Source organism: Urocampus carinirostris, chromosome 6, assembly GCF_059441175.1.
Source record: "Urocampus carinirostris isolate Australia breed hairy pipefish chromosome 6, RoL_Ucar_1.0, whole genome shotgun sequence".
Taxonomy (NCBI): domain Eukaryota; kingdom Metazoa; phylum Chordata; class Actinopteri; order Syngnathiformes; family Syngnathidae; genus Urocampus; species Urocampus carinirostris.
Genome location: NC_142354.1, coordinates 30,707,237 through 30,851,415, shown reverse-complemented (window position 1 = coordinate 30,851,415; position 144,179 = coordinate 30,707,237). Strand labels below are relative to the sequence as shown.

General features: G+C 37.7%; 1 protein-coding gene and 1 pseudogene across 1 annotated transcript; both read left to right on the top strand.

Annotated features, from left to right (window-relative positions):
• Positions 1–8,970: 8,970 nt before the first annotated feature.
• LOC148364554 (U2 spliceosomal RNA) lies at positions 8,971–9,130 on the top strand (annotated as a pseudogene).
• Positions 9,131–32,774: 23,644 nt separating this feature from the next.
• On the top strand, positions 32,775–137,101 carry suclg2 (succinate-CoA ligase GDP-forming subunit beta). Its single transcript, XM_088337222.1, has 11 exons — positions 32,775–32,929; positions 50,588–50,735; positions 68,104–68,203; positions 69,382–69,472; positions 71,457–71,609; positions 73,176–73,265; positions 74,760–74,856; positions 77,469–77,630; positions 80,867–81,009; positions 121,421–121,541; positions 136,171–137,101. The coding sequence occupies exons 1-11, from the start codon at positions 32,846–32,848 to the stop codon at positions 136,281–136,283; spliced, it is 1,302 nt and encodes a 433-aa protein (XP_088193348.1). The 5' UTR covers positions 32,775–32,845; the 3' UTR covers positions 136,284–137,101.
• Positions 137,102–144,179: the final 7,078 nt, after the last annotated feature.

Sequence of the window (144,179 nt, the reverse complement as noted above, 5' to 3'; positions counted from 1 at the left end):
CGAGATATCTATTTTTTTATATGCACTAATAGATAACTGCACTTGCAGACAGTTACATAAACAGTCGTACCTTTACTTACGAATAATTCTTTCTGGGAGTAGCTTCCCAACCTGAAACAAGTAGAGACGCATTTTAAATGTAAATGTGCTAATCTGTTCCAAGCCCCACAAAAGTACGGTATATTTTTGAATCAATCTGGAAAGAGCATCAGAACATGAAAGACAAATTTCCTCAAATACGAGACTAAAATGTCTTTATTCCGGGCCTATCTAGCCGGAAACCCTTCTCTTTTTTGTCTCGAAATTTTGAACCATGACGGTGACACAAATAGAATGCTGGGAAACTCTAGTAGCTGTTAATAGCAGCGCGTACTGTTCTGTATTTTTGACTTCTTATCCTGAAATGCCAATATTTTCCCGTACGGGTAATTCGTAACCTGAAACTTTCATATGTAAGTAGAGGTACCACTGTGCTGTAATCCCGTTTGTTGTGTTTAATGGGGACCAAAACCCACGGAGATATGCACAAATATGTGAAGCAGTAATGCTGGCCCCTGCTCACAGGAACAGTCGACCAAGGATAATGGAACTCTGTCGCTGTGGTGCGATTCATTTTAGACAAAAAGAATGGAGAAAAAACGAGCCACCAAGCGATTTACAAATTTGCTCCCTCTGCAGCCACTCTCAGGAATAATTGACTAGGATAATGGATCGCGGCCAAAAGAGGGCAGTAGTAATGTTCCGTGGGCCACAATTGTAATCCTTAGCGGACCGACCCGTGAAAAGTCGTAAAAATGCAGCAATAATTGATCTGGGATAATGGATCACGGATCCACAGGTGACTTTTCATTTTAGGCGGAAATAAAAGGAAAAAAAGGCTGCCACACATGACACAAGTCTGCTCCCTTGGCTCCAGCTCTCAGAAATAGTCGACTTGGAATATATGATAGAAGCCAAGTGCAGTGCAGTTCATTTTTGGTGGACTACAAATGCACGCTTCAGTGGCTTAAACTGAAAAAACAGGCACTCTGCCAGCCTTCGCTTGCAGCAATAGTCAACCAGGTATAATGTATCTCAGCCATACAGGCGCTGTTCACTTCAGGCGGAAAAAAGAGGAAAATGTGTTGCCACACATCACACAAATTTGCTCTCTCTGCACTTACTCTCAGCAATACCCGAGTGGGGATGATAGTTTGTGGCCAAAACAGTGCAGTTCATTTTAGGCAAGCTGATACATCATACTTAAAAAGCCTCAACCAGCCCCCTTAACAATATTTAACCGGAGATAATGGATTGCTGCCATGGCCCTGCTTTTCATTTTAAGCTAGCCATAAAGGATCCCCCAACAGAAATGCCTCCTGCCAGTCGCCACTCAGAGCAATATAGGTCCAAGGCCGTTGAATTGACCCAGCACGAGTGCGGTTTATTTAAGACCAAACCGGAAAAAAGATCGGCCGTGCATGAAGCAAATTTGGTCTCTCAGCCCCCCATCGTTAACAACAGTCGACTGGGGATAATGGGTTCTAGCCGAAACAGCGCAGTTAATTTTAAGCAGGCCACAATAGCATGCTCCTGCTCCATGGGAACATGGATTGCGGTCACATGAGTGCACTTCATTTTAGGCAGATATAACAGCAAAAAAGTGTTTTAAGGTTCGACAAAGGTGTGCCTTGCTAGTCCCAGCTCGCAGCCATATGAAATCAGGGATAGTGGTTCCCGCCCGCATGAGTGTAGTTCACATTTTGTTGGACAAAAAGGCAAAAAGAGACCCACCATGAAAAAGGACGATTCTAATGCCGTCAAAGAAAGTGTTTACAGTTAATATTCCTGCGGGCGGAAATGTAATTCACCACTTCCCCTCCCAAAATGATATCTATATTATGTATATTATAATATTGATATTAATTTACAATAGATTATTTTAAAGAAGGACAGAAAGGCAGCTAAGTTGTTAGCGCGTCCGCGGCTCAGTACTGAGGTCATGAGGTTGAACCTTCCTGTGCGGAGTTTGCATTTTCTCCCCGTCCTTGCGCAGGGTTTCTCCGGGCACCCCAGTTTCCTCCCAAATCCCCAAAACATGCATCTCAGGTTAATTTGCCGGTCCAAAATTGTCCCTACGTGTGAATGAGCGAGTGAGTTGTCTGTCCCTGTGTGTTCCGCGACTGGCTGACAACCAGTTCAGGGTGTCCCCTGTTTACTGCCTGAGGTTAGCTGGGATGAGCTCCAGCACCCCTGCGACCCTACTGAGGATAAGCGGTGCAGATAATGGATGGATATTTTAAAGAATAGTGAGCCTTCCTTTTCAAATAACAAAGCAAATACAAACAAATAAAACACAAATAAAAAATCATTCCTATTGCAGCGTGTTCACATGAGTATATTATGAATCAAATTTTGGCACCTAATCTCACGGAAATTGCTCTGCTGACTGCCTGGTCCCCATTGTAGTCATTGGGGTCCCATATACCCCAGCTCCTTTCCCGATGATATTCCAGCACGATGGCTAAAAGATGGAAATGCAGCACTAGGAAATATTATTTATTAATTTTTGTTGTCAGAATGTGATTTTTGCATTTCGTCCCAGGAGTTTCGAAACAGTTATATGTGAAAGGCTAGATATTCTCATGTATTCAAAAACACAGAAAAAAAGGACATGTTTGTTCTGTAGGCCAAAAAAATTGTTATAGAGATATATATTTTAAAAATTACACTGTATTTACTATTTTGTTTCATCAACCACAGAGTAGAAGTACAGTGTAAAAAAAGAGAAACAAAATGAATTAGGAAAATGATACTAGACAAGTAGAATGATTTACCAATAGGACAAGGTTTTTAGACGTGTTCAATATACTGCGGACAGTAAAATAATAAACAATTTAATTAATAAATTTAGCAATTTTCTACCTTTTTTACTGACCCCCAAACTCCACTGTCCCATTGGCTCAAGAATTGCTCATTGTAGTCAATATTTTTCTCCATCTTAGCATATCTTATTTCTTCAGTAGAATAAGCAAAAATACCCATAAAATAGAGAAATTATTTCCTTTCTTTTCTCATTTAGATTTTATTTCATAAGATATAATAGCAACACTTTACTAAATATTAGGATGGGAAAAAATTGTCATATAATTAGTTCTTCACTGATATACATAAACATTCAATGGGGCATTTTAAAAACTATTATTATAATCTTCATCATTATTAATAGTATTTTTTCCAATTTTAAATGATTTAAGGAATTAATTAATCATATTTTTATACGGGCAAAACGATCATACAACAATACAAGTTGTTTTGCAGTTAATGTTCTGCCCCATTGAGAGACAAAATGCTATTTGTAATTGTTAAATGAAATGAAATGAATGAAAATGAAAAATGTTGTTAATGTTCTCTATTTTACTACATTTTCTATATAACTTATTTAGTAAAGTACACAAAATATTGTAAATGTTTTTTTTCTCAGGTTAAAAATGTATTTCTTTTACACACATAAGATAATCAATACTTAAAATAAGCTGCTGTCTCCCATAATTTTAAGCAAAATTTAGGTGTAGAACTAGAGCAATATTTACCTTCATTGTGTTTGACCCATTAGCGGGAGAAACCGGACAAAAGGTAAGCATGCTAAAAGAAAAACAATTAATGATTGAAAACAAATCCAAGGTTAACGTAGCAAATAAACAAATGGTATTCAACAACTGACAAAGTGTCCAAAAAAAAACTAACTTGGCATGACCATGGCTCTGTCAACCTCTGCTGTCAGTCAATATAAAGAGCAGTATTGATAAGTTAAATGCATGGAGACAGATTAGGTGCTGGTGGGTGCTCTCCAGCCACTCCTCCCAGGGTGGCGCAGTCTAGGTGGGAAACGGTGTGCCAAATGCTGACATTTTGTTTTTAACAGTATGCTAACCTTATAATCACCCGCACAGCCCTTATCAACTTCCTTTTTATTGAGTCAATAGTGCTCCATCCATTAGACGACCTTGCGGGCAGGACAACAACTGTGCAAAGCGAGTAAAAGTTGGCTCAGTGTCCAAGTAGGAAACTGCAGGACGCGTGCGATGATCTTTACCTAAATAGAACATTCAAACAGACCTCAGGAGCCCTCATTACAAAGCACATCTTCAAAGGGCATGGAGGGCAAAGCGATCATAAGGGGCAGTGATTATGGCACAGGCCAATAGCTGAGATGAAACCCTGGGTGTCAGCATGCCAGGGAAGAGAAGACAAAACTGAGGCAACGAACCCCTTGCAGAGGAAAAAAGGAATAGGATTAGGTATTTCATTTAAAAAATGTAAAAGTAGCACTTGTTTTTAACAATTGTGCTCTTTTTTAGTCGAGAAGTCGTGTTCCCTCGCAATATCACCATTCGACTTTTATTTCCTTGGTGCATTGCGGATTTTGGGCACATCATGGAATTTTGGCAGTACTTTATGAATCTTTGAATATGACGGTTAAAAATGCAAATGTACAAAAAGACTGTCTCCACTTTTAATTTAACATTAATTAAACCAAGATTTTTTTTATGTCATCTACCAAAATCAATCAAGTACCATTTTTGTTTGCTCCGGAAGTTTGCTATATTGCTTATCTCGGCCATTTGCAAGTTGAGCTAGAACGTTGCCTGCCAGAAGCATAGATTTACACTCCATATGGATGGATGCAACTGTCAAATCCATTATATATGTATATATATATATATATATATATATATATATATATATATATATATATATATATATGGACTTTAAGATTTTTGCAATGGGGTTGAAAATAAAACAAAAATGTCAGAGAAATTAGCCAATACACTTGAGTCTTTTTTTTAGCAACAAGCGTGTATCATTTGTCTCTGTACTAGACGGCTGGAGTGCTTTGCAGCATAAGAGTATGCCGGATGAGAGAAACTGCACAAGCACAGTCATGTACACAAGTAAAACAGATTCCTGCGTCAAGGTATAGTACAAACTTACTGTACTGTAATCGCTCACTTGCGCTGCGTACTGCATTGCAGTCTAAAAATATTTGCAATATATTATCCTCAATCGCATATTGCTGTGAGCAGAAGTCGGCAGAGCGTATTTTTGTTGGGCTTGAACGGCACTTGAGCGACTTTTTTCCATTATTTAAGTCAACCACTGCTGAGAGCTAAAGTCAGCAGAGCATTTTTTTCCATTCAGTGCCGTTGTAGCCCACCTACAATGGACAGCACCCGTACAGTCACGATCCATTATTCCTAATATTTTTACGAACAGGGGCCAGCAGAGTTCATGTTGATAACTGGGGATACTTTGCGTATTTTAACATATTGCGAGGCTTTCTGGTCCCCATTAACCGTGATAAACAAGGGACTATGGTATATAGTACCTATTTTGCAGAAATTCACCTAAAACGTGAAGTTATGGGAGGGATTAACGGGAAAAATCAAAGGGAATATTGTAATCCTGTATGTTCTTAAAGCTTGCTGTTAAGCAATACAAACGTCATACAGGGTTTTATGAAACACCACGTAAATATTTTATGACTATAATTCCTACATCCTCTTGATACAATATAGAATTGCAATCAATCCCATGAACTGAAGTTTGATGGACACTCAATTACTTAGCCTAATGAATATAAAAGTCATCCCATGAAATAGAAATGATTCTATTCGATCTCACATTCACTAGTATGACAAGATTCAAGAATGCAACAATTTATAACTTTTCGATTCAGCCTTATCAGAAATGGATTTGTATCCATTTCATTTATACTTAACATGTACGAGCAAATCACACACCTCTCAAATTTTTACCAAAAATACACATTCGACGAATCAGTAAATGAATGCTTTACTCAACGATCGTCTTCACACTAAATCCGACCTCAGATTATTGTGTACGTTTACATAATCGGAATGCTGTCAATATTCCTTTTTTTATGGAATTATTGCCTGCATGTAAACGTAGCTAGTGAGGATGATAAAAATTTAAAATATTCACTGACTATGTTTGGCACAGACTACATTTCGTAATGATTTTATAGCAACCTTTTTCAAGCTGAGAGCTGCTTTGTGCCTCTAATTAGAGCCTTGGGCACCGAGTTTTAAATGCATTTAGAAAGTCACAACTGATCATTTTATTACTATTTGTTACTATGCTATATGTTATAAAAGGTAAAACATTTGAAGTAGGGTAAAGCAGACTCAGTCAACCACACAAAAAAAAAAAATATTTTTGCTAAAAATTACAAGGACCCAGCACTGGTGAGCCATTTTCAGAACAGGTCCACGGGCATATCAGATGTCCTTAGAGAACACCCTGGTGCCCATGGGCACAACGTTGGAGATCCCTATTGTATGGCTTCTTCATTTAATAAGATGAGCTTTGTTTTGTATCAAGAAGTGTCCTTGAGAGATATCGCACAAGTTTAGATAGAAACTTATTGTACAATCTTTTGCACCGGAAATTTCGGTTTTGTTTCGACATTGCTTTTTTAGTGACACAGTTGGCATGGCGCCCGATTGGTCCCCACCGTTTGGCGCCAGCTTCTGTCACGGTTGCCATAGCGTCCAATAGGACCCACCCATGGACACCAGCTGAAGCTCGTTGACAGATTGCTCCCTGTCACTACTTAAACGCTGTCCTGTGAGTCGTCGTTTGTCGGAGCGTCTGCGAAACTCTATTTTGAGAATCTCCGTTTTTCCTGTGTCTTTGCTCCTGTTTTGGTTTCGCCACAATCTGTTTGATTTTGACCACTTCCGCGTTCCGAGCAATTTACTCCCCGCGACCATCGATCTCAGGATCGTGTGTGCGCTCTTTTCTTTTCTCCCCAATAAACTGTGAGTACGTTACGCGAGTGGGTCCTGTTTTTTCTACTGCTACCTGACAATTAGTTTAAGAATGGTTGCAGGCTCTTTGCATCTCCATACTTGTGACCTGTTGCAACCTTTTTATGTAACTGATTTGTATTCTGTAAATAAACACTAAAGGGGACTTTTAATTGTTTCCAGACAGTATATTGGATTAAATGATTGGGATTTGTAGAATTCCTTTTTGATAGGTCTCCAAACTATTGTTCGTTCATAGAAAAGCTTTTTTTCTAAGTTTGAACAATCATCCATTCACAATCATCCAAGCACAATCATGCTGAAAACAATTGTCCAACACAGATTACTTTCCCATTTATATTTTAAGGGCTCCACAGGCTATAATAAAGTTTGATCGTTTACTGTCGCCTCGCTGTCTCCCCCCTTGAGGAAAACAAAGAAATGTGTAGGGGGAGTGACTAATTTGCGGTTTCCCCCAACAATCTATCATCAGTTTACACTCAGCGAGCAGTCATTACGCCAAGAGTCAGTGCATGGCGGCTCCCAACAGGGTATGCAGTCAGAAATAACCCCTCAATCACACTTAAATGGCGGCGGGGGTGCTCCGAAAACAACAGACACGGCTCACAGCCAGGGGCTGCCAACCCTGCCCGGAGTGCGCCACAGACTGTCAGTCTCGGTCTCCTTTTGCACTCCAATATCAAGTGTCCTTTTATTCAACAGCTCTGCGAATTCAACATCCCTTTTTTTTTATTTTGGCGGTGTCATTTTTGTGCCCAGTTTCAGAACTGACTGTTCGTTTACCTTGATATAGAACGCTCTTGATTTACATCATAGCTGTAAACAAAGAAATACTAGCATTTAAAACACTATCATTTAGTTCCAGTCAAGTAAATTGACGTTTATTTGTATTGCCCTGCATTGCAAAAAGTCTGAAATGACTGCACAAGCCACAATGAGAAAATCCTAGATTCAAATACCTTACCTACAACAGTCTGATGTCCATTTTTCGTTTTTCTTAGCTGCATAATTGGTCCTACGCCTGAACGTGCCGAAAATAAAAAGCAGTACACCCTCAGAGAACAGCATCCCCGCTTTACGGCGTTTTCACTTTATTGTATGAAATAAGCTTTTTTTCAGTTCTCGTTTACAGCGTTTCCCCACTATCCGACATCAACAGAGTTATTTTTCATGCCCAAAAACATACAAAAGTCGGTGTTTGGGTGATCCATGTGCCTCATACGTCTCTAGATGCCTGTCTGCTAATGGTTAGCGACATACATGATGCTGCTCTACTATCATCCACTCATCCATCTATCCATTATCTGCACCGCTTATACTCAGTAGGGTCGCTGAGGTGCTGGGGGCAATCCAAGCTATCTTCGGGCAGTGGGCAGGGGACACCCTGAACTGGTTGCCGGCCAGTCGCACGGCACACAGAGACAGACAACTCGCTCGCCCATTCACACCAAGGGACAATTCTGACCGGCCATTTAACCTGTCATGCATGTTTTTGGAATGTGGGAGGAAACCGGAGCGCCCGGAGGAAACCCACACAAGTACGGGGAGAACATACAAACTCCACACAGGAGGTTTGAGGTCTGATATCATATCATATTAAATTGTTCCTTGAAATAATTCAATTTATTGCCAATTACTTTCAAATTATTTTTAATGTGAATACTTCTGCAACCTCAGTGGAACTGTTTAAATCCAGGCCCAAAACACACTTCTATTCTATAGCTTAGGAATGACCTATATTTCACGTTGACAATATCTGTGTATTATTTTTTATTGCAACATGTGTTGCAGCCTGGTCATCCTGGGAGGGGGATTACCTCATGTCCCTTCTCAAGGTTTGTCCATTTTCCTCATATTCAGGTTTTTGAGTTTTTCCGTGCCCTCGTGTGGGTTTCAGATCAAGGGAAGGTGTAATAATAATCTATTATCTGTGCAGCCCTTTGTGATTAAAGGCTGTACAAATAAACATGACTTGACTGGAGTATTGGTCTGTGTCATGGCATCATGCAGATGACGATATGCTATAGCTAAGTTAAACAATTCAGCAAAGCTAAAATTTGGTCTACTCTTAGGGATCATTTCTATAGTTCTTGACCGGGAACGGTGCATTCCGCAGTGGTTAGGATATGGTGCTCTTATACTAGCTAGGCATTGATGCTAGGTCCTTAGCTTGGCCTTAGCTTGGCCTTTTGCCATGATCTTTGATTTTTGCAATCTGGAGATGGAATAGGAGCTTGCTCTGTCCGCTCCACGCATCGGCCCGGTATTGCAGTACCTCCGGGAACGGTGCATTCGCAATGATCGCAGCAGGGCTTTAGGGCAAGGACCTTAGCTTGGCCTTTTGGCTAAGAGTAAGTGTCCCGGCTCCTAGGCTTTGTAGCGTATTATGAACTGACCGATAACGGATAATGGATAATGAATAACGAAGATAGAACAATAACCCTTAAAAACCCCAAAACCCCCTTTTAAATATTAGATCGCTTGCTCCTAAAGCTTTACTTGTTGATAATATTATTCGTGATTACAAACTTAACTTGATTGGTCTATGTGAAACTTGTTTGAGACCGGATGAGTTTTTACCGCTAAATGAGGCTTCTCCTCAAGACTACGTGAGCAACCATGTAGCACGCCCTTTGAAGAAGGGTGGCGGTGTCGCGCTAATTTCTGAAAAAACGCTCAAATTTACTCCTCGTACCTCTAATAATTACAAGGCGTTCGAGGCTCTTGTTATGCGGTCCTCTCTATTGTCAATTTATGTAGTAACTATTTATCACACACCAGGGCCATACACAGTTTTCTTAGATGAATTTGCTGAGTTTTTGTCTGAACTAGTAACCTATGCAGACAAAATTATAATTATGGGGGACTTTAACATTCATATGATCTCCCCACTCAGTTCACTTACTCTTGCGTTTCGGTCTCTAATTGATGCATTTGGTTTTAATCAACTGGTTGATTTGCCAACTCATAAAGATGGAAACCCGCTAGATTTGGTTCTGACTCGGGGAGTTTAAACCTCAAACATGACGGTGTTACCGTGTACTACCGTTATCTCTGATCATTATTTAGTTACTTTCGAGGTGCTAGCTAAATGTAGTACAAAAAAAGCACTGGCACAGTTTCTGAGCTCTCCGATCTTCTTTCAGGAGCAGTTGCGTCCTTTCCTTCATACAAAGGCTCTATCGACTCACTCATGAATGAGGTTAATGCTACCCTGGCTAGTGTCCTGGTTTCAGTAGCGCCCATACGGCTTAAATCACGACCTAAAAGACGCACGTCTTGGTTTACTGATGAAACTAGATCCCTTAAACAATGCAGGAAATCTGAAAGAAAATGGCGCGCTACCAAGCTTGAGGTTTTCCATCAAACCTGGTGTGACAGCTTGTTAAAGTATAAAGCGGCCCTTGCCTCTGCAAAATCAGCCTACCTTTCGAAGGTGATTGCGTCACAAAAGAGCAATCCCAAAATCATTTTCGACACTGTACCATCACTTACAAGGCAACAGATTATCCCAGATGGATCCACCCATTCAGCCCATGACTTAATGGTCTTCTTTAATAAGAGGATTCAATCCATACAGGAAGAAATTGCTAAAGACAGTATTAATACAACACATACTAAAGGGCTGAAATCTATAGATGCACGACGTGGTGGCTGTCCAGGGAATTTGTCCCGTTTCAGTGAACTGTCACTCGATAATCCTAAACAGGTGGTGAATACGGCCAACCAGACGACTTGCCTGTTCGACCTGCTTCCAGGTTCGCTTTTTGGGGTCCTTGGACCTTCAGTTCTAAATATTATAAACATATCACTCTCCTCAGGTGGAGTTCCAGCGGATTTTGAGTCCGCTGTTATTAAACCTACACTGAAACGACCCAACCTTGATCCAGAAAGCTTATGTAATTTCTAAAGTACTTGACAAAGTAGTGGCTCAGCAGCTGAATGATTTCATATCCGAGAACAATCTTTTTGAATCAATTCAATCAGGATTCAGGGCTAACCACTCTACTGAAACAGCTCTGATTAAGGTAACCAATGATCTCCTACTGGCAATGGACTCTGGCGCTTCATCACTTTTGCTGCTGCTGGACCTTAGTGCTGCTTTTGACACAGTGGACCATAATATCCTACTAGAACGGCTGGAAAATGGATTGGTCTCTCAGGAACCGTCCTCTCATGCTTCAGATCCTACCTCTCAGATAGGACGCACTGTGTTAAATATGGCGAACTGACATCTGAGCGTGTTAGTGTTACCTGTGGTGTTCCGCAGGGTTCAGTGCTTGGCCCCCTTCTTTTCAGCATTTACATGTTTCCATTAGGTGATATTATTCACATGTATAATATCAGTTTCCACTGCTACACAGATGACACTCAACTATATCTTCCGTTGGAGGAATCTGCCACACAAAATTGTGGAAATTTGGAGGCCTAACTCACTGAGATAAAAGAGTGGATGTCACTCAACTTCTTGCGTCTTAGCCAAGAAGTGTTCCGCTGGTTCGAGAGTGTTCTCCATCCGGGCACCGGTGCTGTGGAATGCTCTTCCCCCTGAGATATGATTTGTAACCTCAGTGGAAATGTTTAAATCTAAGCTTAAAACACACTTCTACTCTATTGCATATGATTAACCTATACTTTTCGTGGACAATATCTCTGTATTATTTGTGATTGCAACATTCTTTGCTGTCTGGTAATCCTGAAAGGGGGATGCCACATGTGCGGTCCCTTCTCAAGGTTTCTTCATTTTCCTCATGTTGAGGTTTTTGAGTTTTTCCTTGCCCTAATGTTGGTTCCAGATCAGGGGATGGTGTAATAATAGTCTGAAAAAATAGTCTGTGTAATAACCTGTGAAGCCCTTTGTGATTAAGGGCTATACAAATACAAATGACTTGACTTGACTTTTGGCTACACTCAGTATATCGTATTATTTGCTAAACGCACTCAAGAGAAAACACAAATTGTATTCGTTTTTACATTGTCTACTGAAAGATTTCTTCGGTTTTAACCGTCCAAGGATCACCTAAATTTTTTTTTAACAGAATACTAAAAAAGTGAGCAGGATCGAGGATTAGTGCACTCAACTGCTGAGTCAACTCCAAGGATTCGAGCAGCTTAGTCAGACAGCAAGCGCTGACTCCTTGATGGAATAAGAAGTTAGAATAAGCGAAGAAAAGAGAAGGGAAAAGATGGATACCGCACAGGACGGTCAATGCCATCGAGTATTCAGCATGTCTCCATATAACAGATGGCAAACATATCCAGTCATCATCTTTTGAGTGCAAACGTTGGGATCACAATGTCACTACTACATACATATGTATGATCACAACCTTCTTTTCATCCTACTCCAGATTTGTGAAGATTATGGCAACATAAACATTTTTTCCAGCGAGAAACGGTGTTTAGGATTTAGCACCACCTTTACAAATGCTCAAGTATATACTGGACTACTGACAATTTTGTCTTTGTCTAGAAAAAAGAGTGAGCAAACTATAGCTTTTTAATCTGGCCCGCCAAACATTTACAGTACAGCCCCGGGATACATTGACCACACCTTGGGATGGTTTGAGTTTACAGTGGGAATTAGCGAAATTTGTTCAGCCCCTCTACAAGACATATTTCCCCCCACTGCAAGACATCAATAGATTATTTTGCCTTCAAAAAACCTTATCAAATTCAAATTTTGGGATGTTTTCTGTGTATATAGTTACATCAACCAGATACCTGTCAGATAGTAGGTTATATCATATTAAATGCTGGTCTGCTATTGGTCTGCACCATGACATCATGAGAATGCCAGCATGCTATTGGCCAAATTACCTTCCATAATGTTTCTTCTCACAGTTCAGAATCTGGTGTGCTACGTAAAGACGTTGCAAGTCAGTTTTATAGTACTGTATTTCCTTGTACTCTTGTCAATCGTTCACGGTTCCAATGCTTGCAGTGATGCTAAAGTAGAAGTAAAAACAAATGGAAAATGGAAACAAAGATTGTGTTTCTCAATTATTACAAAGGAGGCACATGGTTGGTGGGTGCAGACCCAAATGCAGAAAACGTAATGGAAGAGGGGGATAAAAACTCAATCTGGAAAGGTGATGTGTGGTAAAGTCCATAAATACACAAAAAACGACAGTTCGGAAACAACTCGCAGTTGCAAGAATTCAAGTTGTCCGAGGGCAGTTGACAGAAAGAACAAGGTAAAAAAGAGGAGGGCAAGGCAAAGTAACAATCCAAAAGTCCATGCTTTCCAAGCCAGTCATTAAGTAGAGCTGGTAATCACTTAGGACAGGCGTGCTGATTAGGAGCAGGTGTGCACAGTAAAGCCACTCCATTTAGGTTGGCGCCCTCTAGGGGATGATGCCATGCCAGTTCCTGATATCATGCTTAATAACAAATTAAATTCTTAAAAATGGCATGACTATAGTTTTACTTTAATTTTGGTTGGGTTTCAAGACCATCCATCCATTTTCTGCACCGCTTATCCTCATTAGGGTCTCAGAGGGTGCTGGAGCCTATTCCAGCTCTCTTAAGGCAGTGGGCAGAGGACACTCTGGACTGGTTGCCAGCCAGGGACAGGATACATGGAATCATACGATTCAATTTGGACCCGCGATTAACCAAATGTGGAAGGAAACCCGAATGCCCCGAGAAAATCGAAGCAGGCACGTGAAGAATATGAAAGCTTCACACAGGGAGGCCGCATTAGCTGGAATCGAACCCTAGACCTCCGCACCGTGTGGTGTGCTTTAACCACCCAGCTGCTGTGCTGCCAGTTCAAAGCAAATTTGATGAAATGGTCTTTTAAATAATGAAAATAAAATATAACACATGTATTTTTTCTCAGGCATTGCCGAAGCACCAGCATTTGACTCGTTATTGGAAGATACACAAAAATCCTAAAAAAATAAAAATAAAAAAAACTAGTCTATATATATATATATATATATATATATATATATATATATATATATATATATATAAATCAATTATCATTTATCAATGTGCTCACGTTGGTCTGGAAGGATGAATTGCATTTGAAAGAAACGACCAAAGACGGGCATAACAGTTTTACAATCTGATCCTCAATAGAAATCATTCTAAAGATTTTTTACGTGATCACTTAGCATGTAAATCCTCCAAAACCCCGTTGAAAAGTAAATATTTTTAGACTATACTTAATTTCAAGACTAAATTAGTATTTTGTTTCTTTTTGGGGGAGTGTATTGATGACCACCCTCCGGAGTCCCAGAGTAAGCATGAAAAATGCATGCAAGTGTGGAGCTGGCAAATGTCAATAGAGGAATCAAAGCAATCAGGAAGGTGTTGAAGGGGATATTGGTGTGATAAATCATGTTGTTCTTGAAGGATGTCAAAGAGGTGGAAGGGGGGAGAAGGGGAAAGGATTGTTTAGTTTATAGTACAGATAGTGAAATATAATCACCCTTTCCACAAAAAGACAAATGACAAGAAACACCAAAATAACTTCAAGTAGTGCTTATACTTGCATAAAAACCTACATTGCGTCCAAGGGACCTCCTGAAACTGCTCTGAAATAGCCATGTAGCAAAATTTGAGTGTGGGTCAACTTAATTGAAGAGACGAGTTTTTTCCAAACTCGTCTAGCCTTTTTTGAGCACCACATACATTTATAGATTGTTATATACAGAAAACTTGTGGAAAACGGTTTTAGTTATTCTAAAGGCTAAGAATTCCCCCTCAACGTCATACCAATACCTAGCACCATGAGATGGTCTGTGGTTCTGTTTCTTCTGTAAGAAGGTGAAGGCCCGGTCTTGATGTCCTCGGCGGTAGAGTAGTGAGGAGTCCTCAAGGCTAGCGACCCGGTCGGGAAGAGAATCACTGGATGCAGAGTGTTGAAGCCGTGGATAGCTGCTGATGGCTGGAGCCTTTCTTTGAGGTCGGTGGCTGGGTCCCACTGATTTGGCCTCTGGCTTGATCAGGCTTGGACTATTCCTTTGTTTCCCCCATTCAAGATAACAAATCTTACGCCCAGGTGTTATCGGATAACTCAGTCACTGTGAATAACTGCATTAAAGCATAGTATTCTATGCAGAGGTTCTGACATTGTTTCTTTTTTTTTTATGACACTGCAAAATGGAATTCTGACCCAACGTTGAATGCTTTACAGCTTTATCAAAATAAATTCAAAATATGCATAAAGTGTGTACATAAAGATTGATAATTATTTAATTTCTTAGTTAATAAAGATCCATATATGGTTAAAAAAAAAAAGCTAAAAATATAACATTTTTAGATAATTTATGGTACCTTCCAGCAGTGCTTTAATGGCAGCCACGCACATCATTTTCATTACTTCATTCCTTCTCGATTGTTGTGGTTACAGTTTTTCCCCTTTCAATCCCCTCATAACTAACTTTCTTGGGACTCATCATTATGGGGAGAAAAAGAAAACAAACCCAACAATTTCCAATTGACTGAAAAGGTAGCAGAGATTAAGCACCACATAAACGCCATCTTCTATTAAGAAGTGTAATAGACCCTCAGTTTTTTTCTTCTTCTTGGCATTTTGCCAAGAAAAAAAACCTGCAAACCACTTTTGGGTCCTGACACACGAGATGAGAAACCTTGCTTTATAAGTAATTAATGAAATAGTTTCTTTTTAACACCAGACCTATTTTGCGACAGATAAGGATGTATTGATTCTTAGTTTACATCCGGCAAGTTTTTGGATAACTAAGGACCTTATGATGGAATTATTGAGACAATGTTTTTTTTTGTTTTTTGTCAAGCATGTTTTAGGACAGCTAGGTATCCTACAAAGGGAGTTATAGAGGCAGTTTTGATTTAATTGATCTTACGTCAGGCTTTTTTTTCAAACGCCACGGATCTATAAAGGAAATGTTTAAGATTGTTTACTCATTCCTGGCAGCTCTACTCCTGTACATGGAAATATTGGCAATAAAGGAAAATAATAAGATGTACTGAGCAAATTATTGAAGCGATTAATATAAACTGAGTCACTGACAAAGCAGCAATGTTTCTCTTTCTGTATCTGGTCACACTCTAACTGGAGCGTTTGTGGTCATGACGTGCTCCAATGAATCCACAATTTGTTAAGGCTGAAAAAAACGTTTTCTAATATCTGTAGAATTGTTTAAATATTTTCATTGAACATCAGTTCAAGTTAAAAGTGCAAGAAACTGATTGGTAATTGGTTTGGAATTTTAGCAATTAGTTGGTCCGTAATGTGTCGAAAACATGTAAGCAAAAAAAGCCAGACAATGGTTTTAGGCCCAAAGCTCCCGAGAAAATGGTCCCAATTCCTAGTTGTCAATTAGTCAACTATTTGCTGCACTTGTGCTGATCCCTGCACTAACAAATACAAATGTATTAAAATAAACCAAAAATGCATATGCATGGTAAAATGATCAGCAAACTGATAAGGCTGTTGTTTTATTATTATGATGTTCATTGTTTATGAACAAACATGCCATTTCTAGTAAAATCTTTTGTTTTAATGGAGAATGTTTTGGCTTGACACAACAAAGTGTATTCCTTCGAAAAATGATTAACATTTACTGTAAAATACCTCACACAGACAAAACAGGCAAAAGTTAGCAGCATTCAGGATGAGGGACAGAACCGAAGAAAAAGAGATTATGAATTGATGGACAAAATACTGCACCAAACTCAACGACCACCAGACACAGGAAGACCATGTGGGGCTGAAAGAATTCTGGCCCAGGGGGAAGATACAACTTCCCCATCCTTAGAGAAGGAGTAGAGGCACCAATTCACTGGCTGAAGAACCAAAAGTCTCCAAGAATCGACAACACTCAAACGAAATGGTGGTGGGCAAACTATAGACATCTTGACAAAGATTAGCAGAACGATCTGGCAAACAGGACAGTGGCTATCTGCATGGACAAAAACACTAGTAATTGTGCTACCAAAGAAAGGAAACCTTTAACTATGCTCCAACTACAGAACTATCAGTCTCATTAGCCATGCAAGTAAAGTTATGCCAAAGGTCCTCTTGAACAGACTGAAACCATAGGCTGAAAACATCCTGGCCTAAGAATAGGTTTAAAAGATGGAAGGAGCACCACAGAGCATATTTTTAACATTTTTTAATCCGTGTATCCTATGTGAGAAGTTTCAACAACACCAGATACACCTCTATTACGTTTGGCATATAAGAGAGTATGGCATGGGCCACCATGCAAAGGTAAAACATGAAACAAAAACTATTTCAGACCATTAACCAACTTCATGCCAATGCCAACAGTGCGGTACTGAACAATATTACCTTTGGAGTGTGTGGTTTCAAACTACAGTCAGTGTGAGACAAGGCTGCATTTTCTCTCCAACTTTATTCAACATCTCCATGGAGAGGATCATGTTCGTAGCTCTGAAGCAACCTGTTTTCTGTATATAACAATCTATAAATGTATGTGGTGCTCAAAAAAGGCTAGACTAGTTTGGAAAAAACTCGTCTCTTCAATTAAGTTGACCCACACCAGTAATGAGGCACACAACATCACTAACCTCCGTTTTGCTGATTATATTGCCAGATTGGCAGGAGACGAATAGGAAGTCAGAAATCTGGTCAATTGCCTGGTCAAAGCATCAAGCCAGTATGGGATGAAAATCAGCACAGAAAAAAAAAGGAATGCCCAACAATCCCCAAAGTATCAAAACTAACATCACCATCAACCACAGAGAGCTAGAATCCATCACCAAACGTAAAAATCAGAATCAGAAATCATGGCCAAGATTGATCAAACCACAGCTGCAATTGCCAGACTTAAACCCATCTGGAAGGGACAAAACCATAGTATTTAAATCAAAGATCAGACTCATGCAAGCGCTGGTTAATTCCATTTTTCAGCGTAACGCAGACAGGCACACAAGTGTGTGTATTTAAAAATGCAGTGGTAGCAAAAGTGAGTTCTGTTATGGTATATTTAAGTATTTATTACAAAGTACAACGCATGGATAAAAACTTGTCGGAGTTCGTTCTCAGGTTCCTCCTATTTGAAAACCTTCGATTCATTAAACATCAATTCTCTCGCCGTGGCTGCTCGGTTTCCATTTTCTTCCACGTAGCATAGAAATCAACACACTAGGGCGGCCAAAAAGATGGAAGGCATTCAATCATTAAAGTGAGGTTTTGGATTGAATCTATATTTGTGGGCACAGCTCTTTTCAACCTCCACAATAACTTTCAAATTGCTAGATACGCTACAACGTTAACATCCATGAGCACTACCGCTAACAATGCATGACGTCACACGTCCTTTTCTGTACAAGCACGATATGATGGCAATCAAAAGAGAGACACTTAAAAGTCACAGGAGATACATGGAAGTTACATTTTGGGGGCAAATGTGAACGATCTCACAAAAGCATCGAAAATTGTAGCAAGGCTTGGCCACTGCTCAAACCTCTGACCTCCCATTCTAGGGAACGGGCGTCCATTCAACCCTAAGGCCACCGAGCTGGTCTCTGTCTGCCAACCTGCATGAGAGACAGGGGGCACGTCCTGATAAGGCGCGCCTTACAATTTGAAGGAAATCCAAAACGTTTTATGGCAGCACGGCGGTGCAGTGGTTAGCGCCTGTGCGGCACAGGTCTGAGGTCATGAGATCAAATCTCCTGTGTGGAGTTTGCATGTTCTCCCCATGCTTGCGTGGGTTTCCTCTGGGCAGTTCGGTTTCCTCCCACATTCCAAAAACATGCATGTTAAGTTAATTGGCCAGTCCAAATTATCCCTAGGTGTGAATGAGCGAGTGAATTGTCTGTCCCTGTCTGCCCTGTGACTGGCTGGCAACCAGTTCAGGGTGTTCCCTGCCCACTGCCCGAAGATGGCTGGAATGTGGTCCAGTAACCCCCGCGACCCTACTGAGGATAAGCGGTGCAGATAATGGATGGATAAAACCTCTTATGCTGGCCTTATGGTGGTGAAAATATGGCATATGAACACCTTGTAAACAGACTATAGTCCAGCTCACTTTGGAGCAAACGAGCATGGTAATTTGTTGATTTTGTTGAGTACCATTAATTAAGTCATCATTTAATAAATACCAAAAGTTAAATGGAAGCGACATTTATTTGCTTGATAACATCTCTCGTGCTTGCACCCCTGATTTGATTGCTCAGAAATAACATGTATCTAGGGGTTACTTGTTTGTTCATAGTTATGTAAACAATTATTCCTTGTTGGTCCAATAAGCTCCCCAGAAACAGAAGTCAGTTCTCTTATTGTGTATTGACGCTCTTATAACTAAATGTGATGTACGTAAAAATCCGCAGAACTATTTACAGTAAAAAGTCCATGATGCACTGAGGATTCAAAAGTCAAACCGCAAAGTGGCGAGGGAACACTTTAGAATAATATGTTGTTGAACCCACCAATGCAATTTTAACATGGAATGATAAAATTGATAAATACACACACTTCCACCATCAGCACAGAAGTGCATAGAACACATCAAAAGCTGAAATATAGCTGGAGCACTAATGGATGATGATGTTTATTTTCCCAATCATGCTTTCAGGATATAAGTAATATGCAATTAGGACGGGAGAAAAAAAATAACTGACAAATGACTGAGCTGTGAGCTTGGTGCCGAGAATCCCATTTGTCTGTTTTCCATACTGGTCTTTAGGACCGCCAAGAGAAATAACACAAAAATAATGCAATGTAAATATATGTCATCATAATCTGTAATGCCAACAGTTCACGTTCCCAAGGTGGTCTAACCCGACCGCCTGCAAAACAGCTGAGGAATAAATCGGGCCCCGTCGCACATTCGGATGCGAGTGGATAAGGATAAGGGAGAGAAGAGGCAGTTGTCTGAGGCTCCATTAACCTTGTTTGTGCAGAAGCACCTCCACTATCCCAAACATATCCCACATCGCTCCAGGAAGCTCAGGGGACCCCCCCACTAATTAACCTTGTGGAGACACCCTCAGCAAAACAGGTCCAGGCCAGAATAATAAAGAGGCCTTTGCCTGGCCATTAGCAGGGAGGTAAACACGTCCAACTCTCAAGTAGCTTTTTGACACAAAACCAATAGTTGTCTGGAGCGGAATTGTGAGCTGCTTGTCAGAGCTTCATTCCTATGGGCAGAAGTTTTTACCTATCAGATATTTCCGTCACAAGAGGGGCTTAGTCACTTAACTGAGTTCAATTCAGGCATGTTCACATGCAGGTAAAAATCCGATTGGAAATCAAATGTTGTTAGTAATCGGACTATGCGAAGACATCCAAACGTGCATCTTAGTCCAACCGCGAGTATTTTGAATGCAACGGACAGGTTAGGGGTCGGTAACCCAAAATGTTGAAAGAGCCATATTGGACCAAAAGTATAAATAAACCATATGTTTGCAGCCACCTTATGCAACCTTATGAGGAAGGTGACACATAATTAATATTTGTAATATAAATATTAATATTTATTGAAAATTGTTACTTAATGTCTGTGGCCTCTTTATCCTCTTACATCAAATTTACGATGATGAAACATTTTTAAAAAGCACCACAGAGCCACGAGAAGCACCAAAAAAACGCATGCCTCTCCAGGGCTCCTTATTGCTGACCCCCGGTTAATCCTTTAGAATAGAATAGAATAGAATACAATAGAATAGAATACAATAGAATACAATAGAATAAAATGTATTATTGTACCATGATAAAAGTAGTTGACAATACATTTGAGAATCAATTAGCTGTAGGTTTCATCCAGCAGTTTTTGAACTAATGTCCTGCCTTACAATAGAGTCATCGAAATTAAATCATTTTATTGTAAACAATTTATCAAAGAAGTACAAAATCATTGGTGGATGAAATGAATCAATCAATGAATCAAATAATATTTTGTTGCAGTTTTGATCTTAAAGCAACACATGCCACTTTACCTCTTTAGAGTCAAACTGTTTAATGGGTTACGATTCTGATAAGGGGCAGCACGGCGGCGCGGTGGTTAGCGCGTGTGCAGCACAGTTCTGAGGTCACGAGATTGAACTTCCTGTGTGGAGTTTGCATGTTCTCCCTGTGCTTGTGTGGGTTTCCTCCGGGCACGTCGGTTTCCTCCAACATTCCAAAAACATGCATGTTAGGTTAATTGGCCGGTCCAAATTGTTCCTAGGTGTGAGTTATCTGTCCCTGTGTGCCCCGCGACTGGCTGGCAACCAACTCAGGGTGTCCCCTGCCCACTGCCCAAAGATAGCTGGGATGGGCTCCAGCACCCCCGCGACCCTACTGAGGATAAGTGGTGCAGATAACGGATGGATGGATGGATGGATTCTGATAAGATCTCATTCCGGAATATGTTCCTGGGGAAAAAAATACAATTCCTAAAGAGATGAATGACGTTACCACTGCTTGTTACAATATGTCGCTACGTGGAGTTTTCTTTCAGGTGATCAGACTCTCTCAAGTGGGTTTTAGCTTTAATAGGGGGGGGGGGCATGGGGGCTTAACAGCACTGTGTTTGTGTGGTTGACACATCCCTAGCTTGCTCCACTTCACTGAATTTCGCAGCAAAGCGGATGGATGTTTTCAACTCCTACCCAGGAGAAAATCTGCCCAAACCTATATAACTCTGTGACAGCACTTTGAGATTATTTTGCATGGAAAGGACACGATGCACTTGAATATTTGTTTTCATCTCCCTCTGTGACATTTTGTATTAAACAACCCCCCCGTCGGGAAAACAGATGTCAGATCTGAAAGGTAGCTAGCGGTTAGTCACATTTTAGTTGAAGGATTTAGGAAGTGGTCAAGGGACGGGTTGTAACTTTCTCATTGATCTTAGGTGCATTATATTGCTTGAATCTCTTCCCTGACAACTGACGTCGGGTTGACTTTTTCAGAGGAAGGCGACGGAATGGCACGTGCTCAGACACCTTCTGGGCTTCATGCATAATGCTCTTTGTGTTTCCTAGGGAGGATGGACGAGTGACAAGAAGGACTGAGTTCCTTCCAGAATCTTAAATGGTTTAGGCTCACTTCTTCCTCTTCTCGCGTTGCTCTATCTCCCGCTCACTGGTAACAGAGAACCGCATTGATGTGGTTCCTTGATTTGCATGGCATGAGAACAAAGCAATCACATTTCGTTAGCATGCTAAGGATGTTCAGTCTTCTAACTTTTTTTCTATTTATCTTCCTTTTCATCCAATCTGTTCCTATTCAGGTTTTTTTCCTCCCAACACACACATCCTTTGAGTTATCTGGCAAAAAGGTATGACCTGTGCCTTGTGTAACATCAGATGAGAGAGCCTATTCAATTATAAAAGACAGATAATGGATAAAAATGTGTAATTCACACCATTTCTTATAGTAATGCATGGATTATGATGACGAGGGAAAATCTTTTGCTGAATCTAATAAGACTGAAAACGAGAACTAATTGGCAACCTTACAAATTGTTGTTATACACTAAAATCCATCCATCCATCCATTATCTGCACCGCTTATCCTCAGTAGGGTCGCGGGGTTGCTTGAGCCCATTCCAGCCATTTTCGGGAAGTGGGCAGGGGACACCGTGAACTGGTTGCCAGACAGTCGCGGGGCACACAGGGACAGACTCACTCGCTCATTCACACCTAGGGACAATTTGGACCGGCCAATTAACCTAACATGCATGTTTTGGAATGTTGGCGGAAACCCAAGCAAGCACGGGGAGAACATGCAAACTCCACACAGGAGGTTCACTCTCATGACCTCAGAACTGTGCCGCACACGCGCTAACCACTGCGCCGCCGTGCTGCCCCACACATTGAAATAATTCTTCCTAAATACATCCATTTGAACGCCATTCATCGTACTTACAGTACTTGAATTTTTAGAATTTAATAACTAATTATAGGAGAAAAATTGACTTACTCACACCTGATAGTTGAAAGAAATAGGCCAATTGCTTTCAGGAAAAAGACATGCACAGTCAAAGCAAATTCTGAAATAAAATAAAAATAGTCCAAAAAGCAAATTAAGAAAATATGGAAAAATGAGAAAAAAGGAAGGCAAAAACAGAGAGGAAGGGAAAACAAGAAAGACAGAGAGAATGACAAAATGTGGAAGATGGAGACTGAAAAGAAAGGAAGGAGAATGAGAAGGAGAGAGTATGAGAGAGAGAGAAAGAGAGAGATAAGGTAAGAGAGGGAATAGGAAAATTGTCAGGAAGCCGGACCAGGACGGGCAGGAAGGGTGAACTCAATTGTGTAACGATCAATTACTTTTATTTAGAAAATAAAAGTTGTTGAACACGCAGGGACAAAAACAAAACAAAAACAGACCTACAGGCAATCAGAAATTCAGACTGGGTAATACTCACAAACAGGCTTAAAGTTACTAACACAGACTAACGGGCATGACAGGTCTTCCTTGAGTCAAACAAAACAAAACAGAACAGAGCAGAACAGAACAGAGCAATGCAATGATCCAGCAACCAGCAGTCCCCAAAACCCGCCCTTATGAATCACACACATCGTTAAGACAATCTGTGTCAGCCGGTGTCATGGGGCGGGACCAGCTGGTTGTCATAGCGACCATGCAGGACATGACAAAAATTAAATAAAGAAAAAGAAAAACAGAGAGGGAAAGAAAGAGAGCAAGAGCAAGAGAGTGAGAAAAGAGAGAGAAGAAAGTGAGGGAGAAAAAGAAAGACGGAATAAAAAAAGCAGAGATAGAAGGATGAAGACGGAGAAGAAAAGAGAGGGGGAGAGAGAAAGAAAGATAGAGAGAATTAAGGGAGAATAGACAGAAAGAAAAGAAAGCAAAAGGGAGAGAGCTGAGAGAGAAAGAGAGAAGGAAAGAATGAGAGACGACCAAGAAAAAGAACAAAAAAAAGGGCGTGAAAAAGAACAAGATGGAAACAGAAATTATAAAAATTAACTGTAAATGGGTCAAATATAACCATCCCACCCTTCAAATAAATAATAATAATAATAATAATACAGGATTTTTTTGTCCTTTTAGGCTACTCATTCAAAAGGTAGTTACAATCTAATTATTTTAGCCAATTTCCAAAACCTTGTTAGTCCCTTATAATGGGTTTAATTTTAGGATAATTCAAGATTTTCATATAATTGAAAAAAAAAAACAAATGTGGTCCCATAAAATTGGTTATTTTCTTAACAAGGCATCCAAACTACATGCCCGAGCCACCTCAACTGGCTGCCCTCAACACTAGATTTGGGTCCCAGGTTTAGGTGCAAAGAGAGAACTGAAAATATTGTGCACTCACAATAGTCTTTCGTTTTATCAAAGCTTTCAGATATTCCTGGCTGCCACGAGCTAAAGCGCTATACAAGCGCAGGAAGAAAGATTAGTGGAACATAAATCAGAAAAGCAAAAGAGAAAAATGGGCTTCTGGCATGATGCAGTTGTGATTATAAACTCAAATGTACACGTTTTTCAATAAAAATGTGAAATATGATCTTGCTCCAGGAGAGCTGGCAGACACTCAAAGGGGCATTACGAACAACGGAGCGTTCTGGAAGGTTAGGGCATTGATGATGACCTAATGGATTTCCGTTTGTACTAGAATGGTATCAGGATCAGCTTTATTGTGAGTTTTGTTCTTGTACCCGCAGGAGACAAGATAAGAGAATGATTTTTTTATAGTCAAAGTCATTAGCATTTCAGGATATGCACTGATTCTCATTTAATTGAAATAAAAGAGATTTTCAACTTTTGAACCCAACGTACATGCTAATCCGGTTAGAGAATTCTATAATTAACTCATCCCCTGCTGGTCCTTTTAAAATACATCTTGTGAGTGGCAATGAATTGTTAATACTATAGAACTCTCATCAAACAAGTATTTTTTTCTCTAAAATCTTACATTCTGTAAAATAATAAAATAATAACACAGCACAAGATGTTTGCATTACAGTGGAACCTCGGTTTTCGAACGCCTCTCAGTTCGAACAAATCAGAGTCCGACCAAAAATTTAGAGAAATTATTGCTTCGCTGTTCGGTCAAAAAATCGGAGTTCGAACGGCGGTAATGCGTGAGTGCGTACGCTAGGGTGCCATGCTGAGCGGCGTATGGGTGTTTTAGCCCCTTATTATGCCTCCGAAGAAAGTCAGTGCAAGCAGCAAAGTTGCTACAGGTGAAAAAGGAAAAGTAGTGCGTACAACTTTTGCATTTAAGAAGAAATAATAGCAAAATATGAAGGAGGTGTGCTAGTGTCTGATCTTGCTAGGGAATACAGCATGGCTAAATTTACGATCAGTACGATACTAAAGAATAAGGAGGCTGTGAAATCTATTGATCTGGCTAAGGGAGTGAGTGCTATAAGCAAGCAACGGCCGCAAGTTTTGGAAGAGGTTGAAAAACTTGATGATTTTCATAAATGAAATCCCAACCGTCCACCTGCGCCTTCTGCTGACCACCACAAAGGTAATAAATCCTATTCATAATTATTTTCTTTATCCTTTTTTTAAATTTTTACACGTTCATGTTAGCGTAATCTTTCATACAGAAGATTACGATAACGCGAACGTACGATTAGCCTGGGTTAGCTTTATGTTTAGATTGAACATTCAAGGCAAACATTCAGGGTGTTGGAACGGAGCCCAACATTCAGGGTGTTGGAACGGAGCTCCCTTTCCAATGAACCGCTCACCACTTGTTGTGGAGACCCGGGTGCTAAATGACTTGTAAACGTCCTGATTTTTTTATTTTTATACGTTCATGTTAGCGTGATCTTTCGTACCGAAGATTACGATAACGCAAACGTACGATTAGCCTGGGTTAGCTTTATGTTTACGTTAAACATTCAAGGTAAACATTCAGGGTGATAGAACGGATTAAAACGATTTACATTATTTTTAATGGGAAAAATGATTTCGGTGATCGAACAAATCGGTTTTCGAACAGGGTTCTGGAACGGATTATGGTCTAGAACCGAGGTTCCACTGTATATCCTAAATCAGGGAAAACTTCTAAATGGCCCTTAAGTATTGGTCAGTATTCCTGGTAGCGACCAGAATAACAATTGAATTTTACAAAGAAAACTGCTATTATTTCTTCCTTTCCACGCCAGACTTGTGTCAAGCTGGTTTTGGTCTGTGGACCAAATGTTTGACATTCACATGACAAAGTTTGAAAAATCAATGATTCGAGAAGAACAAATCCAACCCAATCTAATCTTTCCATTTTGAATTTAACATATGTATTGGATTACTTTGAATAAGAGAACTGTAAAAAGAAAAAAAAACACATCACACCCCTGACAGATAGTCCCTACTAAAGTGAAATGAATCATAGCCTCAATGAGAAGGACTGAAAAACATTTTGATTTACAAAATAACCAAATCAGTTTAGTCAGACACATAAAGTGCAAACATGGTTCAAAACAGTAGAATAGCAGAGGAAAGCACGCTGCAAAGCCCTTTTTCTTGGGTGTTGTTCAGTCCAGAACACCAAAGACAACACATACCCAAGATTGATTTACGCAAGCGAGAGGAGAGGCATTATGCACATCAACTCTTTTTGGATTTGCTGCGCTAGAGGCTTTTTATTAACAAATTTTGAAGGACATTAACATGACCATAACGCGGCATCTGGTCTACTATCACATATTGTTGTCCGGCAGAGGGTATTTTTGTCAGGCCTGGCCACTCTTTTTGCTGTTCTGTCAATAAAAAAGTTAACTGCACTCGTGCATATGAGAACTATTATAACTTATCACATATTGCTGAGAGGAGGAATTGGCAGAGCGCACTTTTGTCAAGCCCGGGAACTCTTTTCTTTGCTGCTACTCTATAGCCGCCTAAGCTGAACTGCACTCGTGTGGCCCAATCAGTTATCACCAATCCCATTCTACTCTGTGTGAGAACTGGCTGGAGGCACTTTGGTCTGGATGCATGCCATTCTGGGCCACCTATAAAGAAATGGATGGTGGTGGCCGATTCATTATCCCTGAAAAAAGCACTTTTTTGCTGTTAGTTCGATTGTGGCTTGCCTTAACTGAACTGCATTGTTTTTACCACAATCCATTATCCCCTGTTAACCATTGCTTAAAGCGGGGGCAGAAAGGAGGGATATTTGCTTCATGCGTTGAGGTTTTTTTTCCCGTTCTTTGCACCGAAAAGGAAATGGTCAGTTGTGGCTGTGATACATTATCGCTGGTCAACTATTGCTCAGAGCAGGGCAGAGGTTTTTTTTTTTTTTTTTTTTTTTCAGTTCGGGTCACTGAAGCTTGCCAATATGGCCTGCCTAAAATACATTTTAAGGTATTGGCAGCAATCCATTTTTTCCAGTTTACTAAATAATCCTGAAAGCGCGGGCTGAAAGGGCAAATTTATGTTCTGTTCTTCCTTCCTAATCTGAGGAGTACCCATGCAGCCGCGATCCGTTATCCCTGGTCAACTATTGCTGCCAGGGGGAGCCAGGAGAGTGCATTTTAAAAATCTGTGGGCTGCTTTGCAGGTTTTACTCCACATTAACCACGATAAATGGAGGATTACAGTCCATCTTTACTTACTTAACACCTCAAAAGTCATCATGTTCCATTTAAAGTTCTTGAGGGAGCACGGATTCGGACATCATTTTTAAAATGTGCTTATGGGATTGTAGCGCAGACTTTATAGCCCACGACGATTTTGAAATCCTCCAACGAAAGCTTCAAACGAGAATGAAATCAGCCCCCCGCCGCATCGCCTCGAGCGCCATACTTGAACGGTTCAAAGATCGCGGTGGTGGGCTCTCACATCAGCAGGTGATGTCAGCCATGAACTGTCATGTAAGACCCCCTCCGTTTCGCTGTCATGTCTCGCGTTAAATGCGAGTCAAAACAATCGCAAACATGCCTTGGAATGAACCAAGTGAGAGTAATACAATTGAATTCCACAATGGTTTGTTGAAGAAACACAGACAGAAGGATTTTGTAATCCAAAAGGTACCTTCCCTCTTTGCCCGTCGATAATGATAGAAGAGAGTCATTATTGCCATTGAATACAGCATAATGTACATTGTGTACAAAAAGATTCGACTTGGCACTCCAGGAGGAACGTCAAATAATAGACTTGAAGGGACAGTGTGTGTGTATTATTTGAATAGAAAAGATTACGATAGAAATGTCTTAATTGCTATTGATTACAACGTAGTCTACATAGTTTAAAACATGATTCGACTTTGCATTCCAGGATAAAAGATAGTGTGTATTCTTTGACCACTAGATGCTGCTTTATTGTGTGGTGCAACCGAAAATAAGGGTTAAGTAGGACAAGGAATAATACAAACTACAGAGACTCAAAGTGTCCAAACTCTACTTTTTTCACCAATTGCTTCCTGCGCTTTTTGCGAGGTTTTTAGGTACCCGTAACAGCAAGATGACGACAATTATTTTAGCACCCTCCTCATTTTATTTAGAAAAAAGCAAATTTCTTGACCTACGAGTATTTAAGATAAATGCATGTTAATATGATGTATTATGTATTTTGACTTTATTTTATTATTTTAAAGATCATGTATTTTATTTTAAATCAATATTGTGTTTTTTTATGGATACCGTTTTTTTACCACTAGAAAGTAAAGAATAATACACTGTTGCTTTAAAGAAAATAAATTACAAAAAAAAGAATGTTAGGATAAATAGGCAATATTTACTGTGTGGTAATTGTAGATTGGCCTAGGTTTTATATCTACTTTAGAAAATAGCGCAATAACATTAGCAGCAACATTGTGCAAAAATAAGAAAAAAAGAATTTAATATACAATTTTCTATACATAGCAGGTTATACATTTACACAATCTTGTGTACTTGTCAAGGGCGGTGATGACTTTGGTAATAATAACAGGTGGTAGTAAGAGACAGTAATGTCCCTCAAACTGGACAGAGAGTAGCAGTGATTTTCCAAGCTGTGTTGATGATTCCAGAGGGACACCAGCAGCTTCTGTTCCAGATGTTTTATTTCCTGAACACTCTAACAAAATAGTGTGGGCAGACCAAGTAAGGCCATCTGAGATATGCAATCCCAGGTATTTGAAAGAGTGGACTCTTTCCACACAGTCTTTTTTGACAATAAGTGAACCGGTGCCGTGGTTTTCCTCCAGAAGTCCAGCACGACTTTTTGGGTTTTGGGTTATTAAGTATGAGGTTGCCCAGCGACCCCTGCAAGGATAAGTAGTTCAGAAAAATAACTGGATGGATGGAAGTTCAATGTTGTTTGAAGAACACAACATTCTCAGTAAATTAATTCGAATCTGAGATCTCTATAAGTTGACCCTTGGCAGGAAAATACTTTGTCTGATTTGTCACCGTTCTGAGGATTTCTAAACGAAGCACGCAATTTCTATTTCGTCCGCGACACGGGCCGAGATGGATGTTGATGTGCGCTCCGATAATCTCATCGGACACGCTGTTCCACCTCAGCTCCTGCTTTTCACTCCCCTTTAGCATTGCTATGATTAGGCCTCGGAATTGGATTTTGTGTCGTTCAATCATTTTTATGTTGAGTTGTGTTTGGATGCCTAATGTTCTTGCTTTTCCCCTTCCTCGTTCCCCTACGCATTCCATTTCCAGCAATGCCGTCACCTGATAAGAAGTTTTATGCTATGTCTTATATGTGTGCCTCCATCATTCTAATGGCACATAGTATCATCTTAAATATGTAATAAGTTAATTTTCATAACATACACAGTGGTTGACACTAATGTTCCCACTGGTGGCATGTGCAACTATGCTTATTACACAGGATTTGTACGGGCTCTTATTTTGTGGCAGTAAATCATAACCAAATTACCAAGCATACGGTTTGATATGATAAAAATATTGATCGGTTGTCTAAGTAACACACTTGGGTTTTGCATAATTATATTTTATCGCTGAACAAATAATGCCCCATGCAGATAAAATGGTCGTAGTCTCAAGTTCTGAAATTGAAAAATAGCTTAATAAATAGTGATAGGCTAAATAATTAAAAAAAAAAAGTTAAAGCCATTATTTTACTACTCTATTTAATATGTTAAATTCACTTTTCTACCCCCTAGAAAAAAAGAACTAAGAAAAAAATGAAAATGGATCCCAATAAAAATGTTTTCCTAAAGATACTGAAACTTGAAACAGTCATGTGTATTTGATCTTAAAAAATGTAGATACTGGACAATCACTCATCTTTTTATAATATATTAATCCTTTTGGTACCTCGTGGATTACAGTTCCGGATAATTTCCAAAATTATTGCTTATCATCAGTATTATCCTTAAATCTTTAGTGTAGCGGTAGATTTCTGTGCTGCCTGGCTGCCAGAATTGTTGAACATGTTACCAGGCTGCTTCGCAGTGCCAGATATTGAAATAAAAATCGCAGATGCCGGCCGTGGTCGTACGGGTTGACATGAATTAAGCAGGTTGTTAGTTAGATTTTATCCATATACACTTACTTATACATTTAAGTATTCTGCTTATATTGAAACAAAACTTTGTGGGAAATTATTTGATGGACATCAAATCTTTTATTTCCAATATTTTATATTTTAACATTATATTTTACGGAGTATATACCAATGTAACTTTGGAAATGGTCATGGTTGCCATGGTGCCCAATTGGCCGTGCCCCTGTGTGTCACGGTAGCCATGGTGCCCAATTGGCCCCGCCCGTGTGGTGCCAGCTGTGGCTCGTTGAGAGATTTACTTTCTGTTTATATAAAGCTCAGCACTCTCTTGCTTCAGGGTCAGCTCGTCAAATGAACTTTGCACCACAAGACGTGGGTTCTGACCTGGTCCTGTTTTCCTGTGATATCTCCAGTCCGGTATTATTCCCGTTTATTGTTGTCGTGTTTAATTTCGGGTTCCAGTTTAGTTTTCCGTCTGTTTTTGTCCCGTTTATTATTTTCTCCCAAACCAACTTCTGCCCCACAAGACGTGGGTTCAGACTTTTGACTCCTTTCCTGTTGGTATTCCATGTCCGGTATGGTTTCCCGTTTATTTGTGTCCTGTTTAATTTCGGGTTCCAGTTTTGTTTCAGTCTGTTTTTGTCCTGTTTATGAGTTTCTCCAGTTTTTGTTCCCGTGTAGTTTATCCTGTTTATTTTCATTGTTATGGCTCTCGTTGGTCTCTGTCTTCCCGTCTTTCCACACCAGACCAGCTGCCTAACGTGCATGACTCCATATTTCGCGTAAAATAAAGGCTTGTGTGAGTCCGTCACGCGATTGGGTCCTGTATCTATTTTGGGAAGTTTCGGAAAATGTGTCAATAAACGAAATAATACTTTTTATTTTTAGAAATAATTATTTCCATATTTTATGCCACCTTATTGGTCCAAAACAATCCTTGAGATATAATATATCGATTTTCATTACTATAGTAATTATAACCAATGATTTCTGTTTCTTTTTCAAAAATGTGTTTGAAATAAAAACATTTGAATAACAGACAAATAGTTGTCAGAAAACAGTAATTGTGTGTTGAAATTATATTTGAAAAAAAAAACAATTCAATCATAAAAGGGAACAGACCAAGTGTAACAAATCTCTCACATATAAAATGCTCCTTTAGTTAAACAACTCATCTTCCTTTTGCGAGCCTCCTCTCTGCTGCATTTATTTATTTAAAACAACACATTTAACGTTTGTAGTGTGTTTACAAAAGCCGGTTGAGGATACACCAGTAGTGTGATTTCACAACTTGAGACTATTTGTTTCCAACACATACACACTGCAAGATGTGTTAATAATCCTCTCAAGCCATTTCTAAATAATTGATGTTTTGTTTTTGCTGCTCCAAATCTGTCTCTTAAACATGTCCTTACAGTCCTGTGTCAGCCATTGTTTGGAGAGAAGTGTCTTTCTCTTCACATTTCCTGCCCATGACAGCACCTCTTGGGGGAGAAACTAACTCCAGCTCGTTGGAGACGGAGATGAGCCAGGACGCGCTTCCCACACAGTCTGCTGCTTGGGCCTTGGAGACCAAAAGTGACCTTTTTTCGACCTTGCTTGGACCGAAGTGATTCTCGTGCAGATGCGGCGGAGAGAAATGCTCTGCAGCGGCACCATGACAACCCCTCTGCATCTGGCAGCTGACTCCGGGCAGCCCACGATGACGCGGGCATCCCTTCAGGCTGGATGAATGAAATTTTAGTTCAGGTTCACACACAGGTGACAAACAGAAGGCATGAAACCCCAGAAGTTGCAAAAGAAACAAGCTGTAGGTAATTTGCCCCACTGAAGAACAATGATGAAGGTGCACTTTCTGAGTCATAACCAGGGGGCTTCTCCTGATACTGGTTAAAATGGAAAACCGGTACTATCTGTTTCATGTGGTGGATCCAAAAAAAAGCCTAGAGAGGGAGGGCACTGCCACGCTGTACTTGCCAAAAACACAGCAAAGGAAGTGGTGCGCCTATGACCCGAGTGGTTAGGGATCCCTGAACTGTGAACCGTGAAATGTTCCTCAATCACTAACAGTTTTGGGCGTGTTACTGAAAAACAGTAATTAGTCACAGAACTACTTATTACATTTAAAAAATAATTCAGTTACCCCTAGATTATTGCCACCCAGAAGTAGTGCGTAACTCTGAAAGTAACTTTCTGTTTCAAATGACCAAATGTACGCACATCGAAGCCAGCCCCCTGAATCTGCTTTGTCGAGAAAACATAAAATAACATAAAACATAAAATAATTTCAACTGTTATCAAGGTTCCTTAATTTTCCTTATGTGGAGTTTTTTGGAGGTTTCCTTGCCCTCATATACGTTTCAGATCAGCGGATGCTGTTTTTTTGGTCTGTGCAGCCCATTAATACTTTTAGTGATAAATAAATGTGATGTGACTTGACTATATTATATCTCAGAGAAACCTTACTCATTTTTTTTCAACACGAAATAATAAACACATTAAATAATTATATCATAATTGTTATTTAGTATTTTCACTTTCTCATTCGTTATTTTTCGTGTGATTTTAATTTATTCTGTTTTACTGATAAACTTCTATCCAAGCACCGCCCCCTGCTGTGTCTGTTGCGTGTGGGGTGAGCACGTGGCTGTGACGTCACTCATTCGCAACTTCCAATATGGCGGCATCCATGGCAACCCGTGCTGCAACTAGAGGACTTCGAGCAGCCACGTCAAAGCATCTGTTTCTCAACAAACTTAAGGTACTCTCTTCGCTCTCCTCCACGGAATGCACGGGTGCACTTTTTCAACAAATTCGATTTATTTCCACTTAAATAAACGCTTTGTTGCTACCCTGTTAGCATGTTAGCGAGTCAAGTTGACAGTGGCAGTTTTGTTGACATAGTATACTGTTTTATTTGTGTGTCTTTTTGGGCGTGCTATATGTTACTGTTAAATTAGATCACTGTTTTCCCACAAGTACATCTAAAAGCACAAGTCAAGTCATGACAAATGACATCTGTTTCATGCGGGTTATCATCTGTCATTCTTTAAAATATTTTACTAAAGGTGCCTCTTTCATTAAAGTAATTGACATTGTCATTTCATTGTGAGGAATGGAGCAGAATTAAATTGAGAGAAGACAGCAGCCACAAGAACCTAATGCAAAGTTGCAGATAAGACCAGTGTAACGGTCAAAATTTGTACTTTGACCAATTGTTGACTGATTTTGTTACATTGAACGACACATTTGCACTGTTTATACCTGTCTGGGCATTGAAACTGTAACTTGGATGGGTTAGCAATATATTTTTGCTTTCTCACTCTTTATTAGAATCATTTTAATTTGTTTCATAGAAATAAAACCATAACGAGTACATTAAACATTCTATTTTATTCCACTTTTTTCTTGGAGTACCACTTCTTATCTTGTTGTAAATGCCGATAAAGGCCATTTTATGATATATATATATATATTTTTTTTTTGTTTTTGTTTTTATTCTTATGATCATTTAACAATATTATGATTTTTTTTATTTTATGCATTTTGGACTGCCCTAAAGTGGCCATATAAAGATTAGAACATAGAAGTTAGAGGGAAAACAAGTTGCTTTTAATTAAATGAAATAATAACCCCTTTATGTTCCTATAAAACGTGCCGACAATCCCAATGTATGACGTAACCAAAGTAAATTAAATGCTATTCTTAAACCATTTGGAAAATATGGACGGTTTTGGTCTCTTTTAAAAAGTAGCACTCTGAGGTATTGTCCCTAACTGAAATAATCACCGCAAGTGCTACTACCATTGACTAATCTCATTTGGAACGGACAGAAATAGAATGTTTTTTTATCCACCTGAATTTTGCTTGGCAATTAATTGCCTGAGGATGAGTTTAGCTTGGGCATCTTACCTGGCTTGAAGTCTTACCTGGTACCTTGTCAAAATTGATCACATCCTGAAAAACTAAACATTGTACTTACACATTTTTCTAGGGGTAGATTTCGGCGTTTCCAAAAGTGGCCATTCGGAGTCGATCAGTTTATAACACTAAAATCTATGCAAGTGTGTATTTTACTTTGGCCATTTTTTAGACATTGTGAAAGAGTTGTACATGATTTATTTATCTCTCTATGAGTCAATCAATGATTGTGCACATTTGCGCGAAACAATGGTGTGGAAAAATGAATCTCAAATTGCGTAGTAATTTAACTATTTCTTTAATGACTCAAAATTGATGCCGATTTTAAACAGTAGTTATTAGATGTTAAATAAAGGCATAAAATTGTAATTTATTGTCACATTTATTTTATTTATGATTTCTACCCACAAGGAATGACTTTTGGGCTTGCGTGAAACATATCTAAAATATTTTCTTTTTTGTCTAAAAAAGTATTTTCAATGAAAAAAACTTAAACACATGTGTTGGGTGTGTTCTTTAGTTAAAATTGTAATTGTTCAGATTTTATTATTCTGGCAATGACCAGCTCAATTTCTTTATTTTATTTATTTCTCTAAAGTCCCAATTGGCCACAAGTTAATGTACATTGTTAAGCATATTACTCAGAAACAGTTTAACTCAAATGTCAAGTGTGAATGATTACTGATAGTAATCCCTCTCATTTTTCACGGGGGTTGTATTTCAAAAAGCGCCCGCAAAAGTCAAAACCAATTAACTATTATCATTGCAATAATTTCAGGAGACTATCCTACTTTGCCATCATGTTGACGTTATGGGTAAAACAAAAATGAGGCGTAAAAATGTGTTTCCCTTGTCGGTGATAGAAATAATTTTTCTCTGTCTTTTGGTGTTTTTGTGCATCCAGAGCGTTTTTTTAACATGGTTGCTTTTAGACACTCAAAAATGAAAATGATTTGTGTGTACGTAATGTAGGTCATTTAAGCTTTGTGTTTAGCTTCAACCGCAACGTTATTGATGCACAGGCAGAAAAAGTGATGGCCGCCTGTTTAGCCAATCAGAATGCAGAACACAATGCATGATGAAAATCCGCAAAGCAGCGAATCCGGGAAAAGTAAACTGATACAGTGGGGGATTACTCCTTAATCGTAGCACTACTATTATTTTTAATTACTGTTTGATCATTGCTGGTAATATGTTAGCAAACAGGGGCAGCACGGCGGCGCAGTGGTTAGCGCTTGTGCGGCACAGTTCATGTCATGGGAACCTGTCGTGGGTTCAAATCCAGCTCCAGACTTTTTGTGCGGAGTTTGTATGTTCTCCCCGTGCTTGCGTGGGTTTCCTCCGGGCACTACGGTTTCCTCCCACATTCCAAAAAACATGCATTTCAGGTGAATTGGTCGGTCCTAATTGTCCCTAGGTGTGAATGAGCGAATGAGTTGTCTGTCCCCGTGTGCCCTGCGATTGGCTGGCAACCAGTTCAGGGTGTCCCCTGCCCACTGCCCGAAGATGGCTGGCATGGGCTCCAGCCCCCCCGCGACCCTAATGAGGATAAGCGGTACGGCTAATGAGATGAGATGAGATGAGATGTTAGCAAACCTGCCTAATGATCTAGAACTTGTGAGTTCAATACAGCCACTATCCTTCCTGGGGGAAATTCTTTCACTTCTGACGATTTTTTTTTCTTTTTTAATATCTTAAATAGCTTAGAAAAAGGCTGAATTTTGGACCTTTAAAGTTGTTGGCGAGTGGGCAAATGATGCTGTTGACAAAGTGCCAGTGCACCTGCTTGTTGCCACTGTTTATAAATGGATGCTCTTGAGAAGCCCGGAGGATGCGGTGTTTCATGTTGCTTACATTTACACTCATGTTCCTTTGAGGACATTTTAAAACGACATCAAAGCTCCGTCACTCACTCGTTTTATTATCCCTGTTGTCGGGCTGTCATATGTTGAGGATATTGAGGCCTTGACACTAGGCGAACATCCCGACTGCTACCATGCACGCCCTCAATGAGAAAGCAGCATATGGTCGGGGGGGAGCCATGCAGGCATCTGCCCTACCGTCTCGCGAGACTCACTCTCGACAGTAATTATCGTCAACGGCACTCTGGGGACGACCCGATTCCCTCCTGCTACCTAACTGCTTCTGTACTTAATCTCACGCAAGACTGCGGCACCGCCACCCACTTCGACACCTCCGCAATGAACACACGCATGTATGCACATGAATGTGCTTTGACTGACACAATATCCCGATGACCGCTTCTCAGGTGCACGATTCCAGATTAATGCTTAGATGAGATTTTCAAGTGGCGATTAACACTCCGGTACGATAGGCCTGACAAACAATTCATGGAACACATAATAGCAAAGGATTTTACAACTTCACGCTTTAATTGAATGTACTATGTTTTCAGAACTATAAGGCACACCTAAAACATCTAAATTGGCTAGAAGTTTGAAAGTATACCGTTATATTCCGGAAAATACTGTGAATTCAATTGGAAATGCATATTCACAAATGAATAAAACTGTACATGGTAACTGCCTTAAAAACATACGGATTGGTCTTTAAGTGCCCTCTTGTGATTAACATGTTAATTGTACAAACATGCTGGTTAAATTTCAAACAATGATGAAAGCGGTAATGAAATGCTTTTCATTAAAAAGTTTATACAATTTTTTAATTGGATAGATATAAATATAGATACAGACGCTCCCCTACTTACAACCATTCGACTTGCGTAAAACGGTAAATACAGACATTTTTGTCGAAAAATATCCGGACATTGCTGTAAGTTCTATTTTGTATTGTGCACCTTTTTCCGAGTACAGGACATTACTGTAGTGCTTCTTTCCGCCGCTACCGGCATGCGGTGGCGCTGTGAAAGGTCACCAGCTTCCACCCGGAAGTAAAAAATGTCGCTTCCTCAGCCTAGTTCGTGTGTAAACATTCTATACTGTCCATGTCTATACCATCTGCAGCGCGCTAAGAATTTTTACATTTTTATTGTTTAATATCTCATGTATCCATTCAATATGGTTGGTGTAAAGTGTAAAGAAGAGGGGAGCTGTTTGTTTTGAAACAAAAGTGGAATAAGAAAGCTTGATGCGGTTGAGAAAATGATTAGATCGCTTTTTTTCGGCCACTCTCTAACATGGAGGAGGACCTCTTGAAGCTTATCTTCCAAAAGTAAATTAAACTCAAATTTATTTATCTTTATAGAGCATATTATTTTATGAAATGTTTACTTTTTAGTACAAAACATTACAGGTTACTTTTACAGGCCTTAAACATACTTGTATAAACCTTAAACATACATTTCATACAAAATATAGCGCTGAAGCAACTAGAAATTAACTAATTACTTTTTTTAAGTAACTCTTACAGCACTGCTTATAACCACCCTAAATTTTATCACCTTCCCCCCTTTTTTGAATTAATTTAACTGATTAACTTCTTTCTATAGAATATTTTAAAGATTGATTATTTTGTAATGTGAACTTGTTAAGATTGTTAGGCATGGTCTGTTTAAATAATGTTTGGTTCACAAATATTTGTGGCAGTGTGAGGTCACTGATCCGACTTTGAGAAACATGTAGAGTGATATTGGAACTTTTTTTTGCCAATATGTTAATTGTTAAATAAAAACACAGAATTTTGACCGCAGCTCAGACGCCAACTTTTGAACGGCCATTTGCAAATTATTTTTGTTGTTGCTCGTCTTCCACTAGCTGTCGGGATACTTCAGTGAGGACAGCAGATCCAAATAGATATTTTCAAATGTATAATGTTTTCTTAAAAATATTTAAATGTGTCTAAGTAATTGTTATAAAACACACGATTTAATACAGGTAATTTTTATGCATACACATGTTTTTTACGTAATGATCTATTATCAGCCTATTAGGTCTTACATTCTGGAGCTATTTACAGTCTTAAAAATGAGTTTTTGATTTAAATGGGTGTCTTCGTTATTACATCTTATGTAATGATTGACACAACATCATTATCATTATTAACGTCGTGTTCTGTTGCGTTGCATTGCTCTTAATTGTGTTGCTTGGGCAGACATGAGTGTAAATCTACAATTCGAATCTGTTAAGGTCACACCGGAGCTCACATTATATCACTTCTTTCAATACATTTGCACACTCATTTTGGAGCTAAGGCCTAATTTGATTTTGAGGTTACCGTATGTTCATGACCATAAAGCGCATCGTTATAAAAGGCCTTATAACAACAACACACACTCAGGGCGTACTGCGTTATAGGGCCCAACATGTTATATGGCACACAGCACACTTTGTAGATACTGTATTTAATCTGAATATAATTGATTGTTTTTCTGGGAGGTCATATTTAGGAGTTATAGACAGGTTGCTACGAACAGTAAAAGCCCCTACAAAGCACTTCCAGAAATAATTCCGATGCGACAGCACTTCTAGCAATTCAGTGTTTCCAGGATTTGTGCCACAGTTCTGCCATTTTTTTTCCAAAACTATCTAACTGAACCTCCCTCGCACAATTCAAATTAGGCTGACAATAAAGTAACACCCAATCTGTGCAAGAATTTTTCTCTCAGCAGACTTGTAGCGAGTCCTGACATTCACTGAGTGATCACAAAATGTCATAGCAATATTCCGTAGCAGGGACGGGTTCTTCAGTCTTTGGAGGACTACGTTTCAAAGATAAAATATCGTATTTCTTCTTTTATGCATTGACTTGAATGTCAGCCCTCCTTGTATTCATCCATTCATTTGTGTTCTATGGTCTGTTTACGGTCACTGAAAATCTGTAGCTTATTCAAACTGGAAAAAAGAGAGATGTAGATGTCATTTTAGGTATGTGCTTGTGACTTTTCCTCTCTTGGTATTCGCCGCATGTCTTTGCCATTATTTTAATATTGTCCAGATAGCTCCCCGTTAGCGTGCGGACTCCCAAAGGCTTTCAGTTTTGTTTGGCATAGCTTAACCAAGTTAACAGTCAGCTAACTGACAAGCCTGCCTGTATCATTATTTTCTCCCCCTGCTTGTTTGTTGCTGCCGTGGCTTGCGGTTACCCTTTCTGCTTACTGCATGCTTTCGGTTAGCCAGCTTCCCGCCTGGTTTCGCCGAACGGTCCAGGTTCGTCCTCTATAGCAGCCAGCTAGCCTATTGTGTCACGGCTGGTTTAGCCCATGTTAGCTCTCTGTGTGTTATTTTTTCCAGTTCGCCCCATTCTGGCTGCTCGAGATTTGTTGTGCTATTGCTACATCCACCTACAACACAACACCTAGCCATTCTCCACAAAAACTACCAAAACTTGGCTTAAAACACTCAAAACCTTTTCGACTAATTAACACGTAAAACAATATAACGACTGGCTTGCAAGTGTGCTAGGGTCTTTACATGATGTCACCACTCAGGAAGTCAGACAAGACACTGTCTACAAAATGCATTATCTGGTAAAATAATTTGAATATACCAATGATATTTTATATATATATATATATATATATATATATATATATATATGAGAGAGAGAATACAAAAAACATTTACTATTTTCTTTGTATGTATTAGAATTTAGGAACCCTCTTTAACACTCTGATGGCCGGTCGGCAAGCTGTCTGACTGTTGGTAAACAAAGTTGTGTCCTCACGATATCACCAGTTACTAAAATGTATCATGCCACATGACATCAGGAAGCTTTATTTTTTTGTGAATCAAAAAATTATGACCATTTCAAAATATAGTCATGACAGAAACATCACAATCAGTCTAAAACAAGATACCCGAAAACCCAAATGTCTTGCAATATTCCACTCGTGATACGATTCTCCACAAACATGGTCTGTTTATATTCACGAGAGTCCAGTGAATCTATCAGTGTAAAATATTTACTTCAAAACACACAATAATGTCGACAGATAAACAAAATAGCACCTAAAAGCAGTCCTGATTCGTTTGATAAATCATTGTAGTAATCCATCTCTTTGGTTCCAAAACTCCCGTTTTTTAAAATAAATCGACTAGTCAAATGACCTCCGGTATATCCGTTATTCTCTGACCTTTCGATTGATACCACTTTTGGCCAATTGCAAGCTTATTTCACGGTCTTTAGCTTGTGACAACCTGTGAGGGCCTGTATTGAAAATGACCCATTCAGATGTGGATTGACACATTGGTTAGCCAATGAAATTCCTCCTCTTCATCCTCCATTACCTGCACAGCTTATCCTCAGTAGTGCCGTGGGGGTGCTAGAGCTCATCCGAGCTGTCTTTGGGCAGTGGGCAGGGGACACCCTGAACTGGTTGCCAGCCAGTCGCAGGGCACACAGGGACATTGAACTAAATCGCTCATTTACACCCAGGGGCAATTCGGACCAGCCAATTAACCTGACATGCATTGTTTTGGAATATGGGAGGAAACCTACACAAGCACGGGGAGAACAAGCAAACTCTGCACAGGAAGGCTGGTAGCTGGATTTGATCCCAGAACTTGTAACTGCGGATGCGCTAACCCATCACCCGCTGTGCCGCCCGCCAAATGAAAAAAATCTGTATTAAAATGGGAGCCTAAAATAACAGTTTGCAAATGCAACCAGGAATCCATTTTCATGCGCAATTACGCGCAAGTGTGCACAATCATGGATTGACTTTTACAAAAAGATGTCAAACGTTTGCAATTCTTTCACAGTGTCTAAGAATTGGCCAAAGTAAAATACATGAATGCAAAGTTTTAGGTCTGGGAACTGGTAGTCAACAAATGGCCAGTTTTGGACCTGTTTTCCAGCTAAGATGCCCATGCTACACTCATTTGCAAACATTTGATTAAAAAAAAAATCGTGCAAGAATAAAAACCTGTTTCTGTGTGTTCCAACTCAGATTACTCAATGTTAGTAGCACTTGCAGTGATTATTTCGAATTGAGACAAAACCGGGATATTTCTTTATGGCAGCCCTCTGCATGGTTGCTATGGTGAGGATTTGGCTATTTAAACTACAGGGAATTTCAGATCCTCAACTTCAAATCAATTAAGTACTTTTCCGTTTTTCCATTTTGTTTTATCCTTGACTACCATGTTTATCCGCTGAAAAGTCTGATGAGGTTAACATTCTCGTTATTTGTCATGCACTGACCTTAACCCCTTTGCAATGACACTTTCTAATTGGTGTGGAAAAAATGCTGCAGATTAAATCAACCAAAATGTTCCTACGGCAGCTTTTTCTAATGCACACGATATTAACACGGTTAATTGCTTGGTTCCTGTTCACATTCTGAACTCTTGTACGTACGTTTAGCGAACCCCGTGGGGCGGAAATAAAGTGAACTGAATCTTGTCTTCTCGTATGGTTGAGCACAGCCTTAAAATTACACGGTGCAGAGGAAAATTAAAATTATTGACAAATTGTTGTTCTGGTAATGAGGCAGCTGCTAACTTGTCCTTTATGACTTGCAAAGACTATTTGAAGTTAGCTGTTGGTGAGGTGATACTGAAAATTAAATGGGGAAAGGTTGATGCTGATCTTTGGCATCAATAAAAGAGTGACTAATAAGCATAATTCCACTTAAAGTCAGTCATGTAGCAGTTGTATGCCTCATTAATGCGCTAAACAGAAATACTTCAAATTTGACTTGCCCTAATTGGTGTTGATGGCTGATGTTTCTTTCTGTGGTGTATTTTCCATATGTATTTTTTACACTACAACTGTCAGAATCAAAATCTCCTTTATTATCGCTACAACGAGAAAAGAAAAGCCTAACTTTAGCTATCTGCTTTTAGGTGAAAGATATTGCAGTATTTTTTTAAAACAGTATTTTTTTTGTATGCATTATATTTTCTTTACCAATAAATGTTTAGACGAAAACAAAAAATGCAAATATAGTCATTCCTTGCTTGTAAAAACAAAAAAAGTGTGACGAAATAAGGAGGTCCTGATGACATAAAGTAAAAAGTGAAGTGAGCCGTTCGAAGCTAACTTTCACTTGGGGCTGAGTTAGTGTACACGGCTGCTCATTTTTTATTTTGCACATGAGAAAGAAGAAAATGGAGCGCACCCTCAAAACCGAAGCTGCGCCTACATCATACCAACTAGACAATTTCTCGGAGGTTTGTGTGTCCCTCTGCTCTCACTTTTTTAGTGGCTGCTAAACGTGCTTTGACTATTGTTTACCTGCTAACACTAAAGAGCTAACTTATAACAGTTGAGCCTTCTTAATATGTAAACATGTAGTTTGGTATGTGATATCCAGTCCATTCATCCTCTATGGCAATTGGCTAGTGCTAAACTACATGCAACAAGTAGTAGTTTATTTTACTGTTATTATTAATTTGGCAATTATCCGAGTGTGACTCATTTTTTTGCATTATCATCATACTTCCCTCCTTAACCTGTTTTCTCGTCACTTTTTACTCTCCTGAGCGTTAAAATTGAAAATGCCCCCAAATGTTTACTTAAAAAGGGAGATAAACGTTTAACTCATTCATTGCCCTAACATATACATATGTTTTCAAAAGCATTGTCCATGAGTGTCAAAAAAAATGCCTACAAAGCTACAGGACTAAAGTTTCCAAAAAATGAGTCAAAATGACAAAAAATGCATTTAATGAGTGAAGTGCAGCAGTTACAAGCTTTTTTTTTTTTTTATCATAACTTTACATAAATTACAATTAACTTGGTTATGTTGCAGTGTTTTCTGTATCAGTTTGTGTCTGAGTACCTACCTTGTGTCTGTATGATATAGATGTTTTTTAAATTATTATTATTTATATTATTATTCCTGTGTTTGGTTTTGTTTCAATTTTTCAGCTAAGCGTTTCACATGTTTTTTTTTTGTTTTTGTTTTGGGTGCATCTCTAATCATTAAAACCAAAGGTACCGTATTCAGTGTTTGCAAGCATTGCCTTCCTCCTTCCGTTGTGCCGTCGTGTGTCCTTGCCTGTCGACAACAAAAGTCATATGCAAACCATCAGGGTATAGAGAAAAATGGCATCTGTCTGCAAAAGACCTGTAAATAGTACAGATGAGCTGAGGCAGGAGCAATAGAGCATGGCCTTCTGGATTTAGATCGAAAAGATTTGCATCCTACCAGTGCAGGTCTAATCTCCACCAGGGAGGCTTAACAATGAAAAACCTGACTCTTAAATCTCTACAGGTATTTAAGTAATTAGCATCGTTAATAAGGCTCTGTTATGTGTAGTCTTTTTCAAAAGTGCCATACTCGAGGAAAGCTAACAGCCGAGTCTGCAAGGCAATGCATGACTTTAAAACTGTAGTTAAGTAAAGAAAAAGGAACAAAATAATGAGTGATCCAAATTCTTGTTGTTGAGTGTCAGACCTTGCCATCTTCTCAAATACACCAGATCCCAGGGATATGACTATTATGTTCTGGGGTAGGGATCGCAAATTGAAATTGCCATATGGCAGGGGATAGAAACCTATGTTAGCGTGTGTAGATGATTCTTTAACCCCCAGTTCCCCAGATAAAAACATTAACGTGACAAAATAGTGCAACTTAACGAGGTAGTGATCTGTATGCCTTCTATGTATTTCTCGATCATTACTAACTCTGTTTACATGGTTATCATGTTCTTGTTTACCATCTTTTCATTGCCTCAAGCCTTGGGATCCATAACAACTTAATACAGCACAAAAAAATACAGTCTTGTATCACCAACTTACAAAGTCTTTACGAAGCGCACGATTCTGAACTGAATGAGGAAAGATAAAAGGCATTATGGGAGGTAGTTCAGCCAATAGCATACCAACACTTTTATGCCTGCACACAAACCAAAAGCAGACCAGCATTTTATATATTGCCAACATTTTTGCTGATTTCATAAGTGGGGAAAAAGCCCTCAAAAAAAATCGTATTCCACACTGTAGATTGAACATGTCTTAAGGCGGGGTTGCTGTATCCCGGGGGATCAGCAGGGAAAAAATCTTGATCTAAATTCCTGTTGTTTTGTTTATTTTTTGTGTATTTTTTTTTTTTTAGTGCCAGACCCTGCAGACTTAACGTCTTAAACAACACATAAGTACTCGCATGGGAATTTTATAATGCTTGTAGTCTGGGGAAAATAAATCACTTCCTTGATCGTCATTCTTTTTTAATGCCACATGCGCTAGACATATTGGTGTATAACAATGTGTACAGTTGTGTATCAGCACGACCGTCACTAGATTTATTGCTTAAAAATGATACTGTCTGGCTGATAAATTGTCATCCTGCGACAGAAGCAAGTATGTTCTCCTTGAACTTAAAATGGTCTATGACTTTAATATAATGTCTTATGGAATAGAGTCCCCTCAGGCAAGATCTGTTATGGAACGCACAGCATACTTTTTATTTTATTTTTTGTGTGTTTTACTGTAACATACAATATGTTGAGATTCCAAGTTTTTGAGCTCCCCAACAGTTACTAATGCTCATATAAATTATTGAACAGCCCTAAGCACCTCGCTCGTAACAGAAATGCCTATTACCCTTGGTAAAGCAGTATTCAAATCTTGTTACGGGCTAACTTTGTCCCTCGCGGGGAGGAAATGTAAATGTGTTCTCTAGCTGAGACAAAGCAAGAAGCTGCCCGTCGTTTGAAGTTCCTGCAAGCGCTGTTGCAAGCAGAGGGCTCTCCGCCCTTCTGCTTAAGATATTCAGGACCAAGTCTCATTCAGACACCTTTGTTGCTCGTGTTTTCCTTCCAATCTTTTTACACTAGGAAACGGTGGCTATAGCTTTAAATTGGAGGCAAGCACTATGTTTACCAAGCATGGAATAGTCGTATTCAGATCAGAATATTGCATAAATTCCAGTGTTGGACAGACAGATACAATGGTACCTCTACTTACGAACATAAATGGTTCCAGCAGTGACGCTGTATAATGAAACCCTTGTAAATCAAAACCCGTTTTCCGATTGAAAAGGGAAATGGGATTTATCTGTTCCAGGGTCAACAAATGTCACCAAACCACCATTAAATCAAAATGTTTAGTCAATGTTCATAAATATACCACATACAGTAGTATAAATACAAAAATGAGGCTAAAAGGTCATTTTTAAAAGTATTTGACCTCAAAGTGTCACTTTATTGAATAGTGTGACTGGAAATTATTCCTACAAAGCAGAAGGAAAAAGAACTAACAATGGCAAGTCCATTGACCAAACAGTAGCCTTAATTACCAAGCTAATCTTTATGGCATAACCCTTCTTGAGAAAAACACTATTTTTGTTAGCGACTACTCAAGAAAAATTGTGTTTGGGTACTGGTACATTGGAGTGGTAATGTGAATCTCCACCAGCGATTTTTATTGTGCCCTAAAGGCTTGGGAGGGATGGTGATGACTCCATGATTGCAGGCACCCCTTTAGCTGATCAGTTATTTTTTTTGTTTTCCAAGCATTATGTTGCCAAGGCCCACAACCCCCTGAGAATGGGGACGCGACCCACTTTTGGGTCTCGACCCACCAGTTGAGAAAACTGCTCTAGGTTATTTGTAAGGGATTTTTAAATTGTATTATTATTCTTTTTTAAATGAAACAAAACATGTAGCGCATGTGTTTTGGATACACAGAAATGTTTCAAAAATCATATAGACATGGAACAGAAAGTGAGATTAAAATCAAGATCTTATTTAGTTGTATTAGTGGAACATTTTTGGGGGATACTACCTCCTCGATTTCTTTAACCAATGAAGAAAGCTCTGTGAAATCTTTTTTTTTTTTTTCGTATGTCCCCCAGGCTGGTAAAATTTTCTTCATACTTCGACAAGAAATATGAAATTACTGATATTTGAAAAGTAAACATACTGTAGCTTGTTAAAAGACACTGCTAGAAGAACTAAACTGATGGCTTCATGTTTGTGTGGGTTGCACTTGGTGAGTTGCTGCTGAATAAAAACATTGGTCTCATTCTATAGTCTTTTAACATAATAGAAATCGAGTAATAATAATTAGCCTTGTTTCTGGTATATAATCGTCATATATCCTGATGCGCGATCACAGTGCATCTGCTCTCAATCTCTCTTTGCACAGCTGGAATGGCGACAAAAGGAGAGGCTTTGCTGCTCACAAATGGGATTTTGCCATCTGTCCATGCCTTGTTAACAAGGCAAACGGCCATTGTACATATTTAATATGATTTCATAATTTATGATACACTATTTTAGTTATTTGAACTCATACTGATATGACAAATGCACAATTAAACTATCATTCAATTTCAGTTGAGTACGGGCGTAACATTTGTGGTTGGTTTTGATTCTTTTGGGATTGGAAATATGCTCAATTGTACTTTTAGATGTTCAATATTTTCGGCGTTATGGTAGAAGGGTTAAAGAAGATACCAGAACTAATTGCTTACTATGTCAATTACTGCATTTTGTACGACTTGTTTCTATGCACTTGGTATTCATGCACTTTTTAGTACATAAATTGTTATGTTACATTCATTGATGGAGACAGACATGAATATAATTAAAAAATAATAATAATAAAAACGTGTGCATTTGAAAAGTGTATCTTTGTGTTAATTTTTTCACTTAATTGAAAATGGATTATCTTTTTTGAACAAAATATCTAAATCTATTGGAAGCTCTCCCATCCTCCACATTTTTCTCTTTTGATCGGAAGAAACAACATGCTTGTACCACAATGAATATTGAAATCTTGGTATCCTGGTACGTGACAGCCCTGCCGCCTACTGACTAGAACTATATTATTTTGTGGACGAAAATAGAAAAAGAAGAAACATGAAAACAATGCCTATTGTCTGCAGCAGATTTTAGATAGGTTTTCAATTCTATACATATTTAACAGTATTACAGACAATAAAACTATAACCAGCTAAAATACAGTGAATATTGCCATGTGAACGTCATTATATGATACCGTAGGGACGTTGTTGCTATAAAATGAGCATACTGTACTGTATCTAAAAAGACAGGGTAGAGAGCACAGAAAATGTTCTGGGCTGTGTTGATGACTCTCTGTAAGGTTCTCTGCAGTCATTCACCCAGCAATTACTGTGTATAAAACGTGTTATTGATCTTTTTTTTACACTTTTGAGGAGAAATTAATTGAAAATACAGTAAATAAGAAAAATGACTAGTGTCAAGATGAGCAACATTTTTGGCCAACGAGGCGTTATCTGGCAATGTCCTCAAAGTTGTTTTCAGCTGAATTATCCCAAAAGTAATGCCTTGAGTATTTTCGGCCAAAATATTTCTGATCAAAATGAGATTTCATTAAAAAAGGTATGATGTATTTGAGTGCAAAATCACCTTTTTTTAACTCGTATGCTACTTTTAATACTTTCACAATGTTCTACTGTTGCAATTGTCATGAATTTTCCAGCCTCATTTTTAAAGACACGTACTGTGGTACGTTAAAAGGGAATACATGAGAACACGCAGAACAACTCCCAGCGGAACATCAATGTTCATTCACTTTTAGACTTGAGTGTGGTTATCTACCCTGACGGATTAGGGTCCGTCATTTTAGAAGTCCACGTTCTATTTTTGTTACCTCAATTTCAATAATAAAGTGGCAAATCACACACGTTGCCCGGTTAGTCAAATTCTGATGTTATATTTCCGAGTTCTAGTTTAATTGATGAAGAAATAGACAAAACGAATCTTCATTTACATATCTGCCAGAATGTCCCTGGCAATTTTTGTTTCCGTTCACGCTCAGCAGTGCTATGGGGAATCTTAACTCCGGCGTGCCTTTGTCTTTCCATCACATTTAAAATTCAATCTCTTTTTAATAGCGACCGCAGCTGGAGCTGACAGGGCCTGTGTCTGCTGATGGTGCAAATAGCTCAAGAGCCGTCCTAGTGCTCAACCCGACTTTAAAGCCTCATTACGAGGAAAGGAGAAGAAGAGATGTTTGCAGGTAGCAGACAAGTCACAGTCAGGGAGTGTAGAAAAGACGTAGCCTGTCCTCACTGAAATAAAACATGTGTATTGTGATCGACCTTTCCTGACATGGCAAAGAAAAAAAATCTCATTAGAGCATAGGTGTCAAACTCAAGGCCCGTGGGCCATATCTGTCTCCGCTTACAATTATATCCAGCCAGTGAAATCATTTTACATACATCTACTGTAATGGCCCAACTGATAAATCTCAAACTACAGATCCCAGCTCTTCAGCTGCAGGACTTCCCTGAAACGTTCCTGCGTCAATCTAGTTAGCTGGAGCCTGATGGGCAGAGTCACTTTTAACACTACTGACAAACAACACGTCGGACAGTTGAAAAACAAGACTGACAGGTACATTAACAGTGAGTCTTTAGTGTCACGATGCGGAGACGTGATGCCCGGGGACAAGCTTCTGTGTATTACAATGTAACGGAGGGCTAAACGGAGAGAAGCAGCCTGACATTTCTGTTGTAAACCCTCACAATAACCAAAAGAAAAGTTGATTCAAAAACCAGAGGATAAAGATAAGTTTACTGACATTGCCTGTAAACCCGTGTCTCTTCTTAAGGGGGCTAATCTGGCCATGATTAAGGGCTATAATGTAAAACAGCACAACGAGACAACACATCAGGATAAGCTGTAAAACCTGAATGCAGTGCAGAAGATACTGAAATTTGAAAAGTTAAAAATTATTAAGATCTAGCAGATGTTTTTCACTTAAAGCTGCCTGTTTTGAATTTATATTTTTGCTAAAAGCACACTTTCTTGGTAAAAAGTAAAAATTGTATTTATATTTCAATATTTTTCATATTTTGAATTTGTATATAGTAGTTTTGACAGGAGATATTTTTTTGGGAGGACAAAGTATTTTAAGTTATTTGATTTTTTTAGTTTGTTTACCCTGGAAAAATATTCGTTTCTGTAAATCATATTAATGTTTAAAAAAAGTCTAGTTTTATTATATTCAACAATTGTTTATCCTGTTGGGCTTGGGACCAAAAGTGTGGGTTAAGTTTTGGGGCCTTGTGCAATTGAGTTTGACACCCCTGCATTAGAAAGTGAATCGGTTGATTTTTCTTTTTCCCGATTAATCGATCAATCGTTTCTCTTTTTTTTAACGATTTTAACTACCCCAATTTTCAAATATTGAGTTTTGGACAAATAGAAAACTAACGCGCAAAACAACTGAATATTCTTTAATATGAAACAATTTTTTAAAAATCCAAGTGTTTGTCAAACAGCTTTGCAATAAACAAAAACTACAGACAAATGTATGCTGTAGACCTGCAAATACGAGAGGTACTTTTTTTCTATAAAGTGCAAAAAAAAAAAGAAAAAGGCAACATAGAAGGTCAATGAAAATACATCTTAGAATTTATTTGTCTGGGGCTTTTTATTTATTACACTAATACAGTACTTAAAAGACTTGCCCAAAGGGTTTAAGTGCCTACCCCTATTCCTGGTAGGGAAGACGTATTCAAAAACCAAACCAAGAAAACGACTTTACCCCACAAAGGAAAATTCAGAAAACAATAAAAATGATATTTCAAACTTATAGTAGCATTTCTAGTGACTAGTATAACATATAATAGCCAAAGAAGGTCTTGATATATTCATCTTCTTTAGTATATTTATCGAAAGTATGTTAAGTATAAGATTTTTTTTAACTGAAACAAAAAAACATTTAATAGGGCGTCATATAAACTGTTTCTTTAATAAATAGCTTTTTGGGTGGCATTCAATGTTGTGCGAGAACATTGGACCTTGAAGTTGTGGATTCCCCTTAGATGATGAGTGTCTGCTCTGTAGAGCAACGAATAATGAATATGGGTTTTATCTAATCATCCCACTATTTTTAGTCACGGTACCAAATTATTGATGTAATTATTGGGCCGGGCCGCAAGAATAGTTAAGTCAAGTCATGTATTTTTGTATAGCCCTCAATCACAAGCAGTTTTAAAGGGACATTAAAAAGATGGGGACCACTGAAATACAGTATTGTATCGCCGGCTCACAAAGTCTGTACGAAGTCCATAAGATTCTGAACTGAATGAAGAGAAAGGCATTTTAGGAACTCATTTGAAGATATAAATGAAAGAATGGCCGTACGTATTAAAAAACGTTTCGTCACTTACAATTTAAAACAAAAATCAAATTTGTGATCACTATCTTGTAATGGGACTAAAAGTACTATGATGATGAGATAAGACCTAATGTGTTTTCTTGTATCCTCTCTATCACCAGTGGTCTAGTGGATGAGATCTTGTCTCTACCACGATCTGGGTTGGAGTCCCATTGCATTCAATGTTATGCAATTGTGAACAACCATCTATCTCCCAAGTGGGTGGGGGTTAGGATTTGCTGCTCTTACCAATGCTATCTGGTTTAATTCCCGTTGCTACTGTTGTTAAAAATGTATCGACTGATTGCACAAATATGGTAACACATTTCCAACTTTGACCGCTTAAAAGGCGCACCGAATTATAAGGCACACGTTCAGATTTATGGCCTATTTGGGGTTCTTGGGTGCGCCAAAATATGGTGTATCATGCATAAGGTCACGGTCATGTACTGACATCCCGCTTTCCTTTGATCAGGTTCCTTGCAACTGGTCGAGTCAGAAAAGATGGCTGAATCTTCAAGAGTACCAGAGCAAAAGGTTGATGCAAGAGTGTGGTGTTGCTGTCCAGCGCTTCTTTGTAGCTGACACGGCCTCTGAGGCCTTGGAGGCTGCAAAGAGACTCGGTGAGTGCAATAAATACACGAGTTTCTGTTAGGTCCATCACCTTACATCTCTGAATAAAACACAAGATATGAAACAAAATAAATTCATTTCAGCTCATGAGGACATGTAATCATTTAAGGGTCTGATTCTCATCCGACTCAAACAACAACTCCCCTTTTTAATTACAGTTCAGTCACAGAATTGTTGGGGAAAGTAAGTTAGGGGAAGGAACTAGGGGACACCCCATTTTATACAGCAGAACATCAAACAGAAGATTGCAGCTTTTCCCCAACTGGCAAATGGTTGATGAGTTTGGACAGCTCACCTCCCCAAAGGTGATGAGACTCTTTGAAGCAAGGAAACTAATTTTACTGAATTTGAAGGACTCTATAATGCTCAAAATGTGTAGTAAATGCATTATATGTACAATAATCCTATCAGCTGAACCCACATATTTGTTGTAGATGACTGGAAATCCAAATCAAAAAGGCATTAGATTGCGCAAAAACCACATCTTTGTCCAGTATCTCATCTGCAGATTTGTTTTACCTTATTTTAAGTGTATTCTTTTCTAATGTTACCACTTATAAAATGAAAAAAACATGCTTTAAATAAACAAAATGTCATTATCTAACAGATGGTAAATGGGTTTATCTGTTAAATATTCCCTAACACAGGGGTCAGCAACTGAATATGTGAAAGAGCCATTACAACCTAAAAAGAAACCAAAAACGAGAATGAATGGAGCTGAAAAATAATAGCACACATAAGCATCAATAAAAGTTACTTATTTAAGATTTTAAACATATTCTCGACATTTTTTGCAGCCTTATGATAAATGCTTGTTTTGTGTTTGTCCTCATACAAGAATCAGGTTTTAGAGCCGCAGTATGCTGTACCCAGTCCATAACCAAATTGTTTTTTTTATTATTATTTATCAATAATTGTCTTCATTTCTTTTTTTAATGGAGACGATAACATATTTTAATTAATAACAAAGTATATACCGATACTTTAAATTAGTATTAAAAAAATTACAATGCAATGCAAAAAATGATTTTTTTCAAGATCTCTTTAGCAATGTTTTAACCTATTTTAAGTCCATATTTATGATCATTTTTAACTTATTTTTTTGTAAAATAAGATAAAATATGCCTTAAATAAACCAAACGTTGCTATCAGATGTTAAATTGTTTTGCTCATTTAAATATTTTATCTGACTAAATATCTCTTTAACACAAACAAATTGTTATTATGTATTCATCATTTTTCTTATTGCAGAGCCTTTACACATGGTTATTTAAGATTCCTATATTGGTATTTGATGTTACACATTTTTGTTCATTTGAAGTATTATTTTCATTTAATTATACTTAGATTTTTTTTCCCCAGTAAACAGCGAAAACAATCTTTAAATTTGCAAATATCACATTTTTTTTATTTTTGAGAATTTTATTTTACTAGGATAAGAATAAATATTTCCTAAATTTAGTTAATTTTTTTCTAATTCCTTATCGGGCAACTTAGCCAAATTCAAGCATTATATATCATTTTTAATGAGAAAACAAATTTGACTTGTCCTACATTTGCTATCAATTACTTCACATGCTCTTTAATACAAAAGGTGAAATGTTGTGATTAATCAAATATAAACTTTGATCAAGCTTATCATGTCTTCCAATTTTTTTGGTAATGCATTACAGCATGTTCTGTTGTTGTAGTTTATTTTAAGCTGGCTGATTGCCCCGTCTTGTTTTCCGTCATATTACTCAACCGTATTAAATTTATTTAGCATCCTCTCATGTTTAGTTCCTCGCGCATCACATGGCTTCCATTTTCTTTTTTTTCCAACCCTTGGGTTGCAATTTGTATTATTACTGCTGAATGTTCTCGCCATCTGACGATGAAAAGTGACAACATAATTAAGTCATGTCACACAAATTAAAATAAAATGTCATCTTTCTTTCACATTCATATTTAGTATATTACAAATCTCTAGGACTTACTATACTAACTTGTTACTAATGTAAGTGCATACAGTTTCAATGTTTTGCATGGGGTACCTAGTGTTGGACCGCATTTGCTTATTGCCGTAAGTTTTCTATCACCCGCCGTTTAACAATTTAACCTTACAATAACCAACTCGTAACAGAATCATGTACTTGGTGTACTGTATGTAAATTCTTCAGTGAATTCTGTTTTTAATTAGTCTCATCCTAGTTTTTAAATTTGTCAATGGAATCGGTTTTTAGTTATCAGGAGTAAATAAATTAAGATGGTACAGTGGAAGTAATGGGTAGATGGAGGCGAAAAAGATAGATGAAAAGTGAAACTACTTTTAAAACATTCACTTAGTTGATATTTATGCCCTTAGATTACTTAGCTGCCTAAATCGCCTCCTTATTCTGAATAATTTTCCCAACAGGTTACGGCCATATTGCTTAGTAAGAATAACAATGTGTGTGCCTTATTCATCTTTCTTGATTATCTCAAGCTTTGTTTACATTGTTATCATATTCTTACTTTAGCATCACTGCAAATCTTAGGAGCCACTTCTAAACAAAATTCAAGTTTGCTAAGCAAAATTCTTGACTGAACAGAGAGAGAAAAAAATGGAGCATCGAGGAAGGCAGGTCAGCCAATGGCTTACCGGTATCTTCTATATGCCATACCTACACCAATAGCGGACAAACATCTTATTTGACTTCAACCAATAGATGTATGAGGCACATGACCTGCATAGTCATATTCATAAACATCACAAAGTTTGGTATTTGGATGGTCCTGTTCTTGCAAAAGAGACCTGCACGATTAACCGAAATCTAATCGACATTGCGATGTCATGTAGTGCGGTTGTGTAATCGTATGACACCTCGGTTTTTTTCAAGGATTTACTTTCAGCAACCCTAAGAAAGATCCCCATAAGCGGGCGGTGTTTACCTAAATTTAACCCCTGTAAAATTCAAATAAAATCTCAATCCAAGACGTACCCAAAGTAAATTGAGTGCTGTTGTTGAACTATTTTCTAAGGGTATGTCTATGCGTGACTGGTGACATCATACAGACACCTCTTTGCTTCTCAACAGTCTGATGGCCGTGTCACAAGTATTAACCTGTGAATGCATAAGCAGGATAATGAATAACCACATGGGTTGTTATTCTTCAAAATCTTTAAAAATAAGTAAGTTGTAATTGTGTCATATTCCAAGTATTCCTCATAAAAATGTGTATGACATGCCATTAGTATTTTTATTATATCCCCCCACTAATTCCCAACTATGCTCATAGAAGAGTGTCGAGGTAAGATGTTGGGCCCAGACCTGGCCCGAATTTCAGGCTTAAAATGTCAAGCATTAAGTCGGGCCGGTCGGGCTTCTCTTTCGCCGGGATTTTTTTTTTTTTTTTCCTTCGTGGAGGATCTACACAGCATGCACTTACTTTTACTCAAGTAATTATTTAGACAAAGAAAATGCTTACCAGACTATAAGATTAACTCAAAATCACTACATCCCCCCAAAATTTTCCTCGTCAGTGTCGTCAATTCTACTTTTTGCTAATAGCATACAAACTAGCTTTCTGCTTTTTGGCCGAACATTTCACTATTTTCTGCTTTTAATGTGCAGAATTTGATTTTCTTGTCAGTGCCATTTTGTACATTTCACTTTCGTTCGCTGCATGTCGCCTAGATGCTCACTTCGGCGCCAAACCGTTCATTTGGGCACTGCACTTGGGAGTGCACACTTGAGGGACTCTGCCCCAAGTAAACCTCAAGCTGCGTAGTTCAGCAGAAACATTCAGTTTGCCGCTGAAGTACACACGGCCGGACTAAAGCTTCCTGTTTACTTTAGCGGCAAATTAAAGCTTCAGGTTTATTTCGGGCTCTTTTATCAAATCAAGTTAATCCATCGGGTTCGGGCCCCGATCTTATCTCTAGAAGAATTTTTGTACTGGTAGGTCATGCATCCAAGGGTTAAGTACTTACAACAATAACAAAACGATCACAGAAAATGCACCTTTCCTTTAACATCGAAAATCGCATCGAAATTAAAATACTGGCCTAAAAAATCGCAATTAGGTTTTTTTTCCCAAAAGTTTGCAGCCCTGTTGCAAAATAAGTTGTTGTTCATGGCTTCTTTTTAAGAAAAGGCCATAATGAGGGTCCTAAAAACATTGTATTCCGCATTGTTACGTGAAAATATCAAAATAGAGATGCCGTTTCCTTGGGGTCTACTGTTATGCAATTATATCCAACCAAAATGTGTTTGCATAGCTACTCTGAAATTATGAAATGAAAAACACTTCACAATGTATGACTCTTACTGTCTTTTACGACAATTTTTAATGTTAATAAGGGGGTTATTTCTAATCTTGGCAGATGGGTGACTCAAACTGTAATGGCTCATTGTTTTAATTTCCTTGGACCCATACTGGGAGACGACTGCAAGATGCTGTCAGTAAGTCAAATAATTTGCAACGTATACCCTACAGGGACTCAAAGACACAGACACAGTTTTGGCCCCTTGTCAATCAAAAGTTAATTGCCCAGAACGGGTACCCAAATGACCCTGAAGTATAAGCACCGAACTTTTGAACTTGAATTTTTTTGACCCTGTGTTAACATTTGCGCTGGAATATGTTCGTGTCCCGAAAAATGGTATTTCCCTTTTATTTGACTTGTTTTGAAATGTCAGTGCTGCTTTTTGATTTTTTGAAAATGTGTTTTTTCAGAAATTATGTCAACTAGTGATTATTATGCTTTGTCTGTTGCACAATTCTTTATGATTAAATCGTAAGTACATTTCCCAAACCTTCATTAAGCTATTAAGAATGGAAATTCTTCAGTGTAGCACTCCGATAAACTAAGCAGCATTGCTACATTATGCTTTCAAGCACACAGACCCGAAAGTCGCATTGCAGTTTTTATTTCAACCCTGTTTACGCCTTACAAAGACCATTTTGTAACTTCTCCCCTGCCCCTATTCCAGCACTATTTTAAACCAACCATCACGGTTTGTGTGCATTTTGAACGTCTGACAGACCACCCACTGATGTTTCCCTCGAGTCTCTTCATGTCACTTAGACCTCACACCCGCCTCATCATGATTTAGTCATCAAAGGGTTCGATGGTCCATCATCTTTACGCATTTGGCATCCTCAACCGGCGTTGCCATCAAGAGCCTACGTTGTTTTGTGAAACACCGGCTTTATGTTAACAGTTAACATGTTAAATGGAAAAAGGAAAACAGTAGTTACTTACAAAAGTGTTTACTGTAGGGCAGGGTCGGGAACCTATGGCTCTTTTTATTAGTAAATCTCGCTCAAAGATAAAATTAAACTTGCCCAATTATTTTCTTTATTGTTACATCTGAGGTCGATTGTAGCACATGTCAAATCAAGTCAAGTCACAATTATTTGTATAGCCCTTAATTAAAAAAATGTCTCAAAGAACTGTAAAAGTTACAATTACACCATCCCCTGATCTTAAACAAACATGCAGGAAGGAAAAACTCAACTCAGAAGCCAGGGACAACACTGACTACACTGTCTACACATAAAGTTTGATCCATTATATATATAATTTTTTTTTTTTTTAATTATTTTTTTAACTCCAATTTACAGTCAATGTGTCACACAAACAGACCTGGCTGTAAATCTCTAAAGAATCCTTTATGTGGAAGCTCATTTAACAAAATTCATTGTTGAGACACTATTTGATGAAACCCCACTGAAAACTATAAAGACCCAAGATTTTAGCAAAGGAATATGATTTGGTGAGCTGTGGAAATGGACAGAGCTATACACACAATGCATGCAATCCTTCTTCCCCTACGTCCAGCACCATCTGCACCGAAGATAAATACGTCAGTATACTCGTTTGCAGAATTCCGTGACATTTTTACAAAATAAGTTTGCTCGCGTCTTATTTTAAAATTGTTATTTAGGACAAAACTGAAATTAAAATCGAGCCCTAACACTCTTAAGTGACTGCAGGAGGGGGACACATTTTAAGTGAGATATTTATATCACTAATAGACACAGGCTTTGGCATAATTTTTTCATAAATTTGATTAAATCATCTAATGTCAAACAATGACATAGGATGTGCTGAAGAACTCGCTTTTCTCTAGAGAGCTGGTTTGACGATTTTATTAATTTTTTTCTTCAAACATATGGTGTGGCTCTCAACATAATGGTCATGCTCGTCTTGACATTGTTTTTGTGGTTGTATGTGATTATTCATTTACTCTACATTTCCTTTAAAGGTAAGGCATTTTTAAAAATTACTCGTTAGAAAATGATAAAAAGTACAACACCAAGCTGTTAGCTATTAAGTTAACATTGGTACTTGTGATTTCGCGTCCCTGTTCAAAGTCTTAGTTATGTTCAATTTCTCGATCAGGCTCAAGTCCGTCACCATGTATGTACATCTTAAGCGAGCGCGACAGATGCTGCAAAGACAACATAAGCCAAAGGGGGCGGCCGCAAGTAAAAAATTTCCAAATTCCGACATCGCTTTTAAAACAATAACTGCTACTAAGCCTATAGTATATTCAGTTGCAGTAAAATAAAATTTATATTATAAACTTTCGAAAACTACTTAACCCAACACTTTGGCTCAATCTGATTAATGAATTTTCCCCTCGATTTGACTCCAAAGCATCTTACGATGAGGGTAAGAATCCTCTTCAAAGCGTAATGTGAAAGAGTGAGCCTCTTTCAGTGAGTCAGAACAGGACTGCCCTAGCTACTCCTGAGCCAAGCAATCATGAAAAGGTATTTATTATATAATTTTTCCTTCATGCTGTGTTCTATTATGGAGTACAAATATTACAAGAGGGCGGGAAGTAAAAGTACAGACGCAGGAGTAGTTGTTGGGACAAAGACAAGGAAGGATAAAAAAGGGTGAAGTGCAGAAGACTTCTGGCAGCATACTCATTTATTTTGCAAGTTGAACAGTTTCAGGTAGTAACCAATTCCAATGAAAAAGAAAAAAACAAAACAAAGAAGAAAAGAACGGTCAATGGTCGTAAAGTGTAAACATCGTACAGTGCCAGTCATAGATGGTAAACAAAAACTGGGCTGACTGGACCTCTTCGGAATCCGTAAATTGTCTTTTGATTGTTTCAACTGCCCCCTCTGAAGCCACCTTGTGGTCCCTTCAACACTTCAAGCGCCTTTTTCAAATGACTTTCATCTTTTCCCTTTAGAAAAGAAAGCCATGTCTCTGTTGAAAAGTGCTGACAGTGGCATTTGGTGCTGAGTAGAGTTGGCTTAACCACAGCCCTTTTGCGACCGTCTTTGTCAGAAGTGCTGAGGGATAAGACGACCGACCCTCTTATAGCTCTGCGAGTGGCGTATTTGTATCTGTGTGTGTGCGTTGTGTTGCATAACTGTGCAGCAGATGGAGACTGTTGTGTCTCCTTCTTGCTGGTTTACCACTCAAAAGGGTTATTTGAAGGAAGGGGGTTTACGTTAAGTACTTGAACTTTGTAAGAATACAAAGTATTCTTTATACGCTACTCTCACCGTAAATGTAACTTTTCAGACGTGTATAATCCGAAAGCTTTCCTGATATCCAGAGTTGGCCTGATAATTTAAGATCATTTTGGTGCTTTGTATTAAGACCTTGTTGTATTTGAATGTGTTAGTTCTACTCGAATTTGATTTAAATACTAAAAAGAAATAGCAAAGGTCCTTTTTAAATCACTCTTTTTTCCACCTTACTCGGCTCACTGCCAGCCCAGGTAAAGTGGATCACCGACATTTATAGCAGTCAGAGAGCGGCAGATAGTCATAATCTTTCATTAACAATCTTTGGAAGTCGATCGCATTCTGCCATTGACGCATTTAGACGTCAAACGATTTTTAGTGGCCTTTCACTGATTTAGGTTATTTTGGAAATAGATTTTGCTCCCTCTGGGTTGCGCTCTCTCTCTACCTCTCTTAGTCTGCATGGCTCCCCTTTCTCGCTACCTTGCCATCGCTCTCTTGCTCTCTTTCACTTGCTCTTTCACTTTCTCCCTTTCACGGTCTCTCTTCCTTTCTCTGTCTGTACTGCTCCTTTTCTCTATGTACCTCTCTCTCACTACCTGTCTACCTCTCTCTCACTCGCTCTACATTGCTCTCATTACCTGTCTACCTCTCTCGCTACCACGCTTTCTCTCCCTACCACTCTTTATTCCTCTGACTCTCCTTTGCTCTTTCTACACACCTCTATATCTCACTCAATTTTTCTCTCCCCCTCTACCTATTAGTCTCAATCTCTACCTCTCTCTACCTCACTCACTTTACTGCTCCTTCTCTACAAATCGGTCTCTCGCTCTCTCTAGCGTGTGTTGTCTGGCCGGCTAGCCAGGCATTCGCAATGGTTTTGCTGGTTAGCCTGGCTACTCACTGCATGCTTTTTAATCGGCTAGCCTAGCATTACTCGCTCACTCCCTACCTCCCCCTTGCTCTCTGTCTCACTACATGTTCCTCGCTCTTTTCCCTTTTCCATCTCTCCCTACTATTTCATTTTTCTCTCTCTTTGTACCTTACCCTTTCTTTACCTCTCTCTCCATTTCTACTTCTAAACCTTAACACAAGAAGAAATGTTAAGTAACCCATAGAAAACGTGTCATTGTGCCTAACCACTGTTGTTGATTAAATAGTGAAATAACAGCAGTGGAGCAGCTTTTCCTCACTGGCCTAGTTCAGGCCAATTGAGTGTTACATAGGGTGAATAAATTGAGTGCTGTGCTTCACCAGCACATTCCCGAGAGTCCCTGCATGGACAGAGCAGCTCTCGTTCCTGACAAGTACTCACCTGTGACAAAGGAAGACTGATGATTCTCCACTTGTGTCCATTGTAGCAAACACCTGATTAGGTGGGAAGGTTGTGGAGGCTGGAGGATATATCATTAACGTATCTCTAAGGGATAGAAACCCATTTTTTAAAGATACTGCAGAGAGTAAAACAGATTTCCTTTCTTCAAAAAGGCACAGAACATGGAGTTTTCCTCCTTTTAATTATGCAAATATATGGGCACAATATCCCACACTCTGGGGGGACTTGAAAACATTTAGTTTAAAAGTTAGCCCATCCAGCTTGTTTGTTGTAGGGACGTTATTGAAGGAACACAAGGTGTCAAAATGCAGTTGGCATAAATTTGTCCAGCTAGCTACCCTTAAGCGTCGAGGCTGGCGGGTGCTTTCTTTATTTGTTTGCCGTTTGTTCTGATTGGATGCTGACCGTGTGTTGTCTGGCCGGCTAGCTGGTTTTGTTGGGTAGCTTGGCTACTCACGGCATGTTTTTTGATCAGCTAACCTAGCGTTACCACCAGTTTTGCCGTGTTTTTTTGGCTATTTATTCCTGTCCGGCTTCATTTTTGTCTAGCCGTTGACGCTCTTTGTTCGGGTTAGACTGGCTGCTAGCTGTGTTTTTTGGGTCTGTTAGCCTCGCGTTTTTCCGCCGAGGCTTTGGCCGCCTTTCGTGAAAATCCTGGTTAGCCCCCGTTGGCAGATTTCTGTTTGCTTAATGTCAGTTAGCTCTTTTTTTAGCTGCTCACCCATTTTTGTACCATTACTGCATTCACCTGCGACACAACGCCTAGACATTCTTCCACATAACCCACCAAAATTTTGCTTAAAACACTTTAACCTCTTTGACAAGTGAACAAATAACATCAACATGGCAACTGGCTTGCGGGGGTGCTGGTGTCCTCTGATGACTTCACAGCTCAGAAGGACAAATACAAGACATACTGACTTCAAACTCTATTATCTCAGAGAATAACTTCAATATTCCTATTTAATATATATTTTATGCAAAATCCATGTATTAGTTCCTATACATCATGCATGTTTAAGAGTTTGGGATAACCTTTCAAATTAAACATCCACGGCTGAGTGCACTCGGATAATACAAGGGCTTGCAAAGACGCATGCATGGACAAACACCATTGTTGGACTTGATGTCCCTGCATGAATTGGCAAGCTCTTAAGTCTCTCCTCTGGTTGCAAAAAAGCAGTGAATTTGTAAATTGTCCTAACAGCTGTAAATAGGCTTTGCAGGGTAAAGCTGCCTGTCTCTCCCTAAGATGATTTTTGTAAGCAGCTTAGTGTTTCCACCTCCTCATTACGCACCCTAACCTATTCACGTTGAGGGTGAGACATGGAATTATTTTAGATACACATCCCCCTCCATTGAATTAGCATGAAGCAGAGGCATTCTGGAGGCTATTCCTTGTTTCCGTGGCACCTTGCATGCATTAAAGCTACATAATGATTGGTATTCATTAGATTTTACTTTTGTACATATTTGTTAACGCGTTAATGTTCCGATGATAAGCAATTACCTGTCTGTACAATGTCACCAGTCACTGAAATACCTCATGCAACATACCATTGAAAAGCTTAAGTCTTGGGATATGCATCCAAAAATATACTTAGCACAGAAACATCACAATCAGTCTGAAACAAGCTACCCGAAAACGCTAAAAAAAAGGGTATCTCACCAAAGACGTCATCTTGCAGCAGTTAAATTCCACAATAGTACGCAACCATGGCTTTTTTACATCTGCAAGAGTCTAGTAAATCCAACATTGTAAAATATTTACTCCAAAACCCATGATAATGCCGACAGATGTGGAAAGAGAATTCAAACCTATAAAACTCTATCACAATGTATACAAAAAATGGTCAAAGTAAAATACACATAGGCAAATGTTTTATTGTTGTAAACTCGTCATGTCCAAATGGCCACTTTTGGAAATGTCTAAACCTCCCTCTAGAAAATATTTAAAATGCAATGTTTGGTTTCTCAGATTTTGATCAATTTTGACAAGTTATCAGGTAAGGCTTTAAGCTATTGTCTCACCTGTTTTCAAGCTTAGATGCCCATGCTCCACTTATCAGCAGGTGTTAAATTGCCCAAAAAAATAAAGTGAGGATAAAAGCCTTCTATTTCTGCGTGTTCTAACTCTGATTACTCAATGTTAGTAGCACTTGCAGTGATCATTTCAGTCCAGGACAAAACTTCAGTGTGCTACCTTTCAAAAGAGACCAAAACCAGATTCTCCAAACGATTTAAGAACAGCATTCAATTTACTTTGGGTACTTTTTGGATCGGGATTTAAAGCGAATATTACTGGAACGTTAAGGGGTTAATTTATTCTTTATTGTCAGTCTCAACAGTCATTTTAATTGGAATAAAACTCTAGGGGAACCAACACTTACAGTAGCACTTCACTGAGTTAGCCTCATTAAAGAGCTAGGAGGCTAAAGATTGCTTCAGCCCCGTCAGACATCTGATTCACCCCTCTTAAGCCCCTCCAGTGTTCAGATATTTTGAGATAAGTTTTCTCTACCCCTTTATATATTGGTCCATTCCTCCTTTAACAACGGAAAGGAAAACATCCCGGGGCCATGCCTAAGGAACAGATGGACACAAGAATGAGGACCTTAGACTGAGAAGTTTGACTTTTTCTGTGTTCAGGGAGTTCTCAATTTACGAATAAGTTCTCTTTCTCGATGGGGGAGTTACATTTCTTTGTAAATTAAATTTCACTGAAGTCAAAATATTATAGAAATGTGTTTATATTCTACATTAAAACAAGCAAAACATAGACAAATCAAACATATATAAGTTATGCCAGAGTATAAATTTAATTTGTGTCTTGTATAACAAAGTTACAAAATTATTGTGAAAGACAACGCTATATTTCAGCAGGCTAGTTTTTGCCTCTGACACTAAGTTTTCGGACAGAGGACAATGTTTTTTTTCAGCTTTTAGTTTTGAGTAAAACTACATTTTTTTTAGACAATAAGCTGCACTAGATAATGAGGAGCTTTAAAAATATTTTTGTGCAAGGTGTTTTTACATAAACGGCGCATGAAAGAGAAACTACGGTATGTTCTGCACTATAAGGTGCAGCCCCCCAAAATAGTCTTTTGTTACATATTTTCCACACATCGGGCAGACCAGACTACAATGCGCTACAGTAGCAAAACAGTCGGATGGATCAGTCAACAGTATTAAGCCCTCAACGTTCACTAGGCTGTAGACAAACCTCACTTATGATTCTCATCTTTTTCAGGCAATTGCAGGCTTTGTTTTACCTCTCCTTAGCCTATACGAGCCTGTGAATGCTAAAAGAATAACCCACCTCCTTTATCTAGAAATAACTTCAGCTAAAAGAAACGCCGGTGTATATATATGCCAGCATTCACTGCGCACTACTTCTTTTACGGGGAAAATGGAGTCGGCGTATGCTATTCATATTTGCGAGACCTGTTGCAAATCGATCCATATATAAGCTGAACCGTATTATAAGGCGCATGATAAGCTTCTGAAAAAATTGAAGGCTTTTAGTTGCACCTTATAGTGTAGAAAATGAGGTACTTTAAGAGCTAGTGTTGCATAAAAAACTGAAAATGAAACAAAAAAATGTTTTATAGATCATAAACTGACATTGTGAGATTTGGTTTCACCTTTAAAATATATTGATTCATTCTTTAAAGCGTGTGTAATATTTGACACCCAGAGGGCACTGTAGTCTATTGTGATGGAAAATCAGTGTTGAATGTTCACTGCGTAACACTTAGATGCCAGACAATCATTGCAGGAACTAATAGGTAGGGATTCCTGGCTGTAAAAGAAATACAAAGTATTTCAAGAGCTAGTGTTGCATCAAAACAAATCTGAATATATATTTTTTTTGTTTTTGCATTGACCATAAACTAACATTGTGAGATCTAGTTTCACCTTTAAAATGACTTAATTCATTTTGCTTAGCCCCAGTGTGTAATATGTGACCGTTAGAGAGGGCACTGCATTCCATTCGTAAGGAAAACCAGTGCCAAATGATCACTGCGTAGCTCCTAGATGTCAGAACAACATGGCAGAAACTACTAGGTATGTATTTCACTATGTAAAAGAAATACAATCTTCGTAACCTATGATTTTTTTTTTGCATAAAAATTAACATTGGTATGACAATTCATGTTTTTGTGTCTCATTCAAATCAATGTTTTTTTGTTTATTTTTATTTTTTTAATAGAAACATTTTTTGTACCACTCGGAGGCACTAAATAGTACACACTGTCCCTTTAATCGGTAATGTATGTGTCTGTACATCATTGTAACTTTCCATTTCAATTTTTTTCTGGTCTATCTACTTTCAAACTTCTCGCAATTTTTCGTTTTTTGTTGTTGTTGTTGTTGTTTTTTCTTTTCTTGTTCGCCTTTTAGTCCAAATAATTAGGTACACTTGTTTTAATCCTGTTTAAATCCCAAAACATATTTTTCCGAGCAGGAGTGAAATCGAAATTTTGCATGAAAGCTTGATGTAAAAGAGAAAGTATGGAAACAAATAGTACTTAGCTCCTAAACATACAATACTTATTTTGGTGAAAAGTGAAATGTTTTGAATGCCTCGGTAGAACCAGTCATTTATACAATGCTCAGGAATACATGTCAATTGACATGGTCATCTTAATCAAAATATCATACATGAGTAGTTTGTAAAAAAAAAAAAAAAGAACAAAAGAAAAATATATACAAATTCCACAGGTCAACAGATTATTGCAACGACAGAGCAGAATTAGTTTTATCTTTTGTTTCACGTGCCACTGGGAGCATTGTGAAAAAAAGTTTCTCGCAGGGCCCAAATGGTGAAAATAAGGAAAAAGCTGGACTTCCAAAAGGTGACGCTACTTTTACCACTGCTCTTAAATAAGCCTCTCAGAGGACGTTTTAACATTTAACACAATCTGTTAAATTTCCTGGTCCTTGTGGCACCATCGTGATGATAAACATTTAACATGGTACGAAATATTTAATCACTTTAGGTATAAAACAAATCGGCAAATTTCATCTGAAGAGTATTTTACTTATTAGTACCTGCAATAGCTTTTTGCTTTGCAATAGGCCCCTGAGATACAACGACTTTACAGTGTGGAATCAGACGCTTTTTGCCACCTCTTTAAGGCATTTCATCCACTATACGACAATAGCAATAAATTATTCTATTTTGGTACTGTATTTTTTGCAATGCTAAAGGGAGAAGCAAAAAACATCATGACCACGGAAACAAAGCTTACGCTTTGCAAGAAATTTAATGAACACACCCACATTTTTACCATCAGCCATCGGGAATATTATTAAAGATGAGGAAGAAAGCAAGGAAATCTTCTAAGGGCATGACAATCCTCAGAAATGGTTTTAAAAATCTGTTTCATTATTAACCCGCCATCTCTCCCCCCGTCTACATCCACCCACTTATTCAATTGTACCAGCTCAAGTCACGAAACCTTAGAGGTGAATCAAATTTTGTTTTTCATTTAATTAATCAAAGCGGCGCTGCCACGAGCGGCTGCCTTTTCCAGCAGCTGCCCTATTGTTTTATTGTCTGCTCCTATCTTCGGTGTTTTTTTCTTCCCGTTTTGACAACTACACTATGGATTACTTCTATCCTACGGGACATGGGTTTTAGCGCACAAAAAGTGCGTGTATTCAAGGAATTTCAACTCCTTGCCCTGAAGAATTCTTGTGCCGGCATGATGAAGGGGCCTATCGTGGAAGAAGAGCCGGAGCTAGCTAAGCGGCTAGTGGCGTTATAAGTCTTCTGTACCATCCGTAATCATGGTAAATGCAAACTCACGACCAAATAAGATCATCGAGTGCTGGTGGAAAACATCGAAGCGCACAGGGAGCGCAGTTGCTGTGTTTTGCGGAAACGTGGCTCACGTTTAGCATTCCGGCCGCTAACGTGGAGCTACCCGGAGCTATCCGGCTTCAACGCCGCTAAACAGAGACACGAAAGCCGGGGGGAATCGGAGAGGAGGCGGACTTGCTAACACGAGGTGGTGTATCCCTGGATTTTCACAAAGAAAAGTTTTCCATCTGCCACAGGGATGTCGAACTTTTGGACTGGCGTGACATCATCCACTCTGCTACAATAGGGCATCATGTTAATCTGTTAATAAACAACGGGGTAGACTGCTGGAAGTGTGAATTTCCCTACGGGGATGAATAAAGTATCTATCTATCTATCTATGATTTACGGATATATTTCTTTATTATGTTATTTCACCCTGTACACTTATATGACAGAAGTAGTACTTATCGTATACTATTTTCTTGTTTTAATGTTTTTATCTGGGGTAGCAGGGGTTCAGAACACATTAGCTATACATTCTATCTATGCCTGCAAAACAACAATTTCACTTTGCAATCCTCACCTCAGAGTGGATTAATGTCGTAACCCGGGGATTTACTGTAGTTTTTTCTACATGATGATAGAAAACAGGCCATGCAACACCATTTTTTTTTTACTTATTACTATTCCGCCCCCTGATTAGTGCTCAATATTTCTGTCATCCAGGTGCTGATTATGCCCCTAGACAAAATCCTCATCTGACTTTGAACTCTTTCATTATACCAAGTCGGAGTTTTAATTACCAGATTTATTCATTTATGAATACTTTCAAAACCCTTTTGTGTACTAGTGCACCTTTTTTATTCTTTTTTAAGCTCCTGAATGGAAAAACGGGGCCTCACTAATGCAGTGTTAGTTTAATCCCTGCCATACTGTCAAAGACTATTTTCTCTGCCGTTCTTTCCCCTTCCTTGCTCTCTCTGCAGGAAATATGTTTTTTTAGGCCTGCGTGACTTTCCCAAGTTGTATCTTCATGTTCTCCTTCCTCCACTGACATAGGATGTGCTTGTTTCTTGCCTCGAGGGTCAATGTGTCCATCTAGCTGTCCAGTCCTTTTTTTTCCCCATTTTTTTTTCAACACGACGAGAGCCTCTTGTCAATGGCTGAACTTGTCCACTTGGATAATAATAACCTTGCCTGCAACCATCTTTCTTCACGAGTACCGACTCCATTTAAACGGGGCTATCGTAAGATGAATGTTGAAGAGACACCTGAGTATTATAGGGAATTTTTAGTTCTTGTCAGGTAGAAGTCACATCAGAGGGTAGACATTTTTAAATGAGTCACACTTGTATAATTGCATTCAATTGAGAATGGTCACTCTTAATGTAAGTGAGAACTCACCAGCATACTGTACAGCATAGATTTATGTACATATATGTATATATAGTAATTACGAACTGTAGAACTGTAGTTATTGGGCTGATAGTTATCAGACGGACAAATACAATGTCAGTTTAGCTCGATGGAAATCAAAAACGATAGTTACTTGAATATAATACTCAGAGTGACCTAACCAATCCGCAAACAAACATCCTAATCACAATCTTAACTAAAATATGTTACCTTTCTGAACGGCACACGCAAAGTGCACTGTACATATTTTAATGTATAGTAAGCCTTTTTAGATTTGCTTCACGTGTACTGTAATCGGACTAAAATTTGCCTCATTTAGTTTCCTCCTCTATGCATCTGCTTTTATATAATTAATTTTATTCATTATATAGTTACTAATTAGTTGGATCCCTTAACCACTAAGGTCGTAGGGGCACTATTTCCTGTGGTGTGTCTTGGGTAAGTACAGCCTTGTGGCGCCCATCCCTCTCCAGGCAAACACATGCGTGTTATGCGAATGATCTAGAGCTAAGAAAATGCCACTTGTTGAGAATGAATGATCTTTTTTTTTCCTGGCCAAGACAGTTGCGCCATTCAGTATTGGATCCTTTATGTAATGTTAAGAAGACACACATTGTCACATCATAAACACACCAATAATTATATGCACTTTTTCAGTGCTCATGACAATATCTAGTTCTTATCGTGGTAACTGACAAACAAAATAATGATTAGAGGGACAAGGTGTATTATTTAGTGCCTCCTAGTGGGAATTTTTTTTTCTTGCTTTATTTTTCTCTTTTTGCCCTTTCCTCTTCTTTTCCCCCTTTTTTGTATCTTTTTATTTCTTTTTTTTCTTCTTTACAAAGTGATTGGCGAAAAAATGAGAGGCAAAATATTGCCGTTTTTTCACTTTAAGTCTCCATAGTTTTTATTTTTCCTTGTGCTTTGAAGCACACATTTTTAGTTAAACAATACAGCAGCATCTAGTGTTCAAATATTTCACACTGTCACTTTAAATCAAGCTCTTATCTCTCCAAAATTCAGATTTTAGAGACGTTTGTTTCTGTTTTTGTTATATTTTCTATATATAGCATGTGTTAAAAAAAAAGAAAAATCCTTAGCGGTATCGTTTCTCAGAAGCAGGATTTCAGGATCCCTGAGATGTGTGCTGCATCTTAGCCTTCACATACGACACTCAGAGTGGTAAACCTGGTATAGTTGTTTTTTCCTTTTTCTTTCCTCAATCAGTAAGATACCGGAGGAATCCTGAAGTTGTGAAATGTCTTCCTTACCCTTGTTGTTGTTGTTCTTGTGTTGTTGCTTTTTTCATATGTTGCTATTTTTGTTTCAGATGCCAAAGAAATTGTGCTAAAAGCTCAAATTCTGGCTGGTGGGAGAGGCAAAGGTGTGTTTGATAGTGGCCTGAAAGGTGGAGTGCATCTAACTAAAAAGTGAGTATTCCTATATATATATATATATATATATATATATATATATATATATATATATATATATATATATATATATACTGTATTTTCCGCACAAGGCTCATCGGAGTGTAAGGCGCATCTCCCCCAAATACTCTTTTTGCGATATACTTTTCATATATAAGGAGCACTAGACTTTAAATTGCATTAAATTAGAACTATAGAAAAAGCAGGTCGGCATATAAAAAATATATAAAAGCATTTGAATTAAAAAGGGCCGAAAGAGCGCATTGTCCCTGGTTTGGGTCATTGTTTCATGCCAATGTGGCCTGCCTAACCTGTACTGCCCATTTTGGCTGCAATCCATTATCCCCGGTTGACTGTTGCTGAGAGTGAGGGCCGAAAGAGAAGTAGTGTCTTGCTCTTGCGTGGTGGCTTTTTTCCTTTCTGCCTAAAAGGAACAGCACCGTTGCAGCCATGATCCATTATCCCTGTTAGATTAGTGCTGCAAGCTGGGGACCTGAGAGTGAATGTTAAAAAGTAAAAGCAAAGGGGCTACTTTGCATTTTTTTTTACATGTCACCAGGGGCTCTGGCCCAATTAATCTTGAAAAATGAAGGGATTACAGTACAATAGATAGGTATGATTCCTGCTCCATTGAATGTCACTTATTTTAGTGGTTTTGAACAGAACGACCGCAAATATTGAGGGAAAGCTGTATTCATGTTCTCATTACTTTGTATCAAAATTAATGTATTTTTTTAGATAACCTCTGTATTTGATTAACCGTCACAATTTCAATAAGTATTTGTAAAATGTTAAAAATGTATGTTGGTTCATGTTGTTGTTATATTCCAAATTACTAAACGCTTTTAACATTTTATGCACCTTAACTGAATACCTTGAATAGTGATGAATGCATCTCTAGTCCGCATTACGTGAGAGGAAGTTTGAAAGCATTCCTCAAAAAGAGCAACCCGATTGCTTCTTTTTTTTATTCATGTATTAATCCGGCTCAGTCTTCAGAAGCAATCCTTGCATGTTGATGGAAGTGAGGTTCATTGACAATATTGCACCCTAGAAAGGAGCTATCTTTTTTTCTGACTCACTGTTAGTCTCATGTCCACAATTTCACATCAACATTCAACACATTTTGTGTCCTTCATATTATATGTGGCAACGTGTTATTATCTCTCCCATAGCCCTGCAGACGTTGGTGAGTTGGCCACTAAGATGCTGGGTTTCAATCTGACAACCAAGCAGACCCCTAAAGATGGAGTGAAAGTGAAAACGGTAAGTTTGTTGCGTGGAGACAATTGTTTTGTTTCTTCAAGCTCAATCACAGAAAAATCTATTTTGAAGATACTATGGTGCCTTAAAAACCTTTAATTTGTTGTTTTTTGTTCTCATAACTCCAACATCCCTTTTAAACAATACTCGTATTTGTATTATGCAAGTATTCAGGTTGAAACTTTTTTGCTTCTCCTCAAATTACACTATAGCAGGCATCTCCAAAATAGTACCCATGAGTGATGGGTCATTATTATGTTTTAGCAAATTTGGATTTCCATGACAAATCATTTATACTGTCGTTTTCTTAAAATACATGATCAATTCATCTGAAACTTTTTTAAATTTGCCCATGATTTTTAAATGCAAATAACTCTTATGCAATGCCGATGTTGTAGTGGTTGCCTGAGCCTATTTTAACCTGACTTTACATAATTACAAAATGGTAATAATAATAATAATAATAATAATAACAATGATATTCATGATGATAACAACAGAAATTAACATTGCTGATTTAGAAATGAAGTTGCTGATTTAGAAATACACCAAATGGAGTCTTTCACTCTAATCAGTAACAAAATGTCTTTGAACTGAATCGCACTTTGGGAAAAATGTATTGTTTGGTTGAAAAAAAGCACACCCTTTTTACTACCTACAGCACAATGAAGCCAAACAATGGAAAATTTTTATACTATGCCTTAACTCAGAAGACGAATTCACGAGTTTTGGCCATAGAATAAATATTTTGAGGGCTTAGAATATGACAACGCGAGTTTTTGGATAATTAGAAGAGCCAAAGAAGAGGAGTAATGCTTTTTTCTTACTAAAGCCAGAGGTGAGTAGAGTAGCCAATAATATTACTCAAGTAAAAGTACTGTTACTTCAGAACAATATACCTAAAGTACAAGTAAAAGTAGACAGCTAAAAAAATAATTACTTGAATAAAAGTAAAAAATTACTTAAGTACTGAGTAACTTTAGCGACGTCATATTTATTGATTTTTTTTTTAAAACAACCAATCAGATCATCAAATGATCAAAGTCCATCTAATCAACAAAATTACTTTTATTTTCAAAGTAGATTACTATAATTAATGTAAATTCAAGTGCTTTAATAAACAATAAAATTTTAAAAAGTATAAATCAAATAAATAAATCAAGCACATGTGGCACATATAAAGCCCCAATACTTATTTTAACAGGCTCTGCCAGCAGAACAACAAGCTAGCCCACAAACTCGGAACAAAGGAGACATTGCATATTGTACATAATATTTGGCACCCTTTTTAATGGGAACATGCTTTTGATTTGAGGCCAGGGGTGCTCCTCCTCTTCTGTGTTTTCGCAGTCGGAATTGTGAAATATATATCTATTTGAACTGTCAAACTTTGAAAACGGGCCACTTTTAATCTGAACAAGACAAAACAAATCTTGGCCTTTTGTGTCGAATAACCGGATTAACTTTACATTCGCTATTGAAGGTTGCCTAAGGACTGACTATCTTCCGATCGTAGCTTGGCCAATCCTCTGACACCCATGGCGGAGTTGTCAACTTTCCAGCGAAGCTTGAATCGACTCTTAGGCCTCACCGCACTGCAGAACAGAAAGTAGCATGCAGTGTCGAGCACTTGCATTCACTGTCAGTGCTGATATAGGAATGAACAGAAGAGGGATGCATGGGGAATTATTTTTTGTTGAACAAGTGAAAAAGACTCAATCAAGGTTTTTTTTTTTTAAATGCTCAACTATAGGACTAACTGAAAATAATGTTTTCACACTACTACTACTAGATTGATTATTTCTCTTCACTGCTGCTACTACTATTGCTAATACTACTACTTCAACACTAAACACACAAAATACTGTGCGAAATACTGTGGTGTTTGTCACGATCAAAGGAGGCAGCAAATTTTCAGCATCCAAATGTGTCATTTTGGTCATCTAAAGTTATTTATAAGTAATTTGTCCCTTTTATCTGTGTCTAGGTGATGGTGGCCGAGGCCTTGGACATAACTAGGGAGACCTACTTTGCCATTTTAATGGATCGCTCCTGCAACGGTCCTGTTATGGTTGGAAGTCCTCAGGGAGGTATGGATATTGAAGAAGTTGCAGCCAGTACACCGGAACTCATTTTTAAGGTATGCCATTAGGGATTACTCACAGCGTACCAAAATTACATTATATGACAATAAATGTATTTTTTATTTTTATTTTTAATTGACATACATCACATCCTAAATGTTTTTTTTTCCTGAGTGATATCTGTTATATCAATATTGGTACAGTAGAGCCACTGTATAGGACATTAATCCCTTTTGAGGTAGGGTAAAGTTAAATTGCCGTATGGCGAGGGATAGAAAGCTTCTTTTTTTTCCTCCCTTTAGCACCACTGCGAGTATTAGGACCCATAGCTGCATAAATTATAGTTTTTATTTCATCGTTTGTTCACCCCTTGATATTCTGATTTCCAATTTACTATGCATACCTTTTCATTGATAAGTCACTTTGTTGTATAAATTACTGAAACAGCTAAACTATTAAAAAAAATCCCCCAAAATACAGTGAGTTGGGTTTTAGGGGAGAAATTTCATTAATAGATTTGAAGTATCCGAAGTACCGTAGCTTCTGAACTCAAGGCGCACCTAAAAACCCCAAAAGTGTGCCTTATATTCCAGTACGTCCTGCAGGCCAAAAATAAGGTACATAAAATCAGAAATGTACCCGTTGCCTCTCTGCTTGGCGTTCAGCATTAGGGGTTGGAATTGGGGGGTTTGGTCACCTAATGACTCCCAACACCTCGGTTGGGTTCAGCGAGGGGGCTGGGAGTCCCCTCCTCTATATCAATCTCCCAAAAAGAGTCAGAAATGACTCTAGCCACCCCCCACTTGGGGGATATGGCTGTGGTATATATATTTATGAATGAATACATTCATCGTAGTCACAAACCATGATTTCATAGTAATTATGTTTATGAAATAGGTTTTTTACAAATACCTTACATTTTCTAAATGCAATCTTCGTGCGTACAGTCATTTTAATTTTATCCGACTTATAGTCTGGTGCGCCTCATATATGGAAACACCTTTATCAAATAATTATTGTTAAAGGTGCGCCTTTTAATCAGGTGCTGCTCATAGTCTGGAAAATTTAATACTACTTCTGTGAGTTTGGTATCAGTGATAGCACTGCAAAAAACATTGAGCGGCAGTAGCTCAGGAGGTAGAGCGATCGTTTTAGGATTAAGGGATCCCAGTTCGAATCCCGGCTTGTCCGTGTTACATGCCGAAGTGTCCTTGGGTAAGACACTGAACCCCCAATACCCCCAATAAGCAGGTTAGCAGCCTTACATGGCTGCACAGATCATGGCCGCTATTGGGAAATGTGAAGCACAATGTAAAGCGCTTTGGGAGGTCATTGACTTGAAAAGCGCTATATAAATGCAGATCATTTCATTTCATTTCATATCCATAATCCTTGTGAATAGACCATATTCAATCTTTTCTGATCATTGTTTTCATTTATTTATCCTTCGTCTATTTTTTACTTCCTGATATCCACTCTACTATGATATTCCTCCTAATGGCATCTATAGTTTAGTATGACGGTGCATTCCTTGTCAAACGATACCTCCGCGTTTTAGATGCTGTTACCTTTTTTGTAGTGTCCCACCTTGTTCTTCTCTCCTTGTTCTCCAACTCTCACAGGAAGTCATTGATATATTTGAAGGTGTACAGGACGACCAGGCCGTTCGCATGGCAGCTAATTTGGGTTTCAAAGGACCTCTGCAGAGACAGGTGATCAGCAGAGCGAGGTCTTTGGAAAGTCATATTCGAGTGTGATGAAAATTCACAGATGTGGTATATTGTACGTATGCATGTACATTATGTGTTTGAAGACAGCTAGCTGCAGGATTATTTATAGACTGATCAAATTTGATATTATTAGTTTTTCAGATGTGTGCTGTGAAGTGTCAACGCACTAGGCACGCTTGCCAGAGGGTCAACTGTCACATCTGGCAGTTGTGTGCAGTGCCATGCGTGTGGTATTTCCCTAGGTTGTTTTTAACGAAAGGGAGTTGGCATTTAATTGTTTTTTTCCAACCCTAAGAAAGGGATTGCATGCTTGTCTGCACGTGAGAGTAACTTAATTTTGATTATTTCACGCGTTAGATAGCTTGTAGCTGCTACACTCCACAATACTTATTTTTTATGTACGTTTTTGGCCATTTTAGCTTTTAATGAGCAGTTGTGTAGATAGTGACAAGAAAAAAGGAGTAGGGGGGAATTGATGATGATGGTGGTTGGTAGTCTGTTCCATGTAATACAAAAAAACTAAAACTAAAAACGTAATACTACAGTTTGCTCCAGCCAATCAAATTCCAGGATGAACAGACTGAATATCCAACACAACGTATGTTATTACTAATTAAAATGACTCAACTGTTGGAAGTTAGCTCTGTAGTTTGAATATGTAAGCACTGACAAAAGTCCGGCTAGCACCAAAAAAACTTTGAAGACGAGAGACGTACTAACTTTTGAGAAAATGACTTTTTTTTTTAAAACTTGAGTATATATATATATATATATATATATATATATATATATATATATATATATATATATATATATATATATATATGGTGCATTAAATGTGTATTAATATTATATTTTGTGACTCTTTTTTTACCAATGTGCTGCTAGTAATATTTTTCATTGTACTATTGTTCTGGTGCACATAGACAACATAGACTAGTGTCCAAGCACTACCTTGTAAATATTTGCCTATGTATCCTTACTTTTTGTGTTTGTATTTTATCTTTTAAGTTCTTTATTCCATGTTTAAGAAGAAGAAGAATTTACTTTTATTGTCATTCTTTGTACCCATGCACACAGAACGAAATGTCTATACACCTGACCCGTACAGTTAAACTGTAGCGAGCCGATATCATGGAGAGCCACGTCTAATCTCGTTGTAAACAATTTTCACCATGTTTTGATAAATGGCAATAAACAAAATTCTTATCTTATTACGTCAACGTGCAAATACTAGTACACCTCAGTATAGTTTCGATGAAAGACCACTCTCTACTTTTTTTTTTTCTTTTGCCTTAATGGTCAGATTAATTTGATATCCGTACCTGACATTCATCCAAAGCAAATCAGACAGTGTGACAGTGAAGGTGATCTGCAGTGTTTTGTAGCTTGTGCGGGAGAGTAAATTGGTGTAGGTCGGGCCGGCTGCTCAGATCCGAAGCATTGGGTAATTATTTTCCTCTACGGACTTTGCAGGCTGCAGATCAGATTAAGAGGCTCTATGATCTCTTCCTGAAAGTCGACGCCACTCAAGTTGAAGTCAACCCTCTTGGAGAGACTCCCCAAGGGCAAGGTAGATATTGCGGTGAACTAAATAATTTGTATTTTTAAATTTGTGTTCATTTATAATATCAAAACCATGAGTTTAAAGGTACAGTGTGTAATATTTGACCACTGAAAGTTATTACTATTCAATTATATATTATATGTTTATTTAAGATATTGATTTAAAATATATATACTTAAATAAGTCAGATAATATGTCATATCACAACAGAAATTATACGTCGAAAATTAATAAAATATTAAAATAATTTCATAAAAATAGTGATAACATTCTAAACAAATACCATTGTTTACCAGTATAGCAAACATACTTGAAATGATGAGTATTTTTTTCATTAATGATTATTAATATACCTTGTCAAAATATAATTCTTTTATTTACTCTAATTAATATTTTCTTATTTTATTGAAAATAACTTGTGAATAATGAAATACATAAAACGTTAAACATCCCCAAGAATAGTTATTACCAATCTTGCAATTAATTCTTAAAAATTATAATGACTTTTTAGACAAACATTATTATTGATCAGTGGAGTAAAAAATGACTTAAAAATAAGTTTAGTTATTTTACTGGACTATTTGCAATAAAATGGGGCAAAATATTGCATTTAAATAATCATTAGTGATTCCGTTGTGCCTCTTGTACTGTCTGTCCTTATCTTTTATAGGTCATTTATTGCAAACCCAGTATGTACAGGATTCTGCTGTCACGTATTGATGTCTTTCCTCTAGAAGAAATGCTTCAGACTAACTAGTGAATAAATAGCCCTTCTTTTGTAGGTAGCCTTATGAATGTGGCCTCTTTGAATTTGGATCTTTGAAGTGTAAAGGAGATGTCTCCATACTATAATGGTCTATCCCTTGGAGGCAAAAGGAGGCACTTAGCAACAATAATTCATACCAGCGAGCCGCCAGGAAGCCTTTCATTTTTTTCAAATTTATCATTATCTGTTTGTAAATGAGACATCTTTTTATCTTTTTTCTTGCTACCCTAAAAGCAGGGTCTGTATGGATGCTTGAAATCCTTGAAAATGCTTTAATTTTAATGTTGTGTTTTCAAGGATTGAAAAGTGATGGAATTATGGGTGAAGTTCTTTTAAAAATCCTTGCAGTATTGCCATGTTTCTCAACAAATCTGCTAAAAATATTCACGCCAAAGAGACTGGTGTATGTTAGATAGATAGATAGATAGATAGATACTTTGTTCATCCCCGAAGGGAAATTCACATTTCCAGCAGCATCCCTGAGCTGAGAACAATCGAGAACAATCGAAAATAACACGGGAGCTGCTGGAGTGGCTGCCATTCGTGACGGCGCCGGAAGAAAAGATTCAATTTGAATCATATACAAACAAACAAACAATTGAATCATGTACAAACAAACAAACAAACAAAATATTCATGTTTCAATAAGTGGAGTGTTAATAAAATGGGGGGAAAATAATACTGATATGACCAGGTAAAACTAATTTTAAGTTACCTGTCCAAATGAATGTTGTGCCATCTCACCTTTCCCACTCTCTCTCCTCTCACCTTTCCCACTCTCTCTCCTGCAGTTGACTTGCTGCTGCTCGCTCCTGAAACTAATACTTACCTCTTTGTGTATTGTGCAGTCCCTTCTCTAGACAAGGTCTCACTCGGGTACAATGACAGTGAGCTTGGGGTTGAAATATGTTTTCGTAGAGCAATACTACAAAAATACTACGAGAATACTAATACAGGGGACCTAATAATGTATATTTTTTTACTTTAATTCTGAAAAGAAAACAAATACTACAAATATACTAGTACAGTCATGCTCTAATATTTATATACTACTACAGAAATAGTAAAACTAGAGCAATACTACAAAAATACTACGAAAAAACAAATGCAGGAGACCTAATAATGTATATTTTTCTACTTGATTTCTGAAAAGAAAACAAATACTACAAATATACTAGAACAGTCATGCTATAATATGTATATTCTACTACAGAAATAGTAAAACTAGAGCAATACTACAAAAATACTACGAGAATACTAATACAGGGGACCTAATAATGTATATTTTTTTACTTTAATTCTGAAAAGAAAACAAATACTACAAATATACTAGTACAGTCATGCTCTAATATTTATATACTACTACAGAAATAGTAAAACTAGAGCAATACTACAAAAATACTACGAGGATACTAATACAGGGGACTTAATAATGTATATTTTTTTACTTCAATTCTGAAAAGAAATATTACCATAACACTTGCACCTAAACAGGGCACTATGAAAAGTGTATGAATTATGTATCAATTATATTTATACAAAATTGTAGGCATATGTTTTCCAGTGGTAAATTGTAATGTTAGTTACTTATTACTGTTATTTTTACCCAACACTTTAAAAATAGATATATTTTCACAGTATACTCAAAATCTAAATCACAAATATGTTTATGGCTCTGTAAAATACATGAATCACAATGGATTTTTTATAGTACTGGGGAAATTGGAAAATTATCTTTGAATTTTCTTAAAAAGTGCTTGAATTTGACCTTGAAAACGTGTAGGAAACCTGCTATGTGAGCTGTTTCTCTTGCTGTCACTGCTGCCAATGGTTATTTGTTTTGTCTCACCAGTGGTCTGCTTCGATGCCAAGATCAACTTTGATGACAACGCAGAGTTCCGTCAAAAGGCCGTTTTTGCCATGGATGACATGACTGAGAGTGATCCTATCGAGATGGAAGCAGCCAAGTGGGATCTTAAATATATCGGACTGGATGGAAACATTGCCTGCTTTGGTATGGATACCAGTTTTTGCCGTAGAATTTCCCACCATAATGACAAGCTGTGACCCAGATTAAGAAAAAAAAAATCCACATCTAAAATGTATCCAATGAAAAACTTGTGCAGTAAAAACAGAGATAGGCAAATAGTAAACGTATTTTCCAAAAGAACAAAATAAACAGCAAAACCAAAGTAACTGCAAGTCCCATGTAGGGATTTTTTTAGATATCATTTTGAAAATTGTGAGAATTGAAACGATTTTTCTTTACTGCAATCAGTAATCAAATTTGCCTCTAGGTGTTACTTGTGCTCCACCATAAACATTTTACTTCTCTGAAGGATGCTAGAAATCCCTACACTGGTAAAAAAAAATTACGTTATTAATTTGAGTTTTCGGAGTTCTGATATGAATTACTAATCCCCAGAAAATGGAATCAATGAACCAGAAAAATTACACTTGGCATTGTCCTTTTCTGTAGTTGAAAAAAAAACTTCAAACCACACTGCGTTTCCTCTTTGCCTTTGTCATTTTTAGTTCCTGGTAAGGTTGGCCTAAAGACTTGGCCCTCTTTTCTGCATGGCAAGCAGGATACAGGGTTAGGCCAGATAGAGAGTGGTGCTAAATTACACCAGTCATTCACAACTCAGGCATAAACTTTGAAAGGCCCTGGGTGAGAGAGAGAAGGGCTGCGCAGCGATACATAGCATACATACACACCAATGCATTTGTAATCATTTATATTATGAAAGAAATGTATGATATTTTGATTAACTTCTCAATTTTATATATTTTAACAATGCAAATTTATGAGACTCTGGACCAGTTAAACCGTTGGGGACCACCAGAATCGTACTATGGTCTGGGAAACACTGTATACCAGACATTGTGTAGAGGCTCTGTTAATCACACACATTAGCCAACAAGTCACATTAATGCATAACACAAATACGCTCGTTTTACTATTTTTACTAATATACTATGCAGTTCCTGTGTAATATGAAAAAACATCTCAACAGTCTGATTAAGGAAGATTTTTCTTGTCCTCTTTTTACATATTAAAAACTTGCATTGATTAGGGCTGTATAGAATCTTTGTCTACACTGTATGCACACATTCCTATGGGACACGGTTAAATCCTTGCTGGAGTAAAGACACTCCAGGCTCCCCTCTAATCCACATTACAAGCAGTTTTCTGAGGACTCCAGAAGGGATGCCACCATAACCAATGTGTTCTAATTAGAGATAATCCACCCAGAAAGTCTCTTGTGAGCTGGATTGTTAGCGTTCTCATTAAAGGCCCACGTTATTGTCGTAAATCAAAGCTTTTACAGAGTACAGCAGCGCCAACAGGTGCCGACTCATCTTACCCCGCTGCCTCGTAAACGCTCAGTTTTTCTCTTAGTACTGTCATCAATCCGGATGAACGCATCCCTTGCTGTAGGCCTGCCTTGGAAAGTAACAAGTTTTTTGTTTGTTTTTTTGGGGGGGGGATGGGGCTAGTTAGAACAAAATGTTAACTCGTTCAGTGCCATAACGTACACATAAGTATTCATAAGCATTATATCTGAGTGCCAAAATATATATATTTTTTCTTAAACTATTATAAAGGGTTTGACGCAGCTCAGAATTAAGTATCAAGCTATGGGGGGGATTTTAGTGTGATAAATCGCCATCTAATGATCAAATCTTCGTCCATACTTTGAGGAAGCCCCCACTTCCTCATCTGGCTTCCTGTATCCAGTGATTGAAGTGTGTACGTGGCCCTGCATGCCGCGTATATGCTAGTAATTTAGTGTTGCCAGAGTAACAAGTATACGGCTAAGTACAGGAAAGTTAATGCGTGGTGCTTTTGTCTTTATAAGAAGTTGACAAAGTCCCTTCTTCATCATTCGGGTAGAGGGGTATAACGTTTTGTGTATGACAGCAGGAACGCAATCGTGACGTAGTGACTTAAATCATGTGATATTCTGCATTGTTCATGCACAAGTTCAGTTGTCTTGCAATACGTATTATTTTGCAAGCAGAGTTCCATTGTTTTTATGGAAAGCATTGTTTAGATTATTGGAGGTATCAATATTACAGAAAATAATGCATCATAGTGGAAGTTCTGCTTAAGATTCACTTTTTCAAAAAAAGCTGTTATTTTCAGATGTTTTCTTGGAAACGAGTATTTTCCAGAAACAACGTTCTACTGTACTGTACTGTACTAAACAATGGTAAAAGCTGGAGACATTTTTTTTTCTAATTAAAGATGAGGGGTGAAGCATTATTTTGATATATCCTATGACTATGGAACTATGTTTTCTCTAGGCCTTCAAAAATGAGTCAAAATAGCAAAAAATGTCTTGAACATTCCTATTTGAGAGAAAAAATCTGTCATGGAATGAGTTGATGAATCGCCATAGCAACACTTTTTAGAATTCAGTACAAAAATCAAATTTAGTTCTTGGCTGGAGTATAACTTTGCTCGGTATCCATTTATAGTTAGTGTTTTTCCATGATGACAAGTTGTACAAACAGAAAAGCAACAACTCATAATTGTTTTTTATTATTATGGCTGTGACCATGATCGGAACAGTTGTCTCCGGAGTGTTGAATGAAAATTAATTGGTTTTCCTGAAAGGAAAATCTCCAACCGGATAAACATTAGGGTGAGTTTTATCTATGTGGATGAGCCTCCCTCTGGTCCCTTTCCTCACATTGTTAGTCTCTGCCTTGCTATGATTTCATTTTCTAATTTATTATAGTTTTTTATTTTGTTTGTTTCAAGGCAAAAAATCAGTGTTGTCTTCTTTTATGCCAAAACATAACTAAAAACAATGTTCATTTAATCACAGCCTTTTAATCCTTCAGGGAATGTTTGAACAGTTTAGCCTATTTTTTCCCGAACACAAGACTGTTAAAATCCTTCCACTATCCACAGAATAAACCATGATGATATAAAATACTCCCAAAACAGGAGGTGATGTGAATGCTAGTAAGCTATTTTTGGTCATTATTTGTGTTTTACTTCAACGTAGCCGTGGAAAACAAATAAATGCACTTATATATAGGAATTTTTTTTTTTGTCCAGAAAATATGCTTAACTATACTTAATCTTTGCATACAATATATATGTTGGCAAAATTCATTTAATGATACTCATAATCACTCTTAAACTAAAATAAATACCAAGCTACTGATTTTGATCAATTTTTGTAATTGAATTTGAGTTTTAGAAAACCTATCTAATCTGTTTTCCACCCATAGTGAATGGAGCAGGGTTAGCCATGGCCACATGTGACATCATTGACCTTCACGGCGGAAAGCCAGCTAACTTCCTGGACCTTGGTGGAGGAGTCAAAGAGCGGCAAGTGTATGAGGCGTTTAAGCTTCTTACGGCTGACCCTAAGGTAGGAACAATACATTGCTACACCTTTATGTCTTACTAAAAAGTTACGTAAGTCACTCGATGACAACATTTGCATGCAAGCAATAATCCAATTAGAAATGAACATTGGATGTCTGGAGGCTTTTTTAGCAAGTTGACCAGAGTTTGCGTGTATTATTCGTCTCTGTACTACAAGTCCCACAGTGCTTTGAGGGCTAAAAATATCCCAGATAATGAAAAGTTCACATGCACACAAGGAATTTGATTCCTTCAATTGCGTATAGACCCCTTTCCAGCCTACGTCATCACCGGACCAGCCCAGGATGCGTGCGCATTGTTAAACCAAAGCAGCGGGAGTATCAGTACAAGGTTAAATGAAGCGGGCAAAAATTTGTATGTTGAGTTTCGTTTTTAGAGTGGAAATTTACAAAAACAACATGCCCAGCTGTTGTGTATATGTATGGGTGCACAAATCCCAGTTTTAAGGAACGCATTTTTTTGCAATTCCAAGAAAAAAACACCTTTATAAGAAGAGGAGCCTGTGGCTGCATGACATCAAAGGAACTCACTCTACCAAGGTTGTCATTAGGAATGCCTATGTTTGCGGTGTCCATTTTATACTTGATACTGTAAATTATCATGGTAATCCGGTCTTAATTAACTTTAGTAAGAGTAAGAATGATAAGTGAGGTGTTTTCTACCAATGCCTACTATAGACTACAAGTTTGCTACTACTTGTGTTAGCCAGTAGATATTTTATAATAATGACGATAATTATGACATTAATAAAAGTATTGATGTATATTTTGAATTATTTATATCTAGTAATAATACATATATTGTTAAAATTTGTTAAAAAATAAATTATTATTGATTGTCATTATCATTATTGATCCCACCAACGCTAACAATGTAAGGTGAGTGAAAGCCACGGAGGTGAATTATTTAAAGTTGAAGTTATGTGTGAACGAAGCTACTCTAAATATGAGGTTCATTCTTACATTCTTGCAAGGTAACCTTAACTCAAAAGATGTAAAATATTTAATGTTTTCAACATTTAATCTGAAAGAGGGACTTTCAAAGTATGAGAGAAATGTGTTGGCCTGGCTCAGGATATAATTCTGCGACATTTCTTGTACCAATTACTTCACACATTACATGTCAATGTATTTTTTTGCCCTTTCTGTCCTCTTTCACTGAGAACTGCCACCAATTTTTTGCCTCTCTCTGTCCTTTCTCCATGTCTCAATCGCTCTCTTTATTAAGATAAGCCTGTCTTCTCTCAGGGTCATCACAGTCTGCCCTGTAGCGCCGCTCCTTTTTAGCTTCAAACAATGGTGCCAATTCCCTGAGAAATACATGCATATATTTTCAAAATATCTTTTTTGAAGTATACAGCAACTTTGATCATAAGTATCAATACGCGTGTAAAGAACAAAAAAATAAATCTCACATTGACCTTGTCGCTTTGTGTGTCCCCTGTTACTGTGCATAGGAGTAACTGGGAGGACTGTAACAGGGGGGATACTTTATGCAAAAGTAAAGTATTGCTACTAATGTGATGAAAAAAAAGCTAGTACATGATGATAACTGTGGACAATTTTAACAGGTCTATTAAACATATTGTCAAAAGAACAAAACATATTGTTTCCCACTATAAATAATCCTAACAGTGTGGGCATGTGTTAGGCTTTCCTCATCAGTAAACCATAATAAAATATTGAAATAAAGTTGATTAAATAATGGCAATAATGATGAAAACATGAAAAATGCATTGATAACTTAAATTGACATTAGGTGATGAATATTATTATCAAGGCAATGAAAATATTAAGAAAAAACATGATTTTATTAGATTTTTTTAACTAATATTTGTAATGGCAGTCAATCAAACATGACTTAGGACATAGCATTTTAGTGTACTTGTATTACAATCAGACTCATTTATTTAAACATAATTTATCCTGCATACATATTACTTTGTCCTAGGGTAGAGTGTAGTTAGGCATGCAAAAAAATAATTTTACAAATAAGTATATGCCCATTTTTACACAAAATACAAAGTGTTTATGTCACTGGGATTTGAATGGCACAGAACTACAGGAATAACCCATAAACTGGTATTAGCCATGAGTTTCGACCACTTGACTTGCTGCCATCAAAAGGCATTTTATTCATTATTTACCTGATATGGACTGGCGTTTTATATGAGCCAAAAAGTCATACACCAAAACTCCACCAAGTACAATCTATGTGTTGCACCGACCCAAAGAACGTTTTTGTTTATTGTTTACTTTAATCACATGAATAAAGTCAATCCATGGCGGCTTGCACATACTTTGCTTTTTTGAGATGTCACCATCTACGATCTACAATTTATTTCTGTCAATCGGCTAATATAAACTAACATGAATTCTGCCATTTTGCCTAAACAATGCACCAACGGCTTGGCTACGTCATGCATGTTTACAGACACTGAGAGGGTCTACATGCACGAATAATCAGAAAATTAAAAGACTTACCCAAAAATTGCAATCGTAATAATCGGAGTTAGACAAAGACCTTAACCGGGTTATTGTGCACATTTACAAGGTTTTTCATCATCAGAATACTGGCAATCGTCCATTTCCAATCAGATTATCGCCTACATGTAAATGCACCAAGTAACTGCATTCGCCTGTACGTCAATGAGTATATATGGTTCTTCAATAACATATATCAGGTAACGATCTTTTTTTCCTTTAACATTCCCTACTGTTCACACGTCTTGGCAATCTACATCTGTTGTTCCTCGGCTTTCCTGTTTATTCGGGGTGGATGTTTCAAACAGTGCAGGTGACACGAGCACAGGCGCTCGCCTTGAAATAAAAAAAGGCTCCTTTTCTGTTTTCACACACTTCCATCAATTTCTTCTATCATTTTTTGCTTTATCTGTGATTATTTCCTAAAAAAGAATGGAGGTAGAAAAGCTGTTAAATTGCCGCTCCATATGGGAAAACTTGTTTGGAAGAATATTATGAGCAGAAAATATCAGTAGTTGCCAAATAATCCTGTAGCAGGTTTTCCCATTTTAGCTCAGCTTTAAGTTTTGCATTTTGGCCTCTAGCGTGTTTAAAGAGCACATATTTGTTTCCCAAACAATAAATCGTGCAACCCTGAACAACATGGTAGCAAATAGGAATGTTTGTGCAGAGAATTCCTGAATGCATTGAGGTTTATTTGACGTCACCTGTAGGCAAGATGCTGGCGAGGGCTGAAAGAACGAAATGAGCCTTTTATTGCATTGTGCCGTCGCAGTAAATGAAAGTGACTGATGGATGTTTTGTCCAACTCGAGATCCATTTTGTTCAGTGGGCTGAAGGCTGTTTTCTGAAATGTTATAGGTTTGCGTTCATAATAACATTTCTGAAGAATGGCAAACTTGGCCAGGCACTTAGACGGGGGTTAACGTGATGAAATATAGAAGTAGCGCTTAAAAGGTAAACTTCACCTGGAATAGACTGATTATCAGCTGTGACACTTGGCGCTCTGACAAATCAGCATTAGCCTTTTTCAACATAAAATCTGATGATTTAATAACCGTGTTAACCTCTAGCCTTCCAGGGAACTTTATGGCTTGTTACTGATCAAATCAATTTGCTACGGGAAATTTGTACTTTGTCATACAGACGCTGCCCTACTTTCGAATGGACGATCGTTCATAAGTTGAATTTGTTCATAAGTTGATTCAGTGCTATATTTTGTATGTTTAAGGTTTATACAAGTGTGCTTAAGGCTTGTACAAGTAACCTGTATATTTTTGTACTATAAAAAGAACATTTTCACTACTGTACTGTTGTGTACTGTCCTGTACTCGGAAAAAGGTGCACAGAATACAAAATCTAACTTACAGCAATGTCCGGATATTTTTTGACATCCCGAAAAAAATGTTTGTATCTACCGAAAGCTGAATGGTCATAAGTAGGGGAGCGTCTGTAAAACTTTTCAAATTTGTATTTGAGTTTTAAACCAAAGAGATCTCTTGTATAAGAGTTGTGTTTATTCATGACTTTACGCAAATGCAAAATGTATCGTCATGACGCTAGCCACATTAGCATTAGCTGCACCTGTCATTCACACCAGTAAAACCAACCTTTTCTGTACCACACGCCAGTTTAATGTCTGACATGACTTTCAAAATATTAACCCCGCCTCAAATGCCCCGTTCACGCTCGCTGTGAATGTGTGTGTCCATAAAACAATAATGAGCAAAAAATTATCAAACTTATGTTCCTTTTTTACCAGATGACTCGCTGCCTGGTACCGTTCAGTAGCCTGATGGTTAAGGACCATTCCTATACAGTAACTGAGCGCCACTAGCCTCATTAGCATTAACAGAACTTGTGCTTGCGTTACAATGTCAGCGCAGGTATGTAATTTCTTTCTTAGATTTTTCTTAGAAGAGTGTGTTGTGTCACCCTGACCCGACTGACATGGCCGCTTTCTTGTGCCCCGTTTCATCTGGAGGGACGAAAGCAGGACCGAGGTGCTTAAATTGTTTGGGTGTTTGGGCATTCGGGTTGGCCATTGTCCCAAAACATTTTTGTGAGTGTTTTTTGCTACTTTTCCCCTTTTTTTTAATTGTCTTTGTTTTTGTGTATGTGTTTGTATTGCTGTTGGTCACCCCTTTCGAGAGGTATGACCAGGGTAGGTAGATAGATTTTTTTTTTTCAAATAATAAGTATCGATTTTTCCAGTCATATTATCATTTGGCCTTGAGGCTTTTAAAGGCAAAATATACCATGAGAATGTTGTCTATATTTTTTCATATATTCATATATATTATATTCAGGATTTCTACAGGTGCTGTAAATGTTCTGCTTGAAAATGACGCTGAACTGTTCTCTTGCTGCTTCGCTTTGCTATTGCATTTTTTCATCACACATTATTGCACCCAAGAAGACAGATTCATGCTAGACTTAAACAGGGCACTATGCACAGTGCAAGGATTATTTATCAGTTCTAGACATTAATTTTGTGCCATGCAAAAAAGTATGGTAGCGTCAAATTGTAATGAGAAGAACTTCCTGTAACCGAAAATGTAAGCTATATACTACTGTCATTTTTACGCAGCACTTATATGGGAAGATATTTGTTTCAAAAACAAATATCCTTACAAATTACTCAAGATTTAAAATTAATATGTCTTGATAAATGCACACGCAAGATAAAAAAATGGCAGATATATTTGTGGCTCTCCAAACTAAATGATTCGCGCCATGTTTTTTCTTCTAATGTTACTGGAAAAAATGGAAAATTGGCTTTGAAAGTGCTTGAATTTGGCTGTGAAAAGGGTTTATGATCCCTGTATATTGATTTTGTTGTTGCTGTTGTAAAAGACAAATTTGAAAGCTCTAAAAAGTTTTTGAAATTATCTTTACAATTAATTTGCAAAACTGGTTAGTGCATACTATTTTCATTAGTTTTATTCGTGCTAGGATAGAATCATTGTCGCGTCGCTAGCTGTGTTACTATTAACCACACTTGAGCGGCACTAGTGTCATTAGCATTAGCAGCACTTGAGCTTCTGTTGAATGATGCCCAGTATCATACAATGTCAGCACATGTACGTTTTTTTCTGTCTAGAATGATTGATTTCTATCATACATCCAGTCATGTCATGGTTTGGTCTTCAGGATCTCAAAAATAAAATTTACCAAGGCATTGTTGTCCATTTACTAACAGGATGACCAAAAGTAGTTCATATATTGATTTTTTTGTGAAAGCAACAATTGTAAGCACTAAAAAGTTTACTAGTAAAACTGAATTAATACCTACACTAATAACTGGTCAGAGCATAACTCAAATCATTAACAAGATTGCATAAGTCATTGCAGTTCCGACAAACTACTCACGACAGCCTTCAGGCATTGATTATACCATATTTTCATGACTATAAGTCGCTCCGGCGTATAAGTCACATTTTAGGGGAAAATGTATTAGATAAAAATCATTACCTACAATATACATGTCATTTATTAAAAATAGAATAGAGAACAGGCTGAATAAGTGTACGGTATACTAACGTTACACGTACGTGCATATCTTAGACATGCTTGAATATGACGTAACATATTGAGAGTTATTCAGATAACTCTAGCATAAAGAACACGTTTATCAAACTATCAGCTTCACTCCAAATCACGTAATCCAATGAAATATTCATCCTCTGTGTCACATTTACCGGTGAACAACTCCAACTCGAGAGGTGGCGGACGATAAGCCCCTTCCTCCTTCCGCTTCGAAAAATGTCCCCACAGGGCAAGGTTGAAATTATCCACGCAGGCCTAGAGCGCCCTTTAGTGTTAAAAAATGAACATGTTAAATGATATAATGTTCCAGTGATCAAAGTTTAGATTCAATAATGTAATAATGTGTTAATTATTTCCCATACACGTCTCACTGGAGTAAACGTCGCACCCTGGCCAAACTATTAAAAAAAAAAAAAAACTGCAATTTATACTCCAGAAAATAGTTTTTCCTACGATTAGAATAAAGAAAATCTTGCAATGAACTTTTGGGAGTGCATTCATTCAAGCAGTAATATTGTCTGTCGAAGGCCACAAATACTTAACTCGAGAAACACAGCAACTTTCAATCACAAGCTGGCATTTCACGAAAAGAGAAATGACCACCATGTCTCAAGCTGAGGGCCTGTGGGAGGTGCCTGGTCCCCTGTGTTGTAAACACAAGCAATGTAAGGAATAGGAGAGGATGAAAAAAACACAATAATTGAGTTCATTCCCAGTGTGTAGAATATTACACCAGAACCAAATATGGGGCCGGCCGTGGATAGGGATATGTATTTAGTCAGACCAATGATCTACCAAAGTGACAGTTAGTGTGTGGGCCTGTGTACCTCAAGGGGAATGAGCTGCCTTTATGATTCATTTCTTTTGTTATTTGTTTCAGCTACAGTACTGTATATTGTGAGAAAGCTATTGTATTGGTTAGAGCGCTACTTCTTCCATTTTTTTTGTGCACTTGCTTTTGTACAGTGCTTTAAAATACTAATAGTTTTTAGGACTTTTCAGCACCATGTAGAATCATAATCATTAAAAGTTTATAGTAGAGGCTCAAGTACTGCTCTTGGACCTTGCTAATTATTATGTCCAAAACAGAGTGGTCCCGCTTTAGATAAGTGGATCCCATAAATGTTGACACAAAATAAGGTTTTAGAAAAATTATAATTGTCTTTTATTTTGTGTATTGTAAGGCTGTGTACTGGGTGTACTGAAAGGCGCTTCCAAATAAAACGTATACTTATTGTAATAGTATTTTTTTGTTTGTAGCAGCATTTTGGTGTCGTGATTTTTTTTATTTTTTATGATTTTATTACAACACTTATATGTGTAACACTAATAAATACATAGTGGTCAAGCTCAGGGGTGTGTTCAATTAAAATAAAAATAAAATAATATCTTGTTTTATTTAACAGTGTTTCTAAATCGGCTCGCTACAGTTTAACCGTACGGGTCAGGTGTATCGACATTTCGTTTTGTGTGCATTGTTACAAAGAATGACAATAAAAAATAAATTATATTCTATTCAATTCTAAATGTTTTCCACCCTGCCATTTTCTAACAAACAATTCATAAACAAAACTTATTTTTTAAATGTTTATTTAACTTTATGAAGTTAATTACTGAGGATAAGCAGTGCAGATAATGGATGGATGGATGTTAATAATATAGAATATTATTATTACTCCCTGACTTACATTCCAAAAACATTGGTCCAAATTGTCCCTAGGTGTAAATGAGCGAGCAAGTTGTCTGTCCCTGTGTGCCCTGCGATTGGCTGGCAACCAGTTCAGGGTGTCCCCTGCCCACTGCCCGGAGAGAGCTGGGATGGGCTCCAGCACCCCCGCGACCGTACTGAGGATAAGCGGTGCAGATAACGGATGGATTGCAAATACAACCAGTTCAGGGTGTCTCCTGCCCAGGAGACCAGCTGGGATGATCCCCAGCACCCCCGCAACCCTACTGAGGATAAGCGGTGCAGATAATGAATGGATGGATGATTGCAAATACTACAGTGAAAAATGCTGCGTACCCAATCATTCACCCAATCATAATTTGTATTATTATTTATTTTTTATTTATATAAAAGGAATTGCTATCAGATAGTGTGCAGAAACAGAATGTCCAAGCTACTCTAAAACAGACTCGAATACACATCCTTTCCACATCCTATTGAAACATTAACTAGATTGAAACAGACAAAACTTGAAACTGAGAAGAAGCAGGATCTAGTGCAATACCAACTCGATCTAACTGAACAAAACATGCAATGACGAGAATTCAGGGAACATACTTTCGTGTGGATTGAACTGCTACATTGTGCTCCAACACCAACCATGAAAGGAAAATCAAACTGGATATGTTGGAACACTAACTATGGATATCAGATAGTGTACAGCAACAGAACATCTAAATTACTCTAACACAGGCTTGACCATGCTTTCCTTTCACATCATTTTGAAACGCTAACTCAATGTAAAATGAACAAAATATGAAAATGAGAAGACGCAGAATCTAGTGCAATACCAACTGTCAAAATAAAAGCTGAAATGAGCAGTTTCTTCACAGAATTATCGCAAAATAGTCCGTGCACTTATGCCCTACAGAACAATGGCTGCAAAATCACAAATCCGCATTGAAAATGGCTGACAATTACTTTTATCCTGGGTGGGAAGGCGGTCCCAAGGCTGAGTTGAGAACAACTAAGTATTCCTGCCCCTTTTCTCGCCACAATATAAAACACGGCTAAGGTCATGGAAAATCTGAATAATAACAACCAAATCAAGTAGTTAAATAATTATGATGGAATAAATGTAGAACTTAATTATGAATAATGAACTAAGGAGTTATAAATGAAAAACGAGCGAAGAGCAATTAGAAGAGACAGTGACCGGGATGAAACACTGTTTATAGAACCAATAATATAACTATGCCGTGAGTGTCCTCTTTGTGATATGATATCTATAAGGGATCAAAGAGCAAAATTCCACTAAGAGCACCAAACACGGAACATGACATTTACCATCTTCAATACGAGAAACCGTGCATGAAAAGGGCAATTTGACTGTTATTTTATCTGCAGCTACAGTCAATACAAATTTACATGACAATAGTATCCGAGATCCCAAAACGATGTCCAGGGCTTATAGACAAAAATACAGTTTCTTTAATAACACATACATTGAATTTGTGTCACTGATATAATGCTTCATGTGTGTTCACTTTCCATTCAGAGGGCGGTAATTCAGCTATGGACATAGCTATATATTTTAGTAGTAGTTACTCACTGCAGGCAATCTCTGCCTTGCTGTGTTTTGCACAATAATCTTCGATCTTTTTGACACAATTTTAGGCTGTTGCTTTGCCTTAGTATTTCTTCAATAGGTGGGCCTTTTTATTGTACATCATATTTGCAATCTCAATTCCAGAACCAAGATTCAATTATTCTGAGGGATTGACATCAAAACTGTAACATACAATAATTTGTTGACTATTTTGTCTATAAATCAAATAAAAACTATGGCTGGATGATAGGGGTGGGACGATATGCTTTGTTCATGGTTCGATTGTATCAGGATACTTAGGTGCCGGTTTAATTTACATCACAATTCTAGATAATTTTGATTCTATGATCTATGATCTATGTGGTTCGATAAGATTGTGATTTAATTTTCTTTCCTAGAAAACAAGCAACTTAAATAATACACTTCTGGGACTATAAACCATGAATGATGTTAAAACAATGCACATCAGTTTGTGAGTCAGTCAAAAAGAAAATCCCCTCTGCATTTTATGGTATTATAATAATATCAGCTTGATATTATTCATGAACACATTAATAAGTAAGAGCAATGGTCAAGAAATCAAGTCAGGAATTAGTCAAAAAATCATTCTTAACTTAACATTTTGTTGCTTTTATTAAAATAAATGCCAAAGTGCACAATTTCAGCCTGTTAAGTAAAAACATTTGTGGAATAATGCACAGGTGAGGTAAAAGGTCACAGGGTATTTGACTCAACTTTTCTGTAATTAACTGAAAATGAGGTGCACAGTTGAGGAAAAAAATAATCTTATTTGAAAACACACACACACACACTTAGAGTTAATACAGCAGCAGAGCAGATAAATCTCTGCTTCTCAAGTTTTAAGATTTCTACACATTTAAAGTGAATGCAGCTGGCAGCAGCTGACATGTTTCTTTTCTTTCAGTTCTCATGCTTTGAAAACAAAACTGGTAAACAGTAAAATGAGGTATGTAACTAAGTAAACATATTTTCTCTTAAGAACAGTAAAACAAAAATAATTGCACAACTTGTACCGTGTAATACAATCTGTTAGCATGTGTTAGCTCCTTTCACGGGTACCTTCTTGAAACAGTTTGCATACCGCTTCTTTGGTATTTTTGGGATCAAGAAGTCGCAGGTTCTATTTCCGCCTCCTCCGTGGTATATGTTGAAGTGTCTTTGGGCAAAAGACTGAATCCCTAATGCCCCCGATGAGCATGTAGTTGCCTTGCACAGTTTACGCTGCTATCGGTATGTGAGTGTGTGTGAAGCACGTTGTAAAACGCTTTGGGAGGTCTTCATTGACTTGAAAAGCATTATATAAATGCAGACCATATTTTGAGGCTTACCGCTGTCGCTCGGTATAAACCCACAATGTGTCTCAAATACTGAACTGGTACGTGTTTTGGAGCTAAAAGTTATGCCGTTGACGTAATGTCCTTGACATTTCAGTCATGGGTGGTCACAAAGTGGGGTGGAAAGAAAAAAAATATGTTAATTGCGAATGTGAAAAATATCTGTGAATATGAAAAATATTCCTGCATTTTTATGTACCTGATATGGCATCACAAAAATTGACTCCGGGAGATAAGTCGATTTTAAAATTTCCCTAGAATAAAATGACAATATTTATATGAATCGATTTTTGTTCCACCCGTACTGGATGATATGCTCAACAAAATAGTCTTAATTCCGGGCTACCAATTAAAAAAAAAAAAAAAGTACAAAATAAAGTAAATAAAAAAAAAACATGTCTTAAGTTACTGTTTTGGCCTTTAACCTGACAGGTAAATATTTTTGCTCCAAAATATTGGCATGCTCAATCAACCCTTAATATAGCATATTTTCACTTTAGAGTGCTAAACAACATTTTAAATAATTTAAGTAAAATACATAAATAACCTTGTTTAGGTAAAAATAAATTGAAACAAAAGAATACACCTATATTTAAGTAAGGAATGACTGATATTTTTGTTTTTATTTCTTTATTTATTTTTATGTGAGCTTTACCAAATTGACTCTTTAGGTTTTGTTCTAAAGTCAGCAAAATGATTTTCCTCTTTTAATTCAAATTAAAAAAATCATGCAGGAAAAAAAGCAATTACTTATTGTTAAGAATGCTGAAATTCTAAAGATTCTTTGAGTTTCTTATCCGAAAGGTATACAAATGATAAATCGATTGTTAAAAAACATAATAGTGGTAAATTTAATACTGCTGAATTGTTGAATAATTTATCAGGTCTTGCACTTTGTGAAGTGAGAAATCAAAAGATTAATAGTAAATCCAACAGACATGAGTAGCTCAAGTCTTAAAAAGTTAAAGCATCTTGTGGACAACTTGGTGAACCATCTTCTCAACTTAGAAAATATCTTACTGCAGTGTTAATATTTGCATAAACATGTTTTTCAATGTGAAAAAAGTAGTACTTCTTGAAAGAGATTTGTAGAGCTAACATTCCAGAAAATAATAAGGTAGACCACGCTTTATTTTCTGGTAGGCTGGGGAAGAGTATTAATAGTATAGCCCCGCATTCGGGCCCACATTTGTCTTTTGAAGGTTAATTTGAAGATGTGAGGGGATTGTCTCCAAACACGCAAGGGAACTGAATACTTGTCAGATTGATTTGGCCCTTAGGGAACGTTTGTCTCTTCTGTTTCCTTCACCATCGACATTGTGTTATAACAGAGCCTTGTATTCTTTCCCAAAAAAACTTTAACATTTTCGATCAGGAATGCACCAAAATAAAACGTTGGGGCTGAAACTGAAAATGAAAATCTGAAAAAACAAACAAAAGAAAATACTTATTTTGCACTGAAAAGGATACAATAATTAATAATAAATAACTGACAGGCATATTAAATGATCATATAACAGCATTTGAATGCCTCAAAAAACTGTCAGACAACAAAGTAATACAGAAGAAGTAAAGCTGTTGACCGATACACAAGCAAGTTTGTTGTACACTGCGTAAAGTGGATCGTTATCGCGGTTCACTGATCTCATAACCGCCCGAGTTCTCGGAGCACCACTGAGGTGGCAACTCTGGAGGGCTTTTGCCATTGCTGTCGGTTGCTGGCCTGTTTTTGGCACATGGCAAAGTTGGCACCAGTCCATTCCTTGATGTTGTTGGCCCAGTTCAGTTTCAGTCCTTCTCTCCTCCTACCCCCTTGGACTGTGCCCTGGAGAATTATCTTGGTCAGTCCTGATGATCTTGTGGCATGACCATATCACTGCAGTTTTTGTCTGCAAACAGTTGACCACAGTTTTTTGTAGGGACAAATGTGACCTCTGATGGTGTTGCGAACCGTTTTGTTTGTCACATGGGTTTTGATGTCAATCCCTCATGCCTAGAAATTTTCTGTAGTGTCACATCTCCATGACCTGGATTTTATTTGGAGGTGGAGAGTCCACGTCTTGCAAGTGTTGAGGAAGATGCTAACCAAAGCTCGCATGAGTCTGATCTTTGATTTCACTGCCACGAACTTGTTCCTCTAGGTGCGTCTAAGTATGACAAGTGCAGCTGTGGTTTGAGCTATCTTGGCCATGATTTACTGTATGCTTCTCATTCTTCTTGTGATCTGACAGCTTCAAGGTATTTAAATTTGGTGACAGGTTCAAGATCTTGGTGGTTGATGGTGATGTATGTGGTGATACCTTAATGGTTGTTGGTGAATAGTTTTTTTTTTTGTGTGCTAAATTATATTCCGGCAATGTCATCAGCAAAATGGATGTTAGAGACGTTGTGTCCCCGAATGCTGACTTTACCTTTATGTTGGTCCATGGCTTCGGTAATGATTCTCTCCCGGAAAATTTTAAAACGAGTTGTACACTCTGCATGGAGGCCCAAAATGCGACCTGCCATATTGTGTCAAAAGCCTTCTTGAAATCCACCAAGACGTGAAAGAGGTCACTGGTGTTTTTGAAACTCTAGCTATCTGCTAACAAAAACCTGAAAGCAGAAGAACACACAGACTTTTAACAAAAGGTATTTTCAATAAAAGCTTGGCAAAGCACCTGTTTTTGACACCATTCTCCAACTCCTTCCTTATCGTGTGCAAAATTAAAAAAAAAAAGCCTTGTGCACTATCTCTGCCCCAGGTGTTAGCCAGTCTCAAACGGCTCGCCTCACCTTGGACAACACGTCATTACAACCTCCTTTTGGTAGAAACATTTTCGGTGCCGAAAAGTCAGTAAGTCCATAGTTTCTAGGATTCAATAGACACCGTTATTAATACACCAACCTACTACATATTATGCATGAAGACAATGGGCTAGTAATACATTGACTGCATTCTCTCACCTAGTCCAATTCGTCCCTGTCCGTTGCCTTACACCAGCAGATTTCAGCTGCACCTCTGATTGAGCTTTGCCTTATCCAGCATTCCTTATCTGCGGGTAATCAATAGAAGACCTCCGATTGGAACACTAGCTTATTGAGCCCTGAGCTTTCTTTTCTCTTATTGCTGCCCTGAGTGTTTTGTCATTGCATCACCTACTTGCGTCATCAAATTGGGCCTTTTAATCCACAGAGGGACGAATGGGCTCACGCCTTAATGGCACTCGAAATCATGGTCCATCTCTTAAAGTGGGGCAAAAAAATATGTAAAGACGAGATGACTTGATGGCAAACTTCATTTTTGAGTGTAATGTGAATACTTAGGCTGTCGGTTGCTGCAATGAAGCAAGTTCTTGCATCTATTTGCATCCATTTTACAGCCCACTGCTAACTACGAGATGTCAAGGGAACAAATTAAAATTCACTGCAGTCAATGTCTTTGCAATATCGCGAGACACTTACCTCCAGATATTTTATGTATTCCATTAGCCGCCATGACTGAGTTTGCTCTTCTCTTTTTCATTACCAGTAATAGAAAATAAATTACCTTTGAGGCTATATTTGTCTTAATAGCGGCCGCTAATATCTGGTTAGCATTCTTTTTAAAATGTCCTTTAATTTTGAAGCATTGCACTTAAAGGTATGAAAATGAATCAGTGATCATGGTAATCATCTCTTAAAATAATTGAAATTTATGTTATCATGTTGTAATAATTTTAAGTCAAAAGTAGCCCGAGCATGTGAAAATAAAAAAAAATAAAAACTGGAGTAAGCAACATTAGCAGATACTACTTGTGCTTATTGCATTGTGCAGTGTGTTATGTTTCACTTCCCTTTGACACAATGATCATTTTGGAAAAAACAAGTAAATGAAATATAGAAATACTCAAATCTTGAAATTGAAAAGCAGTATTTCAGTTGAGAAGATTTACTACAGAACAATTGTTGTAGAAAGATTGTAAAATAATGTAAAACACTGTACAAAAATAAATAATAGAATAAAAAAAGAGTTTTAAAATGGTCAAAATGATTAAATATAATATAGCCAAATTGAGTCAAGTCGTTTTTATTGTATAGTCCTAAATAACAAAGAGTCTCAAAAGGGTGCACAGACCACAATTGCAACATTCCCTGATCTGAAACCTACACGTGGGCAAAAAAGAACTGAAAAGTAGTAGGGAAAATGATACCTTGAGAAGGGGTAACACATGAAGTAATCCCAGTCCCATAATGACCAGGCTGCAATGGATGTGGCAAGGGCATCAACAGCCTCTTTTTTTTTGTTGTATTTTTACGTTTTTAACTGCAACCAAATCTTACACGCTTTGCAAATTCTTTGTGAAAGCTGCAAACATCAATTATAGCAAGGAAATCTTGCACACAGCACGGCGTCACACACTTAGATTTCTCAAATAAAGTAAACAATATGAAGTAAAACATTGACTCAGAGACTGTTCTTGGCAGCCCTCTAAAGTATCATTCATGTATTCTTAATGCATCTGATATTTGGCAACGATACGCTTTGTGCACTTAAAATGAGTTTCTGTGTCCCGCTGACCTCGCTTTACCTGTGTCCGCATCGTCGGTGTTTGTCGCTTTGTACGACACGCCAGTCAAAGTCGAGCAAGAGATTGTCAGCGTAATTGAATTTCCCCAGCCTGATTCAATACTCCCCTCGTCTGTTGATTCTCCTATGTCTACATTATCTGGCATAATGGAGAGATGATGAGTCTCACTTGTAACTTATATCTGCAAAGAATGATTCCTTTTCCATTTTGTTTTTATGTCCAAGAAGGTAATATGAGTCTGGCAGCTGACTTTCAAGCATATATTGCATTATGACGTCCGGCTAGAGCATAGCGTAGCTAAACAACTCCTTCATCTATATTTACTATTGTCCTCGTGTTCTGATAAGCGGCAGCCAGAAGAATCGGTATCAGCCATCACGATCCGTGTTCGCTGTCTGGGTTGACGTGACAATCTGATGCGGCGGGATCTGCCATGTTCACTAAGCAAGAGAGACGGCGCAGAATGCCTTAGCGAGGTTGTTATCTCCGACAGTATCTGCCACTGCCAGATGAGGCTGCAGATAGTCGACAGATTTGTACTGGATAAGGTGAACTCTGGCACCTGAGAGAGAAAAAAAACTTATGGCTCTACACAATCAAAAATAATTCAATTTGGCTTATCAGTGAAAGGTCCAATATTTTGGTCAGTGTAACCTATTTTAAAATTCGGACCACTTGATTAAGCTACATGCAGAAATTTAAGAATTAATTTCAATTTTGGCTTCATACGAAACTCCACCGGTTTTTAGGGCGCAGGCCCAAACAGCCACAAACGCATAAATGTCGATTTCTGACATTTTAAAGCTATCTTTGAAATGTATCACATTCCTTTAGGGATTCTGCTAGGAGGAACTGGAAAAGCCCCAACGGGGGGTGCCCAACAGGCACCACAGTTTAGGTGATCCGCAGGAAGGGCCCGGCGCGCGTCCGAATTTTTCGTGGAATTAAAAAGGAACCAGCACCAAATTTAAAACCGCAGTCTTTAAAATGTAGGAAAAAAGTTGCAGCTTGTAGTCTAGGTATTCGAGAAGTTTCCTGGGTTGTTGGGAATTACTAGTCCTAACATAGGTTTGTTTAATTTTAAATCCTCCCCTCAATTAAGTGTAAAAGCACTAAGGACACAAAATGTGTTTTTTCTGTTGACGAGCGCCATTTTTTTTCTTTTTTTTTTTTTTTTTTTTTTTTTTTTTGCTAAAACACAAACTATTGTTGAGTGCATTTCTTTTCTCAGAAAAATTACACTTAAGTCCGGTTTTCTCTCTTTACTCCGTTTTCCATAGCAGTAGAAATTCTGGAATATTATATGGCATTTACGTTGAAAAAACACCATGCGTTGTTTTCCAACAATCAGAAGTGTGTGAATTTGAATGAATTATTAATTTCTCTGTGAAATACATAATCCACAGATTTAGTAAAGTGTAGTGACCTTGAGACACTAATTTTACTTTGAGTTTTATCAGCTTTTTAATTAATGTGGTGCCTTCTTTTGCTCACTTGGCCAAATAAGTTTGGCTACCCAATGACTTCACAATTTTATCTTGTTTACTTAAGTGACCAAAACTACATTATTGTCTTCTAATTACCCACACCCCCACGCTTTTTTATAACTTAAAAAATGGCTTATATTATACAAAACAACAAAACAGTGATTTTGTTTTCAACCCTTCTGACCAGTTTAAAGTTTAGTAGACCCTATAAATAAGGAGCGAAGACATACATGGATTCTGAACTTGCAAAGAGATCGGGGAGAGCCCAAACCTCAGATAAGAATTTCCAACTTCAAAAATCCCTCCTGTCAGGACTTTTTAAAAAATATATATATAAATCTGCTAGGTTACACAAGCAGATTTGCCTTAAAGGATGTGGTATTAAAGAGCAGCTAAATGAATGACAGATAGTGACAATGATGTCAACATTTCATAATACTGTAGTCAAAACAAATAACAGCAGTGCGCAATGATAGTCAAAATAATTAACTAGCATCTTGTGCAATCTTCTTTGTAGCCGTCCAATACAAAAAAAAACTAATTACCTGCAAAAGTAACTTAGTTTATAATAACCTACAAAATAACGTTCATTTTCTTTAGAAACCTTCAGAGATTATTTGTATTTTAGGAACTAAATCAAGCGGGCTACATGCTAATTGATCCAAGTATTGGATCGTTGCATTTTTAACCTGGGATTTTTTTTGTGTAGTCTTCTTTTCCCCTGACACCAAGTTTGAGCAAATTAAAATTGAAGGTTTAGTTCATAAAACGAATAGATGGGTGGATATTCAAAACAGAAGTTGCTGATCTAAATAAATAAACATCTCCCGTTTCTCATTAGTGTGGGGAGCTGCCAGGGTTGCTTCTGAACTATAAATAGTTTTTTGGCATGCAGCTCATCAGTTTCAATACAATGCTTAGGGTTGCTAGATTTTACATTTCAATTTTTTAATGGTTTTTTTGTGTGTGTACAAAACATGTGACTGCTTTTATAAAAAAACATCATGGCCCATCGTCATCCTATTTTAATACCTGTAAGCAGCAAGACACCTTTTTAATCATCAAGTAGTGTGATCGCAACAGGAACATGTTTCTTTTGCTCATTATGGATACTGTGCTTTTTACTGCATTTAGAAATCCTGGAGGGATGAAAAGCATGACCAACTTGGGTGTTGAGGTGCTTAACTAGTTTGGGTGTTTGGCAATGTTTGGGCATTTGGGTCGGCCATGGTCGATTTTTTTTGGGGTGATTTTTGCTACAATTCCTCTTTTTTTCCTTTTCTTAGTTTTTGGGTATGTGTTTGTCTTGCTGTTGGTCATTCCTCCCGAGGGATATGAACAGGGTAGATAGATAGATAGGTAGATAGAAATTATGTAGACTTTTGACTTTCATGATCACAAAAGAACTGGAATGTTCTCGATATGTTATAAAAAACACGTCTTGGGACCAGAAACTTGCAGTATTTTAGTTTTTTTCATAATTCCCACGTGTTCATTTTTGTATTTGTTTGTATTGTATATTTTTGGTTTGTTTTTTAAATACAATTCCACTCAAATTGAGAATAATTTAAAGACACCTAGAAATGAAGTCTCATATTCTGGACCTACAACAACAAAAAAGCAATAATGTGTCATTTTGAATCTGACATAATGAAATGTAGATAACACCCTGAATTATATTGAACATTTGCCAACGGGAATGCCCTGTTAACGTATGGATCGGACACACCTCGTCACTTTGAGCTCTACATCATTGAAATTCACTGATTGGCTGATCTACACACAACCTCATTCGCTTAGTCAATGCCAATAAAAATTTTTACAAACATCGGCTGTAAATACTGTGTTAGCTCCGGAGCGTGTGTAGACAGTAAAATATTGTGTAAATGTGTTTTACTGGAGCTGAGTTAAACAATGAATATAAATGCCAAGGGATCTTGTTTTAAATAAATAGTCCAGGCCAACTGAACAGCGCTTTATTTATTATTGTTTCGATTTTTCTTTCAGCATTAACGCTCATTTAAAGTGTCACTTGCGCATGCTTGTGTAAACAAACACCCCAAAAATACCAGATATAGTAACTGCAGTAGACCCCGAGATACAACATTAATCGGTTCATAGTTGAAATGTCCGTATGGCAAGGTATAGAAATTGTTGGTCATTACCTAATGTGTTTAGGATACCTAGAGTATATATTTTTAAATACAATTATAGATAAATATACTCATAAAGGAAAAAATGACGTTGTATTTACTATTTTTGTGACTTGAGCTGGTACAGTGGAGTTAGTGGGTGGGAGGGAGTCGACATCCAATTAAAATTGCAACTGATTTTAAAACTTCCACTTCGAGTATTGTTATGCCCTTAGAAAATGTAGTTGCTTCAACCTCCTTATTCTTAATAATTGTCCCGATTGTCTATCGGTTACAAACGTATTTCTTAGCAAGGGTAATGATGCATGCGCCTTCAATATATTTCTTTATAATTGCAAGCTTTTTATCCATGAGTATCATGCTTTCGCTTCTCCCTTTAGCATTATTAGCCCCAGGACTCATAGCTAAGCAAATTGAACACGTTAGATTCTATTTATTAGTCTTTATATTGTACATTCTTGCCAACTGGAGTGCGACCGTAATTTGGTTGTAGAAATGCAATGATAATAAAAGTGATTCTAATTCTCTTTTTCTCTCCCTCCCTCACTATATTTCTATCACTTCTCTGATCTATCTCTTTTTCCCCACTGTATTTTTCTTCTCTATCTCTTTCTCTTGATCTCTCTTTTGCTCTCCTTTTTTCTCTCCCCTTGTTTCTTTCCCTTTTTCTTTCTGTCTTTAATTCTTTTTCTCTCTCTCTCTATCTTTTTTTTTCTTTTTCTCTTACTTTATCGCTCCTTTTCCCTTCCTTTCTATTTCTCTTTCTATCTCTCTCATCTTTTAGTCCGGCCCCTGTGAGATTTATTTTTTTTCCCTACCATGTGCCCCACGAGCTTAAATGAGTTTGACACCCTTAGTATGGTTAAACGAGGACCCGGTGAGTGCATCCCACCCATGTGAAAGTTCACCAGATAGATAAGGATGGAGATTAAAGAAAGCCGGCATGCTCAGGAGACAGAAAAACTGGCGGGTGAGAAGAGAGCCCGTCTCGGTAGGAGTGGGCAAGTCAGGGGTTCCCACGAGTGATTACATTGTCCATCAGGGCGCAGGATGGCCTGCATCGGCCCACAGGATTGATGCTTGACAGAATAATTAGAAAACTGTCTCAGCCTGTAATCACTAGAGCTCATCTTGCCGGAGAAGACTTCCATTCGCCGACACGCTCGCACACAAACGAACGTCCTCAGCCATCGCCTGTTGACTGCTATATGGGGGGCTTGATAGAGTGGCAAGAGGAGTGGCCTTGCTTATTCTTAAAGAACTGACAAAAAAGAGCAACGTTGGAAGGTGGGGGGGGTCACTGTTTTTCAGTTTACTGAAGTCTGCACTGGAGAACATGGAGGAAGTCGCGGTTTATGGCCTGTGAAACTGATTTAATACAAGTTTTACAATTCGGGCAGGAGGAAATAAAAGATGTGTCCGATTTCAGTATGTTGCATATGTGTGAGGTTGTTTTTATGGGGTGGAATAGAAGGATTGATTTTGAAAATCAGTTGAAACGTCCAGGAAATGTTGGATCATTTTGCACATTAAAAAAAAAAAACTTTTGTACTTCAATGAGCAGAAAAAAAAACCCAATAGTAACGCTTGGTAACCACTTTTGCTTATTTTGTCTCTTTGGTAGATAAAAACTGTTAAAATATCTTAAAAATAGTAGGGGAAAAAAACGCTCAATTCTGTACATTATTTTTAACAATGTATACCTTAAGGCAAGCGGTTACAGCCTGTGATCAATTTTTTACTGGCCATGGGCCTCTGTCATAAAATTGATCATATGTGGCCAGCCAGTAATATTGACCACTGTATGGAATACATTTGTACAAAAAATAAAATCACAATTTCACCAGATGATGGCTGTAGCCTTTTGGGCACCTTGCCTTTCTGTGAGAATTTTAGCATATCCCTTTTCCGAGTTTGGGACTGTAATCAAGACAAGGAAAGTCAACTGTGAGTGCCGCAACTTCAGGACAAGTGGAAATTTGAGGTTCTTTTTTCAATTAAAATCCGAAACAACTGCGTCTTCCTAATTTGCCAGGAGATTGAGGCCTCTTTCAAAGTATAAATTTAAGGCACTGCCAGACAAAACATGCTGACTACAGAAAGCTAATTTGAAACAATCGCTGTGAAAAGGTGAAATAACTGGAAGCTTTTTAACAGTAAAGAAGAGCTTTTTTACGACACCTTGCAAGTCAAATGAAACTTCTACACAGGTGAGGTATTAGGTCAAAACGCCGATTGCCAAGCACTGCTAACTTTCCACGGAGGGTGAATTTATTAAAGACTGTTGAAAGAATGCCAGGCTGACTAGTTTGCCAAAACTGACCCGCTTTCTGAAAGTTTGGACACCCCTGCCTTAAGGTGTATGTTTATTGAAAAAAAGAAACCCATTTAGTCTCAATGTTCATACCCCGATCAAATGATCTTGTTTTTTTTTTTATCCTGGCAAACAATCAGATAAAATATTGGCCACCAATCAGTCTTGAACAAAACCTCGAATTATGATTTTATATTTGTTTTTGGAGCTGATTTGGCAATACTGTTAACTTGCATGATACATAAAACAGCAGAATTGAACAATTCTACCAAGAATTCTGTGTCTTCTTCAAATGTAAAGAGACTCCCGTTAAGAGTCATATGCCATCAACCCAGCAATTCAGGTTTGCCACATCGTTGTCCTTATTAAGCACGATGCATAATTCATTGTTTTACTATAGAGCGGTTAGCATATTTTTCCATTTGTAAGACCGCTAAGAATATTAAAAAGCATAATGCATGAAGGCTAAGGACCCGAGGCAATTACCTTCCCATACCTCTGGGTTCCTTACGCTCTATGGTCAGGAACGATTCAATTCAAATACCTCTTTCAGGTAGCTATTGTTGCCATTGGGAACACACCATGTGAAGTCTGGATCTATATAAAGATCCGAACGAGGTATGCTCACCAGGATAAATTGAATAATGCTCCAAAAAACTTAACTCCACTTGCATTCAGTTCGAAGCATTTCATATACAGTCTCTGATATGGTTAAGCTCCTCAGTGAGACCTCCATCGATCGGAGATTTACCTGACTCCTATTTCTTCTCTTGCAGGGATCTTATTAGTTTCTATGATCCAGCTAGTACCCGAGCAAAACCTTAATGACTAATTTATATGTGTTTTTCTGGTTCGACTTTTGAGTCCTTGTTGCACTGCAGATTATTTTTTTTTCTCTAAAGATAAATGAGTAAATTCTGGGAATTACGACGTCACTTTACACCTTAACACACTAACCAACCATAGGAACTAAACATAGGAAAACCGTATTGAGGAGGCCATTGAGAGAAAGAGAACAAAATATGCTGGGCTAGTGGAGGAGTACCGGAGAAATGGGTGGAAAGCACGATGTGAGACGATCAAGGTGGGGTGCAGAGGGTTCGTTGGCCAGTCTCTCTGCAGGGTTTACAACATCTTGGGCATAACAGGGGGCAAGAAGCAAAGGGCCATTTAAGAGGTCGCAGAGGTTGCCTCAAGGTGGGTGTGGTTATGGAGAGGAGAACCATGGGTCAGGTAGCGCTGCCTGGACACAAGTTTGGGGTTTGATAATCCCAAACTGGGTCGCTTGGGTTAGAGTGTATGATGTTTCAACCGCCCGAAACACTCGATCACTGATGATGTGTCCAGGTTGCATCAGTTGTTTAATGCTAAAAACATATTCTTACATTGTATATGGATGGGTACAACTGTGACAACCACTTCATACAGTATCGATGGGTACATATGTGGCACTCCATGTGTGTAGGAAATACAATGGAAATGTCTAGGCGAAATTAAACGATATGCATAAGGATTTTAAGTGAGTTTTTATGGATCATTGGTCTCTCTCCAACAAGTCCAATTCTTTTGCAACGTAAAACATTCTGAATGAGGGAAACTGCATATGTGCATTGGTGTTCACAAGTAAGCAAACCCATTGTGCTGCAACAACGATTCGATAAAACCGATAAACATTGATTATTGAAAGCGCTGGCAACTAATGCCATAATATAATCTATGTGTCGCGCGATTTAGGAGTCACTATGCTGGTTAAATCTATGCAAACAAGTGCATTTAATCTTGTTGAAAAGTTGTAAGGTTGTTGTACCTACTTTGGTCCAGCAGAGGGCGCCTTGTGGCTGTTTTTTTTAAAGTATCTTACATTGTTTTTATTTTTATTAGTTATTGCGTCATTTCAGACTAAATTAGGATGAAACAGTCAAACACTTCAAAATTAACCATTTTCAAGGGAACAGAAAGTGCTGCAAAAATTCAGAGTAAAAAAATCTGAAAACAAATTGATAAAATAAAGTGAAAAGTAAAATGACAGTTGTGACGGATATAAATGTTGCTACACATCAAATGAAAATGATTGCCCTTTCTTTGTTTTGGTTTTGTTTCAGTCCAAACGCTATAATGAATTTTGGATGAGGTGGAAGTAAAAGAGCATCTTGCATATTTGCAGGTGTAAACATGCATTTTGCATCTTATTTATTGTTAAGTTATGTGACAAACACGTGTGTTTACATATATATATATAAATATATATATATATATATATATATATATATATATATATATATATATATCAAGAGGAATGGGGGGAGAGAGAGAGAGAGAGAGAGAGAGAGAGAGAGAGAGAGAGAGAGAGAGAGAGAGAGAGAGAGAGATATGCAAATGCAAACAGATTAACCGAGAAAATAGAGTGAAAACGTTATGGTATTTTTGTTTGCTCACCTACCTTGTGCGCTTTGTGTGACTTGACATCAAATGTGCCATTAACACTAGGCTATAATCTGCTGCTTCAAAAGTTCTCGCCTGAGAGCGCTGCATCCTTCAAACATGTTGGTTAAGTGGAAGGTGACAATATTGTTCGTTTGACAGATAACAAGACCCAAACACCCTTTGGAGTGAGACATGATATTTTTCTTAGCAAAGTTTTCTTGGAGTACACAAAATTTTCTATGTTCTTCAGTTAGTAAAACTTAAAAATATAGCCTGCAAGTCGACATGCAAATAGTGTCTAAGAAAATATTGAGGGCAATCATTTCCCTTGTAAAGTACACCTTTCAGTGGCTCATTGGCTCCTGAGATCATGGTACAATCTGAATCGGAATTATTTGGTTAATTGACTGTCTGTGTGCATACATTAGAATAAATTAATATGGGTCAGGGATGCAGCATTTAGAACAAAGCAAAAAAATGTTGGCTCTAGTACTGCAACCAGATTATCGAAACAGTTAGTGAAATAATTGGATAATTATCAGTTTGTCTTAGATTTAGATTCATCTGATTTAATTATGTCTCAAAAAATCAAGAAAAACGGGTAAAATGAATAACCTATCTTTGAGCATGCTTGCAAATTTGTACAACTATTATAAATAAAAATACAAAACCAACCAGGCAGTCAGTAGAGACAGACATCCATTAATAAATATTTAGTGACAGGCATGTAAATAATGAATTAAAATCAAGCGGGGTTTTTTTCTGTTAACCAAGAACAGGCTCATTATATGCATTTCGTGTTCTACATTCAATGGTCAACTGCAAATTCTATAACAAAAGAACTTCTCAACAATTTTAAATCATCAGTTTAAAAAAGGGGTCCATGGTGACTATATTGGCTTGAACGTTACTTGAATCTTACAGAGGCGAGTCAGACTGCTTTGTTCAACTGTCTGACGCGCTTTCTCTTAAATGTTCATGATTCAACGAGGTACTTCCATGATCCACACTGCTTTGTATACTTTGGAAGTATTATAATGATTTGTTGTATCTCTGCTCAAATACTCCCAAACTTTAAACATTTTGTCTGCGTATTTGATACCGCTTGAGACAAAGACACTATTTAATGAACAAAGGGCCTTTGTCAAGTACAAGTACAGTATAACAAAATTGGAGGGATTCTTCTTCCAGTGCAAGTAAAACAGAAAAGGCAAAATTGTCCTAAAGGAAATATGTTGAAAAAGTATTTTAATGATATATAATAGATATGTGCATATACGCAGTACCAATGGTACAGTACATTCTACTAATGGACGCTGTAGATGGGAGTTCAGGTTAGTAGTACCTCTTGGAAAGAAGCTCAAGTTTCCATACACTTTGTTCGGTTTGTTTTCGCTTTGATGCATCAATAGCGCCTTCTCGGAAGGCTGACACCTGGATTGATCCCGTCCTTGATGATGTTTTGGGCCCTGCTGAGGCCCAGAGAGGAGTAGATATCCATCAGGGAGAGGAGAGGGCAGGCAGTAATGCGCTGTGCTGCTTTCACAGTCCTCGGCAAAAAATCATGCGAGATGGCAAAAATCTAATGATTGTTTCTATTACTGATTTTTGTCGACAGTGTTGACTAATCGTTGCAGACCCAGTTGGTTCTTTAATAATCAGCTGTTCTTGTATGCGTTTGCTATTTCATTATTACTTTGCATTGCCTTTTAGCCCCGAAAACCTCTTAAAAGCAATTTTCACATCTTGCACCTAGCAGTTGTTCCAATCTCCACAAGCGACCTTGCCATTTCAGTGAAGGTGTCCATATTGTGTGTGTCTACACCAGACCCAAGTGGCCCCCCGCATGTCTCACGGCTTTCTGATGGACAACCATTAACCCGCAGTGAAAGGGTTGACGAATATTTATGTCTGCCTGTCAGCACTGACATGACACCCTCCTGAGATGAATAATATGTTTGCGCCATCCCGACTCCCAATTGTTCTGTCCGGAGTGCCGCACAGTGGTGTGTCTGCGTTTTAGGTGTACTGCAAAGTGGTGTGTTTTGGGTGTGTTGCAAAGTGCTATGTGTGTTACGGGGATCCATGTGTGTTCAGGCCGGGGATGTCTTCATAACCTGAAGCAAGCGGCTGCCCGACATCTCTCACCAACATGACAAACCTCCTGCTGCCAGCAGGAATCTGTCTCCTCAGTCATGCTTGCCACCTTTCCATTACTTTGTGTCTTTAAGCAACAATAATGTTTACAAGTTTAACACATTTTATGACTATTGTTTGCTAGAGTGATTATTTGATTTGTGCCATGGCCTTAATGTTAGAGGCGGAGTGCACCTTTTGAGGTGCTGTTAAGAAGTTGGAAAATAAATATTTTCTCTATTAAATATGTGTTATCAATGCCCAACTGAGTTTAAAAAGCCCACAGGGCCTATCTGCTTTTAACATAGTTTTAAGCTAAGCCTTTAGGAGCTGAACTCCTTAGGTAAGAGAAAAGGGGGTATGGGTAGTGCTGGGGAGTTACATTATGCTTGTCCTGGCATTTTACTTGTTTATTGTATGGAAATGGTGAAAGTAAGAAATGTATTTTTCAAGAACAGTCCAAACACCATCACAAAATCCCAGGATGAAAAATAGAAGTTTATTTGATCATGTGTAAGAAATGGACCTACTTTTATTTGCACTCCAATAAACTCTTTTTCATTTTTAGAGGGTTTCAGTTGGCATTTGGACTTTATTTGAAACAGTCTAGTTCTTACTGTCACCATTTGAATCCTACAATAAAAGAAAACCACGACCAAGCTCGTGATAGCACTCAAAATTAGGAGCAAGCATTTTTCACGAGTGCGTGTTATACCCGGATAAATACGATACGTGCAAAAGCCAAGATAAATAATAATGATGATATTCAGCTTTAAAGGTTTACCTGCTTTTTTCATTTTGTAGCTGAAAACCAATCATAGCATGAAAAAATGTTTATGGCCCTCCCCAACATATTATCCACCAATTACATGGAGTATATATATAAACCTTTTTGATTGTCGAAGCTCTTAGTAACATTTATCTTGCACTAAATCAATGTATTTATCTATCCTGTTCATATCCCTCGAGAGGGATTACCAATAGCAAGACAAAAACAAAGAAAATAAAAAAAGGGGAAAAGGAGCAAAAAACACACACAAACATTTTTTGAACATGGCCAACCTAATGCCCAAACACCCAAACAAGTTAAGCACCTTAGCACCCAGGTTGGTCATGCTTTCGTCCCTCCAGATGAAACGGGACACAATAAAGCGGCCATGTCACTCGGGTCAGGGTGACACAACACACTCATCTGTTCAACAGCAGGGCCCGACAGCTTTTACTGGTTTACCCGTGCCGCATCATACGGGTGCCCTGCCCATTCCTTAGAACGCGTCTCAATATCCTTTTACGACAGCTCTCCACTCATTCCTATCACCAACATGAGCTCTAGCTTCTACTATATTTGGACCTCTTTCCTACAGTGCACTCATAACACCATCCATCCACGTCAATCACAGCCTTCCTCTTGGTCTCCTTCCATTTACTTCTGCTCTGTAGATCCTCTTAAACATTTGTTCCTCATCATGTCCAAACCAACCGAGTACTCTCTTATCCACACGCTTGCTCAGTTCCACTACTGCTCCAGTTCTGTCTCTCACAATTTCATTTCTCAATCTATCCAATCTTGTCACTTCTAGAATACTCCTCAAACACTTCATCTCAAAAATATTAAACTAAATAAATGCTCAACCATTATATAATCAATATTTAAATTTTTCTTTGCCAGGGCTTTTTAAGGACAGGTAACACTAGCATCAACTTGCCTAGCATCACATAAAATTTAAGCCGCCACTGTCTGTCAAGAGGTTTCTTTGCTTGTGACATGGCCAATCTTTGACATAATGCTCAGGCTGTCTCTCCATAACCGAGAAGAGGCTGTCATGCTTCAGCAGGGCGGATAATTATTTCCTTCTTATCCTCTCTTGCCAGGGCCGGTCTTAGTCTTCAATAGAAGTCAGGGACCGCACCACTCCCCATCACCTCTCTCCATCTTCTCCATCTATGCTTTTCCATTTCTTTCCAAAACACTCCAAGGCTCTTTTCATGCAGCATGAGTGTGTGTGTTTAGTTCCGTTCTCTGCATCAACCCCTATGAAGAGATTTAAACAAATGAAATATCTTATTTCCATTTTATAGGGCTTCACATTCCAAAGGTAAATGCGCCATAAAGAATGCGTGGAAGGAGCGTCTTTATTACACAGCGGCCGACGGTGTTACTCGTTTTAATCTCCTTCACTTATGCGAAGGCATGAACATTTACACTTGATTTCATTCCAGCAATCTCATCACTTTGCTGTGATCCGAAGCGCATTTACTGACGCCTGGAGTCACAAAACTGTAACAGGGCGGGAATATTGCACCTTTATTGAAAAGGACTTCAATTTGTGTTGGATTTGATGAAGGGCGTCTGGATATGTACCCAATTTATATACGACTTTCTGCACTGAACATAATAGACTGATCTGCTACTACAAAATTATCCTAGAGAATATTTATTGCGTTTTTTTATGCAGGGCACTTTCTGGATACATTATAAAATCGAGAAATGCCAATCTGAACTTTCATTGGAATTAGAGATATATTCATTGTCATTGATAACGTAGTGAACATTGTTTACAACAAAATAAGACGTAGCAATCCAGGATAGATTTAAACGTAGGACTTTCAAACTCAATTTAAATTCATTTTGATGTCTGAATAAGAATGTCTCCTTTTAGCATGCACATTTTGCAAATGTGTTCAGCAATAGTTATTACTTATAGAGCTGATACATGTTGGAGTGGATTGTTTTAGGTCTGCATCAACAATTGTTTTAATATTTGATTCATGAATAAGATAAAATAGAAATTATTTCAATCCATGCTCTTAAAATTGTATAAAAAAATAAATCGAATTTGGGGGTTTTACCTCCAAAATGCTAAGATTTGCGTAACAAAAGCCAGAAAAGGGTATGTTTAAAAACATTTTAACTTTGCATTTTCACACTTCAGACTGATAATAATTTTAAAATAGAATATCCTCTGTTACTATTTAAATAACATTAATTTAACAAATTATTGTATTTTATATTATAAAATATTTGATGATGACTATAATAGACAATAAAACTAAATGAATATTCTGAGGATTTGGATCACTGCTAAAAGATTATTAATGATTTAAAAAGAGGAGAGGTGTAATTGATTTGATAACGAACTAGTTGTTAATTAATCAATGAATTATTCCACCTCAGATTATTGTTCCTCTGGTTCGCTTTGTGCTTCTGCTTTATGAGACGATCACAGATGTTATTTTTTAACCTTATTTTTTCCTCAACTATAGTCCAGTAACAACTTACTCTACTTTGGAAAGATAGCCAAAATACAATACCACATTATTTATATCTGTACATTCAAGGAAACTGTTGGGGGTCAGATGCATCGACATTTCGTTCTGTATACACGTGTACTAGAATGACAATAAAGTAGATCTGAATCTGAATCTGAATACCACTTTTTTGTACCTGCTTGTTAATTCTTGTTTTTTGGGGGTTCATATCACTTCTTGTCTTACCTCTCATTATTCAAGCAATTTCTCTCGCAGCATCTGTTTAACATGTATGTTCAGTAGGTGTAAATTAAATGTGAATACTCTTTGTGATTTACCAGCATACTAAAACAGTAGATACAAAGCAGCAGAGCGTATTTGTTTAATAGCGTTTTAGTAGTTGAAGTAAATGTACATGTCCTCAGTATTTATTAAAGATGCACAATAACTGTTTTTACCTACCGAGACTAATAACCAATATAATACTTCTTCTGGAGACCAATACTAAAACCCTTTTTTTTTTTTACGATATGCTGCATTTAAAAAAAATATAAACACACACTAAATCTAGTTATATAAACTGTACTATTACATAATTGTCGGCATCCGCCAATCGTTTTACTGTTCATTGAAATTCCACACCCATTAAGGCTGATTTGCTTTTTGTAACCTTTAAGTTTTAATAATAAAGGGTGGGCTCACTTTAGAAGAGGTTGGAATTCTTTCTCTGAAGGCTTCTTTCCCTGTCCTCCTCCCAAGTTCAAAAACTAGTTATGTCTTCTTTGTTTTATTTTTGTGTCAACTAGAGCATTAGTCCATAACTGGTCTGGCTTCAGGACACACCATCCCACCCTTATTATAAGTCGCATCCCCCAAAAAATTGTGCACTTCTTAAATTATTAATTATTATTATTAATCTTAAATTATTCATGTTTTTTTTTTCCCTGATGGCAAAATCTATTGTCATTTATTTATTTAGGAAATCCTAGGGGTAAAAAAGTCGTTGGTTATAAGAAAAACGGTATGGATTTAAATTATCTAGAAAAATAAGTAATACATCAATATATATATATATATATATATATATATATATATATATATATATATATATATATATACCTGCATTTTTTAAAAATACTTAAAATATTGAGAAATTTGTATTTATTTGACATTAAGCCGCACCATAATTTTGGGCTATTTTGATGCTGCCATCCATCCATCGTTTTCTGCTTACCTGGGGTCGGGTCGCAGCCTTAACAGGGAAGCCCAGACGTCCCTATCCCCAACCACTTCCTTCAGTACATCCGACGGGATCCAGGGGCGTTCCCTGGCCAGCTTAGAGACATAGTCTCTCCAGTGTGTCCTGGGTCGCCTCCGGGGCCCTCTGCCGGTGGGACATGCCCGGAACACCTCCCGAGGAAGGCGTCCAGGAGGCATCCTTATGAGATGGCCGAGCCACCTCAACTGGCTCCTCTCAATGCGGAGGAGCAGTGGCTCTACACAGAGTCCCTCCCGGATGACTGAGCTTCTCACCTTATCTCTAAGGAAGAGCCCAGCCACCCTGCAGAGGAAACTCATTTCAGCCACTTGTATCCGGGATCGTGTTGTTTCGGTCATAATCCACAGTTCATGGCCATAGGTGAGTGTAGGAACGTAGATCGAGAGCGTTGCCTTTCGGCTCGGCTCTCTCTTCACCGAGAAAGACCGGCACAGGGTCTGAATGACCGCAGTCTGTCAATCTCTATTCCTTCCTACCCTCACTCGTGAACAATTTTGATGCTGCATGAACTTAAGAGAAACCAAAAGCTCACGATTGGCTTGACAAAAAAATGCGATAAAAGTTATTGCGGTTTTGTCATTTTGAGTCTCAGTAATTTGTATTCTCCCTTGTGCTTTGTCGCACTCTTTTTTTGGGTGCACTACCCAATACAGCGAGATCTAGTGCTCCAATCATACACACTGTCCCTTTAATCCTCAACCAGATGCATTTTCAAACAAAACCAAAACACCCTTATGGTAGCCATGTCTCATATAGTCTCCGCATACGCAAACAAGCTTTTCCAGTTGTCAGCTCACATTTTCAGGAAATTATCGCCATCCAGTGTTAAGAAGTGTAATTGACCCTCACTTACAATTTTTATTGGCATCGCTTCAACCTCGCAACCCACTAAGAACAGGTCCACAACCCACCAGTTGAGAAACACTGTGCTCTAGTTACTAAAGTTAACTTATCACTCGGTAAATCCTCGTTTTCTTCCACTTGATAAATAACGAGTAGATAAAATGGTGAGTGAAATACCTTCTGCTTTGCATTTTGAAGTTCAACGTGACAATTAAAGCTTTAAAAGCCTTAAGGAGTATTATGGTGCCACTGAGCCCATTATTGCCTGCTGTGTGATTACAAACACAGGCCCTGCCTTCATGTGGAAGTTGCGCTTGTTAACCTGTGGCTGCGGGGCACGTAGCGGTGATCGAAAAACAAATGCACCGATCCTGCCAAAACGGGCGGCCATGGTACAGGCTGCCCGCCGAAGATAAGACGGAACAATGCCCCCCTAATAGGCCACGGAGGGACACGTCGCCGTCTCCAACCCCGCCTTTTTTTCCACAGCCTATCTTCTTTCTGGTAACAAAAGGAAACACGACGCTCTGCCTTTTCGTCCCTTCCTGCGGAGAGATTAAGAGTGCTTAACGGGGATACGGGCATGAAAATGTGTATCTGACTGATAATTCAGCAACGCTTGCACGACTCTTGAAAGGAGCCAGGCGGAACACAGTGCTTATGTTCCCTCCTTGGGATGAATCTTGAAAGGGAAGTACACACACTTTTACCCCTGCTATTAGTCAGGGATATTAGAAGACTTTCACCCAAAAAGTTTTATATGCGAAGGTCGTACGGATGATCACTCGTGCGTTTCACAAAATATGTGCACCACTTGTCCTTGTTGATGACAATAATAACAATCCTAATTAGGGACGCCACCCTTACTCTAAAGCAGTGTTTTTGAGCCAAGGCACTTTTTTCATTAAAAGGTGGAAAAAGCACACTGTTGGTCGAAAATGGTTAAAGATTTGTTACAAGCACCAGTTTCATATTTTTTTCTTTTTATTTTTTTTAGATTAAAACTAGTATGTTCCCTAAATTGACAGTATTATGTTATTATTTTTGTTATAGTGGTTCATGAGGTAATACAGGTTATTTATTTTGGTTAATAATTTTGCTGTCATTCTGGCAAGGCCTCTTTGCTGATGAAGGGGTGGCATGACACAGCAACTCACCCCTTGTTGTGCTGTGGGCTTAATGTTCAGTGTCAGGTTGGGAGGAGCGAATGAGAATGAATGTTTGGTAAATGGGAGAGATTTCTTGACTATAGCCACCTCCCACTAGGGGGACATGGCTTCAACAGATCGATTTTGGATGTTGCTGGGGTTTTTTTAACCAGTTTTCAAGCTTTACTGTAATATCTCAAATGAGAAAAATCATCTACAAGATGAGCAAACCATTTTTAATTTTTAATAAAATAAGCAAATAATAAATATCTGCAGTAGTTTAACTTTATTTACTATTATTTTTTGCTGTGAAATCTTAAACAGCTTTGTCAAAAACAAATAACATATTTTTTGTAAAATTATTTTCCCTAATGTTGAGCTGAAAATTAGCATTATATTAGTGCAGAAGTCTCTTAACATGTTGCCCGCCTAAGACCACCTGAGTATCTCATACTGGTTCTGAAAATAGTTCACGGGTCATTGTGATTTTCTTGGAAATCTGGTTTCTAACTTGCATGATGTCTAGTACAGGCAACCTCTGATAATTACAACCTGGTAATAACATAGTAACAACGTGGTAATAACTGGGGCTGTATGATTAACCTAAACGTTATTGTGATGTGTACGTAGTGTGATCATTTAATCGTAGGACACAGCGGTTTTCCAAGGATTTATAGTTTGTTATTGGATTGATGAACTGTGTGGTTTAACTAGAACGGCGCCACACTTGCTGACTTTTTTCCATCCTTACTCACTATTTTTATTTATTGGTTTATTGGTTAATTAACATGTTTATGTATGTTGATTGGATGATAAACATGGTGTTGCCTCTTTTTTAAGTTGCTACATAAAATAACATCTAAAATGCATTAGCAATTAATGTGAAACTGTAAAATAAAATTTGAAAAAGTGTGGTAAAATAAAATTTGAAAAAGTGTGAATGAATTTGTAATTTGTATGGGCTTTGCTCCACGAAACGGACAATGTGTATTATTTGACCACTAGATGTGTATGTAGTGCAACCACAAACAAGTGCAAGGAAGAATACAAACTATGGAGACCAAAATGCAGAATTTTACCTCTTCTTTTTCCTTCTTTCCTAATCTTTTTGAATGTCTCGGTTACTCTTAGCAGCAAGAGTGTTTTTTTTATTTTTTTTTTGTCGATTGCAATAAAATCATACCGCTTCAGTAAACATATTTTCAAAAGATAGTTTTAGGGAGACTAGTGCTTAACTTTATCAGTCATTCGAGCAATACTTTGTTGCTCATTATTTAACTAATGACAAAATATTGATATAAGCATCATGCCACTGACATCTAGATATTGCTAAAAGTGCATATGATAATGTGTTTATTTATCATGTGAAAATATGTCACTTCTAAACATCATAAAAGCGCTCTAATACTTAATGTCACTCATGTCTCAGCTAAGAAAAATGTATCCCCCTTTCTTAATACGTGGCGTTATCTAAGCCAGGGGTCTTCAACGTGGTGCCCGCCGGCAACAGGTACCCTCCTAAAGCACCTGCGTAGCCAAGCAGACCGGTTCTGTAAATAGCTCACAAGTGATGGGTTGTTTTTCTAAGAAATCATTGACAAGATCAATGTCTTTAAAATCAATGTTTTAGTTGTTGACTGGTCTTATTTTAACCTTAATTCTAATAAATACAACCCCTTAATAACATAATGCCTTATGATAAGGCAATAAGGATGAATAAAGTATCTATCTATCTATCTATCTATCTAATGATAATGTTGTAACAACTTTTAGAAATGCTATTTTAGAAATGTATTTCAAACCGGTAGCCCTTCGCGTTAATCACAACAAGTAAAGGTTGGCGATCCTTGATCTAAGCTGTACTCATTAGTATCTATAATAAATACATACAAATGCTGATGCACAGAGGGGGAAACTCTTTTCTTCTTTTCTTCCTGTAGGTTGACCGAAATACGCCATGGCAGGCTTTAGACTGCTGTCAGTAATGATCCTGTCGAGTAAAATGTAATTAATTTAAAACGGTACCCAGGTAGCAAGCACTCTCTCATGCTGTATATCCCAAAACGATCAAATTGGAAAATACTGTTCATATTTTTTTAAGCTTTGGAGACAAAAATCTAAGTAAGCCGACCATTTCCCGTGTTAAGAAGCACGTAGTGCTCTTGAGTTTGATGTCCGGCACGATTTCCTAGCTGGAGGTAGGGATTTTGAGAGCTGGCTCTGAGAAGCTCTGATTGGAGTGGCTGTCACATTGTGAAGATTAGCCTTAAACTACTCTGGCAATTCCCGCTGTGGCATTGTAACCCCCGTGTAGTCTTCGGTTTGTTCAGCATGACCTGAGTGGCTGCTGGAACACAATTTTTTTATTTTTCTGTTTGTTTTTTTTTCCCGCATTTATTTATTTTTTTTATTTATGGTATAACATATTTCACATAACAAAATTAACTATTTACTTAAAGACACACCTGACTGCCCATTTTGCACATCTGGTTAGCTACTCCTCTTGCACTATCGGCACTATGGTAAAATACTATACGTAGCCATAATACAATACAACTTTTACTTATATCTGTACATTCAAGGAAACTGTGCGGGTCAGATGTATCGACATTTCGTTCTGTATACACGTGTACTAGAATGACAATAAAGTAGATCTGAATCTGAATTATAGAAAACCTTAAACTTTGAATGCTTTTTCTGTCAATGTTTTCAACACACTAGTATGTTTTATGTCAGTGTTTCGTAACTGGTGGGTCGGGACCCAAAAGTGTGTTGCTGGCCTGTGTCTTATCGAAATAATGAGGGTCTTTTAAAGTTTGTAACACCTAGTTCCTACGGGTGGTCTAAATCTGGGAAAATGCTTCAATTTCAATTAAACAAAAAACAATACAAAATAAATTGATAAAGTCTGCTTAAAAATGACGCCAACATACTTGCAATTTATTTAAACTCCAAAAAGTATAATGTCTTTGGGAGAAAGAAAGGAATTCATTGAAGACAATAGTGATTGAATAATAAGCAAAAAATACATGAACTATCAAAGAAACATCTTGAAATACTCATAGGTTAAAAAATGTGTATGTATTTGACCTAACATGAGGTTCACCCAGGGGGAGCTGACAGGATTGTTCGACATCTTGTTGCTAAGGGTACCAAAAAGTTAGAAGGAAATTTGTGCGGTTTGGTCATTCCCTGGTTTGTATTTTTAGAGCTGGTTCTCGGTTTTACTACACAATACAGCGGAATAAGGTTGTTGAATGTTACACACTGTCCCTGTAAAAATGCAGATAATTGAGCGCTAAAGGTAATATTATTACATGAATTTGTTTTGGTTTTGCTGGTCATTTCTAAGCCGCGAATATATTATACTATCCCAAGTTTAAACTGAAGACCCCCTTTCATTCAATTAATGTAGGTGGGGTTTGTTTTCTTGATTTGGGCTGCGGTTTGCAATGAGGATGGAATGGTGGGTCCTAGTCAGACCAGTTCAGAACTTGTCGTACATCATCAGAAGGAAAATTAACATAGGAGATTGGATTCAGCTGACTAAGATGGTCAGTGTTCAGAAACTACAGCACTCAATTTGGCCACCATAGGGCGTTAGAGACCCCACAAAAAAAAGTATATTATTTTTTTTATTTTATTTTTTAAATAACAATTGGGAGTCCATGTTACACACAAGTGGTATACACGTATAAAATGTTACTTCTAAAAGTGCTACCAAATACTATTAATCTTCAGTAGTTTGCTACTCCAATGTATGGTGATTTTTTTTTTATGCATAATACGAAAATCTAAAAAAAAAAAAAAATCAGGCAATGCTCATTTTTGTATTGAAAATGTTGATTGTCCCTTTGTTATTTTTGGCGCTTTGGAGCCTTTGGCTGAAGTATAAACAGGTTTCGATCTGCAGTTTCTTTTTAAATCTAAGAACCAATTTCGACTTGAAAATTATGTTTAAATGGTATTATTTAACCATTTTTCACATCTCAAAATTGTCTTTTCATTCTCAAATATGATTTTCAATGTTTGGCAGCTCTTTTTATACTTACAACCCGGTAATAACATACTAACAACATAGTAATAACTAGGGCTGCAACTAACAATTATTTTTATTAATGAATGAATGAGATTTTCTTTAAAAACACCTACTTAGCTTCTTCCTCTTTATTCCAATATTCAAGTTTTGGAGAGCAGGCGAAATAGTGCACATGTTGAGTGGCGCATAAATTTGGCGACACAACCAATCAATGATGAAATCTGTTGCCAAAGCTTTTAATAATCTATTTTAATCAGTTTTATCAATATGTTGTTGCAGCCTTAGTAATAACATAAGTTATTTTACTAATACATATCAAACTGGAGGCGGCACAGTAGGGCAATGGTTAGCGCATGAGGTCATGGGTTAAAATCTAGCTACTAGCCTTCCTGTGCGGAGTTTGCATGTTCTCCACGTGCTTGTGTGGGGTTTCCTCCGGGCACTCTGGTATCCTCCTACATTCCAAAAACATGTCAGGTTAATTGGCTGGTCCAAATCGTCCTGAGGTGTAAATGAGCGAGCGAATGGTTGTCTCTGGCTGTCAACCATTACAGAGTGTCCCCTGCCCACTGCCAGGAAATAGTTGGGATGGGCTCCAGCACCCCTTGGATCCTACTGAGGATAAGCGGTGCAGATAATGGATGAATGGATATTAAATTGGTTGCTTTTGTGTAGCGCTTATCAGTTTAAAAAAAAAAAAAAAAAAGGTAACCCTCAGCTTCAAAAAGGTTGGTGACGGCTGTTTTACATTTTATGAGGTTATTTTTCGCTCATCCTACTCCCCACTCTCTAGTAATACCACGGTCCATAAAACCTTAGACAAATGGAAATGTTTAACTTGTAAATCTATAAAATGGGATTGAACGTCACACAACCTAGCAACAGAGCCACAAGGGCCCGATGAAGACCCATTGAGAGCACATGGCCAGATTTCAATAGGAAATGTGATGTTGCTTACTATGATTTTCTACCTTTCTGTAGTGCAGTGGTTAGCACATTCGCCTGACACGCCAAAGGGTCTCGGTTCGAGACCGGGTGGAAACATATGTTGTCCTGGAGAGGGATGGGCGCCAGGGCTGTACTTACCCAAGACACACCACAGGAAATGGTGTCCCTACGATAGATAACCCTAGTGTTTAAGAGATCCAATCAATCTTTTAGTACTGATCGCAAAAAATTTCACTTAATGCATAATCTACTTTAAATGATATACAAATACTGCTCTAGAAACTTCTTATTTCTTCAAATGCTTCATTTATTTCCCGGGTTATACAATGAAAATAATCTCCTATAAGACCGAGCACTCTCAAGTGATAGGAAAACAGCAAGTTTGCACATACACATTGTTATAAACAGCACTTACCTCGGTGCCAGGGCACATAAATCTTTTTCTATGTATCATTTATATACATGGATGTCAATAGAGGACGCATGAATGGAAGAAATATTGTTCTTCCCAAACGAGACAGTCTTGAAAAATGGCTTGCAAACACCCAGAGCAAAATCTTGCCCAGTGAGGTCATCAAAAAAATGCTTCTGAATCTATGCTGCCCCCTAGTGGGAGACATATATATTTTTTATTTTTTTAAATACATGATGGAGGTGGGAATTTTGGGGAGGGTCATTGAGTGATTGGTTAATAAATCATTTTTAATTTTTTTTATTGACTATTTAAAATGTAACCGTGGCAACAGGACCAGAATACATTCCATGCAGAATTTGTTTTATTTTCTGTTGTATCATATTTTTTTATTATATTTTTTTAAGTTGTTACCAAAGGAATCTAAAAAGACAGTATGATATTTAATGTGCATTTGTGATTGATGCCAAGAAATAACTCAATTCACTTCAAATCAGAAAACAAGAAGGGCCAATGAGTTTAGGATCTTAGCTTGTGGCAGTGTTTTTTTTTCAAGATAATTATTTGCCTTATATTGCATTTTATTTTCATTTTCCAATTAAAAGTGTTTTGGTTCTGATTGCAGAATGTATTTTTTAGTATATTTATTTTTATTAGTTTGTTACATTTTTTAAACATTATTTTTCTTTTAAGGCTCGGAGCTTCTCAATGCATAAAGACAGAAAATATCAAAAAATAAATAAAATAAGCAGTTTCTTTTAGAAATATAAATATCAAAATTTGTTTATTTTTGGTGTTCTGTTAACAAATCATTTTTTCTCTTTTCTGGTTTTATGCATCTGATATTATGATTATTTTCCTCGGTGATTGTCAGTCCGCTCAGCAATAACTTTTTTTTCAAATTATTTTTATTATGTTCTTCTGGAAGACAATTTTGATCATTTTATGTATTTTTCTTTCATTTTTGGATACATTGAAATTATGTTACTTATTTTTTTTCTGCTCAACGCTTCGCTCTGTAAAAAGCCTTGTTAAAACTGTTAGAAAAACGAAATTAATAAAATATGTTCTTATGGTAGATATTTTTCTCTAAATATTAAATTGAATTTCAAAAAGTGTAATATAAAAAATGATAAGTATTGATAACTTACAACATTGGGAAATTAGGGAAATAAAACATTTCTTATTCTAGTGGCAAATATTTTTGTTAATGTGAATAACATTGTAAAAAGTCTAGTAGAAGATAATTATAATGATTATAAAATGCTGATAATTTTGTTTCTTTAAATGATTGTTTTTCATCTTATTGCAAATTATCCTCTGTGTGTTTTTTTTTTTTTCAATTCAACTGGTGTATTATTCATCAATTATTTCTATTCCACGCTACAAATAGTGTAGTCTACAACATAAAGTTAAAAAAGAAAAATAGATTGCTATTATTGTTATTTCAATATTGGTAATAAAATACAACAAAACCTGTGTCCCCCATCTCTCAGTCTCAATGATCAATATTGTAGTCATATGTCAATTATTTTTAATGCTGTTGCCGCCGTGCACAGCGCTCTGTCCTGAGTTGTGTTGCTTTCAAGGACATTCATTTGGACAGCATAGGAAGGACAACACTAGCCTGTCAGTCACTCTATTAGCTACTAAGAGACTTTGATCTTCTCTCCCAGTAAACATCATTACCGCATGCCGGAAGCATTCGCGAAAATACATGCACTAACATAAGTAACACTTACAAATTATTGGTCCGAATCTGCGCAAGCAGATTAGCAGTGATTATAAACAAGCATAGAGGATTAATTCTGTGTGTTGTTATCCAGTCAGCTCACCGGGGCAATTATCAAGTCGGAGTTTGTTTGTTTGCTAAGCTTTGTTCGATCTGGCCAAAATATTGAATTCATAAATTCTCTTCACTGCAATAAATACAAATACATCTTTGTGTAGAGCATACTTTTTATTATTCTATTATATTTCTCAAATTACTGACCATCTTCTGACTGAAATCATCATTGCAACCTCTCTCAAGCTGCCTGTGTCCCTCATGCAAGTACGTGTCTTTCTTGGACACACTCGAATGAAGTTGTCTTTTGTCCTTTTTTTCAGGGTTTTGGTTGGCATTTGAACTGTATTTAAAGCAGTCATTTTCTTACTTTCACCATTTTCATCTGAGAATAACTTAAAAACAACCAGCATGCGCGTGTCCTTCGAAGTCTAATTCATCAACCGATACATCAAAGAGTTTTTTCTCTTGTGCTTTTTTGTGTTTATTTTTATCTTTCAGGGTGACTAACATCTCTGGCACCATTTATAAAGAAGTGTGATGAGACAAAATTAAATGCCTTTTCATATGTCATCTAAATCACAGATGGTCTTGTGGTCAGGATTCTGTGCTCTCACTGGTGTCAATCCCCCTTGCGTGCAATGTTTTGCAATTGCAGTCAGCGATATTTTTCGACAGATCAATCGATGCACAATATGCTTCAGTAAAACGTATAACATTGTGTATACTGTAATGGTCACCAAGACTTTGATTTATTTTCTTGGTTGAAAAAATATAGGCTATAGAAAAATACGGTAATCTTGGATGAACTAACAATTATAACTATGTCCCGTCACTGGTGAGATTTTTTTAACATCTGTCTTTAGGGGCCTACCTGGTGCCTGCGGCCATAACATTGGTGACCCTCTCTGCTAAAAAGTATTGTCTTCTACCTTCTAAATATAGTTCCTCTTTTGTATCCCAGGTTGAAGCCATCCTGGTCAACATCTTTGGCGGGATCGTCAACTGCGCCATTATTGCTAATGGTATCACCAAAGCCTGTCGAGAGCTGGAGCTCAAGGTGCCCTTGGTGGTCAGGCTTGAAGGTAGGAAAGGTCCTTCACTACTATCTCATATGGGGACTTTTAGGGTTCTTACAGGTACTTGAAATCCGTAATAAAATCCTTGAATTTTAATGTGTTCTTAAGTATTGGATTTTGTGCTTGAATTTTGGTGGGAGTACTTGCAAATGCTTGAAACTGTTATGCTATGTTTTACTACAAGTCTGCTTAAAAATGATGCCGACACTTGTCTCTGGTGCCTTCTTTTTGCCATTGCATTTTTCCCTCGTGATTAACAGCATCTGGCAATAGTTTGTATGAGATTGCCGTATGAAGCATTATTGACCTTTAGGAGTCGCGCCCATAAGGACAGGTGCATGCAAAACATAGGCAGGGCACTATAAAATGTGTACTGGTGTGAGGAATACGTTTGCACTGTGGTAAATTGTAATGGAAAAAAATTCCTGCGACTGAAAATGTAAGATCTCATTTATGGGAAGAGATTATTTTAAAAAACATATTTTTCGATTTTGTCAAGATCTCTAAAAGTCCTATACCTTGATAAATACACAAACAAGATTTAAACTCACATACTGTATTCAAATCGCAGATAAATTTGTGGCTCTGCAAAATACATGAGTCCCACTGTATTTGTTTTTTTTGAATGGTAGTGGAGAAATTGTAAAATTTAGTTTGAAAGTCATGAAAAAGTGCCTGAATTTGATAATCATTTTCAAGTCATGTTTGTAGGTTCCAGCATCTGGGCAGTAGATGCAGCTGTTCGTGTTTAGCATAAACATGAGAAAAGACAACAAACCCATCTGTTCGTTTTTTCTATTAATCTTTTATATATACAGTGTAAAACAATTGTCGACAAATTCTTCTTCATTTGGCCCGGGTCCACAGAGTTACTTGACTGAATCCTTTGTCATTTCTCTAATAAGAGTGTAAAACTAAAACACCAAGAGCAGCCATTCCTCAGCGTGATTTCACCTTTGAAACACGCTGTGTTATTGCTACATAATGAGATTATTCATCTTCATTGCAGCACCGTGTCCCTACAAATACAGCACGGTATTCCTTAAATGTGTCAAATTCTGCTGTGCCCGTCATTAGAGGTGGCCAGAATAACAGTGAACACGGCACAGATAAGATCGATTTCAATGTTGTTTGGTATATAACCTGTACAGAGTCTAGAAAGCTCATTCAGTGTATATAATACCCTCTAATAGATGGGTTTGAAAAAAACTCAAGTTTGTGTCAAAAAGGGACCAACCCAATACTAGGATTGATTTGACCTAATGTCATCTGTTGTTTTGCAGGAAAAACCCTCACAGAACGTGTAAAGTTGTAGTTTTTTTTCAACAAGAAAATTCTGCAAAGAAAGTGTAATATGTTTAAATGTAAAAGAAAAAAATGGCTCATTTCATACTTAACTGTCTAGAGCATTTTGTTTAAAACAACCCAAACCAATGAACCATAAAACTGGGTCAAAGTGACCCATATATTGGGTTGGTCCAATTTTTATTCCAAGTGTTTTTTGAGTGTAGCAAGAGTGTAGCATCAGTGTCGCAAAAGTTGGGTTGAAATAAAGCCAAATTGGGGTAAAAAATAACTACTATTTGAGTTATTTCAACCAGATTTCCCATGTTGTTTTGGACACAGCATTAACAAGATGAGATGACATGTTTAGAATATGCCCTAAATCTCATCTCATCTCATTAGCCGTACCGCTTATCCTCATTAGGGTCGCGGGGGGGGCTGGAGCCCATACCAGCCATCTCCGGGCAGTGGGCAGGGTACACCCTGAACTGGTTGCCAGCCAATCGCAGGGCACACAGGGACAGACAACTCATTCGCTCATTCACACCTAGGGACAATTTGGACCGGCCAATTCACCTGAAATGCATGTTTTTGGAATGTGGGAGGAAACCGCGGTGCCCGGAGGAAACCCACGCAAGCATGGGGAGAACATACAAACTCAGCACAGGAAGTCTGGAGCTGGATTTGAACCCACGACAGGTTCCCATGATGTGAACTGTGCCGCACATGCGCTAACCACTGCGCCGCCGTGCTGCCTATGCCCTAAATCATTCAAATAAATTAACTATTTAGAAAGAAAGAAAAAATCAGGTTTTTAAAACCCCAATTTGGGTTAAGGGTGGATCACTATTTGGGGTCTTTCGACCAAAATTTCCTGGTTGTTTTTGAGGAACAAATGTTGACGATTGATATCTCATCAAGAGTGTATAATAACATCACAGTTGCCCTCACACAGCGTTACTCTGTAAAAAAAACAAAAGAACAAATAATTAACCAATTTGGGCTAAGAATGAACCACTTACAGAACCCTCAAAAAGTATTTGTCATCTTCCTGATTTCTGTCTTTTGCATATTTATCATCACAAAGGTTTTAAGTCAACAATGCAATTTTAATATCACACAGACACAACCCAAGGAAATACAAAATGCAGTCTTGAAATGTTTATTTCATTTATCAATGAACAAAAAAACAAAACCTAGCTGGCCCTATATGAAGAAATCATTGTTCCCCTTGTTAAATCGCAAAGTAACTACGACTGACCACAGTTTTGGAAAAGCTGGGTTCAAGTCCCGAGGTCACACTCAAAATTTCAAGAACACAATTTACATTCGTTAGGTTTCGATCACTTTTTTTTCCTATTAGTCCGGAAAAGGTCACAAAGTCATTTCCAAGACAGTAGAGCTCCAACAAACCACTGTCAGAGCCATTGTCCAAATAATGGAGAAAACTGGGAAAAGTGTCAAACCTTCCCAGAAGTGGTCAACCAGCTAAGGTTACTCAAAGAGTGCGACGACAACTCATCCAATAGGTTACAGAAGAACCTCGAAAAACATCCAAGTATCTGAAATGTGGGTCTATCTTAAGGGTTCGGGAACCTTTTTGACCCAAAGAGCTATAAAAGCATTTTTTTTTCTTCAGCGCCACACTGTATATTTTAAGACAAATAACTAAATTAAACTGCCAAACCTGTTCTCCAGATAAAGGCTAATTCTTCAGCACATTTTAGTTCACTGTGTGATGTTTGATAATTTGATCAAATCTATTAAATAATAATATTGCCTGACCGTGTGTCCCATATTAGGATAAATATGCTAATTAAAATGGGTTTCCTTCCCACTCTTACTTAAGAGTGTTGAGGCTCATTTCTGTCCTAAATAATGGTTTCAAAACAAGGAGTGTGTGCCTCCTGGACTGTGTACAGCTTTGCCTTTTTTTACCGCTTACACAATCAAATTGCTCTAGGTGCTTTGCTAGAAGTCATGTGTAAAACGTTTGTTTTGGGTTTAAGGCCTTTCAACATAGAGTGTCCCACCAATGAGCATAGATTGTGTAATGAGCTTCCATATAAAGGATTATTTAGCGATTTACAGCCACAAAGAACTCTGTTGGTGTGACACCTTGACTGTAAACTGTAGTTAAAATGTTGTCCTTTATATACTGGACCAAACCTCTCTCACAATCAGCATAGTCTCGGCTTCGCGTGTATGCAGATTGGCGCTTCCATTAACAAAGTATAAACTGATTGCATGAGTTCTGTTTCATCTCTGAGACTTAAATACTCATGAAAAGTACTCTGGATTGGTTTATTTTTTTCATATAGTTTTTTACAACTTGGGTTGCAGTCTTGCTGAGAAGATTGTCGAGGAATCAATTGCCTCAGTTGGCTGCAGGGCAGAAGGCAGAGCCTGACCTTCCTCAGTGGGATCAGAATGGATTAACTCACGCACTTTTAATTGGGAAAGTCTTTTTTTTAAACGACTAGGCGGATCACATTGGACTGAGAGTGGCGTACGCTCGTTTGTGAAGCCGAAGAAGTTGCAAAATTTCTGACTATACAAACACTGGTCACTCAATAGAAGACAAAACTTAAGAAATTACAAATGCGCACATGCATCCGTGGGGGTCATATCAAGTTGGAAAAAAAGGAGGGGAAAAAACTGTCCCTTCAGGCTCAGCAACCAAAAGTAAATGCTTTGGCTTAGTGCTGGTCTTGGCCTATTAATTTCCCTCTTTTGTCCCATAACCGCCTGTCAAACTGCAAAATTGCTTTCTCCTTGGAAAGCCATTTGGCTTTATTTGGCTTTTTTTAAAGTTAGAGGTTCCCATTTTCTGTTGTGTGGTATTGTGTATATCAATCAACCTCAATTTACTCACACCACAATCAATCTATATTGCAATCACATTGTTTACAGCGTTGGCAGTTACAATATTTTCTTGACTATAAGTTGCCCCTTTTCTTCAGAAGTTTGTTCTTACTTTGACTTATACTCCTCAGCGACTTATATTGGAATGTATTTAAACAGTATATAAAATTCCGCTGACACGCGAACACTTGTCAAGCTGGTCTAAGGAGTTTTTTTTTTTTTTTTTCAATTCGCTTACTATAAAACAAGCGTTGTCCTTTTCTGTGGAGGAAACTAGTATCGTCTTCTTCACCATAAATTAAGTTAATCCTTTTACACCAAAAACTCTTTTTCTTAGCATCGTGTTTTTGGGGCAGAAAATGTAAGTTTTTATTCTTTGTGGAAATTAACTTTGTTAATTTCCAAAAAGCAATGTATTCTTTTACACCGTGGAAAGCTAGACTATTGTTCTTCAGTGCTCAAATGTTTTCTATTGGTGTTACAGTTTAAAAGCTACTTCTTCCATTTTGTGCGCAGTGAGCTAGTGCTTTCTTCTTCAATGGCAAGTTTTCCATCTCCTACTGTGTTGAAAGCTAGCTTCTTCTGTGTCTAAAATTTGAAGGGTTTCATTTGTGCATGGAAAATCGTCATCGTATTCCTGAGAAGTGACATTATCTTTATCTGCATTAAAAACTGCACCAAATGCTCGTCATTGTCTTGTTTTATAGCAAAATATAGCGTCGTCCATATTACAGAAAGCTGGCGTTTAGTTAAATGTCAATAATGAGCATTTATTTTTTAAGTGTCTCCTTTCTGCATACAAGGTTAAAGTTTTCTGCTCTTTTTTTTCCGCTTGGGAAAGTAAAGTCGTCATCTTCTTGGCTAAAAATTACCATCGACATTGAATACTAGCATCGATTTCTGTGTCAAAATCGAGCATTTTGGGGTGAGGGGGGCGGTGTGGGTTCATTACGGAATCTAGCATCAGCTTTTGTGCAGAAAGTTAGTGTTCTTGTTCTACGCTAAAAAATAGCATTTATTTCCTCCAGTCAAAAAACTAGTTTTCTTATTTCATACCTGAGCATCATTTTCTTTGCTTAAAATTAACATTGTCTTTTTCTGCATTAAATGCTAGTATCGACATTTGTGCTGAAAACTACCGTTGTCTTATTGTATGCCAGAATCTAGCGTCATTGTCTGTGCAGAAATGGAGTAAACTTTCGGTCCACGATTTGCACTGGCTATTTTTTTATTCTACGGCAGAAAACAGCTTTGTAGTAGTCATGTGAAAATGAAAGATTAGCCATGTTAGTTGTGTTGAAATTCTAATTTATTTACTGTAAAAGTGTTCAGAGCACTATTATGTTTTATTTGAATTTATAGCAAATATTCTTTGTTTCTTTTTGCATTATTTAAAAATTCTTACACCATTTTTTAAGCTTTTACAGCAAATGAATATCTGCTCAAAATATCGGTTATCGTCCTCCTCTTAATACTCATACAGACGCTCCCCTACTTACAAGCATTTGACTTACGAAAAACAGTAGATACGAACCTTTTTTTTGGGGATGTCAAAAAAAATCTGGACATTGCTGTAAGTTAGATTTTGTATTGTGTGCATCTTTTTACAAGTAGAGGACAGTGCTTTTGTCCTTCTTTCCACCGCACGGCCGGTGGGAGGTCACCCAGCATCCACCCCGAAGAAGAAATCCGGCTTCTACTTCCTAGTTCGTGTGTTGACATCCTACGTATGTCTTTGACCTTTTTATTGTTTAATATCCTATGCATCCATTCAATATGGTTGGTGTAAAGAAGAGGCGAGGTCATTTCCTTTTAAATGAAAGTGGAATGAGAAAGCTTGATGCGGTTGAGAAAATGTTTGGAGCGCTTTTTTTTGGGCCACACTCTAACACAGCGCATCTTCCAAAAGTAAGTTAAACTCAACTTTATTTACCTTTATAGAGCATATTATTCTATAAAATGATCTTTCTTTAGTACAAAGCAATACAGGTTACTTATACAAGCCTTAAACATACTTATATAAACCTTAAACATACAAAATTTAGCCCTGAAGCACCTTACGAACAAATTCAACTTATGAACGATCGTTTGTAAGTAGGGCAGCGTCTGTATTCGGTATCAGCATCAGCCCTGAAAAACCCATATCAGTTGATCTTTACGTATTATGCATTTTTTGCTCAGTGCAACTTAATACCCTTGTCGAAAATAAATGTACGTCAAAAACAGAGCTATACTTGATGTTCTAATATGCAAATTATGTTTACGTCTTCAACAAAGTCCAAACAATATTAGCGACACCTCAACCGCTTAGCAATTGGAAGCACATCAAAAGGAAAAGTGCGTGTTCTTCCCACAAGTAGCTTTATTGCATCCTGATGAACGCATTTGATGTTTGACTCGCGGGATGCTGAAAGGAGGAGCACGTTTGCGAAATTTTGGGATGCAAAGAGTAAAGTCCTGCTGCCTGCTGCTGATAATTGCCAGGATTAACATTTGCTTGCAACCAGTATGATGACATGCCGCGATGAAAGCGCGCATTGAACATCTCGGTAATCGTATTGCAATAAAGTCTCTTAATATTAGTCTAGTGTCAATCAAGGCTTTGGGAGGGGCTTCTGATCCAATTTTCTTTATTTTCAGCCAATACTGGTCTTCTTTTGACTTTTGAGAATTATTTATGATGAGATTAACGAGATCGATTGATTGACTCCAGTAACGCCATCTCCATATTGCTGTTGCACAGAAAAACAAATATGTATCTAATTAAGGATTAACATAATACAATTAAATTTGAATAACTAGGTCTGTTAGCATATACTATTTCATAATAATAATCCTATATAATAGAATCATTTCCTGAATCATTCAGATTTAAATTCATTCAAGTTTATTTAGCCTAGATTTATATATTTATACGTATATATAATTCCTATGTAATGGAGTACAAGTTTATATGTGTGTTTATTAATGGAAAATCCATTCTTTAATAATTTAATAAATAAGAATGATTTATAATATAATCATTTCTTGAATCGATCAGATTTAAATTCACATGTTTATTTAGAATAGGTTTACCAAAGGCACAATTAAATCCTTTCTAATTTATTATAGGGTTTATATACCGTAAATTATATAAGCTATAAACTATAAGCTGCTACTTTTTTCCCAAATGTTCTGCCCTGCGGCTTTTTCAGTGGAGCGGCTAATTTATGGAATTTTTCTGACGGCCACCAGCGGCGCTGGAGTGTAGAAGGTAAAATTAAGACCGGTAGAGTATGTGCGCCAAGAAAGGCTGTGACCTCTAAGTCTATGAATATATTTTCTGTAAAGTCAAGATATGCTCCGATAATGGGGAACATGCTCTTGATGGCTGTGGTTATGAGGAGGAAGTTGAAGACGAACTGCCGTGAACTTCTCAATTACGCGATACTTTATTTTCACAGGCATGTTTCATATGTAGCGAGCGTGATCCTATCAGCGTGTTGGTACCTTTCAAAGGCACGGTTTGGGATGAAAGTTATATTATTATTATTAAAGCTTTGAAAACTCTCGGTGTACCGTTTTTCCTCGTAAATATGTGTAACCATGTATAATATGTATTTGCAACTGTATATTTTTGTAATGTATTTATTTTAGAGATTTATTCTGTTATGTGTTCTACGGACGAATCAAAACCAAGGGGCGGAGCACACGCTGGCTGAAATGTGGTAAAGCTGAGTAACCAGTAGATCTGTCTGTTGTGACAGCGGACAATAGTAGATATATATTTTTCCCACCCTTAACTTTGGAAATATACATTTTGTTTCCTTGGATTACTTTCAACGGGACCTAGACTTTACAAGTCTGCATCATACGATAATTACGGGTATCATTTACCATTTATGATATCATCTGTGGTTCTGGAATTGTGCACATCTATGAGTTAAACTTGTGACTCTGTTGCAAGCTACAGTGCGGGTGCACGCGGCTCATACAAGGATGCGGCTTGTACAAGTACAAATGTGGCAAATCACTTTAAAAGTGGTGGGTGCGGCTTATAATCAGGTGCGCTCTATAGTCTGGAATTTACGGTATATTAATAGAAAATCCATTCTTTACTACGGTATATACCTAATAATACCCAATCATCTTTACCTTCAATTTTTTAATACATTTTTGTTTTCAAATGCTATCTTCTTAATTGTAATTGTGACTTAATTACTGTAAACCTACACCTAAAACAAGTTTAATTTAAAATAAAAGCAAACTAAATGGCTATATGCTAAAAATGGGTCTCGAAAAATAATTGTTGGGAAAGAAAATGATTTGATTCATGGTTTGATTGATAGAGGAATTTCTGATAGAGTTCATTGACATTATTTATTAAAACTGGTTCTACTTCTTACTTCATTTTAGAATTTATTGTTCTTAATTGCGTTACATTTTTAACCTGCCTTCAGCTCAACTGCCTGGAAAAAGCTAATAAATAACTGAGAAAAAGTTACAAAACTTCAGTAAAAACGACATGAATAAAATAGAATAATTATCTTTATGATTTTCTGCAGTAAAATGTATCAGTTTATTGCAATAATCAATTTCAGTTCAATAAGATGAATCATACTTTAAAATGCATAGCAAAAACTACATAGGAGAAAATTTGGTGGGAAGATATATGAATATTTTATATATAATATATATTATCTTAAAGGTATGTTGTGTAAAATGTGCTCAATAAAGTGAACGAAAACCAGTGCCAAATGACCAAATGTAGCAGCAAGATGCCAGACAAACATGGTAGTGACTACTAGGATTTCGCTATGTAAAAGAAATACACATTACTTGACCTATGAAGATTTATAAAATTTTACATTGGTAAGTTTATACATTTTTTGTCCATTTAAATCCGTGTTTTTTTTCCTTTTACTGAATGAAGGTTATTTGTACCACACGGAGGTACTAAATATTACACACTGTCCCTTTAAGAATTATTTCAAATAAAATGTGTCACGTTTTTGTGCAAAAAGTTTAGTTCAAGGAAATAAATAACACTGCAAGAAGCACAGTAAAAACTACATGGAACAAAAATTGTAAAATAGATAAAACAATTATTTTTATATATGAATTATTTTAGTACCTTTGTGACAATTGTTTTTTGTTTAATCTGAAAAACTAATACTTAAAAATCCTCATTTTTCTTTTTGCAGCAGTTTTTCTTGATTCCCCAAAAAGTTAATTATGCAAAAGAAGTTAGTATATTTATTCTTTACTTGCTATTAAGTGGAAAAGCACCTGAACAACTCTAGTTTCTGTAAATCAAAGGGCGGCACCGTAGTTAATCGCATCCTTGTCAAGAAAAGCCTCCCCGTGTCTGGCACGGCCCCAAAAGCTAATTATCCCCTCGAAATCCAGCAGCAGCGTTTAATTGACTCGCTTGTTAAAGTGAGTCACAATACTCTTGCTAAGCTTGCTAATTACATCGCAAACACCGCAGAAATCCCTTGTCAAGTGGGCCATCCATCACTCTTGCTGGAACGCTAAACTCGAGAAGACTCCGCAAGTTGTGACCTCATGTTAAAGAATTTGCGTCCAAGGAAAACCCAGGGGGAGGAATAAGTCACTCATATCTGCTTGTGTGCATGTGACAGTACCGGAGGAGAGTCGGTCTGCAGCAGCATCTAGTGGCTACTGTGAAAATCATCCTATTGCTTTTGGTCTGACTGTGGTCTAGATCACCTTCTTTTTCTAGTCTGATAACGATACTAAACACTTCAGTGGAAATTCATAAAAACCTATATTCCAGATAATGATATTCATGCAGATTTATAAACTATAAATTCCATTGTCAGGGTTGGGTAGGGTTACTTTAACTTGATTACTTTCAATTACTTTTGGATTACTCCAATACCAAATATGCTAATAAAAGACAAAAGAAACTAAATATGAATAAAATTACTACATTTTGTGAAGGCTTGGGGAGTAACGGAATACATGGAACGGCAAAAATGATGTTGGCAAGCTGTTTGGATTTATTTTCATTTTGTTTCTGTCGCATTTTATGTTTGTTTTGCCAGAGATCAAAGCCAGGAGAGAAAGCTTACCACGTGTTGTGAGTCAAAATTTTATTCATATTTAGTTTATTTTGTCTTTTATTAGCATATTTGGTATTGGAGTAATCCAAAAGTAATTGTAAGTAATCAAGTTAAAGTAACCCTACCCAACCCTGTCAATTATATTCCATAGTATTGCTTGAAAACAACTATATTGCACTACTTTTATTCCAATACTATGTTGTGATTTTTCATTGCAATTTCTAGTCTCCAAGCACTCTTAAATATTTGCCTGTTTATCCTAGCTTCCTTTTATCTTATTTTTCCTCTTTTAAGTCTGTATTACGTGTTTATCCTGGAGTCCCACGTCTAATTTTGTTGCAAACAACGTTTTCTACATTGTTATCGCCGACAATAAATACTATTCACTATTTTTTATCTCCACTGCAAAAAAATAAATTTCCTTTTTGCAGAAAAAAATGCTATGGCTTTAAATATTACTATATATTTGACATGTTTCTGTAGTAAAATGTGAAAATGTTTATGATTTAGGCAAATTATGACAAGTATTTTTCAAGTCTAGTCATATTGATGATACCCCTATAGAAATATTTAAAAAATAAAAATTAAAGTAGAACTTTTAAAAACAAAGAGCCATCACAACTCTTAACACCCAGCTACAACATTCATGAGCAGAATGTTCTGTACAACTGTGAATATGCAAATATTCATTACATATCATTAATATATTGTTTAACGTTTTTATCCTTTTGCACAGATTTACTTTTTCTTTTACATTTGTTTTACTTGCGCTAATAGTAAAACCCCTCCAACTCTGCTTTTGTAATTGTATAACTGCAATAAAAGTGTGAAGACATTTTTAATTTTTTTAGATTGTTTTTCCAAGATGAGAGTGATGTTTTTGTTTCGAATTAGCGCAAAGTCCATCCTGTTTTATTTATATTCCTTAAATAGCAAATGAGCATGTTATTACTTTGTCATTACAATATTATATTTATTTAAGAAGTAAGGTGAAATGGGCTCTGTCAACCATTAAAAGTGCAGTGAGTGATTTACATATATGAATTAGAGGCTAATTCTCTAAATTTTTTGGGAAGAAATGATCATGGTTTTAAAGACATTGATGATCTGAATGATTTGTTATGCCAGTTAGTCAGCAAATTTCCACGATAATCCCAATGATCCATCACTGGAGTGCTATTTTCAAAACCGGGCCGCTAACAATTCACGCCGGTGACCCGATATAGACATTTCTCCACAGAAAATACTATTTATAATCAATTATTGACTTGCATCGGCTATATAAGACTGTTTCAGAAAATTAGGATATTATGAAGATTTGTGTTTACTTTAATGCAATTAAAATGATAAAAACAGTCAGATATTCTGGATTAAATAAAAATCCACTGATACGTTTGTATTGGTTTAATATTGCAGATTGTGGTGAAGACTACGAATTTTCATCCGAAAATAAGAATAAAAATCTTGAAATCTGAAAATGAGTTAGGTAGCTCAATGGTTAGCGCACGTGCGGCACAGTTCTGCGGTCATGAGATCGAACCTACTGTGTGAAGTTTGCATGTTCTCTCTGTGCCTGTGTCGGTTTCCTCAGGGCACTTCGGCTTCCTCCCACATTCCAAAAACATGCATGTCAGGTTAAATGGCCTGTCCAAATTGTCTCTAGATATGGATGAGCGAGTGAGTTGTCCTGCGACTGGCTGGCAACCAGTTCAGGGTGTCCCCTGCCCACTGCCCGAAGACAACTGAGTGGGGCTCCAGCACCCCTGCGACCCTACTGAGAGTAAGCGGTGAAGATCATGGGTGGATGGATTTAAATACTTCTTTTAAATGTGATTAACTGTAAATTTTGATTAATCAATGATTGATAGACATCATTAGTCCTTTTGTACGATTTTTCTTTCCCCGATTTTGCTTACTTTAATTGTAAGATTATCTAAAAAATAGTTTATTAAAATTTTCAACAAATATTTTCTCGTATTGCACCTTATATTTAGTAAAACGAGGAATTTAAATATTTTAAGTAAAAATATTTGCCAGCGTAATCGAACATCTTCATTGGAAAGGTGAATTTGTATTATCTTTTTACATGTTTGCAACTGGTTTATTGCCTTATTGTGATTTTCTAAGAAATTATAAAATATTAACAATGGATAAATTGTGAAATATTTCAATGCAAATAATGAATACCCGACCATTTATACATAAAAATTCAACTGAAAGTGATGTGTGGAATTTAAATAATACTTGGAATCTAAAAAAAAATCATCACTAAATAAAACATGGTGTGAGACACAGAGAAAAAGAATGTGAGTTCAAACATCTTTTTATTTCATTTATTAAATACTATCCAGATTAATGTCTTATCGTAGATGAACACATTTTATAATAAGGTCTGCTCCAAAAATGTGAGCATCTACCATTATTCTAACACCCCCGGTTAAATTATTAAGTTTAGCTGACACTCAAAATAAGGAGAGAAGACATTACCGCATTTTGAACTTGCAAGGAGTACAGGGAGGGAAACCTTCAGATAAGAAAATCCAACCTGTCCTAAAGACCCTCCACTGAGCCCTTTCTTGTCATTACATCTCCTAGATTACAAAATCAGATCTAACCTAAAGGGTTTGTGATACAAAGAAGCGCAACAATTATGTAATAGTCAAAACAATAAACAGGAGTGCGAAATAATAGTCAAAATAAAAAACTGGAATTCTGTGAAATCCTTTGCCCGATGTCCAGTATTAAAAACAGAATTAACATCACTTCCAAAAAAAGCATCGAAACAGCTGCTCTACCCCCTTTTACAGCACTACTCCAATGTTTTGCCCGTAGTTGTCCTCCACGAGCATCCTCTCACCACAATCAGGCCTTTTTTTCTGCATTGCGTAACCTCTTTTAGCCTCTATCATATCAGCCGCTGCTCCGCGGGCTCTTTGGCCGCCCCGCCACTTTTTTCTGTCTGCAGCGACACCCCCCGCCTGTGTTTTGACAGCCTTGTCAGCTTTCTCTTGGCCTTCATAGAGCGTGACCGGGCCCCGAGTTGCTAGCCGCAGCTGCAATGTTCACACAGAAAGCAATCACCAGTATTTGATGACTATTACACAAAAATTAGGCCAGAATCTGGTGGCCTGCCAGACCTGTGAAGTACTGAGTGGGAAAACACTTGTGTTTTACCCTTAAACGGGTTTAAAACGTTTGTACTATATTTAGGATTAAGTATTGGTATATTTGCACACATGCCACTGCCCGTTATGGAAAAGCAACAGCGACGGGATGATGAAGGTGCCGTATTGGATTCAGATCTGGAGGCTGCTCCTGCTAATGGCAATTTCTCACTTTGACATCCAGAGCACTTGGCAGAAATTGTGATTCTATGTTTTAATTAAACAGTTGGATTCACCTGGTATGCAACAAGCTACTAGGCGCCAGCTGAGGTGACCTGCTTGTGGGCGGGAGGGGGGTTGCAGTGTTTTAAATGAAGGGTGGGGGAGTGGCGGCTAGTAGTCTGGCAATTTAGGTTAAAAAAAACAATTGAGATTTTTCAGACCAGTATTCCAATTTCCATGCAATTTTTGAATTTTCTGTGAGCACTTAAGAAAACAGCCCCCTCTTCTGTTGTTAGAGTTGCTGTCTGCTCACACGAGACTCGCATGAGGGTGTGTGGCATAACATGCTACTTGCATTCTTTGCCTCACCTTTACTGCCTAGTGCCGTTAAAACTTGGCGCTGTTAAAACCCGAACTGAAAATTGTGGTTGGGCAAATACTCAATCATTTACAAGCACAGAAACATGCACGGGAAGTTTAGATCCTTGTTAATGCTTGAATTTTATTGTTTTTTTTCAAGGTCAGGAAAATGCTGGAATTCTAGGTTACGTGCTTGTAAATGCTTGAAATTGTTGCAATTGTCACTTTTCCCGGCAGCCTTACTCTATAGATCAGGCAATAAATAAAATAGATTGTTTTTAAAAACTGTGAAAATTACCCAAATATGCCTGCTCTGGTAGCTTGTCATTATGCCCTTGTCATGTGAAGCGTCGCCGCCCCCTACTGGTTCTCCCCGTCCCTGCACAGGGTTCCTCCGGGCACTCCTGTTTACTCCCACATTCCGAAAACATGCATGTCGGGTTAATTGGCCGGTCCAAATTGTCCCTAGGTGTGGATGAGCGAGTGAGTTGTCCTGCGACTGGCTGGCAACCAGTTCAGGGTGTCCCCTGCTTACTGCCGGAAGATAGCTGGGATGGGCTCCAGCAGCCCCGCAACCCTACTGAGAATAAGCGGGGCAAATAATGGATGGACGGATGACGACGCCTTGTCTGTGTTGTATTCTGACTACCGTTTGTCATTGGAGAATTCCAAGCGGAGAATCAGAATAAAGCAATCTCCTTCAGGTTAATGTATTTGTTTCACTGTTGTTAGGGACCAACGTGCACGAGGCCAAGCGTATCCTGAGCGAGAGCGGCCTCGCGATCACGGCGGCAGACGACCTGGACGACGCCGCAAAGAAGGCCGTGGCCGCCATCAAGAAGTAAAAAAAAAAATAAAAAATAACTCCACTTCATCTTCCTCAACATCCTGCAAGGTGGCCTTACTCGTATTCTGCTCGTATTCTCTTCCATTACTGTGCTCATCAAAAGCGCCTTTGAGGTTTTTCTTTTCTTCAACTCTCATTACCGGTCCAGATCATCAGTTCCTTTACGAGCTTTCAAGATTCATTCTCTTCCTTTGTGCCTGTTCTATCAATATTACACTTCTGTCAAGATCTCAAGTAGCGATTAGACGAGCCTCCGCGCTTCCAACATTCCCTTTTCAAATTCTTATCTCGATCTTTCTGTTGTACCGCCCTAACACGTTTACCTCCGTATGATACGTCGTTTTCACGAAGATCGGAAAAATCATCAATCAACCTCATCTCCAACGGGAGTCACACTGATTCGATGCCGTTTGGCTTCGGTAAAGACACTGCTGAATCGAGTTTGATATATTTTTATTTAGTCTCTGTCCATCCAATTCTTTGTGAGTCTCACATAAAGTTGATGCTGTGAATTTTTGGAGGGAAGATCATGTCATTGTGAAACTGCTACAGGGTATGTAAACAATCTCTACTCTTAGTGGGCTGGGGCCTTCAAAGCAACCTTAGATGTTTTATATCGACCTATACACATTCTATACTGTATATACATAGTTTTAATACAGTGTAAAGGAATGTGGAAAAGTCGGGTCGAAATGTATAATCAGTGCCCCGTTTCTTACTGTTCTCGTTGGGATCTATGAAGACCATTGATCGGGCGATCATTTATGTTTGTCTGCTTGGGTGCAATCACGAATAAAAAGCAACATTTGGACACAATCGTTTTTGCGTATTTCTTACAGAAAAATTAATTCATGTTAGTGAGTTTCAAGAACGATTGCTAAGAGGTATGTCATTTTTGCCTAGTTTCAAAATAAAAGAGCATTTTATTGGAATAAATAAAAGTTTGATGTTGTTAGCATGCAATTGTAAAAATCTTACACTCTAAACCCAGTTAAATTCTTGTTCACCTTTTTTTTTTTTAACTTTTTGTTTTGTCCAGATTTTGGATTTTGAATTGTAATTCCATGTTTCCATCAGGGTTAATATTCTTTGGATTTTTCCCATCTCAAATTTCAGGCTCTAAATAAAATACACACACATACACAAATGTTCTCTTTTTGTTTGTTTTTTCCATAAATCAACTCTGGAATAATAATGATAATATTGATTATGAAAAAAGAAAATTTGATTCCAGTTTCTCTCTCGCTTTGATATTTTTAAAATGTTTTTTATTATGATATATTTTTATTTTGTATGCAATAATCTTAAAATAACTGGAGGGGGAAATTGACACAAGTGCTGCATCTTTCCATGTTTTTAAAAATTTGTATTTGTTTTTTTAATGTATTTATTAAGGGTTTCCCGCAAATCCCTATAAGTCCTAAAATAGATTAAATTCATTATTCTGAATATAAGGCCCTAATTGGAATTAGGATGTTTCTAAATCCAATTTGTTAACAAAAAGATTAGTAATATTTAGCAACTTTTAACATGCAGAAAGTTTTTTTCCAAGCATGTGTTTTTTTATGACGCTACACTCAAAAACGGTCATGAATATAGAAAGCAATGCTATGTTTTTCAAAAGTCTTACACTGGACCAAAAAAGTCATTTTTCATGCAACATGGGAAAAATGCTTCACAAATATAGCAGAAGATATGTTTAAAATTGATAGTTATCTTTGAAGTACTGTAAGCATCATTTTTTTTTAGTGTTTCTTTTTTTATTGACTTGGTCTCCGATTGGAATATTTTTTTTTCTCTGGAGCTCAGTGTATCTGATCTGAGATAAAACCTTATAGCATCATTACTCTTTTTTTTTTTTTAAATGTGCGTGTGTGTGTTTTTGCGCTCTCAGTATATCTCTTCATAATACTTTGGTCGTTCCCGCTTATCTTGCACTCCTAGCTGGTTCGAGCAGACAGGGAACCCACAGAGGTGAATAAAAGATGGAGCATTGTGATGCCTGATTTCATCTTTAACTCAGCTTTGTGAAAAAGAAAGCGCAAAAGAAGTGTTGGGTTTGACAAATAACTGGCACTTATTTGCCAGCTCAACTTCCTTCACCAGATATGGTTTCACCAAGGCCAATGCCTATCTTACAAAGAAAACAAAAGGAAGAATCTGAATGAAATTGGAGGAAGGAAATTTAAATAAACTTTACTTCAAATGGCATTTAAAAAAGTATTGATTTATCTTGCTTTAAGCTGCGGGAAACCTGTTATTTGCGTGTGTGCACGACCTCAAGACAGCAATAGTGAATGAAGTTTGTGATTTTTTTCGACAGTTGCTGCCTTTGTTTTTTGTAATAGTGTCACCGTGTCCCTTCTAACGTTACATATGGTAAGTTTGCATTATTTTTTCTGACTTTAGATCGATAACGGTATCCGACAATATTCAACGCTGCAAAACCAGCATTTTTTTGGGAGTAAGAATTGTTGGGAAAAAATGTTGAAACCAAAGAATGCAGAATCGTTTTAAAGTGTATGTACTTTAAAGAAGTATATACGATGAACTTCTTTTGTTCTTGTTACTCACACAAGCTCCCGGGGAGTCCCTCTTGTAATTTTCTTCTCCTCGTCCCCGGGCAGTGCTCTGTGGACTGGATAGCAACTTGACTGAGACTTCCTCCTGGCAAAAGCCCCAACTGCGTGATGGATTATCTGTCAGTTCCATCTGAGAGGAAACTCCGACAAAATCACTTTGACTGGCGTCTGCATGGAAAAACACAGAGTAAGTTGTTTGTGTGCACGCAGCAGAAAAACTGACACGGACTGAACTTTTTATGCACTTTAGGGGGAGACATTGAAGGCGAACCCAGAAAACTTGATTGTTACTTACGGTCTGACCTACCAAAACATTCCAAATGAAAGTCATTGGGAAATAACGTTCCTTTATGTAGATTTATGTATGTCCGGCAAGGAACAGTGTTTCCATTCCAAGAATCCTGATCAATATATTGTCAGTGGTGTGCGCGGATAGACACTAGGTGAAGCTATAGCTCCTGCCCCTCCTCCCCTTTTGGACTTGTATGTTAAACAGTTTACTGAGTTCAATAAAAACAGGGGTTTTGTCAATTATCAAACTAACACCTCTGCAGAATCCATTTGTTATAATCCTTTTGTTTACGTGGAGGGTTAAGTGTCAAATGCTTTTTTATTTTTTGCACAAATCGCACCCTTAATACAGGAGTCACCAACAACGTAGCCCCCTAAAAGCAATTGAGTAACCTACAGACCGGTACTGAAATTTGCTCACGAGTGGTAAATCATTGTGATTTTCTAGAAATTTTGTTCCTAAACACGTATGAAAAATCATCGACATGGCCCGTGTCCTTATACACATGATCAGTTCTTCCAAAATTAGCCGATAATTTATAAATCACTCAGTGACCTTATATAAATCAGATATCATAATTGTTGACTGAGCCTATTATAAACCTAAATCTAATCATTAAACTGGTAGTAACATAATAATAATACAAAGTTATTTTAGAAATCCATATCCAGCGTTGTTGGAAAAAATATTTAAAAATTTCCCACACTTGTGCAAGCAAAATATCCTCAGACTGTCCTTTAAAATATTGCAGCTGGAAGGAAGTGGGTTTCATACACACACAAAAATGTTGAAAAATTTGAAAAAAATCAATTTACATAAAATATTTGATAAAAATATATATTTATAAATATAGGTGGCACGGAGGCTGGATGGTTAGTGCGCAGCCCCATGGTGCAGAGGTGCAGGGCTCAAGTCCAGATACCGCTACCTATCTGTGTGGAGTTTAAATGTTCTTCCCGTACCTGCGTGGGTTTTCTCCGGGCACTCTGGTTTCCTCTTATATTCCGAAATCATGCATGTCAGGTTAATTGCCCAATCGAATTGTTCCTATGTGTGAATGAGCGAGTGATTTTTCTGTCTCTGTGTGCCCTGCGATTGGCTGGCAACCAGTTCATGGTGTTCCCTGCCCACTGCCCGAAGATAACTGGGATGGGCTTCAGCACACCTGCGACCATACTGAGGATAAGCGGTGCAGATAATGTATGTGTTAAATTTACACAAAAAGGTGTGTTTCCCTTGCCTCAGCTATATATAAATATGTTTTCACTTTATATTGTAAGACTATATTAATTTTAGTTTAATTATGCAGAGTCTTTCAAAAAATGTATATTCTTTGAATATTGATAATTATTGTAATAAACATATGTATTTCCCCTGTAGTAACTCATGACCAGATAGTGTCTATGTGAAAATAGAATAGTAATAATCTGCTGGAGACTGTTACTGCTAAATTACGTTTGGCAGGAGCTGGATTACAGACTTGACGTATGCCGTGTCTCAGGCGCTGCACATATTAAACATTTTCTAAAATTGTTTGCATATTCCACATGCTTTTGTATTTATCATTCAGATTTGAAAAGAAATATCTTACCATCTTCAATATGAATACCTATTAATTTGTGTTATTCCTGTACTTTCTGTGATATTTCCATCTAAAAGGCTATCAAGTGTTTTGAGCCATTATAGAGAAAAGAACCCCCACCAAACACACACACGCCCCTCTCTGTACAACTATCCCCCTACAATGTCTGAGCATGCCAGTGTTTATCACGTCACATTTCGTCCCCGGTTCCACCTATCCTCGGTCTCAAAGTCGAAGGTGCTCATCTAGCATCCCCCTCGCCGTAGAAATGGACTGAAGGGTTCAATAATTGCCTTATTTCATGCTCCGGGCTGCGTGTGTCAGAAAGCTGCCGGCTGATGGATCGGAGGGAGGAATTTAAGGCTTGTTAAAGCAGCCTTCTCGGACCCTGATATTGTTTAATTCAGTGTCAGACTGGAGGTCACGATGAAATGTGCACACTGATTTGCCGGCAAAAATTAGTGCCGCTCGGCGTATAAATATAGATGAGGGGAAAGAAGCTTTGGAGGTCAGCATGCAGACTTCGGACAAGCGGGCTTTTAAGTGGACTAAATAATGCTATGCGTCCTTTATTGGGAACAGCGATATGCGAAAATCGATAGTCTATCGTCGATTGGGGGATAAAGCGTCGTGGCCGCGCGGGTTGCAGTTTGTTTAGGCGGCAAGAACGAAAAAAAGCACAAATTTGCACTCTTGGCCCCTGTTCTCAGTAATAGTCGAGTAGGAATAATGGATCACAGAGCAAAACAGTGCAGTTCAATTTAGGCGGGCACAATAGCACACTTCAGTGACCCAAACTGAAAGAATTGCGCTCTGCCAGCCACTGCTTTCAGCAGTAGTCGACTGGAGATAATGGATGTTGGCCATAATCGGGAATTTTATTTTTGGTCAAAAGCACAGGAAAAAAGAACCACAAATTTGTCTTGTTGAACTTCACTCTCAGCAATAGTAGACAGAAGATAATGGATTGTGGCCAAAACTGCAATTAATTTTAGGGGTTCCACACTGAAACGCTTAAGCAATCCGAACAGAGAAAAAAGTGTGCTCTGCCAGTCCTCTTAGCAAAAGCTGACCTGGGATAATGGATACCAACCACAATTGTGCATTTCATTCTAGGCTAAAAAAATGGTAAAAAGAGCTACCAGGCATGACCCAAATGTTCTCCCTGAACCCTGGCAGTAAATGATTAGTGTGATATTGGATCGCGGCCAAAATTGTGCAGTTTATGTTAAGAGGGCCACAATGGCACATTTCAGTGGCCAAAAACGAGACCAAAAAAAATGTGCTTTGCCAGCCCTTGCTCTCAGCAATAGCTGACTGCAGACAATGGATAGCAACGACAACAATCCATTTTAATTTAAGCTGTAAAGAAGGAAAATAAAGACACAATATGCTCTCTCTGCCCCTGCTTTCAACAATAGCCGACCAGGGATAATCGATTGTTTCCACAACCCTGTATTTCATTTTGCCCAGGCCTGGAGGGAACGCTTCCTGACCAAAATGCCTTTTGCTGTTCCCATTTCGTAGCAATGAGCGATTACGGATTTTAGACTGAAATACATCAATGGAAAAAAGATCCGCCAAGCCTGACAAAATGTGTGCTCTGCCATTTCCTGCTCACAGCAATAGCAAGCGCGGATATTGGATCGCGGCCACACAAGTGCCTTTCACATTTTGGTGTAAAGAATGGCAAAAAAGAGCCGCCAGGCCTTGCAAAACGTGCTCTGCAGCAATATTACCTCAGGGATAATGGGTCACGGAAGCGCAAAGGAGTGAGAGATTATTGTAATACGGCGAGATGGGTGGGTTCTCTTTCAGTGGCCCTTGGCGCAGCGGGGGTGCGCAGCTAATGAAGCAGTTTATTACCCTCGGACATTATCCCTCCTTTTTGGTGTCTCTCTTTTTTGCGACCGCTCGTTTTGCATCCGTCATTCGATATTCGTTTTTACTTTTTATGAACTGAATTGAAAGCGAAAAGCGAAGCCTAACGACTTTTGGAAAGCAATAGTGAGTTGGTGTCCGACCGCCCGATTACGGCCGTTCATACGTGGGCAAATTCGTCAGACAAACGATTCGTTTTATGGAATCGATTCACTCACGTTGCCGCACCTCGCTGGCCTGCAAGCATGCAAGTTAAAAAATACTGAACCAGAAGAAGATGGGGGCCATAATGCAAAGTCGATTCAGGACGCCGCTTAATTATGATCGTTATATTGTTGCTGTCATGTAAAAAACACTTCTCTCAAATATTATTTTTTTTTCAGTAGATGGGGGAAAAAAACACTTCTAATGCTACCACCGTAGCACTAAGAGGCGCAAATAATACATAGTGTCCATTTTGAGACAACAGACAAAAAAAATTAAATGAAGAAATGATGCAATACAAATCACACATTAAATATGGCATGTATTTAACTGCTGGTAACACAGAATATGCTCAGTCTGCATTTAATTTTGTATGTTTATTTAAATTATTTCAAATATGTGGTTTATCTGTTGGTTTTCACATATTTTGACTAATAATCAAATCTCCTTCCATCTCACTTGAGCTGAGTCAACGAAGCCTTCTTTCGTTTCCAGTCAGCGTGTCCGATTTTCTTCTGGAGGTCACCGGACAAACTTTTGCCATGCCTCACTATATGGTCCAATAGAATCAACATAAAAACCTCTATATTACCTTTTGCTGTGCTTTTACAATGAAGCTCTGCTAAACCACTCACATTTTCAATTCATTTCCTGATTTTAGAGGCACGAGCGCACCTTGCACCCCGCAGGTACGAGCACGCGTGGAGTCGGCTTAGAAAAAACAAAAAAATCAATGTCCTTCTTTCCACAACTGTTGCCGACAGACGTCAGTAACCGGAGGACTCGGAATCGATTTGAATGACTTTGCCTGAAGAATTTAAGTGAGACGCGAACGGCTTTAAAGAGGTAATCATCTTCATGGCATAATTTTTTGGGGGGGCATGACAATCTCTTGCTTTCACCTTGCGTCCCCGACGATGCCACGGATCGGCGTTACAGTTGCAGTCGATATTCATTTTCACTGTTTAACACGCTTTACTCGAGTGTCTTATCTTTACACTTATTCCAGTTTAGTTTGTTTCTAACTCATAAGTAAATCCTGACACTCAACTTGTAATTTGAAAATCTTAGCAGTTTTCAAAAAAAAGATTCCATACCTGTCAACCTGTACGTTTTTGCCGTACAAAATCCGTTTATTATGCATTTTAAGACGTGTACGGCATACAAGAAAATCTGTACGGAAAAACGCAAATTTGTCAATGATGGGTACCATCCGGTATACACCGACTATCACGAAACGGCAAATCAATCAAGTCAAATGAGTTTGCCGCGGTACCCTCTATCTCGGCATCTTTTTTTTTTTCATTGCAAACGAAGCGAGCGGTTTGAAGCTACTATGCGTCTGCCGCCTCG

What these genes read in the sequence shown, in the direction of transcription:
- suclg2 (XM_088337222.1), top strand. Translation starts at nt 32,846, where the DNA reads ATGGCGGCATCCATGGCAACCCGTGCTGCAACTAGAGGACTTCGAGCA. An exon ending in GGAGGCTGCAAAGAGACTCG is followed by an intron (nt 50,736 to 68,103) that starts GTGAGTGCAATA and finishes TTTTTGTTTCAG; the next exon opens with ATGCCAAAGAAATTGTGCTA. An exon ending in GGAGTGCATCTAACTAAAAA is followed by an intron (nt 68,204 to 69,381) that starts GTGAGTATTCCT and finishes TCTCTCCCATAG; the next exon opens with CCCTGCAGACGTTGGTGAGT.